At 41.5% G+C, this 121,896-nt stretch overlaps 2 protein-coding genes and 1 non-coding gene across 3 annotated transcripts; all 3 read left to right on the top strand.

The window, feature by feature from the left end:
- The first annotated feature begins 6,799 nt into the window (after positions 1-6,799).
- LOC138070546 (cytochrome P450 2C23-like) lies at positions 6,800-36,248 on the top strand. Its single transcript, XM_068961799.1, has 9 exons — positions 6,800-6,982; positions 8,924-9,086; positions 24,412-24,561; positions 25,372-25,532; positions 26,028-26,204; positions 29,071-29,212; positions 31,063-31,250; positions 33,463-33,604; positions 36,037-36,248. The coding sequence occupies exons 1-9, from the start codon at positions 6,800-6,802 to the stop codon at positions 36,246-36,248; spliced, it is 1,518 nt and encodes a 505-aa protein (XP_068817900.1).
- LOC138070581 (U6 spliceosomal RNA) lies at positions 27,562-27,668 on the top strand. The gene has a single exon (XR_011144154.1). It is a non-coding gene; the product is annotated as a U6 spliceosomal RNA (small nuclear RNA).
- Positions 36,249-56,764: 20,516 nt separating the features above from the next.
- CPN1 (carboxypeptidase N subunit 1) lies at positions 56,765-84,183 on the top strand. The gene is made up of 9 exons (XM_068961391.1): positions 56,765-57,196; positions 60,389-60,588; positions 67,341-67,496; positions 72,992-73,174; positions 74,589-74,700; positions 77,201-77,340; positions 78,544-78,643; positions 80,993-81,111; positions 83,923-84,183. Exons 1-9 carry the CDS (start codon positions 56,977-56,979, stop codon positions 84,079-84,081), a joined length of 1,389 nt encoding a protein of 462 aa, XP_068817492.1. The 5' UTR covers positions 56,765-56,976; the 3' UTR covers positions 84,082-84,183.
- Positions 84,184-121,896: the final 37,713 nt, after the last annotated feature.

The following is a 121,896-nucleotide window of genomic DNA, read 5'->3' as shown; positions in this document are numbered from 1 at the left end:
GCATTTAAAGTTAGTTTATTGTTAATTCATTGCTCACCCCCCTAAATGCCCATTCCTCTATAACTCAGAATGACATTTTACTTATTTTCCTAACCATATTTCTTTGGAATTAGTGCCTTTCATCTTTTTTTCCTATTATCTCCTATCCATTTTTCTGTCTTCCATCTGCCATGGGCTGAATATGTCCCCCTAAAAGTCATGTTGAAGTTCTAATGCCCCATGTGATGGTGTTTGGAGGTGGGACCTTTGAAAGGTAATTAAGTTGTAAAGGGTGATACTCTGTTTATGAATTAGTACTTTTATAAGAAGAGACATGAGAAAGATGTCTTGCTGGGCCATGTGAGGACACAACAAAAAGGCCATCTACAAGGCAGGAAGAGAGCTCTCACCAGACAGCAAATCTGCTACCACTTTGGTTTTGGACTTCCCTGTATCTAGAGCTGTGAGAAATGAATGTTGTTTGTCTAAGCCACCAGTTTTTGATATTTTGTTATAGTGGCTATTAGGGTGATTCAGCAAATTAATAGGCAAGTTGTAATAGTGTGGTGAGTACCATAGCAGGCTAGTCACTGGAGGCAAGGTGAGGGTCAATACAGCCTGATGGTTTCTAGGAGGAAATGTCAGGTCTGAGCCAGATATTTTAAGGATACACAGGAGGCAGCCAGCCAACTGAAGAGAAGGATGTGTTCTAGGTATTAGGAGCACCAGATGCTATTTTATCTTAAAATTCAATTCCCTGGGTCCCCAAGCTTCAGCAGTGCCGTGCATGCAGTTACCATGTTTTTCACTGTAGGGTTCCTCCCACACTTTGGAAGGTGCAGCCATTCCGCACATAACTCAGATATGCACAAGAATTCATACCCTGAGGGATAACCCTCAACCAATGGAAGAGAGGAGCACAAATGCTCAGAGAGGAGGTTACCCCTGAAACCTTTTCGATGGAGACAGCAACCCTCCTGACACAACAGGAGAAACAATGTAAGCTTCAAATAAAATAGAGCAAATGGTTGAGTGCCTGGTATGTGCCAGGAAAACTAAATGTGTTAAGTATTAGACAACAGTGAACAAAACAGCAGTGAGTAAGACATATAATCTTTGTTCTCTTAGAATCAACAGACTCATGGAAAGGTAGATTTTAATCAAAGAATTCCAACTATGATAAGTTTATATAAATGGGAGAAATGTAGTACTAGGAGTATAAAAAAGGAGGAGATAAAGAATGCGAAAGTGTAGCTAGCCAGTTAAAGATCAGGGAATAGCAACAAAAATTTTTAACAAAAAAATTTTTTATTGGGCGAAGGATCTCTAGACATTTCTTCGGAGAAGATACTCAAATGGCTAAAATGAACATGAAAGATGTTTAACATCGTTAGTCGTTAGGGAAATGTCAATCAAAACAATAATGAGATAGCACTTTATACCCATTACAGTAACTGTAACAAAAAAGACAATGACAAGTATTGGCAAGGATGTGGAGAAACTGAAGACCTCATACATTACTAGTAGTAGTGTAAACTGGTAGTTATTTTGGACTATGTTGTGACAGTTCCTCAAGATGATAAACATAAAATTAACCATATGACCCAGCAGTTCCACTTCTAGATACCTACCCAGAAGAATCAAAACATGTCCACACAAAGTGAACTGTGTGCTTTAAAAGAGTGAATTGTATGTGACTTACATCTCAATAAAGCTGTTATTTTAAAAAACGCTCACATGTGAAGCCTTATAATGTGAAGATCTCAGTTCAAGAACCTTCCAAGAAAAGACCAAAGTTTGGTACAGGTGTAACATTAGCAAAAGTAGAAGCACCAAAAAAATGAGACTGGTAAGGTAGATGTCAAGAGGGGAAGAGGAATCTGGTGGACCTTCTGAGCCTTGTTACATATCAGTGATATTTCCAAAGGTTATAAACCTTCTAGCAAAACATTGCAGGATTTGAAATCTAAAGCACAATAACATTTATATTAGCACCCCAAACTGTGAAATAGGTATAAATCTAACAAAATGTGTGTCTGTTAAGATCTATATAAGGAAAACTACAGAACTTCAGTAAATCAATGAAGAGTTGATATAGATGAGGATATTCCATGTTTGTGGATAGGAAGACAATACTGTCAGCGTGTTACTTCTTTCTAACCTGATCTATAGATTCAATGCAATCTCAGTTAAAATCCCAACAGGTTATTTTATGAATATTGACAATGATTCTAAAGCATATATGGAGAAGTAGAATAGATGGTGTAACAGTGAAGAACCAAGTTGGAGGCCATGACCTAAGTTCAAGACTTACAAAACTACAGTGATCAAGACTGTTGTTGGCAAAAAAACCAAAGAGACAAGTAGATTAGTGGGACAGAAAAGAGAGTCCAGAAATGGACCCACATACTCAGCCAGTCTTTGTCACAGAACAAAGGCAATGCAATGGAGAAAAAATAGTCTTTTCAACAAATTGTGCTGGAATAACTGGACATACACATGCAAATATACCACTCTGGTTCAGGACATAATAGAGGCAGGGAGTATATGAGAACTCTCTGTATCTTCTGCTCAATTTTGCTATAAAACTGCTCCAGAAACAAAATCTTAGTAATGAAAGGTCTATTAAAACTTCACGAATTAAAAAAAAAACACCTTTTAAGGTTTTTAAGCAGGGAAATTGATTAGGTAACTTGAAAACTGCCCTTTCTGCACACGTTTACCAGTCCAACGTTTTCAAGCATTTCAAAGTCCATAATTGACCTCATTGTGTAATGTCCGCAAACAAATGTTTGCAAGCAACTCAGAATAATCATCAGTGGATGCTGATTTCACAGAAGGGGCTGGAAGGACTACAGCAGTGTATATGAAATTGTTAGTTGCTCAGTTGTGTCTGACTTTGCAATCCCATCGACTATAACCCACCAGGCTCCTCTGTCCATGGAATTCCCAGGCAAGAATACTGGAGTGGGTAGCTGTTCCCTTCTCCAGGGCATCTTCCCAACTCAGGGATCAAACCTGAGTTTCCCACATTGTAGGCAGATTCTTTTACTATTTGAGTCTCCAGGGAAGCCCATGGATATGGATATGGATATGGGCTTCCCTGGTGGCTCAACTGATAAAGAACCCAACTGCAATGCAGGAGACCTAGGTTCAGTTCCTGAGTTGGGCAGATCCCCTGGGGAAGGGAATAGCTCCCCACTCCAGTATTCTGGTCTGGAGAATTCCATGGACTGTATAGTCCATGGGGTCACAAAGAGTCGGACAGGACTGAGCAACATTCACACTTCAAGCTAATTACCTCTACCTAGGTTCTTCATGCCCAAACCTATCACTGGCTGTGGCTCCTTCCCAGCTTAGTAGCCCCACATGTAATGCATATAGGAATGCAGCCTAATAAGGTTGTTTAATGGAAGCAAATAGTCTGCTGTGGAAAAATAGAGTTCTGGAATTAGTGAAAAATAATAAAGTTGAAACAATTTAATGAATTTTAGTGCTAACTTGGCTCCCACTTCTTTTCCTCAGGTTTTCCTACATCAGTGCAAAGGTGATACTTTCCTCTTCCTCCTGCTTTTTGAGGGCAGATTGCATTTCTTAGAACGAACCACAACCATATCTTTCACCCCTCATTCTCTTCTGTAGTGTGCCCACCACCACTTCCCCATCAAGAAAGGAAACCTAATTCCTATCTGTTTGGACTGGGGTTGGCTTTTGGGAATTACTTGCAATGAATAAAATGGTTCTAATGTTTTCTATAATATATAGTAGGAAACAGTAGATTTTTTTAGATTTTGAAAAAGATTTATAACAAATTTGCCATAAAATAATGTCTAGATTCTGAGACATTGCTATTAATAGTAAGATTTATCTCAAAGAATAAATCAGCAAAGCATTAATTATCTTAAATACAAATGAGAACAGTTATCAAATACCAACTAGGTAATCATTTTATTATGGTAAAATATACATAAAGTATATCATTTTAACATTTTTAAATGTACGGGTCAGTGGCATTAAGCACAATCACAACTTTGTACAATCATCACCATTATCCATTTCTAGAACTTTTAAAAAAATTCGCTATATTAACAAAAATTTTCCCACAAGGCCCTTTACTGGTTAGTGGGCTGATGAAACCAAAAGTGTGGTGGTATGGCTCCTGCCAGGAGTGATTCTCGCCTTCACCTGTGCCAGTCTTCGCCATGAACAGAAGAGCAGATTACTTGGTTACTGAGGAGGAGATCAGTCTTACTAGAGGACCATCAGGCCTGGGCTTCAACATCATCGGTAGGACAGATCAGCAGTATGTCTCCAATGACAGTAGAATCTTCATCAGCCACATCAAAGAGAACAGGGCTGTGGCCCTGGATGGGTGGCTCCAGGAGGGTGATAAGATCTGCTCGGTCAATGGCTGAGACCTAAAGAATCTGCTGCACCAGGATGCCATAGACCTTTTCCGTAATGCAGGCTATGCTGTGTCCCTGAGAGTGCAGCACAGGTTACAGGTACAGAATGGGACCAGTTTAGTTCAGTCGCTCAGTCATGTCCGACTCTCTGCAACCCCATGAATCGCAGCACTCCAGGCCTCCCTGTCCATCACCAACTCCCGGAGTTCACCTAGACTCATGTGCATCAAGTCGGTGGTGCCATCCAGCCATCTCATCCTCTGTCATCCCCTTCTCCTCCTGCCCCCAATCCCTCCCAGCATCAGGGTCTTTTCCAGTGAGTCAACTCTTCACATGAGGTGGCCACAGTATTAGAGTTTCAGCTTCAGCATCAATCCTTCCAAAGAACACCCAGGACTGATCTCCTTCAGAATGGACTGGTTGGATCTCCTTGCAGTCCAAGGGACTCTCAAGAGTCTTCTCCAACACCACAGTCCAAAAGCATCAATTCTTCAGCACTCAGCCTTCTTCACAGTCCAACTCACATCCATACGTGACCACTGGAAAAACCATAGCCTTGACCAGACGGACCTTTGTTGACTAATGTCTCTGCTTTTAAATATGCTATCTAGGTTGGTCATAACTTTCCTTCCAAGGAGTAAGCGTCTTTCAATTTCATGGCTGTAGTCACCATCTACAGTGATCCTAGAGCCCAAAAAAATAAAGTCTGACACTGTTTTCACTGTTTCCCCATCTATTTCCCATGAAGTGATGAGACCAGATGCCATGATCTTCGTTTTCTGAATGTTGAGCTTTAAGCCAACTTTTTCACTCTCCTCTTTCACTTTCATCAGGAGGCTTTTGAGTTCCTCTTCACTTTCTGCCATAAGGGTGGCGTCATCTGCATATCTGAGGTTATTGATATTTCTCCCGGCAATCTTGATTCCAGCTTGTGCTTCTTCCAGCCCAGCGTTTCTCATGATGTACTCTGCATATAAGTTAAATAAGCAGGGTGACAATATACAGCCTTGGCGTACTCCTTTTCCTATTTGGAACCAGAATGGGCCCATAGGACCTCGAGGTGAAGGGGAGCCAAGTGGTATTACCATAATTGTGGTGCTGGTGCCTTTGCCCTCACCATGGTAGCAACCTGGGCCTTCACAAGATACCAGCAATAACTTTGAAAAACTTGCTTTCTTCCAGTGTTCCCAGAGAAGACACATTTCTCTCTTTCACTCACCGTCCTCTCCTGCCAGTCTTCCATAACTTTCCCTCTACATAGCCAGCTCATGATTTAAAGAGACTGCTACCCAACGAGAATTTTCCTATTCAAAATCTCTGAATCTTCACATTCTTATGGGAGAGTAAAGGCATTGTTTGAAGGAAACCTGAAAGAAGGACTTGCCTAGAAAAGAGAGTTATATATTTTACTAGGACCACCAATAAAAGTTCGGCTACAACCTCAAAAATGGGAAAGGTCCAGTCTTCCCATCACCCTGCAGTATTCCTTTTTTTATTATCTGGCGTGCGTCAAACGCCAGCTGTAGTAAGAGGAAAAACGGATTTTTCTCTTAAAGAAATTTCCCACAGGGAAAGCACCAGATTGTTTCACTGTAGTATTTTATCAAACTTTTTAGGAAAAATAACATGAATCTTTTAATTAAAACCATAAAAACTCATTTATTAAAAAGAAAAACATGGAATATTTGCCAAATTACTTTATCTGGCTATCAAAAATCTGATGTTAAAACCAGACAAACACATTACAGAGAACAGAATTGCAAACCAATAGTCTACATGTGCATAAGTACAGAAATCCATAACAAAGTAATGGCAGATCAAATTCAGAAAATAAAAATGTTTTACTATATCATGAGAAAGAAGAGCTGTCCATCCTAGGAATATAAGGTTAGTTTAACACTTTAAAAACAATCATTATAGATTGCAATTTAAAAATTTGGTTAGCTTTTTAAAAATTATTGAAGTAGTTGCTATACAATATTATACATTACAGGCGTACAATATAGTGGTTTGCAAATTTCAAGGGTTATGCTTTTTATAGTTATAAAATATTGGCTATATTCTCCATGTTGTACCATACGTCTTTGTAGTTTATTTTATACCTAATAGTTTGTACCTCTAAATCCCCCAGCTTTATAGTTAATGTATCGTTAGTGCTGAAAGGAAATAGTACATGTAATGGAGAGACTTAAAAAATCAAAAATTGCAGATTTTGTGAATGAGAGGTAGGAAAGATATGAATCCATCCCAATCTCAAGCTTCAGGAAGGTAAATATGGCCAAAAGCAGTTCCAGGTTGTTTGTTTCCTAAGTCCAAGAACTCAGACCAGCCTTTGACTTATAAATCATAACCCGGGTGTGTACAAGATTTTGCTAACAAGCAACCCAAACAGTTACTAACACCGAGGAACCAAGATGGAACGACTGGAACTCACTACTCTTGCTCTTGTGATTTGTGTCACTTGCCTGGTTTTTCTTTTTGTGTGGAAGAAAAGTCACAAAGGTTTGGGAAAGCTCCCTCCTGGTCCAACTCCCCTTCCCATCATTGGGAATCTGATGCAACTAAACCTCAAGGACATCCCTGTATCTCTTTCCAAGGTAAGGGGGTTTTATTAGGGGCTGGTCATCTCCAGATAAAGGGGTGTTAGCTTCAGATTATCTTTGTGTCGTCTTTAACTTTTCTTATTAACAGTTTTACTCACTGCTAAGGCACTTTGGTGTATCTATTTCTGTATTACAAGACAGATGTTCTCCCCCACCCCCTTTATTTTTTTCTGAATTGGATCACTTTAGAGGTGATAGTGAAGTGTGTTAACCTGACCTGAGAATTGAATTCTAGTGAATGGGGAAATTCTGAAGTCAGAACATATTTTAACCAAAAGTCTTCTAATCCTCTCTGCATATAACACGAACCAAAAGAAAAGCAAATGTAAAAAAAAAAAAAAGTAAATAATGTCTTTTTATATTATTATTACTATTTCACACTAATCTATGGGATAATTTGTGATCCTCCTTTTGAAGAGTGATCTCACGTCTTGCTCTGACACAACTCAGCTCTGCTCCCTGACTGACATTCACTCCTTTGAGTTCACCGTGCAAGTATACATTCTCCAAAAATTCCCTAGTTACTGTCGTCTGACCAATGAATAAAGAAAGTACGATGTGCACGCGCACGCACACACAGGAATATTATTTCCCCTTAATGAAGGAGGAAATCCTGTCACTGACAACAACATGGATGAACCTGGAGGATATCCTAAATTATAGAAGCCAGACACAGAAGGACAAATACTGTATGAACTCACTCACATGGGGACTCTAAAAGAGTCATAGAAGTAGGGAGTAGAATGGTGGTTGCCAGGGACTGGGGGAGGAAGAGAAATAGGGTGATGTTCAACATTGCTGTAAAAAAGGAAAGTCAGGTTGCCATAGCTAAAAGGGAATGGAATCCAGGGCATAAGCTGGAGAATTGGGCCTTTTTATATTAAGAGAAAACTATGTGTATGGGTACAGGTTCAAGTGAACAAGAAGCTATGGTAGAAGCACACGGACATTCTCTCCTATTATTTCTGTGAAATAGGGAGCAACACCGTCAGCTGAGGGTGAGGTTGAAAGAGAAGGGCCTGATATTTTGTGCCCCAAAATACAGAGAGACACTCCGTCAGAGGAACCAAGAAAATAGTTTCATTTTCCTTGGACAGAGAAAATAAAGTGGCAAAATTCTCTACCATTGAAGTGTAAGTTTTTAAAAGTGTAGGAATGGCAGAAAGAAAAGAGGTGGCAATTTCAGTAAGTTTTGCCATTTAAGAATTTTACTTAAAAAAATGGAAGATTGTTATATGCATATGGATCTTTAAATGTAATTTTGTTTTCAGCTATTTAGAACATGAACACATTTCCGTACCATCATACATCTTCACATAAGTACTTTCAAATGGCTACTTTAAATTCACATGCATGGATGTAAAATACATTTGAAAACGAATCCCTGGCTGGCAGCTGTTTTAGTACTCTATTTTTCCCCTTGACACAATGCTATCATAAATATATAGATTTCATTCTTTTTAATACCTACTAAGTAAGCTCTCTTTCTCTTATCATGTCTGCTTCTTTCTCATCTTTATCTTTAGTTTTATCTTAAACGTCACATTCTCATAGAATTTTCATCTATTTTATTGTTTTCCCATTATCATCTAGCATAAGTACATTCTTTACCACTTTCATAGAATCATGTGCAGCTTGTATTGCAAATGTAGCTTGTTTTATGCCTGTTACTTCCACTAGACTGTAAGTTCCATGAGGGTTCCCGGCACAATGTCTGACAGAATATAATTGCTTAGTGAATATTTATATTGCTCAATGGTTGCATGTATAGATGAAGGAAAGAATGAATCCATGACTGTAGCCCAGTTTAAATTACTGAAAGGAACTTAATGGAGCAAAGTCTAAGCTACGTGTGAATCATTAGTTAATTCTCACCGAAGCCTCCAATGGAGAGATTTCACAATAGCCCTTATAGTTGTTTGCATCTCTTTACAGTTGGCCAAACAATATGGCCCTGTTTACACTGTGTACCTTGGATCCCAGACCACGGTGGTCTTACATGGATATGAGGCGGTGAAGGAAGCTCTAATTGACCAAGGTGATGAATTCCTTGGCAGAGCACGTATTCCTATTATTGACAATACCCAGAGAGGATATGGTATGTTTCAAAATACAAGTTAATTCTTTTTAGCAAAAAAGTGTGATTAACCTAATGAGTATCTGTTTTGCAACAAGCGATAAATTAGATGCTGCAGTATTGCACTGCAATTCAGATACTAACTACTCAGAGTTAGTCCATACTCCATACGTTAAGTATGTGTGTGTCTCTGTGTGTATGCGTGTGCACGCGCATGCTAAGTCACTTCAGTCATGTCCCGTTTTTTGTGACCCTATGAACTGTGGCCTGCTAGACTTCTCTGTTCATGGAATTCCCCAGCCAAGAATACTGGAGTGGGTTGCCATGCCCTTCTCCAGGGGATCTTCCCGACACAGGAATCAAACCCAGGTCTCTTATGTCTCCTACAATGGCAGGCAGTTTCTCTACCACTAGTGACCACCTGGTAAGCCTTATGTTAAGGGCATCATTCTCCAAAAGACTACCCTCGCTTCTGATGTCAGCCACAAGTCCAGGGGTCTCCAGATTACCCACACTTATAACTAGCTGGCTAAAAATGCAGGGTTTCCATGACCCCCTAGGTTCAATAATTCACTGGAATGACTCACAGAACTCAGGAAGATGCTATACTTACAACCACAATTCTATTACATATGAAAGCTACAAATGGAGAGACACGTTGGACAAGGTTTAGGAGTGCCCCAAATGCAGAGCATCTATATTCTCTTGCAAGGAATCAGAATGCATTACCCATTCAATGTGTTGATATATTCACCAACCCAGAATCTCATCAGAGCTTTGGTGTCTGGAGGTTTTCACTGGAACTTCATTACCTGAGCACAGTTGATTGATTGATTGGCCATCTGATAGAACTCAGTCTCTAACTTCTTCCATTCCTTGAAAGCCCTAAGCTCTGGCTGATATCACTTGGGTGAAAGCTTCAGTTCTCTAAATACCAAGTTCATCTTTCTGGCATGGCCAACTCCATCTTGACACTGTTTAGGAATCTACCATGAGTCACCTCTTTATCATAAACTCAAGTGTGATCCCAGAGGCTCAGCATGAATAACAAACTTCTGTGTTAGAAGTGGGAAAACCCAAGGATTTAGAAGCTGTGTCCCATGAATGGGGACAAAAAACAGATTTTTTTTTTTGATACAACAGATACTCTGATAATTCTATTGAGATAAACATCAAAAACAGACTCCAAGTTCCCTTTAAGGTAAATCTGCAAATATGATTGTGATTTTTAAAAAAGCAATCTGGGAACATTTTGAAAATAACAGTTGTTACCCAAAGGTCTTAGGATTTAGAGAGCCATGCTTAGGGTGTCATTTCACAGGGTACAAAGATTGCGTTGGCATAGTGGCAGCAACAACAAACAGATGACTAGGTACAGAAATTACTGTGTTTTCAATGTCAGCTCCTGGTTTGGGGTTGGTGGAGGGGTGGAGAGGTGGGAGTGAGGGGGTGGAGAGAGGGTGGTAAGATCAGAGCGGTAACACACAGAGCTACAATGGTTCTTAGTCAAGCTCAAGTTCTTCAGTGGGACAACAGGCTCACAGATAATGATTTTCTTACTATGTTTCAAAACTTAGACGTATGAAGTATTACACAATAAAAAAAAACCTAGGACAGCCTGAAAACCTCCTCTAATCCATTTAAAATTGTAAAATTGCAAGCCCCAAAGAAATAGAAACATTTCTTTTCAAAGCATATTTATGAATAATTAATTAAATATTATGCAGTGTACTAAGTGATGAAAAAGAAACAATTTTTAATCTCTCTTACATTAGATATACATGCTTACCTAAAGAAACAACCAAACCTTCCCTCTATTTCTTCCCTTTTTTAAAAAAACAAGTTGATGACATTGGCTGTGTGTGAGCTTTGGAATTAATTTTTAATTTATTTATATTTGTATCTGCAGAGTCTTCACTGCTGTACAGGCTTTTCCCTAGTTGCAGCAAGTGGGGCTACTCCTAGTTGTGGTGTGTGGGCTTCGCATAGCAGTGGCTTCTCTTGTTGGGGAGCACGGGCTCTAGGGCACGCAGGCTTCTGTAGTTGTACCATGTGGGCTTAGTAGTTGCAGGTCCTGGTCTCTAGGGCACAGGCTCAATACTTGTGGTGCATGGGATTTTTTGCTCTGTGGCATGTGGGATATATCCCAGCTAGGGATTGAACCCATGTCTCCAGCATTGGCAGACAGACTCTTTACCACTACCACCAGGGAAACTCTGAAATTAATTTTTAACTGGAGCAGAAGATATTGGGCTGGATTGAGCTCAGTTCAGTTCAGTTCAGTTCAGTTGCTCAGTCATGTCCAACTCTTTGGAGACCCCATGAACTGCAGCATGCCAGGCCTCCCTGTCCATCACCAACTCCCGGAGTTCACTCAAACTCATGTTCATTGAGTTGGTGATGCTAATCACCCATCTCATCCTCTGTCGTCCCCTTCTCCTCCTGCCCCCAATCCCTCCCAGCATCAGAGTCTTTTCCAATGAGTCAACTCTTTGCATGAGGTGGCCAAAGTATTGGAGTTTCAGCTTCAGCATCAGTCCTCCCAATGAACATCCAGGACTTATCTCCTTTAGGATGGATTGGTTGGATCTCTTTGCAGTCCAAGGGACTCTCAAGAGTCTTCTCCAACACCACAGTTCAAAAGCATCAATTCTTCGGCACTCATCTTTCTTTAGAGTTCAACTCTCACACCCATACATGATTACTGGAAAAACCATAGCCTTGACTGGACAGACCTTTGTTGGCAAAGTAATGTCTCTGCTTTTTAATATGCTGTCTAGGCTTATCATAACTTTCCTTTCAAGGAGTAAGTGTCTTTTAATTTCATGGCTGCCATCACCATCTGCAGTGATTTTGGAGCCCAAAAAAATAAAGTCAGCCACTATTTCCACTGTTTCCCCATCTATTTGCCATGAAATGATGGAACCAGGTGCCATGATCTTAGTTTTCTGAATGTTGAGCTTCAAGCCAACTTTTTCACTCTCCTCTTTCACTTTCATCAAGAGGCTTTTTAGTTCCTCTTCACTTTCTGCCATAAGGGTGGCGTCATCTGCATATTTGAGGTTATTGATATTTCTCCGGGCAATCTTGATTTCAGCTTGTGTTTCTTCCAGTCCAGTGTTTCTCATGATGTATATAAGCTTCCGCATATAAGTTAAATAAGCAGGGTGACAATATACAGCCTTGACATACTCCTTTTCCTATTTGGAACCAGTCTGTTCCATGTTCAGTTCTAACTGTTGCTTCCTGATCTGCATACAGGTTTCTCAAGAGGCAGGTCAGGTGGTCTGGTATTCCCATCTCTTTCAGAATTTTCCACAGTTTGTTGCGATACACACAGTCAAAAGCTTTGGCATAGTCAATAAAGCAGAAATAGATGTTTTTTTGGAATTCTCTTGCTTTTTTGATGATCTGGCAATTTGATGTTGGCAATTTGATCTTGGGTTCCTGTGCCTTTTCTAAAACCAGCTTGAACATCTGGAAGTTCATGGTTCATGTATTGCTGAAGCCTGGCTTGGAGAATTTTGAGCATTACTCTCCTAGCATGTGAGATGAGTGCAATTGTGTGACTGAGCTCAAGAGGGGGAAAAAATTGCCGTTTTCACAACTCTGAGAATATTGGTTTTTCAACCTTTCTATAAAATTATTGTTACAGGCTTCTCACTTGCCTGTAATGGGAACTGGTGATTGGTTGGTTTAGTCACTAACTTTTGTCCAACTCTTGTGATCCCATGTGCTGGGAGCCAGCGTGAGGAACTCCACCCGTGGCAAAGGTCATGAGGAAGGAGGCTTGGCATACACAAAGGCGGGATCGAGCCTCAGGAGACCCCCTGTTCCCGAGCATCTACCCCCAAAACCAGAGTCTGCCTACTTTACTGCTTCATGCTCTCACCTACACCTCTGACTTTATGGGGGGCTGTCCCCCACCACCTCTCTCTGAGAAGGAGTTAACTTAGAGCTCCAGTTAATAAATTCCTGGGCGTGACAAGAGTGTTTCAACTTACAAACTCCTCTGAAAGTTCTGTAGCTTGCCTGACAGTTTCATCCAGCCACATGTGATTGTTCACAGCTCCCCAACCGTGAGACGCACAAGATGCTTTAAACTTTCTAAATACAGACTCTTTTGAGAAGTTAGAAAATTATTAGTATAGTATTAGTGGTGAAGGGTTTTCATTTGTTGGGCCAATATTTGCTGCCAAGTCTCCATATTCCCTCCCCTTATACACATAAATAAATATAACTAGCATATAGGAGAAATAGGTATTAACCTTTGATATTAATCATGTTAAACTTTAGGCTAACTAAATTCCTTTCTTAATTGTAACTCACTGCACCTTCACCCTATAGGAATGCAACTTTATCTGGTGCCTGGTATAAGAAAAATCACCCCTGGAAAATAGGTTTTCTGGTTGACTGACCATTATCAGAAAGAAAGGGCCATAAAATGTAAGCAGGCCTCATGGCCAGAAGATGATGTAAAGCCACCTAAGACCTTTTGTATACATTTATATGAAGCACCTGATTTTGATAAAGGTCAGGTCTACTGACCCTGTGTGACTTTGTATTCTATCTCTATGTATAGCAAAAAGTATATAAGCAAACCTGGAAAATAAAGAAAACCGATCAGTTCCTGGAAAGACTGATTCCCCCGTGTTGTTCTTTCTTGTTCTGCATTTTTCTGGCTGAATTCCCATCTGGAGCGTGGATGCCCACCAAGACTGCTAATTATGCCTGGTCTTCCAAGATCTGACCGGGGAGGCCTTAGTGTCTCCTCTCCTTCGGGAGAACAGAAAGATGCCTGTGGCCTACGTAGGTGGTGCAAACCTCTTGTCTCGAGGTTTTATTGATATTCCACATAAACCAAGTTATTCAGCCCCTTGTCTCCACTGATTTTTCCCACTGAGCTATTCTTATTAAGTCTCTCTTTATATCTTTAATTAATACTTAATTAAGCTATTGTTTTCCTGATCGCTGATGCCATCTCCCCTTCGAATTCCCTGGATCCACTGGGGCTGGACCCCAGCACCCATGGACTGTGGCTTGCCAGGCTCCTAGCCTATGGGATTCTCTAGGCAAGAATACTGGAGTGGGTTGCCATTAATTCAGCTTTTCTTTTCCTAAAACTTTCTATCCTGGAAAATAACAAAGAGAAAAACCATTCACTGGTATTTTAGTTTTCCTTCTGCATTAGTTTCCTGGGGCTGTCATAATAAAGTACCAAAAATTGCATACAAACCGTAGGATGACAGAATTTTATTGTCTTACAGTTTTAGAGTCTAGAAATCTGAGATCAAGACGTTGGTGAAGTTGGTTCCTTCTGAGAGCTGTGAGGAAGAAAAGGTTTCATGCTTCTCTCCTAGCTTCTGGTGCTTTTCTGGTAAACTTTTTTGTTCCTTGGCTCGTAGAAGTATCACCTTAATCTCTGATTCATGTTCACATGGCATTCTCTGTTGTTTGCATGTCTCTGTGTCCAAGTTTCCCCTTTCTAGAAGCATACACTCATGTTTGAACATTCTTTGGCATTGCCTTTCTTTGGGATTGGAATGAAAACTGACCTTTGCAAGTCCTGTGACCACTGCTGAGTTTCCAAGTTTGCTGGCATATTGAGTGCAGCACTGTAACAACATCATCTTTTAGGATCTGAAATAGCTCAACTGGAATTCCATCACCTCCACTAGCTTTGTCTGTAGTGATGCTTCCTAAGGCCCACTTGACTTCACATTCCAGGATGTCTGGCTCTAGATGAGTGATCACACCATCGTGGTTATCTGAGTCATGAAGATCTTTTTTGTATAGTTCTTCTGTGTATCCTTGCCAGCTCTTCTTACTGTCTTCTGCTTCTGTTAGGTCCATACCATTTCTGTCTTTTATTGTACCCATCTTTGCATGAAATGTTCCCTTGGTATCTCTAGTTTTCTTGAAGAGATCTCCAGTCTTTCCCATCCTATTGTTTTCCTCTATTTCTTTGCATTGATCACCGAGGAAGGCTTTCTTATTCTCCCTGCTATTCTTTGGAACTCTAAATTCAAATGGGTATATCTTTCCTTTTTTCCTTTGCCTTTTGTGTCTTTTCTTTTCTCAGCTATTTTTAAGGCCTCCTCAGACAGCCATTTTGCCTTTTTGTGTTTTGGGTTGTTGTTTTTTTTTTTTTTGCCTTGGGGATAGTCTTGATCACTGCCTCCTGTACAATGTCATGAACCTTTGTCCATAGTTCTTCAGGCACTCTATCAGATCTAATCCCTTGAATCTATTTGTTACTTCCACTGTATAATCATAATGGATTTAATTTAGGTCATACCTGAATGGTCTAGTGGTTTTCCCTACTGTCTTCAACTTAAGTCTGAATTCGGCAATAAGGAGTTCATGATCTGAGCTACAGTCAGCTCCCAGTCTTGTTTTTGCTGTTTGTATAGAGCTTCTCCTTATTTGGCTGCAAAGAATATAATCAGTCTGATTTGATATTGACCATCTGGTGATGTCCTTGTGTAGTCTTCTCTTGTGTTGTTAGAAGAGGGTGTTTGCTATGACCAGTGCTTTCTCTTGGTTTACTATGACCAGTAAGTGAACTGTGAACATTCAGATGTTCAAAATGGATTTAGAAAAGGCAGAGGAACCAGAGATCAAATTGCCAACATCCACCGGATCATCAAAAAAGCAAAAAAGAGAGTTCCAGAAAAACATCTACTTCTGCTTTGTTGATGATGCCAAAGCCTTTGGCTGTGTGTATCGTAACAAACTGTGGAAAATTCTTAAAGAGATGGCAATACCAGACCACCTTACCTGCCCCCTGAGAAATCTGTATGAAGGTCAAGAAGCAATAGTTAGAACTGGACATGGAACAACAGACTGGTTCCAAATTGGGAAAGGAGTAAGTCAAGGCTGTATATTGTCACCCTGCTTATTTAACTCATATGCAGAGTACATCATGAGAAATGCTGGGCTGGATGAAGCACAAACTAGAATCAAGACTGCCGGGAAAAATACCAATAACCTCAGATATGCAGATGACATCACCCTTACGGCAGAAAGTGAAGAGGAACTGAAGAGCCTCTTGATGAAAGTGAAAGAGGAGAGTGAAAAAGTTGGCTTAAAGCTCAACATTCAGAAAACTAAGAGCATGGCATTTGGTTCCATCACTTCGTGGCATAGATGGGGAAACAATGGAAACAGTGACAGACTTTATTTTTGGGGGCTCCAAAATCACTGCAGGTGGTGACTGCAGCCATGAAATTAAAAGACACTTACTCCTTGGAAGCAAAGTTATGACCAACCTAGACAGCCTGTTAAAAAGCAGAGACATTACTTTGCCAACAAATGTCTGTCTAGTCAAAGCTATGGTTTTTCCAGTAGTTGTGTATTGATGTGGGAGTTGGACCATAAAGAAAGCTGAGTGCTGTAGAATTGATGCTTTTGAACTGTGGTGTTGGAGAAGACTCTTGAGAGTGCCTTGGACAGCGAGGAGATCCAACCAGTCCATCCTAAAGGAGATCAGTCCTGGGTATTCATTGGAAGGACTGATGCTGAAGTTGAAACTCCAATACTTTGGCCACCTAATGCAAAGAACTGACTTATCTGAAAAGACCCTGATGCTGGAAAAGATTGAAGGCAGGAGGAGAAGGGGATGTCAGAGGATGAGAAGTTTGGATGGCATCACCCACTCTATGGATGTGAGTTTGAGCAAGCTCTGGGAGTTGGTGATGGACAGGGAAGCCTGGCATGCTGCAGTCCATGGGTTGCAAAGAGTCAGACACAACTGAGCAACTGAACCTAATTGAACAGTCATATTGGATTGTACCCACCCTAATTTCATTTTGCTTCCCTCATAGCTCAGTTGGTAAAGAATCTGCCTGCAATGCAAGAGACCCCAGTTCGATTCCTGATTTGGGAAGATCCGCTGGAGAACAAATAGGCTGCCCTCTCCAGTATTCTTGGGCTTCTCTTATGGCTCAGCTGGTAAAGAATCTGCCTGCAATGTGAGAGACCTCGGTTTGATCCCTGTGTTGGGAAGATCCCCTGGAGAAGGGAAAAGCCTTCCCACTCCAGTATGCTGACCTGGAGAATTCCATGGACTGTATAGTCCATGGGGTCACAAAGAGTCGGACACGACTGAGTGACTTTCACTTTCACTAATCTTGTTTTAACTTGATTACCTCTGCAAAGATCCTATTTCCAAATAAGGTCATTATATTGGCTGTAATGACCTTATTTAGAAATAAGGCTGTAATTCATAGATACCAGGACCAGGACATCAACAGTATTTTGAGGGGAAACAATTCAACCCATAACAGCTTTGTAAATGAAATATCTACTAAAATGATAGATAGCTTTCTGGCCTAGTGATCTTTGAACTCTGTAGTACAGCACTGCAGATTTTGTGTCTAACTAATCAAGTTGTTAAAATATTTCCTGTTAACCATCAACTTTTGGAAGGAATGATGCTAAAGCTGAAACTCCAGTACTTTGGCCACCTCATGTGAAGAGCTGACTCATTGGAAAAGAGTCAGAGGATGACTCATCCTCACAGAGGATGAGATGGCTGGATGGCATAACTGACTCAATGGATGTGAATCTGAGCGAACTCCAGGAGTTGGTGATAGACAGGGAGGCCTGGTGTGCTGTGATTCATGGGGTCGCAAAGAGTCGGACACGACTGAGCGACTGAACTGAACTGAACCATCAACTCACTATTTTACCCAGTATCTTAATCTTTAAACGTTTATCTCATTGATGGATTGCAACAACTCAAGTCCTTACTTTACCTTACTCATTCAATCTATACACCGGTTTTAGATGCCATTGTTTACTCACTAAAATACAAAATTTAAAATAACTTAGTACTCTTAAAGGTATGGCTAAATAGCCATTCATTCTTTCCCTGCTGCTGCTGCTGCTAAGTCGCTTCAGTTGTGTCCGACCCTGTGCGACCCCATAGATGGCAGCCCACCAGGTTCCCCCGTCCCTGGGATTTTCCAGGCAAGAACACTGGAGTGGGTTGCCATTTCCTTCTCCAATGCATGAAAGTGAAAAGTGAAAGTGAAGTCGCTCAGTCGTGTCTGACTCTTAGCGACCTCGTGGACTGCAGCCTACCAGCCTTCTCTGCCCATGGGATTTTCCAGGCAAGAGTACTGGAGTGGCTTGCCATTGCCTTCTCCGCATTCTTTCCCTGGAGGAGTGCAGATGCTATAACATTTTTGGAAAGTAATCTACTATATCTATGCACATATAAACTGTAGACACCTATTGAGGAACCTAGTTTACATAAATAGAAGTAAACAGCTATGTAATCATTCACCCATGCACATACTTGCCCCAAAACAGTGAGTGTGGAGAGGGTGTTGCTTCCTTGGAACACTACCCACTAGCAGGAATGCAGGTGTGATAAAGAAGTATATGTTTTAAAATATATTTACATTATAGGTATACATTCTGAACAAAGTGAGAAAAATAGGAAAGTATTCCAGTTATCCCTTGTGTAACAAACCACCCCAGACTCGGATGTAAAACAGTACCCTCCACCCCCCAGCCTTTTTAATGCTCAGGGACTCTGTGATCAGGTATTTGAATTAGGCATAGTGGAAGTGGCTCTTCTCTGATCCACAAGGCCTTGGGCCTTAGCAGATATCCTTCTGTTTTTCCCAAATAAAGCTGCTAAGGGTGATTCCATTCAAATAGCTGAGGGCTGAAATCACCTGGAGGCTTCTTCACTTACAAGTCTGGCTTTTGGGCAAGGATGACCCAAAAGTTGAACTCAGTTGGGCCTGTCAACAGAGCATCTGCCAGTGGCCTGCCCACGTAGCTTGGACTTCTTGCTGGTACCTGGAGTCCAGGAGGGGGCATCCTGAGGAATTATGTGAGCATTCCAAGCTGTGAAGCTTCTTCAGACCAAATCTCAGAACACAGAACCATTTTATTCATTGCAAGTAATTCCCAAAAGCCAACCCTAATCCAAATGGACAGGAATTAGGTTTCCTTTCTTGATGGGGAAATGATGGTGGGCACACTACAGAAGAGAAATGAAGGGTGAGAGATATGGTTGTGGTTCACTCTGGAAAAGGAGTCTGCCCTCAACAAACAGGTGGAAGAGGAAAGTGTCACCTTAGCACTGATACAAGAAAACCTGACAAACAGAAATCTAAGTGGGAGCCAAGTGTTCCTGCAGTGGAGGCTAGAATTAGGGAGACTTCAGCACTGAGTCACAGACAGTTCAGTTCAGTCACTTAGTCGTGTCCGACTCTTTGCGACCCCATGAATCGCAGCTCGCCGGGCCTCCCTGTCCATCACCAACTCCCGGAGTTCACTCAGACTCACGTCCATCAAGTCCATGATGCCATCCAGCCATCTCATCCTCGGTCGTCCCCTTCTCCTCCTGCCGCCAATCCCTCCCAGCATCAGAGTCTTTTCCAATGAGTCAACTATTCGCATGAGGTGGCCAAAGTACTGGAGCTTCAGCTTTAGCATTATTTCTTCCAAAGAAATCTCAGGGCTGAGCTCCTTCAGAATGGACTGGTTGGATCTCCTTGCAGTCCAAGGGACTCTCAAGAGTCTTCTCCAACACCACAGTTCAAAAGCATCAATTCTTCGGCGCTCAGCCTTCTTCACAGTCCAACTCTCACATCTATTCATGACCACAGGAAAAACCATATCCTTGACTAGACGGACCTTAGTCAGCAAAGTAATGTCTCTGCTTTTGAATGTGCTATCTAGGTTGGTCATAACTTTTCTTTCAAGGAGTAAGCGTCTTTTAATTTCATGGCTGCAGTCACCATCTGCAGTGATTTTGGAGCCCAGAAAAATAAAGTCTGACACTGTTTCCACTGTTTCCCCATCTATTTCCCATGAAGTGATGGGACCGGATGCCATGATCTTCGTTTTCTGAATGTTGAGCTTTAAACCATCTTTTTCACTCTCCTCTTTCACTTTCATCAAGAGGCTTTTGAGTTCCTCTTCACTTTCTGCCATAAGGGTGGTGTCATCTGCATATCTGAGGTTATTGATATTTCTCCCGGCAATCTTGAGTCCAGCTTGTGTTTCTTCCAGCCCAGCGTTTCTCATGATGTACTCTGCATATAAGTTAAATAAGCAGGGTGACAATATTCAGCCTTGAGTCACAGACAACCCTGGACCAAAATTGAACTCCCTTCATAGAAAAGAAGAGACTGACTTCTTTGTGTGAGCTTCATATGTATAATCTCAGATCTCGACTCCACAAAAGCTTTTGAATTTGGAAATAGGGATATAGGTTCAGTCACTGGATCAGAAAGATCCCCTGGAGAAGGAAATGGCATTTCCCAGGCAAGAATACTGGAGTGGGTTGCCATTTCACTGAGTTGGACACAACTTAATGATTGCACAACAACAGCAAGATGTCAGATTTCCCTCTGAAATAGATATTAGCAAGAGCCTTGACCTTAAACTTTTAACTGACAGCATCAGTGAATCAAAGCAGCTTTCACATAGCTCATTTACTGTAATCAGTCCCTAGAAAATATTTTAGCACTCTCCCGCCATCACCTTTACCTGGCATCTACTCCAGCCCTGAAAGAATTCAACCATCTTCTCTGTGTTTGTACTCAGAAGATAAACACAGCTAGAGAAATTCTCTCCATAATTACACTGACTTCCCTTTAAATTAATACCTTTAAACCTCAATTAGCCACTTACTACATGTTTCTCTGTCTGGCTCCTTTTTCTACTCTGTGAGACTCTTTATTCCTCGTATTCACACCCCCACTATGCATTTCCTCTCTTAGAACCATTGTATCATAACTCATTGTAACAACAGAAGCATCAGAAAGGAATTTTCTCAGTTTCTTAACCTTTTATCTGTAGGTCTATCTGCCTCTGCACCCACATTCTGCTTTTTTCCCTGTGTTACAATAGACAAAGTGTCCACATGTGCCCTAGACCCTATAGCATCTCACCTTCCCAAGGATCTTACTTCTTTGGTAATGCCTTCTCCATCCCAGATTATCCATCGCTCTCTTCTTGTCTTAAAAGCCACTTGCCTTTTTCCCTTATTTGCCCTGGTTCCCAGTGCTACAAATACTGCAGGCTGAAATTCCCACAGCTGGCTCTGGCTGAGATCAACCAAAGAGAGGAACTGGCAAGAGGTTGGGGAATGGAAGGAGAGCCGGAGGTCCCCCTGTCTGTGCCTCAGATAGCATCTTTTACAAGAGCTGCATGTCCCCCATAACTCCAGCTCCTTCAGAACAGGACCACTCTGGTTCCAATTCTGGCCAGGTAACCCCATCCATTGAGCTCCTTTGTCCCTTCCATGGGAAGATGGCAGCAGTTTTCTTCTGTTGATAATTATCAGTTGTCTGGCTGTCCCTGGTTTAACCTCTCAGTGTTTCCATTACCCTAAAACAAATTCCCTGGATTAAATTTCCTTTGTTTTAAATACTTAGAGAGGCTTCTCTTTTCTTGGTTGGACTGTGACTGATAAACTCACTCTCCACTGGACCATTCCCAGGAGCATGTGAATATTCCATAGCACTCACCTCACAAGCCCCTTTAGTTACTGTCCCAGGTTTATTGCCCCTTAACAACCAAACTTCTCCAGAGAGACATTCACAATGATGGAGGAATTTGTAGAAACTATCTTGAGAGATAATACAAGATGTGGGAAAATATAAACATGAACATTCACAGTAGTAATATTTTTCGGGTCTGCTATATGCATAGCAGGTGTCAACTAAACAAAAAGTGCACAATGTGAGAGCTGTGATTCACTTTTATTTGGGGACTTACTGAGGCCTAGAGCTCAGGAGACAGCCCCTCAGATAGCTCTGAAGAACTCTGAAGAACTAGACGCGGAGGTCAGTATATAAAATGATTCGGTGAAGGGGGTACTTGCAATCAACCCCCATCTGGGTACAAGGCTGCTCCTAGTCACAAGGATCAGATGTCTCCTGAAGTGATTTTAGTGCTTTTCTAAGGATGAGAAAATGAATGAAATTGAGTTCATAAAATTTTCTCCTGAAAATATCTAACTATATGAAGGCCCATTCTGTCTGTTTCCCCAGAGCACAGGGTACCTCATCCCTGATCTCCACCCTGAATGCCTTTCAGTGACTGCAGTGGCTAATGATCTAACCCTTGTAGAGCGGGATGATGAGCAAAATGCCTTTGTTGGCACAGGAGAGCAATGAAAATGTATTACATAAAAGGAAGAATAAATGAAGTGCAAAAGATATGGCAATATTTGAAAGTCTAATTAAGGATTAAACAAATAATTTTGCCACATTTATGATTCCCTTTTGATTTAAAGATGATGTAAAATGCCTGAGATGAAAATATTCCTAAAGTTCAATAATAATATTACTATCAATAATTATTATAAATGTTAGACATTATAATAATTGGATTACTATTGACTTGAATTATTATTGTAATAACTATAATTATATAATAGCTAATATTTATTAAATACTTCTTGTGTGCCAGATACCATGCTAGGGGTTTCACATGTATTACCATATTCAGTTACCACGATGGCCCCATGAGGAGGATATCTTTTATTTCCATTCAACAGATGAAAAGTTGAGGCAACAGAAGTTAATTGCTCATTCAAATTAGAAACTTTTGGAGCAGACTTGAATTCAGTTTGCCTAACTCTAGAACCCAGAACCAATAACCATAATCCATAGTCTTAATACACTAATATCTATTTTATTTTATTTTATTTTTGGTTCAGAGTTAGAGCCAAGGGGGAGAATGATGGAAAGTTTTGAGGAGTTTAAAAGTATCATAATGAGACTGGGTGGGGAGGTAGGGGGTTGTTTTTGTTGTTGTTCAGTGGCTAAGTCGTGTTCAACTCTGCGACCCTATGGACTGCAGCACACCAGGCTTCCCTGACCTTCATTATCTCCCTGAGTTTGCTCACTCTCATGCCCATTGAGTCAGTGATGCCATCCAACCATCTCATCCCCTGTCATCCCCTTCTCCTTTTGCCCTCAGTCTTTCCCAGCACCAGGGTCTTTCCAAATGAATCAGCTCTTTGCATCAGGTGGCCAAAGTATTGGAGATTCAGCTTCAGCATCAGTCTTCCCAATGAATATTCAGGACTGATTTCCTTTAAGATTGACTGGTTTGATTTCCTTGCTGTCCAAGGGACTCTCATGAGTCTTTTCCAACACCACAGTTAGAAAGCATCAATTCTCTGGCACTCAGCCTTCTTTATGGTGAGAGGTGGGTATAGGGAAATCCACTGAATGCTTTTAAGCACCAGAAAAATTGTCCTTGTGTTTGATTTTGAGGAACCTAGAAACTCTAAACCTAGGAAACTGGTTTGAAGATGATCATAACTTTAGAAGCTGAAGTGTGGTAGTGTAGTTTGAATTGACAAGAAGGGACAGATGAAAAAGACATTTTGAAGGTGGCATCGACAGGATTTACCAAATGCAGCTGTATAGGGCAAGAGGGATGTGAAAATGCCCTGAGGTTTGGGTGTGGGGTACTAGGAAACTGGTAGTACATTGAGAGAGAGAGGAAATTCAGGACATATACAGAGGAAGAAATGAAAAAGCATTGGGTGTGAACATACTGAGTTCCTTTGTTCCTGAGTTCCTTCTAGTTCAGATTAGCTAACAGCTGTAGTAAATTTGGAGGTGAAGAGAAATGCATATTCCCTATTGCTCTGCTTTGCAGTTGCTTGTCCTCTAATAGGGGCTTCCTTAGTGGCTCGGACCTTAGAGAATCTGCCTGCAATGCAGGAGACCTAGGTTTGTTACCCCAAGTTGGGAAGATCCCCTTGAGAAGGGAATGGCTACCCACTCTAGTAGCTCAGCTGGTAAAGAATCTGCCTGTAATGCTGGAGACCTGGATTCGATCCCTAGGTTGGGAAGATCCCCTGGAGAAGGGAACAGCTACCCACTCCAGTATTCTTGCCTGGAGAATTCCATGGACAGAGAAGCCTGGTGGGTTACAGTCCGTGGGTTCGCAAATCGTAGAGGAAGTCATGGATAGAACTAAACCACAAGTCAGAGGGATATTAAGTGCAAAAACAGACACTCAGGAGAGGGGTTTGTGAGAACACATGCCAGTCTTTACCATCTTTAACAAAACCAGACAGATGGCCCTTCCCACACTTGGGAATGTTCTCTAAGTGCCAATGATCCTGTCTCCGTCACCTCTGTCCTCTGTTGACCAGAACTTGGGTTTTGTTTGCTTTGTGACAAATATTTTACCCAAACCAAAGAATACGTTGTGCTCTTCAAAGGCCAGTTGCTAAATTCCTGATAAGGGGCAGTGGGCACAGTGCAGGGTGGACACAAGAGATCAGCTTCTGGGGACATTTGATTCTATGATGCAAAACCACTTTTCTGCTCTTTGCTTCTTCTCCTAGGACTCTTTTTTAGCAATGGGGACACGTGGAAGCAAATGCGGCGCTTCTCCCTTATGAGCCTAAGGGACTTTGGGATGGGGAAGAGGAGCCTCGAGGAGAGGATCCAGGAGGAGGCCCAGTTTCTGGTGGAGGAGCTCAGGAAATCAGAGGGTGTGTTCCATGGACCATCTTTTGGGCCAAGGGGCTACTGCGCACACAGCCCTTCCCACCAAAGCTCCTCCTTCAGGAGATGCTCAGCAGTCCACAATCTGCTCTATTAACCAGGGCATTGGCAAGGAAAAGCGGGGCAGGAGGAAAATGACTCAAAGCGGTTACTTAGGATCCTTGAATCCCTTTGCTTGGATTCATCTCCCAACTTCAGCACTTACTGGATGTGTAAATTTGGGCAAGTTATTTTATTTCTCTAAGGTGCAGTTTCCTCATCTGAAAAATGCGGCTAAAAATCAAACCTCAGATTGAGGGTTGGATAATACAGTTTGCAAAACATTTACACAGTATCCAGCATGTGGTAAATATTCTATAATATTACTTACTCCTCTTATGACTATTACCATGTTCACTGAATAATATAAACCCTGGTGGCTCGGATGTTAAAGCGTCTGCCTGCAATGTGGGGTTTGATCCCTGGGTCGGGAAGATCCCCTGGAGAAGGAAATGGCAACCCACTCCAGTATTCTGGCCTGGAGAATTCCATGGAGGGAGGAGCCTGGTGGGCTACAGTCCATGGGGTTACAAAGAGTCGGACAGGACTGAGTGACTTCTGAGAGAGAGAGAGTAGTAGCATAGTACACTATAGAGCATATAGTATTAATATTAGAAGACGCTTACATCCTAATTTGAAGAAATTTAGAGAAAATAAAATATAAGTATCATCTGAGGAGGAGGGAGGCCATCTTCTTGAAACCCTAATGCAGGCTGATAAAGATTCTACATGTTAGAGTTGTTTTTTCTTCACGCCAGCTCAGCCCTTTAACCCTGCTCTCACCCTGTCCTGTGCTACCTGCAACGTGATCTGCTCCATCCTCTTCAATGAATGTTTCCACTACAACGATAAGACCCTTCACTCCCTGCTGGATTTGTTAAATAAAAATTTTAATCGAGTAAGCTCTTTCTGGAACCAGGTAAGGCCAGGTCTCCATTTACTCTGGCACTTGACCTCTTGGGTATACTGGGAGCCCACAAGCAGGATAAAGAGCTGCAAGCTGCCCACCTCGTCCCGTGAGCATGCGCCAAGGCAAGCACCGTCCCCGTCCTTCCATGTGTGTCTTATGTCAAGTGGATTAGTACAGTGTCACTTAGACCAGCACCTATGAAGGCTGCCTTCTGCTCGCTCCTATGAGGTGATTCCCTCAAAAGAAGACGTCATGTTCCCAGTTCCCTGCATTTCTTTTAAGGCTCCTGTGCACATTCTCCCCTTCTCTCACTCTGAGGTTGGCTGAGGATGGTCGAGCAGGAGATGAGAAGGGGCGACTCTCATGTATGTGATGGTCATCCTACCTTCTCTTTAGCTTGAAAGCTCCTTGGCCAGACCCTGCAGAGAGTTCGGTGCTCCACTCAGAAACCCTGGTGTCTCTTCACAAACTGAATTGCTTGTGTGTTTTTTGTTCTCATTTTAGATTTACAATCTATGGCCAAAACTCATAAAGCCTCTCCCTGGAGAGCACAGAGCATTTTCTAAAAGGCTTAAGGGTGTTCACTACTTTGTTCTGGAAAAAGTGAAGAAGCATCAAAAGTCCCTGAATCATAATAACCCTCAAGACTACATTGACTGTTTCCTCAGCAGGATGGAGCAGGTATTGTACATGGCATCTTTCCCTGATACTATATTTTATCAGTCCATGGGGATGCAGGAAAGCATAATCACACCATGTAGGTAATTCTTGATATTTTGATATCTTGTGGCAGTGAGGTATGCTATTAACAATAGTAGAAATTTTTCATAGTGCAGAAATTTTAAAAGAGGAAAAGCCCTCTTTTTCCTTTGTATTGCTTTTATTTTCTTTTTAAAATTTATTTATTTTAAATGAAACAAAGATATATATTTTAACAATAAAGGGTACAATTCAAAAAGAAGATAGACATCATAAACCTTTAGACAACAACAAAGAAACAAAAATACATAAAGCAAAAATCAGAAGAGACATAAGGGAAAAGAAAAAATATACAATCATAGTGAGAAATATTAACATTTCTCTGAGAATATTTTATCAAGTGCAGAAAAAATCAGAATAGAAGCATCTTGAATGATGTCTTTAATAATATAAATGTAATAAATTTGTATTTAATTAATTTATATTAATCATATCCTATACAAATGTACTTAAAATTTTGTATTACATGTGTTGTTATTAGATGTCCATAGGACATTTAGAAAAATTGGCAATAAGATAAACTTTACTAAATTTCAAAAAGTAGAATTCTTTTTTTGTGTGTGTGATTCAGTTATACATATACACATATATTATTTTTGAAGTTATTTCCCATTATAGGTTATTTCAAGATATTGACTATAGTTCCCTGTGCTATACATAAACCTTTGTGGCTTATTGCATATCTATTTCTCTAAATTAGAAATCTAGTATTTTATTCATACTAAGTCAAACAAGTGGAATCAAGATGTCATAAATTTTTTAGTTGGGCAAAAACTCATAAGTTTTCTAAAAATATATATATTATACATATTATTTCCTTTTATTTCTATTTACTTCCTGTACTTGGTTGGACACTAGCATTTAATGAAATCTTCTCAGTATATATTTATGACGAGCTACATATATGTATATATATGCATGTTTCTGAGCATATATTTATCTTAATGTGGCTAAAAGACACACACATCTTCTTTACACACCCATAGTCTCCCATTGTTTGCCACAATGTTTCCCAGGGAGTATGTCATACATTATAAAAACTGGATTGTGTTTTCCCGTGGAACAATTTCATTATTTAAAACTAACGATGGATAAAAGATTCTAAAAAAACACATTATAATTAACCATCAGTGGTCTTAAACATATTGAATAGCAAGTATCACACAGCCACCAGCTCTTAGAACATCGCTGGCTAAGATACCAGCATCAATGTCCATGAGAACATCAGCAGGAAAACAGTCAAAACTGTGACAAACAATAGACTGCAAAAGGATATTCAGTGCTCATTTTGGCAGCACATACACTGAAATTGCAATGATACAGAGAAGATTAGCATGGTTCCTGTGCAAGGATGACACACAAATTTGTGAAGTGTTCCATATTTTTGTTGTGTGCACAAAACTTTTAACCAATATAATTTCAATTTTTGTATTTCTGAAAAAAAGGATATTTCAATATATATACATATGTAACAACTTAAAATCTGAAAATAATTCTTTGAGCCCTGTAAAATTAACCTTGTTTATGCCAAAGTTCGGCTTCCCCAGTAAAGCGTTATTTCAGATGGTAAAGAATCTGCCTGCAAAGCAGGCAAACCCAGGTTTGATCTCTGGGTTGGGAAGATCCCCTGGAGGAGGGAACGGCTGCTCACTCCAGTATTCTTGCCTGAAGAATTTCATGGACAGAGGAACGTGGCAGGCTACAGTCCATAGGATTGCAAAGAGCTGGACACAACTGAGCAACTAATACTTTGACTTTCATGCCAAAATTCCCCAAACATACATAAATAAGCAAAAGAAAAACACTGTGCAATTGTATCATAAGTGTGCAAGTTATAGCAAACGGTCAATTACTAATAACCTGTTTAGTCTTCTTAATCTCTGGGAGGGCTGATTTAGAAAGCTTGACTTCCTTAGAAAACATGCTGAAGGAAGGCATGACGATGCTCTCTTTTCTTCTCAGAAATTTCCCTGGAGTTAGTAGAGACATTCAAGCTCACTCCACTTATCAACAATGTGCATTGAAATATCCTCTTCATTCTGATGGAAAAGTTTGTTGTTGGCCCTCAGAGGACTAGATGTTTGTCTGGGAAAGAGAAAACAAAAATAGCTAGGTTTTTAATTCAGTCATTTAAAAATTTTCCTTCATACCAACTCTCTATCAGTCCATGGTGGTTGGTAAAAGGAGTATTACCCTGAAATTTCCTTTCATAGCACTCATCATAGTTTAACACAATATTTAATTGACCTCTATATTCTTCACTACAATACTCTAAAGGGCTAGGGTAGTATCAATTTCCCATGCTTCGTATCACTGGTCTGAAGGAAACAGACCAGTTCCAAACCAGTGATTTCTCTACACTGTGTTCACATTGAATTTATCATCTAGTCTTTTTCATTAAATATAATAAAAGAAGATTCGTTAACTGAGTGTTTGTATATAAGAAGAATTGTTCCAAGGCCTTCCACTCAGTATCTCGTTTCATCTTTATAATAACCCTATGAGGTATATTCTGTTCTATATCCCAGTTTCACAAATGATGAAGTTGAGTAAAGAGGTACTTGTCAAGGGCATATATCTGATCATTGACTAACCTGGGAGTTGAACCAGAAGTCTCAATTCCATGACCGATTTTTAAAAATCTACTACCCTACCATGCAGAAAATAAAGCCTATTACTAGTGATGGGGTGTGATCATGGAGCTCTGATAAACTGTTGCCTTCTTTTTTTTTTTTTTTTAATTTTACTTTATTTAACTCTGTCATCTTTTTAACTCTGCCATCTACAGGAGAAACAGAACCCAGAGTCTGAATTTCACTTAGAAAACTTAGCAACCTGTGGATCAAATCTGTTTTCAGCAGGAGTAGAGATAACCACTGCCACCCTGAGTTACGGGTTCCTGCTCCTAATGAAATACCCTGAGGTTCAAGGTACAGCAAATATCCTGAGTATTTATTTAGGATAAAATAGGAGCTCCTGGCACTCATGAAGGTGGGAAGGGACTACTGTCTGTGACAACTTATCTTTCTCTGGACAGCCTTGGCGAGCATCATGCCTAGGGCCACCCATGTGGTTTAGTTTTACAGATCAAAATTATATCAAATGATGCTGATAAGGAAGAGAGACCATTACGAATCAAAGACTTTTTATGTTTAAAAGCAGAGGAGCTTCTGAATCCCAGCTCTTCTATATATGATATAATGTTGAAGAGTCAGCCCAATTTAGATGAGGGATGCCTGGGTTCCCATTTTGCATTCTCATTCTCAGCCGCCAATACCTGACTGTGTGACCTCAAACAAGTTATTTCACTTCACAGGCCTTTGTTTTTCCATCTTGAAAATGGATCCGTCTCCCCAAAGGGGATTTTTAGCTCCAATATAATTTAAAATTCAAAAATGAAATTATACTAGCTTGATTTTCTCAATCATGTTCTCAGAGCACAGGTCTTAGAAACCCAGTGTTTATTTTGTTCAACAAAATGGTGTTTGCTGTTCCCACAAAATGTTAGGAGGCTGGATGATACTGATAGAGGAGATGCTCCCACTAGAGTCAGGATTGAACATTTCCCCTCTGCAGCTGCTTTAACAGGAATCTGGGATAAACCTTAATCCCTGCACAGAGGTCATCTCCTCACCTGTACAGGAGGACAAACTAGTTCAGGCAGGAGGCTGCATACTTAATGCAGCTTTTATGTTTCCTGAAGCGAAATCTCTGGTCTTTGCAGCAATATAAAAAATAGAAGTTCTATGGCTTCTATCAGAAAGTCTACAAACAATAAATGCTGAGAGGATGCAGTGAAAAGGGAAACCTCTTACACTGTTGGTAGGAATGCAAACTTGTACAGCCACTATGGAGAACAGTGTGGAGATTCCTTAAAAAACTGGAAATAGAGCCGCCATATGACCCAGCAACCCAATGCTGGGCATACACACTGAGGAAACCAGAATTGAAAGAGACACGCGTACCCCAATGTTCATCACAGCACTGTTTTCAATAGCCAGGACATGGAAGCAACCTAGATGTCTATCAGCAGACGAATAGATAAGAAAGCTGTGGTACACATACACAATGGAATATTACTCAGCTATTAAAAAGAATGCATTTGAATCAGTTCTAATGAGGTGGATGAAACTGGAGTCTATTATACAGAGTGAAGTAAGTCAGAAAGAAAAACACCAATACAGTATATTAATGCATATATATGGAATTTAGAAAGATGATAGGATGACCCTATATGCGAGATAGAAAAAGAGACACAGATGTACATAACAGTCTTTTGGACTCTGAGGGAGAAGGCGAGGGTTGGATGATTTGAGAGAATAGCATTGAAATATATATATTACCATATGTGAAACAGATCACCAGTCCAGGTTTGATGCATGAAACAGGGTACTCAGGGCTGGTGCACTGGGATGACCCTGAGGGATGGGATTGGGAGGGAGGTGGGAGGGGGGTTCGGGATGGGGAACTCATGTACACCCATGGCTGATTCATGTCAATGTATGGCAAAAACCACTACAATATTGTAAAGTAATTAGCCTCCAATTAAAATTAATTAATTAATTAAAAAAGAATATTCTGTAAATAAAGATTTTATACTAAAATTTTAAAAAAAAGAAAAAAATAGAAATTCTATGAAGAACAGAGCTGTGGGTTGTTTAGCAACATGTCTTTGACCTTGGGAGCCTTTTCCAGGCCATTTTCTTTACATATTGTAAGCATTTCCAAGTATCCAGGGAACACATCTCTTAAGTAGGATTCATGATTCATGTCTCTGCAGCCAAAGTTCATGAAGAAATTGACCGTGTGATTGGACGCACCCGAAGTCCCTGCATGAAGGACAAGATGAAGCTGCCCTATACAGAGGCTGTGTTGCATGAGATACAGAGATACATCACCCTCATTCCTTCTAACTTACCCCATACTGTGATCCGGGACACGAAATTCAGACAATATGTCATCCCCAAGGTTAGAGGTGGCTGGGAAAGCTGGCTGAGATAGAAGGTGCAACATGGTACCACTCCACCCCATGGTAGATGGGGCCTGTTAGAGGCATCGTAGCTGTTTCAGGAAGAGAGGTAGTTGAGAGACATGGGAAGAAAACGAGGCCTGAGTTACATGGCCTGGGTTTAAAATCTGTCACTGCTATGCAGTGTACTCTCAGGCCATTGTTCACCTCTGTGGTTCCGCCTCTGCCTTCCTGGAATGGGGAAGCTAATCCAGGGCTTCCAAGGCTCCTCACACTTTCAGGTATGATAGGATATATTAAGGGAGAAGTGATTGGCATTAGTATGAATCTTGAGGGAACAGAAATCTGATTTTCCCTGATAGATTTTAAAAAGGGGGAAGAGATGGACAGTGTATCTGCAGCTCTAAAGTAATCAAGTGTCAACTTGCTTTAACCCAAATTCTCTCCTCCCAAGATCTCATGTATCAGGACATTTGGGACATTGCTGCCCATAATAGTTAACAATGATCAAAACATTCACATGCACATTGGGGATGTAGTCAGCCTTCTGTAGTGATTAAGGGTTTGGGTTTTACATTTGAGAGTGTAGAAGAGGAAGAAAAGGTGTCAAACCTGACCAGACTACTGCAAAACTGAAACAGCCCCCAACCTTACTGCCAAATCCCAGTGCAAAAGTCTATTAACACATAAGTCTAGTATCATATTAAAAACGCTATACCACCAGCAAGTGAAGGTAATCAGGAACACAGGAAGGCCTAGCACCAGAAAATTTGGTTTCATAAAATTCAACATAGAAATAGAATTTAAAGAAAAGCCACATGGTAATCTCATTTATACAGAAAGTGCTTTTGATATATTAAAGAGCTTCTGCTCTGTTAGTTGCTCAGTCATGTCCGACTCTTTGTGACTCCACCAGGCTCCTCTGTCCACAGAATTTTCTAGCCAAGAATACTGGAGTAGGTTGCCATTTCCTTTACCAGGGGATCTTCCAGACCCAGGGATTGAACCTGGGTTTCCTGTGCTGCAGGCAGATTCTTTATCATCTGAACCACCAGGGAAGCCCCACCTATAATAAAATAGGAATAAATTTCTGATAGCAGTGATTACATTAAGAAGGAAACCAAGGAACTTGAGTATAGGAAAAAGAAACTTATTTTCAATTTGACTTTTTTTAAAATACCATGTACACGTACTACCTACTCCAAAAATTGTGAAATAATGTTTCAGGAAATAAAAAATGAAGTAAAAATGGAAAGAGGAGGCTTTCACTTAAATAGGAGTGCTTTATGATCAGATAGAAGTTGGGTCAAATTCTAATCATGCCACTTGCTAATAACCACAAGTAAATTGTTTCTTTCTGAATCTCAATTTCTGCATTCATACAATGAGCCAAAAAAACAAGATCCTAGTGAATATGGTTGAAGTGAGGATTAAATGACATTTATAAACAATTAAACACAGTGTCAGGTAAATGTGAAGCATCCTGTATCAATGGTCATTATCATTTTGTCATTTAAACCTCACAAGTTCTAATAGGGCAAAGAGGAAAGCGTATGGTGGCTCAGACAGTAAAGAATCTGCCTGCAATGCAGGAGACCCAGGTTTGATCCCTTGGTTGGGAAGATCCCCTGGAGAAAGAAATGGCCACCCCCTCCAGTATTCTTGCCTGAAAAATTCAATGGACAGAGGAACCAGGCTGGCTACAGTTCAGTTCATGGGGTCACAAAGAGCTGGACATGACTAAGCGACAAACATACACATATGTACACCATTTTAGAAGTGAGGAGGTGGGCTTTGAGCCAATAGATTTTGTAGATTACAAGGTACTATAACTTTTTTTCTTACATTCACACCTGAATTCAGAAAGAAAAAAATTGCGAAAAGTGAATTCTTCCCATTTGAGGTGGCGGTTCCAGTAAAGTACACGTCTGAACAATATGAGCTGCCAATCTTAGTTTTTGAACAATTGTTTATTGCACATTGACTGTAACAGTTGCTCTTCTCCCAGAGAAACATCTTATTATTCGATAAAAGGTATTGTATGATAGTGGGTGTGAAAAAACTCTCACAAAAGACAGTGAGAAAGCTCTCACACAAGCTTTAAGAGTGCTCGGTCCTGTTTAATCCACTATAATTAAAAGTGTTAGGCTTTTTATGAACCAAAGATAAGTATGATAACATGCCATTCTACTCTCTCTTTCTTGGTTCCAGGGCACTACTGTATTGCCGTTACAGTCTTCCATCTTGTACGACTGCAAGGAATTTCCTAACCCAGAGAAGTTTGACCCAGGCCATTGTTTGGATAAAAATGGCAACTTCAGGAAAACAAAATACTTTGTGGCTTTTTCCATTGGTAAATATAGATACACACCATCCAAACCATACACATGAACCTTTTGAACAACTTTTAGCTTTACTGAATGTACGTAAGTAATCCACTAATGATCACAAAGTTAATCAAATCAATCTGCTATAACCCTCTAAATCAAGATGGAGCCATTTAAGTCTGAATACCAATCGGATCAGATAAGTCTTTCAAGGACTATTTTGTTATCTGGTGACTAAGTACAATGCCAGTTTTTAAAGAAATCAAGGCAAATCAATTCGATTCAGATGTCACACATGATCAGATAACAAAGGGACCTCCTTTCGTAGACTCTTACCTATTGATCTCCCTTTTGTAATATGCAACTTTTCTAAAACAGAATGTTCAGGTTTCTTTCTTCTTTTAAAATGATTAAACATTGTTGTATAATTTTCTGATTCTTAGAGCTAGAGCCCATCAGAGGGACTTTGGTCATTTCATTCTCTTCCTTCCCCTCTGAAATCCAGAGCCCCACATACCCTTGCCTCTTTGCAAGAGCTGATTGGCTCCCAGTTGCTATTTCTCATAAGGTCATAAAGACAACTTAAGATCACTCAGCACATATTTTTTTTCTTTGTTATCCTAGTCAGTTATTTGATTAGTATTTTCAAAAATAACAGTTAATATGTTTTTAAAAGACAGCCTGTGGTATTAAATAATCTTCCATACAAACATGTTTAGGTGGCATTACATGCTAGTTGCACAATGCCTTGTTTAATTAATCTAATATAGGTGTGTGTCTAGTTTTCATATAACTCATCAGTGTCATAAATAAAAATGCAAGTGACATCCTCATTGGTGAATCTCTAGTTCCTACAGATAAATCCCCAGGAGAACTATTGAATTAGGAGCATAAATCTCTTTAGAGAAATTTTGGTTTGTTAGAGGAACTGTACGAGTTGATCAGCAAATCTGGAAAACTCAGCAGTGGCCACAGGACTGGGAAAGGTCAGTTTTCATTCCAATCTCAAAGAAAGGCAATGCCAAAGAATGCTCAAACTACTGCACAATTGCACTCATCTCACACACTAGCAAAGTAATGCTCAAAATTCTCCAAGCCAGGCTTCAGCAATACATGAACCGTGAACTTCCAGATGTTCAAGCTGGTTTTAGAAAAGGCACAAGAACCAGAGATCAAATTGCCAATATCTGCTGGGTCATCAAGAAAGCAAGAGAGTTGTAGAAAAACATCTATTTCTGCTTTATTGACTATGCCAAAGCCTTTGACTATATGGATCACAGTAAACTGGAAAATTCTGAAGGAGATGGGAATACCAGACCACCTAACCTGCCTTTTGAGAAACCTATATACAGGTCAGGAAGCAACAGTTAGAACTGGACATGGAACAACAGACTGGTTCCAAATAGGAAAAGGAGTACATCAAGGCTGTATACTGTCACCCTGCTTATTTAACATATATGCAGAGTACATTATGAGAAACACTGGGCTGGAAGAAGCACAAGCTGGAATCAAGATTTCTGGGAGAAATATCAATAACCTCAGATATGCAGATGACACCACCCTTATGGCGAAAAGTGAAGAACTAAAAAGCCTCTCGATGAAAGTGAAAGAGGAGAGTGAAAAAGCTGGTTTAAACTCAATGTTGAGAAAACTAGGATCATGGCATCTGGTCCCATCACTTCATGGCAAATAGATGGGGAAACAGTGGAAACAGTGGCTGACTTTATTTTTTTGGGCTCCAAAATCACTGCAGAAGGTGATTGCATCCATGAAATTAAAAGACTCTTACTCCTTGGAAGGAAAGTTATGACCAACCTAGACAGCATATTAAAAAGCAGAGACATTACTTTGTCAACAAAGGTCCGTCTAGTCAAGGTTATATCATGTATGGATGTGAGAGTTGGTCTGTGAAGAAAGCTGAGCACCAAAGAATTGATGCTTTTCAACTGTGGTGTTGGAGAAGACTCTTGAGAGTCCCTTGGACTGCAAGGAGATCCAACCAGTCCATTCTAAAGGAGATCAGTCCTGGGTGTTCATTGGAGGGACTGATGTTGAAGCTGAAACTCCAGTACTTTGGATACCTTATGTGGAGTGTTTACTCATTCGAAAAGACCCTGATGCTGGGAAAGATTGAAGGCAGGAGGAGAAGGGGACGACAGAGGATGAGATGGTTGGATGGCATCACTGACTCAATGGACATGGGTTTGGGTAGACTCTGGCAGTTGGTGAAGGACAGGGAGGCCTGGCGTGCTGCGATTCATGGGGTCTCAAAGAGTCAGACACGACTGAGCAGCTGCACCAAACTGAACTGAACCAGTTGATCATCATCTAGCGGTTTCTGAGCTGTCCCTTTTCTGAACAGTGTTTTCAGTGGCTGTCAGGAGTATGTAGTATTTTAATATGAGCTATTGTAATATGTAATTTGGAACAAGCTGATGGAACTGTCTCTTCCTTTCAGGGAAACGGGCCTGTGTTGGAGAGGGCCTGGCCCACATGGAGCTGTTCCTGTTCTTCACCACCATTCTGCAAAATTTTGTCCTGAAATCCCTGGGGGAGACAAAGGACATAGAGATCAAACCCATTGTTACCGGACTCATCAATATGCCACCACCCTTCAAGCTATGCCTTATCCCCAGAAAAAATAAGAGCTTTTCTCTTTTAACAATTTAAATAAAAGTAATAGCTTTTTCTTCTCACTACTTCTCCCACCCCAACAGTCTCTTTTCATTTTAAATTCTGCCTAGGACAGAAACATGGGCTTCCCTCATAGTTCAGTTGGTAAAGAATCTACCTGTACTGCAGGACAGAAACACTACTCACTAAAAGCTTGATAGACATTTGTTTAAATCGATAAATTCCTTGAAAAAGGAGCTGGCCTGGCGTGCTGCAATTCATGGGGTCACAAAGAGTCGGACATGACTGAGCGACTGAACTGAACTGAACTGAAGCAGATGAAATGGTAACCCCCATCGCAAATCTCTCCCTGCCCCACCTCATCTATTTGCAGCCATTGCTTTACATGGAGGCCCAAGAAGCCACCTTGGATAAAAGTCAAACCATGTGCATAGGTAGGATTCAGACATGCATAGCTGCATCTTCTTCAGAAAATGAGGGGCAGGACTGGGGTTTGGAGAGCAAGAGGGTAAATTGCAAGAAAAGACTGTTATTGCCAAGAGAATAGTGACGCCGAAGAGAATAGCTAGAACAACTGCCCAGTGGGGGCCCAGTGGAGTGCTGTGAGCAGCCGCGGCCACAGAAGAATGGTTCAAATGTCATGAGGCAGCCCAGGCTCCAGGACACTGGGAGGGAAAGAAGCTTTAAAAGTAGAGCTGAGTTTCTGTGCATATACTCAAAAGAATTGATTCTTTTGAATTCTCCAACAGATATTTGCACACCCATGTCCCTAGTAGCATTATTCACAATAGCCAAAAATGGTGGAAACTACCCAAATGTCCATTGGCAGAAGAGTAGATAAACAAAAAGTGATTCTATACATACAATAGAGTATTATTCATCCTTAAAAGAGAAGGACTTATAGTCTAACTGAATTCCAGCTGAGCTATTTCAACTCCTAAACAATGATGCTGTTAAAGTGCTGCACTTGAATATGAATGCCAGCAAATTTGGAAAACTCAGCAGTGGCCACAGGACTGGAAAAGGTCAGTTTTCACTCCAATCCCAAAGAAAGGCCAAAGAATGTTCAAACTACCACACAATTGCACTCATCTCACACGCTAGCAACGCACTCCAGTGTTCTTGCCTGGAGAATCCCAGGGATGGGGGAGCCTGGTGGGCTGCCATCTATGGGGTCGCACAGAGTCGGACACAACTGAAGCAATGCAGCAGCAGCAGCAGCACACGCTAGCAAAGTATTGCTCAAAATTCTCCAAGCTAGGCTTCAACAGTACATGAACCAAGAGCTTCCATGTTCAAGCTGGATTTAGAAAAGGCAGAGGAACCAGAGATCAAATTGCTAACATCCATTGGATCATAGAAAAAGCAAGAGAATTCCAGAAAAGCATCTACTTCTGCTTCATTGACTACACTAAAGCCGTTGACTATGTGGATCACAACAAACTGGAAAATTCTGAAAAGGATGGGAATACCAGACCACCTACCTGCCTCCTGAGAAATCTCTAGGCAGGTCAGGAAGCAACACCTAACTGTTAACATAAAACTGTTAACATAAAACAACGAACTGGTTCAAAATTGGGAAAAGAGTATGACAAGGCTGTATGTTGTTACCCTGCTTGTTTAACTTATGTGCAGAGTACATCATGTGAAATGCCGGGCTTGGATGATGCACAAGTTGGAATCAAGACTACTGGGAGAAACATATATAACCTCAGAAATGCAGATGACACCACCCTTATGGCAGAAAGTGAAGAGGAACTGAAGAGCCTCTTGATGAAAGTGAAAGAGGAGAATGAAAAAGCTGGCTTAAAGCTCAACATTCAAAAAATGAAGATTATGGCATCCAGTCCCACCACTTCATGGCAAACAGATGGGGAGACAATGGAAACAGGACAGACTTTATTTTCTTGGGCTCCAAAATCACTGGAGATGGTGACTGCAGCCATGAAATTAAAAGACACTTGCTCCTCAGAAGAAAAGCTGTGACCAACCTACAGAGCATATTGAAGAGCAAAGACATAACTTTACTGACAAAGTCCCGTCTAGTCAAAGCTATGGTTTTTCCAGTAGTCATTTATGGATATAAAGTTGTACCATAAAGAAAGCTGAGCACCGAAGAACCGATGTTTTTGAACTGTGGTGTTGGAGAAGACTCTTGAGAGTCCCTTGGACTGCAAGGAGATCCAACCAGTCAGTCCTAAAGAAAATCAGTCCTGAATATTCATTGGAAGGACTGATGCTGAAGCTGAAACTCCAATACTTTGGCCACCTGATGTAAAGAACTGACTCATTGGAAAAGACCCTGATGCTGGGAAAGATTGAGGGCAGGAGGAGAAGGGCATGATGGAGGATGAGATGATTGGATAGCATCAGTCACTCAATGGACATGAGTTTGAGTGAGCTCCAGGAGTTCATGTGGACAGGGAAGCCTGGCATGCTGCAGTCCATGGGGTTGTAAAGAGTCAGACATGACTAAGTGACTGAACTGAACTGAACTGAACTGAACTGAACTGAGGTCTGAGATATACTGGGGAAATCTGAGAGACAATGGCTGCAGCTAATTGGGAATGGCATATGCTTCTCAGAATTCCTAAGGTCAACGGATGTGTGGTTGTTTGCCACAGGTGAGATGTTAACCTAGGAGAAAGATCTTAAAGGGGTTCCACCCAAGAGAACAGCAGGTAGTTTTGGGTTGTGGGCATGATTGACCCATCATATGTTAACAAAGTTAGGTCATAAAGATCTCATATAAGTCAGCAATAAAAAGACTACCCAATTTAAAAAGGAGCAAAAGATTTGAATAAACACTTCTCCAAAGAAGTTATACAATGGCCAATAAACACATGAAAAGATTCTCGATATCATTAGTCACCAGAGAAATGCAAATCAAAACCAGATTGACATACCATTTCACACCTACTAGCAAGCTGAAATTAAAAAGATAAGTATTTTCAAGAACATGGAGAAGTTGGAATCTTCATGTATTTCTGATGTGAATGTAAAATGGTGCAGCCATGTTGGAAAATTATTTGGCAGTTCCTCAAAATATTAAGCATAATGCTACCATATGAACTAGTACTTTCAGCTAAGTATCTATCCAAGAGAAATGAAAATATATATAAATGCAAAAACTTGCACAAGAATGTTCATAGAATTATTCATAATAATTGAGAAGTGGAAACAACTCAAATGCCCATCAACTGATGAATGGATAAACAAAAGGTGTTATATCCATACAAAGGAATATTTTCGGGCCATAAAAAAGGAATGAAGTACACAACTATGGCATGGATGAACTTTGAAAGCAGCCAGACACAAAAGACTATGTACTGTATGATTCCCCTTATGTGAATTGTCCAGAATAGGCAAATCCACAGAGACAGAAAGCAGAAAGTGGTTGCTTCGGGCTGAAAAATGACTGCAAATGGGCATGGAGTTTCCTTGGAAGCTGATGAAAATATTCTGAAGTTAGATTGCAGTGATGGTTGCAAAAACTCTGTAATTTCTAAAAGCCACTGAACTGTATACTTAAATGGGTGAATTTTACAGTGTGTAAATTTATCTCAATAAAGCTGAGGAGGATGTTGCTGCTTTTTGTTTTTGACTGTGCTGCTCAGCTTGTGGGATCTTAGTTCCCCTCAGTTCAGTTCAGTTGCTCAGTCATGTCCAACTCTTTGCAACCCCCTGGACTGCAGTACGCCAGGCCTCCCTGTCCATCACCAACTCCCAGAGTTCACTCAGACTTGTGTCCATTGAGTCGGTGATGCCATCCAACCATCTCATCCTCTGTCGCCCTCTTTTCTTGCCTTCAATCTTTCCCAGCATCAGGGTCTTTTCAAATGAGTCAGCTCTTTGCATGCATCAGGTGGCCAAAGTATTGAAGTTTCAGCTTCAACGTCAGTCCTTCCAATGAACACCCAGGACTGATCTCCTTTAGGATGGACTGGTTGGATCTCCTTGCAGTCCCTACTTCCCCTACTAGGGATCAAACCCCAGGGCAGTATCAGTGAAAGTGTCAGGTCCCAACCACTGGACCACCAGGGAATTCCCATAAAGCTTCTTTTTTCAAAAAAAAAAAAAAAAAGAATATATACATGAGCACAAAAACATCAATAATTAGCATAAATTTTCCTGATAAAATAAAGACATGATGACTAGTTAGTACTTTATGGTGCTGGTGGTCCTCATGGTGCAGGTGGTAAAGAATCTCCCTGCAATATACAGACCCTGGTTTGATCCCTGGCTTGGGGAGATCCGAGGAGAAGGAAATGGCAACGCGCTCCAGTATTCTTGCCTGGAGAATTCCATGGAGGTTGGAAAGAGTTGGAAATGACTGGGTGACTAACACTTTCACTTTCACTTCTTTATGGTGCATAAATGTCTTCTATAACCTACCTCAGGACATGCAACAGTCAAAACTCAGGTTCAAGGCAATATTCTGGGTCGAGGCAAGCTAGGACATAAGTATAGAATCAGAACAGGCTAGTAAGGGGAAAGGGAACATCCTAGTATCAGGCACAACCAGAAGTGGAGGCCACGGGGCCACTTATGAGGAGTCAACAATCCAGTTAGAGTTCTCAAGGTAGCTTGATAAACTCAAGCTAGATTGAGACCGATGTTGTAGGAAGAAGAGACAGGAGAGATGGATTCAAGTTCATGCATAGGGTGCTGTTTTATTGGTATTCCTACAAATTTAAAATCACAGCAGGAAAGGTTTAGGACAAAATGCCTTTAGCCTTAGTGATAGCAAATTTTAAGTCTCAAAGGCTTTTATATAATTGGCACAAAAAGTTATCATATATTGGGTGGTCAGTTCTAACTAGCTCTGAACTTTCAGTGAAGCTGAACTTAACTTCATATTTATGGTTATTCAGGATGAAATAACCTCATGAATTTCCATTCTCAGGGACCTTATAAACCAAACCCAAGAAGTTTGCTCAAGACCCTCTTTCTTATTTATCTTCTCCACTAGTTTCAAACACATAATGAGTATGTTTCCTCAATGATGATGCAATCACTCAAATGAAAAAAATTTCTTTTTAATTTTTATTTATTATTTTTGACTTCTCTAGGTCTTCATTACTGTATACGGGCTTTGTCGAGTTGTGGTGATACTGTTTTGTTGCAGTGCCTGGACTTTTCATTGTGGTGACTTCTCCTGTTGCAGAGCACGGGATTTAGGCACGTGGGCTTCAGTTACAGCACTTGGGTTCTAGAACATGAGTTCGGTAGTTGTGGCGCACAGGCTTAGTTGCTCCAAGGCATGTGGGATCTTCTGGGACCAGGGATCAAACTCGTGTCCCCTGCATTGACAGGTGGACTCTTAATAACTGGACCATCAGTGAAGTCCAAAACAATTTTTTTTGGTCTTAGGTAACAATTATTTTATCTTTAGGGTCCGTTCTTGATTCAGGAGGGAACATAGGATGAAATTAAGGTAATAGGATTTGAAATCTGAACATATCTTACATTTTCCAGCTGTTTGACCTTGGGCAGGTCCAGACTTCATCTGATCTTTATCTAAAAAACAGAACTAACAACACCTACTTTCCAGGTTAGGAGGGTAAGGATTAATTGTAATGTATGTATTTTCCCTGGCAATTAGGAAGGGCTCATAAATGATGGTTTTTATTACCAAGTCATGGAAAATTCTCCTACAGTCAATGCAAATTCAAGTTTTTAGCGGTTCATTGCTTTCCCCCCAACTGTTTCCTGTTTTAATGTGTGATATTCCAGGCTCAGTTACTATTAAATCAATTAATAATGGTTATTGTATTTCTCTGGTATAATAGTGACATGGATTTCTCTTACACTTATTATAATATTGCATTTCTCTGAATCTTAGATGCCATGTGTTTTAAGATACTTTTCAGTTTCAGAGACTTTAAAATGTGAAATCAAGGGCACTTTAGAATCGATGAAATGTAGTTGTCCTCTACTACATTTGGACCCATAGACTGTTACTGGTCCAGTTAACAGGCTGCTCAAAGTCTAATGTATATTATTAGTCCCTTCATCCCACATGACCAGATCACTTAGAGTCAGGCTCCTATTGTCCAGTTAACATAATACCCTGATACCCTCATACCTAATATGATGTCATATCAGTAAACATACGTTACTTAGTTTTTTCAAACTCAAAGAGAACCTCTTTACTACCAGTAAGGATTACACAGGTACAGCCTATTGACAAATTAAGCAACACCGGTACACAGAATGGATTCAGAGTCCATGCCATGTATGCTTTCCATCGGCTGGAGGGCAATCTGAATCAACATGTCACTAACCAACGATTGCCCTGTTGGAAGCAGGGTTAGTAGGGGTAGGCAGGGTTAGTGGGGACAAGCAGGGTTAGTGGGGACAAGCAGGGTTAGTGGGGGCATGTGGAAGAGCCTGGGTTTCTGGAATTTCAGTTAGTCATTTTCTGTCCTGTTGTCAACAAAATGTAAATACAGAGAGGATAGTTCATTTTTTGTCATTGCTCTTCAATAGTTGTTTAATCCCTGTTACATACCAAGGGTATAGGCTAAGGACTGGGAATCCAGAAACAAGATATTCTCCTTGGTCTTAAGGGCCTTATGTTTTAATCGTAGAAGACAAACCCAAAATGACAGCATCATGCTATGTTTGTAGAGAAGTATGCAGAGCTTTCTAAGGAAACAGAAGAAAGGAACAACGGAAATCAGACCAGGGGTACGTGATAGGAAAGTCTTATAGAAAATGATGCCTGCACTCGGTTTTGAAACATAAACAGGAGTCAGTTCCTTTCCAAACGGAGGGAGAAGAGTTGTTTAAACACTCTTTTATGTTGGTGGATTTTAGCATAATTTTTAAAAATTGGTAGGGAAAAACGCAGTCTTTTGAAAGACTGCTGTTTATTTGGCAAAGCCAGCAGGAAAGAAAAGTGCTGGGGAAGAGAGGTGGGACAGACAGTGATAGCCAGGTCCTGGAGGGCCTTGTTTCCCGAACAGATGTTTGGAATTAACCGACGAGAATGGAAAACCAATAAGGGGTCTGAAGATAGAACTAAGGGGCGAGCCGGAGACGCAACGTGGCTGCCCTGAAGGAGGAGCACACGTGCTCCGGTGTGAAGTGGGTGGCTGGCGAGGGCGAACTCCAGGCTGCAAGGCTGGTCCAGGCAAGGATGCAGGAACGCAGAACCCCCGTGGCAGTGTGAGAAGCAGGAAGCGTGGCGAGGATCTGCAGGAAAGAGAACTGAGAGGGCTTGGAGAGTGAGTAAGCGCAGCAGGTGAGTGAGAAGGGAAGAATTTAGACCGGCTCCCATGTTTTCAACTTGGGCAACAGGTGGTGCCATTTCCCAAGAAGCACTGTTCTGAAAGAAAACAGGCGGCATTCAGATTCAAGGGGCTGCACCTGAGGGCCCCGAGGAAGGGGCAAAGGGGGAAGGCGTCCTAGTCAAGGCAATAGGAGAAATAACTGACCTGCGCACAACACTGTACAGATTACACAAAACTGTTATGAACAAGTGAGGTGTGACTGGAGTAGACAGTGTGTTGGGGGGCAGGGTTCTGAGGGAAGTTTATCTGGTTGGGAGGAACAGCCTGTTTATAGACAGTAGTGAAGATGCAACCCTGGAGGTCCCACTAGATCCAAAAATTCGAAGAAACCCCAGAAGGGTTGCATTTAGAGGCAAGAATATTCAAGAATATTTCTTCCTCAACCGGAAAATTCCAGTTGAAGATCGTGGGGGAAAGGGCATTCTGAATTCACTTCCAACTCTTGAAACCAACCAAAAGCAAAATAAAAGAAAGAAAAGTAAAAAAGAAATTTCCACCTTCAATTAACAAGGAAAAAATTATAAAACAACACTGTGAAGAGTAGGTGCCTAATAAGAGAATTTTGACCTAAAATATATGAGAATGCAGAGCCAATACATCCCTACATAGACTGAGAGAGAAATTGATTTATGTAAAATTAAGTGTCGCATTCCCGAGAAGTACATGCAGTGATTCTCTACAGGTAGATGGACAAAGTCTAAGGTCTGACCTAAGATGTCCTATTTTTATTGTAAGAGAACCTCTGACTTCTTTAAATTGATGTATAATTGATTTACAATTGTATGTTAGTTTCTTGTGTATAGCAAAGTGATTCAGTTTTATATGTATATTCTTTTTCAGATTATTTTTCTATTATAGATTATTACAACATGGTGAATATAGTTCCCTGTGCTATACCAGGACCTCTGAATTTTAGCTGAGCACACGGCTGGCTGGCTGGGATAAAGACTACATTTGTCAGCTTCCCTTGCAAATGGGCATGACCACGTGACTGCCTATGAGCTGTAAGTGGGAGCCATGTAAAACTATGGGAGGTGTGCTTTTGTTTTCATTTTTTAAGGAGCTTTTTTGAGATATAAAGCACATACCACATATAAATGGAATCATACAATATGTGGGGTTTTTTGGTGATTGGTTTCTCTCATTTAACATAATGTTTTCAAGGTTCATCTATGTCTCAGCATGGATTAGTACTCCACTTCTTTTTACTGCTGAATATGTATCTAGCACATCCCATTTACTCATTCCCACCAGCAGGGTGGCTGGAATGTGAATGTAAACATGGGGCTGGAAGATCTGTCCGGACAATAAGTTACGTGTGTGTTGAGACAGGTGGAGCAACAAGCTAGAAGGAGCCTGGACCATTTGATGAACACAGCACTGGTCTTATCACTGCTTCCATCACTGCTTCTCTCCCTTGGAATGATTGACTGTCTTATCATAGAAAGGATTTGAAACAGACTGGTTACACCTTAGTTACACTCAAGCAGACAGAGCTTTTATTAAACAGACAGAGGATTGTACACTCCCGAGATATGGGAGTGGGCCAGCCCCAAAGGAGTGGCAGTGATACAGCTTGTCTTCCCTTTTTATACTCCCCTGTATCCTTCTCTTGGTTCTGCCCTGTGCAAAATGGGGCTTGTACCTGCCACCAGTCAGAAAAGGGAATGCAAATGGGTGAACCATCAAGGCCAGTTGACAGTTGCACATTATATGACAACAGGCTGTATTGTGCATGTCTTTCCATAATTCAGTCTGTTATAATCAGATGTATGTATGTATAGAATATTTCTGAACCCTTAATGGGCTCTTACAGTAGTAAAGAACCCGCCTGCCAATGTAGGAGGTGTAAGAGACATGGGTTCGAAGCCTGGGCCTGGAAGATCCCCTGGAGAGGGAACAGCAACCCACTCCAGTACTCTTGCCTGAAGAATCCCATGGAGAGAGGAGCCTGGTGGGCTATAGTCCATAGGGTCGCAGAGTCGGACACAATGGAAGCAACTTAGCACACACACACAATGTGTGCCTACCTGCCTAAGGTTACTTGAGGACACAGCTGTGCATCAGGGCATATGTGCCAGAGTTGGAGAAACCCATGTGCCTAGGTAGGATGCATGTGCAGGAGTTGGAAAAGTCTTTGTGGTTATTTTTGTGGCATATCTGTGAGCTCTCTTGGGTGTGTCTGGGATGGGGTTTAGAGATTAGGTTGCATCCTTTTCAGCCAGGCCAGCCATCACTGCTCATGCCTTGTTCAGTTCAGTTCAGTCGTTCAGTCGTGTCTGACTCTTTGTGACCCCATGGACTGCAGCATGCCAGGCCTCCCTGTCCATTACCAACTCCTGGAGTTACTCAAACTCATGCCCATCGAGTCAGTGATGCCATCCAATTGTCTCATCCTCTGTCATCCCCTTCTCCTCCTGCTTTCAATCTTTCCTAGCATCAGAATCTTTTCAAATAAGTCAGCTCTTCACATCAAGTGGCCTAAGTATTGGAGTTTCAGCTTCAGCATCAGTCCTTCCAATGAATATTCAGGACTGATTTCCTTTAGCATGGACTGGTTGGATCTCCTTGCAGTCCATGGGACTCTCAAGAGTCTTCTCCAACACCACATTTCAGAAGCACTGATTCTTTGGCGCTCAGCTTTCTTTAGAGTCCAACTCTCACATCCATACATGACTACTGGAAAAACCATAGCCTTGACTAGACGGACCTTTGTTGGCAAAGTAATGTCTCTGCTTTTTAATATGCTGCCTAGGTTGGTCATAACTTTTCTTCCAAGGAGCTCATGCCTAACTTCCTACCTAACACTTCCAAACTCCATTTATGTAAGAAAGAGGTAAAGCTCCAACCATTTGGCATTTTCTACCTAATCCTAAAGGATATAAGGTGTTGGGGACAGGAAATGCACATGAAAATCAGAGAATTTAAAGAAAACCACGCAGGAAGGCAGAATAGTAGGAAACTGCCCAAAGGAAGTGTTCAGAAAGAAAAAAGAAAAAAAAAAAGGAAAAGCATTACAAAGATAGCCTCGAAACACCAGGAGTGCATGGCTCTTTATAAGCGGCACTGACAGCTTTGGTTTGGTGGCAGGTTTTGACAAGTAAACAAAACTTACTGCAAAGGCCAGATATGCTGTCTGAAAAGGTATCAACCTAATATCTTGAAAAATAAATTTCATTTAAGTTTCAGTTATATTTCTGTTAAGCTCTTTATCCTTCTCTACAAATGTGGTTGAAAAAACATAGCAGCATATTCACCATCCCTTAATGGTTTCTATGTTTTTCCCCCTTCTAGAGCCATTAAAGTTCACAGCTAGCATGGATATTGCATCTTATGAAGAAACATTTTTCTAAAGATGAGGTGATTCCTTCCGTTTTATTTCAACTTATTTTTCTTCCGTTAAATACATGTTGTGTAGTAATTTTTATTTTTAAAAGCATAAAGACTATGATCTCTTTTTTGTAAACTATTTGTCTGTCCCCCTATCTGCAAATTCATCCTTTACAAACATTTAGTGAGCACCTAGTAAGTGTTAAACATTATGTTAAGCACTGAGGGCAAGGTAGTGAAAAGAAGAGGAAAAAAAAAGAAGGCCAGACAGAGGAAAAAGCAAGACAAGACAGCAATCTTTGGCTTCATGCAACTTACATTTTAGTGGTGAATACAACCCCCCCCCCCCAAAAGGAACAAATCATTATATAGTTTGCCTTTAGATAGTGATAAGTATCGTGAAGAATAATCAAGTAAAGGAAGAGAGAATGATAAGGGGTAGCAGCCAGGGACTAGTTCAGGTAGGAAAGTCAGAGCCAGCCACTCTAAGGCTGTGGTATTTGAGTATGGACTTAAGTGATGTAAAGGGAAAACATTTAAGATAAGAGCATGCAAACATTTAAGATAAGCGTATTCCAGTCAGATAAAATAGCAAGTGTAAAGGCCCTGTGCTAGCTATAAAGTTGGTATGTTTAAGAAAGTAGAAGGGTTTGGGGACTGTTGCTTACTGGGCCTTAATGCCACTGTAAGAATTTATATTTTAAGCATGGAAATCACTGAAATGTTTTGACTCTGAAAGTAATATATGTTTTAAAACACTTTAGCTACTTTGTAGGGAATAAAACTAGTAGGGCCAAATGGAAATGGGGAATATTTGAGGAGGCTTTTGTCATTGTCCAAACAAGAAACTTATGATGGGGCAATCATTACCATCTAAGCAAGAAATATATGGTCCTCTGGACTAAGATGACAGTGATCAAGGTGAGAAATAGTTTCCAGACATATTTTCAAAGCAGTCTGTATAACTTGGTGATATGGGGAATGAGACAAAGAGAGGACTTGTGGATGAGTCCTAGGTTTTGGTGTCAGGAATTGGGTTAATCATGGTAATATTTGCCAATTTGGGGAAACTAAAAAGGAAAGAAGGAACAGATTTTAAGAGTCATCACAATAAGATCGATTGTCACCAATTGATTACAGTGGCTATTCCTAGCTGATGGAGTATGGGGGTCGTGTCTTATTTTTATCTTTATATTTTTCTGTTTTCATAACAAAAATATCTCATGTTTACATGATCATATAAAGTTCTGTTTTGAAAGAATGATTTTTCAGTTACCCTTAAGAACAGGCCAGATTAGAGGCAGTTTTCGTGATGTAACCAGGCCAAAGTGGTGGAGGCATTCCAGTGTCATGGAAGGCACCCAGCTTTAAAGTCAGACAGCTAATTTAATCCCCAGATTGTCTAACTATATGTTATGTGAGCTGGGAAAAATCACCTTAAATTTTAGAGATCTTCATATATATAAGTGGGATACAATGGTCTCAAGAAAGATTGAGGTGAAGGTTAAATGGGATTATATGGGTAAAAGCATGTAATGATTCAATCATTCACTGACTCCACAAGTATTCAGTGAGAACTTACAACATGTCAGGCCCCAGTCTAGTTGCTAGAGACACATCAGAAAACAACAGAGATCTGTTCTTGACCACAAGGAGCTTATATCCTTATAGGGAGAGAAGAGAATAAACAGACAGATATATGAAGTATCAGATAGTAACAAGTACTTTGAAGAAATATTAAACAGGGCAAGATGATAAGGAAGTCCTGGGGACGAGATTGTTTTCCCCTCATCCAGTTGGCCCGTCATCAGTTGGTGCCATTTGTAGACACATTTTGGCTTCCCTGGTGGCTAAGCAGTAAAGAATTAGCCTGCCAAGGCAGGAAATGAAGTTTCAACCCCTGGGTTGGAAAGATCCCCTGGAGAGGGAAATTGCAATCCACTCCAGTGTTCTTGCCTGCGAAATCCCATGGACAGAGGAGCCTGGCGGGCTACAGTTCTTGGAATCACAAAGAGTCAGACATGACTTAGTGACTAAACAATAACAACTTCTATCTGTAAGGCTCTGTTCTGGCTCCAGGAACTGGAAGCGGTTAAGTGGCCTTAGGCATGGGTACCTATTAGAAATCCTCATGGAGGTGTGAGGTAGGGAGTTGGAAATGCAGTTTTGGAGCTCAGAGAAATAAAAGAAAATATAAATTTGAGAGTAATCAGCTTACAGTGGGATTTGCGCATGAGATCATCTGAAATTAAGTGCCGATAAGGAAAAGAAATTCAAGGTCGGACCCTAGCCGATTTCCACAAGGTCAGTGTGATGAGGAGGAATCAATGAGGCTCACCCCTCTCAAAACTCCCCCCAAACACACACTCCTCTTCTGTTTTTAATCTGGTTAACATCTACTCATTCAGATTTCAGTTCATATGTCACTTTCTTCATTTTAAAATTTATCCTGCACATTGTACTGGGATTTAGTGATGAATGGTAAGTAAGATAAATTAGTTTTGACCTTTGCCGAGTTTATCTTCTACTGGGAGAGAAAGCCAGGAGACAATAAAGAAGTAAATGAGGTGATTACAGACTAAGTCACATATTCTGATTAAAATAAACAGGAGATAAGACCGAGCATAACCAGGAGAGACCTCTTTAAGTGACATATCAGGGTGAAGTCTCCATGTGTAGCTTGTTGTTGTTCAGTCGCTAAGTCGTGTCTGACTCTTTGCGACCCCGTGGACTGTAGCCCGCCAGGCTCCACTGTTCTTCTCCCAGGCAAGAACACTGGAGTGGGTTGTCATTTCCTTCTCCAGGGTATCTTCCTGACCCAGGGATCAAACTCACATCTCCTGCATTGGCAGGCAGATTCTTTACCGCTGAACCACCAGGGAAACCCACATGTTGTTCACCGTTGTGCTGATATCAGAAGTATAAGATGAGCTTAGAGAAGAACATTCTAGGCAAAGAATTAGAAGAATCTGTCCTGAGCACCAGCTTTCCTTACTCTCCATGCTTGGCCAGGTTCCTTTTTGCTTTATACTCTCCTAACCCATAAAACTCAAATAACTCTGAGTCATTGTTAACTTGAATTGAGCTGGACTCTTGATTCATTTATAAGTCTAGTCAACTGATAATTTATTAAGCAGGCTTAAATTACATTGAGAGTGCTCTGCAGAAGCTCAGAGTTACTGCTAGAGGATAGAAAGAAATTTTAAAACTAAAATAACCAAAGGTGTGGCTTGGAAAGTTTGATTCATTTGCCTAAACAAGGCTCTGCAGGGCTGATTTCCCAAGATTTGAGTCAAGATGCTGGGAGAATGTCAGGAGAGGTTTCTGCTGCAACCTTCCCCAACCCCCAAGACCTCCAGCTCTGTCTAAGACTTAAGGTATTAGGGGATGTATTCCTTTCCTATTGTGGGTAGAAATTTACCACAAACATAAACAGATGATGCCCTTTCTCTAGAAGAGGAATGTTCCTTCCCTGCCTGTATGAACTTTGGGTTGTTGTAAACAGGGAACACCCTCTGTATTTCACAGCTGAGACTGGCACTCCTTCCCTGAAATTTCACATAGAGTACCAGAGCATATGCCCTGAAGCCAGAGGGCACACAATGCCTCATAAAGCAGTTTCAGAAGTAGAAGGAACTTGAGTATCTGAGAGATAGGGTATTAAAAAAAATTTTTTTTCTAGCTTCACTGATGTGTAATTTTCATACAACATTGTGTACTTTTAAGGTATACAACACGATGAGTTAATACATGTATACATTGCAAAATGATTACTATGTTAGGGTTAGTTAACATCTCCGTTACTTCATATACTTGTGTATGGCTGATGGGAACACTTAAGATCTACTCTCTTAGCAACTTTCAAATATATAATACAATCCCATTAACTATAGTCACCATGCTGTACATTAGATCCCAGAACTTACTCATCTTGCAGCTTGAAGTTTGGATCCTTTGATCAACATCTCATTTTCCCTACCCATCTGCTCCAGACAACTACCATTTTACTCTGTTTCTATGAGTATGGCTTTTTTAGAATCCACATGAGTGAGATAATACAATATTTGTCTTCTTCTCTCTGGCTTATTTCACTTAGCATATGCTGCTGCTGCTGCTGCTAAGTCACTTCGGTCATGTCCAACTCTGTGTGACCCACCAGGCTCATAGATGTCAGCCCACCAGGCTCCCCCATCCCTGGGATTCTCCAGGCAAAAACAGTGGATTGGGTTACCATTTCCTTCTCCAATGCATGAAAGTGAAAAGTGAAAGTGAAGTCGCTCAGTCGTGTCCGACTCTTAGCGACCCCATGGACCGTAGTCTACCAGGCTCCTCCATCCATGGGATTTTCCAGGCAAGAGTACTGGAGTGGGGTGCCATTGCCTTCTCCTTAGTATATGCAGAGACAGAAAATTTTAGTCTTGACAAGTTCAACTCCCTCTTAGGCCATTTGACCGTGGGCAAAATAATGAACTTCTATAACCTCAGTGACCATCTGTATAGGATGGAGGGAAAATAGCTCCTTCCTCCTATTTGAGTTGTGTGAATCAGGCAAGATAATGTATGTGAGTCCTTTTGCACAGTCAGTTCAGTTCAGTCACTCAGTCATGTTTGACTCTTTGCGACCCCATGGACTCCAGCACACTGGGCTTCCCTGTCCATCACCAACTCCTGGAGCTTGCTCAAACTCATGTCCATTGAGTCAGTGATGCCATCCAACTATCTCATCCTCTGTCATCCCCTTCTCCTCCTGCCTTCAATCTTTCCCAGCATCAGGGTCTTTTCAAATAAGTCAGCTCTTCGCATCAGGTAGCCAAAGTATTGGAGTTTCAGCTTCCGCATCAGTCCTTCCAATGATTATTCAGGACCGATCTCCTTTAGGATGGACTGGTTGGATCTCCTTGCAGTCCAAGGGACTCTCAAGAGTCTTCTCCAACACCACAGTCCAAAAGCATTGATTCTTTGGCACTCAGCTTTCATTAGAGTCCAACGCTCACATCCATACATGACTACTACCTGCCACATAGTAAGGGATTAATAAATATTATTAGCAGTATTAATAGCAGCAGCAGCAGCAGCATTAATCATCTATCTACTCTGTTCTAGAGACCAGGCTAGGTGATGGGAATACAGTTCTTTCACTCAACATATATAATGAATGAGTGGACTGTATATACCTAAAGGTTTTGCTTGTATCATTTTTCATATAGAATAAAACAAAGATTCTTGACCATGTGGTGCTTACATTCTAGTGAAGAGACAGATAATCAAGAGTGATAAAGGCAGTTACTGTTCTCAAAGATACAGACTAGTAAGCAAGTACAGCACTAGGGGAAGAGTGATGGACATAACCACATGGGCCATTGAGCAGGGTCACCCAACCTAGTTTTGGAGGATCAGGGATGGCTTGCTGGAGGATATGTAGATGTTGGATCAGATCAGAGACCTGTATCCTCCTGTGATAGGTCTAATAACGGCCCCCAAATGGATCCATATCCTAATCCCAGGAACCTGTGAATGTGTTATGTTATGTGGCAAGGGAGAATTAAGTTTGTGGTTAGAATTAAGTTTGCTAATCAGCTGATCTTGAGATGGAGGGATTATCCAGGTGGGCCCAGTGTAATCCCAAGTGTTCTGAGGAAGGCAAGAGGGTCAGAGTCAGAGCGATGAGATGGGAGGACTCAGTGGGCCATTCCTGGCTTTGAAGATGGAAGAAAAAGCCATAAGCCAAGGAGTGCAAGCAGCCTCTAAAAACTACAAAAGCCTAGAAAGCACATTCTCTCCTGGAACCTCTAGAAAAGAACACAGCCCTGCTTGACCCTTGCTTATATTTCAACGAGACCCATTTGTTTAGCATGGATGAGATCACCTTAAGAAATGTAGACACATTTACCAGAGAAATGGAAATTCTTCTGCAGAGGAACAATTTAGGGTTATCTAGGGAGCACTGCGGAGAAGGCAATGGCACCCCACTCTAGTACTTTTGCCTGGAAAATCCCATGGACAGAGGAGCCTGGTGGGCTGCAGTCCATGGGGTCGCTAGAGTCGGGCATGACTGAGCGACTTCACTTTCACTTTTCACTTTCATGCATTGGAGAAGGAAATGGCAACTCACTCCAGTGTTATTTCCTGGAGAATCCCGGGACGGGGGAGCCTGGTGGGCTGCTATCTATGGGGTCACACAGAATTGGATATGACTGAAGCGACTTAGCAGCAGCAGCAGCAGGGAGCACTGAGTCAAGCCTTCAGTAGTGACAGATACTGTCCTGATGACAAATTCAATTGACTATCAAGTTAAGGGTGAGGGAAGGGGGGATTTTATTCAAATGTAACCCAGGAAGCAGATTCTTAGAAAGGATTGAGGATTGTAACCCAGGAAGCAGATTCTTAGAGAGCTCTAAGAACTGTTCCACCTGTTAGAAGTAGAAGGCACAGTCTTATACAATTTCAAGACAAAGGATCGTACGTCAAAATGACATACTGATATTTTACATAAAATTCACCAAGGACACACAGTCCAGATAGACACAAGCAAAGTAAGCATCAGCAAATCATCATGACCCCCTACAGAGCTGGGAAAGAACTGTTCTTTTAAGAAGTTGTGTTGCTAGCTGTCAGAAGAAAGAAAGAAAAAAAAAAACAACAGTCTGTACTGTAGAGCAGGCCCACCTTTGAGGAGCGCTGGTTAATGTATAACGCGGATGCACACTGCACCTGACGAGGGAGGGAGAGGCCCAAACAAACACAGAGAATTTGATGTTCAATTTTTCTTGTCCTGCCTTAAACTGTAAATTTTATTTCATCAGTCCTCAATCAGGGGCTTAATGCGTAACAGCGTCAGCGACATGCTTTCATCCTTCTCTCTCGATGCCTGCTCTCACTACCTGTGGTGTCAGGATCGCATCAGAATATCATGGGGTTTTAACAGTGGATGCAAAATCCTGTGTTTTTTTTTACTCTGTAGTACTGCTGACTTGGTCCTTATCTTGAGCCAACTCTCTAGACTCTCTGTGGGCCAGATTGGCCTGGCTTAGTTTATTCAACCAATACGTCCAAGGGTTAATAGCTAGCTTTATGAAAGGTTATAAAAGCATAGAATTTCCTGGAGAAAGTTTGCTGAGGGCAGAACAGCAGAATGCAAGAGGAAAAGTCAGCAGTGGGTCTGATCATTCATCACCAAGTGTGCACCTGTGCCAGGCTGGTTGCTTGAGGCTGATGCTCATCCCAGGGGGTGGGGGGTGAGGCCCTCTGTCCTAACACCTAGCCTGGTGGATAAGTGCACAACAGGCAGAGTTGTAAGATTGGAGTAAAAAGACTGATGGTAACAGTAACTGCAAGGGGAAGTGAAGAAGACCCAGGGTTTGGAGCTGAGTTAAGTTACCTGGGGAAACAACGTAAGCAAAAGCAGGAAGTCAGGTGATGAGGACATGATCAGAAGACAGCAGGCAGGGTGGTGGAGCTGCTCTGGGGTGAGGTCACAGTTGGGATGGGTTGAAAACCTGGCAGAAGCATTTGGATTTTATACTCTGGTGCATGGAGATTCATTGAGACTTTGCTTTTTTAAAAAACAAAAACCACAACTTTATCAAAGTATAGTTTACATACCATAAAATTCACCCATTTTAAGTGTGCAATTCAATGATTTCTAGTAAATTTACCAAATTATGCAACCATCATCCAGTTTTAGAATATCCTCATTCCTCCAACAAGGTCCCTCATGCCCACTTACAGTGAATCTCTGTTCCCACTCCCAGCCCTGGCAGTCACTATTTTACTTTTCCTCTGTAGGTTTACTTTTACAGAGCATTTCATGTAAATGGAATCATAACAATAAGTGGGTTTTCTGTGTTGGCTGCTTTCAGTTAGCATAATGTTTTTGAAGTCCATCCATGTTGTAGCGTGTATATTAATATTTTATTTTTATTGGTGAATGATGTATAATTGTATCGATGTACTTACCACATTCTATTTATCAACCAGTTGATGGACCTTTGAGTAGTTTCCACTATCATGGTCCTTATGAATAAGGCTGCTATGACTATTCTTGTGCATGAATCTTTGTTGTATTGAGTAGGTACCCAGGAGTGGAACTGTTGTATTGTATGGTAAATTTATAGTTAACTTTTGGGTAGCTGTACTTAATTACTTTCTTTCTTTTTTAAAAGCAGCTTTATTGAGACACAATTTGTTATCATAAAATTCATCTACTTCCTGTTTACAATTCTGTGCATTTTAGTGTATTTACAGAGCTGTACATTCCCCACAATCTAATTTGAGAACACTTCTATCACCAGGAGAAACCTTGTGCCTATTTATAGTCACTCTGCATTTTCACTCCTAGCCCTAGCCAACTTCTAGTTTACTTTCAGTCTCTATATGTCTTTTCTAAACATCTCATATGAATTGAATCATATAATATGTGATCTTTTGTGTCTTCTTTCACTAAACATAATATTTTTAAGGTTCATCCATCTTGTACAATGTATCAGTACTTCATTCCTTTTCATTGTCAAATGATATTCCGTTGTATGGATATGCCATATTTTGTTTGTTCATTCATTAGTTAATGGATATTTGGATTGTTTCTACTTTTCTATCATGAATAATACTCCTTTGGACATTCACATACTAGTTTTTGTGTAGATATATGTTTTTATTTCGAGTAGATAATCTAGGAGAAGAATTGCTGGGTTGTATCAGTTCAGTTCAGGTCAGTTGCTCAGTCGTGTCTGACTCTTTGCGACCCCACGAATCGCAGCACGCCAGGCCTCCCTGTCCATCACCAACTCCCGGAGTTCACTCACACTCACGTCCATTGAGTCGGTGATGCCATCCAGCCATCCCATCCTCTGTTGTCCCCTTCTCCTCCTGCCCCCAATCCCTCCCAGCATCAAAGTCTTTTCCAATGAGTCAACTCTTTGCATGAGGTGGCCAAAGTATTGGAGTTTCAGCTTTAGCATCAGTCCTTCCAAAGAACACCCAGGGCTGATCTCCTTCAGAATGGACTGGTTGGATCTCCTTGCAGTCCAAGGGACTCTCAAGAGTCTTCTCCAACACCACAGTTCAAAAGCATCAATTCTTCGGCGCTCAGCTTTCTTCACAGTCCAACTCTCACATCCATACATGACCACTGGAAAAACCATAGCCTTGACTAGACGGACCTTTGTTGGCAAAGTAATGTCTCTGCTTTTGAATATGCTATCTAGGTTGGTATAGTAAGTATATATTTAAACCTTTAAGAAACTGCAAACTGTTTTCCAAAGTGGCTGCACCGTTTATGTTCCCATTGGCAATGTATGAGGGTTCTAGTTTCTCCTTGTTCTCAACAACACTTGTTATTATGTCTTTTTGATTATAGCCACTAGATGTGGGTATAATGTGATATCTCATTGTGATTTTAAGTTGCATTTCCTTAATGACCAATAGTGTTGGACATCTTTAATGTGCTCATTAGTCATTCATATATCTACTTTAGTAAAATGTCTATTCAGATCTTTTGCCCACTTTTTAAATTAGGTTAGTTTTATTACTGGGTTGTAAGAATTCTTGATTTATTCTGGATATGTTGTCAGATACATGATTGGCAACTGTTTTCTCCCAAAATGGGGCTCACTTTTTCATTTTCTCATTGGTATTTGTTGAAAGATTTTTGAAGGAAAAAGGGACAAGACACAGCTGTGCTTCAGAAAGACAGGATGTAGAATGGATCAAAAGGATAAGCGTTCTATTTTACTACCCTTCCCTATATTGTAATATAGGGAAGAAGGACAGGCCAAGCTTCTCAAAATTCTCTGGGAATCAAAGGGTTATAAGCAGCTATTTATTGAAGCCTGTTTACAATCCAGTTAATCAGTAAACTAGAATCAGTGAAACTACCCAATCTGGGGAACGGCAAAAACCTTTCAAAAGGTTTTCATGGATTAGGAGAGGCAGAGAAATGGGGGGAGGGGAGATGAGTGCCTATTCCAGAGCTACAAAAATCATTTCTGGCTTTGGCCAGACAATTCTGAACTTTCTTCCCAGGTGCTGTCACACTGGTGTTTACTAGCGGGAAACAAGAGCTGGTTATTGGCCCTTGGATTTTGACTGGTTACTGGGAGAAGCAGGCCCTATTTTAGTCTCTGAAAAAGCCCAGCAAGATGTCAGACCTGGTCTCAGTCTTCCTCCACCTCCTTCTCTTCAAGTTGGTTGCCCCAGTGACCTTTCGCCACCACCACTACGATGACCTCGTGCGGATGCTGTACAAGGTGCACAACGAATGTCCCCACATCACTCGGGTTTACAGCATTGGGCGCAGTGTGAAAGGGAGACACCTCTACGTGCTGGAATTCAGCGACTACCCTGGAATCCACGAACCCTGTAAGCCCTGAGCATGTGTCTTAAAGTATGGGGGGGCAGGACCCTTGCCTTCCAAATCCAGTAACTGGGGTGGTTTCTGGGATACCTGTGAAGTATCACCACTTCCCCAGCCTGTGCTAAGTATTTCCTTACTTAGCCCTCAAGCTGGCCCAGCCTCTGGAGAGCTGCAACCCCAATTCAAGCTCCTGTCTGCTGCTCTGTTTGGGTTCTGTTTATTCAAGACCTTAATGGTAAAAGAGTGAGTCTTCTTCCCTGCTCCCTTCCCATCCCTCCTGCACTCCCCTTCCCTCCCTTCTTCCTTGCTTGCTGTTTCTGTCCTGCCTTTCCCTATCCAATGCCTCTGCAGAAACAATTAGCTCTTCTGGTTCTGCCAGGAAACTTAGAAGAGTTTAGGGATAGCTCTTTGTGGAATGACAGTGTAATCAGAGTCTGGGATCCTGGAGAAAATCTGAAGTCTGGGTTATTCATTTTATTTATTGCATTATTTATTATTTGTTACTATTATAAAAGCAATCCATGTTTGGATTAAAATAGAAATTAGATAAGGAAAAACCCTTATCCATAATCTCACCACTCAGAGATGACCATTGTTAACATATTGTTGTATCTCCTTGCAGTTTCTTCTTTGCATTTTTAAAATGAAGATGGAATCATACTATATCTGCTTTTCTCATTTCCTAGTCTTTGATGAATAGCATACATGTCTGGAAATGTAGATCTGCATTATCATTATCAGCTGCATAATATTCCATGGTTGTATGGTTATACTTAAGAGTTCATTTATTGATAGGCATTTAAGTTGTCTCTAATTTCTCAGTGCTTTTGCTGCTTTACCTACCAGCTATTGTGACATGCAGATACACCATTTCCTCTTTCAAACTGTTAACCTCAAGTCTCTTTTCCTCTCTACTTCCACACCCCTCAGCTTAGCCCATATTACATCACAGCTTGCCTAAGTGATTGCACTGGGCTCCCAGCTGTTCTCCTAACTCCGAACAGCCACCACTCTCTAAACCCTGCATTTAAGACACAGATGCCAGATGGCCAAATTATTGACATAATCACCTCACTCCCTTGCTTAAAAACCTTCAATGGCAATCTTATACCCGTGGGTGGCTGGGTGGCACTCAACACCCATTGGGTGGCAATCTTACAATCCATGACAGCTTCAGAATATTATGTGGTCAGTGGGGGGAGGCGTGTGAGGGGTGGGGAGCCTGGCTCAAGGAAGGCTTTGTGATTAGCTGGTGACCAGGGCCTTGCTTTGAAGACGCACTCGCATAGCAGGCACCCTTTTACTCAGGTTGCATGTTTATTTCGGAAGCTTGTGGATGCTAATGGGCATTGTAGGCTTAGCCCTTCATTCTGTGCCCCTTTCCTAAGCCCCCCTATTTCTAGCATTCAAGGCCTTTCCTGAAGCTTTTTATACTATTCTGTCTCACTGATCCCTCTTTTCTCCGATGCCCTGTTAGCTGTCCATCCATTCATGCCTTTCATCCATTCCTTAATTTATCCACAAATATTACTGATTACCTACTCAGCGCAAGCATTTTGGTAGACTCTGAATATAGCACAGAGAATAAAACGAAGACTCTGCTCCCAGGGTCTGAATTCTAGTGGGATAAGACTGGCAATAAATAGATAACTAAATAAATATAATTATATCAGCTGAAATAAGTGCTGTTGAGAAAAAGAAACCAGGAAGGAGAGATGGAGAGTCATGGAGCATTGTGGACTGAGTAGGGCAGGGGTGCTGCTTTTTAGGAAAAGCTTTTCCTTTGAGGTAATTTTTGAGCACATGATGGAGGTGCTATACTGATATTGGGGATGAAACTGCTGCACAGAGGCAGGAGCAGGAGTGTGCTTGGCATGTGTGAGGAACAGCAAGGAGGCCCCTGTGGCCCCAGAAGAGAGAACCATGGGAAAGCAAGTCAGTGCAGAGTTGTCAGGGCTCAGGGGGCAGGAGGAGATCACGTGAGGCCTTACAGGCCTGTTCAAAAATTTTGCTTTTCGCTCTGAGTGAAGTGAGAAGCCTTTGGAGAGTTTTAAGCAGAGGAGAGAGATGACCTGACTAAAATTTTTGAAAGATCACTCAGAACAAGGGTCGGCAAACTAGAGTCCTGAGGGCCAGCTACCTGTTTTGGTAAATAAAATTTCACTTGGCTAGAGCTTTTCTCCTTCCTTCCTTTTAAAAGTGGGGCAAGAATGATTTTCTTTAAGTGATTCTAGAGGCTCTTTTGGAGAAGGCAATGGCACCCCACTCCAGTACTCTTGCCTGGAAAATCCCATGGACGGAGGAGCCTGGTAGGCTGCAGTCCATGGGGTCACGAAGAGTTGGACACTTACTGAGCGACTTCACTTTCACTTTTCACTTTCATGCATTGGAGAAGGAAATGGCAACCCACTCCAGTGTCCTTGCCTGGAGAATCCCAAGGACGGGGGAGCCTGGTGGGCTGCCGTCTATGGGGTCGCACAGAGTTGGAACACGACTGAGGTGACTTAGCAGCAGCAGAGGCTCTTTTAATGACCTCAATTCTTACTTCAGTTGCACAGTTAACATAGCCAAAGAAAAGACTAAGGAATGAGACAAACATAGACTCCTTCCTATTCTGTGCCTCAGACACACAGCATTCTCAGATGTGAAGGGGAGATTTTAGTTTCCTGAGTACCAGGAAAATTATATTTTTAACTGGTACAATTAGGAACTGTTATGCTATAACTTAGAGGAGTCTAGGCTAGCAGATCTTGGAAAAGCACCATCCTTATCCTGAAAAAGTTTGTCTCTGAGAAGCATTAAGCTACCTCTGGGCTTTGACCTCCATTGTTAATCAGCCAGGTGACCTCAGACAAGTTACTTAACCTCTTCCATATGCCATACCCTCATCCTGAAGCTAATAATGCCGACTTTACAGATTTTCTGTGAAGATTAGCAATAACATAAATGCCTAGTGCACAGTAGAGTTTTAACAAATAGTAGACATTATTATTGCTGGCATGAATTGTTGTAGCATTTGTAGTTCCAGTTTATTCAAAGAGGGGTCAGGGGTTGTTGGAAAAGACCTAACAGAAGCAAGAGGTTTTCTTTTATTCATTACTGAAAAAGAAGGAAAGTGTCCCTTGGCACTGTTAGGAATCAGCCGCACTTACTAGCTTTCCCCAGCTTCTTCCTGCGTGTATTTTTCTCACTTGCAGTGGAACCGGAAGTCAAGTACGTGGGGAATATGCACGGCAATGAGGTGCTCGGCCGTGAGCTGCTGCTGCAGCTGTCGGAGTTCCTGTGTGAGGAGTTCCGCAACAGGAACCAGCGCATCGTCCGGCTGGTGGAGGACACGCGCATCCACATCATGCCGTCCATGAACCCTGACGGCTACGAGGTGGCCGCTGCTGCCCAGGTACCGACCTCCAGGGGGAGGCCCTGCACAGAGCAGAGCCGTCTTGAGGGTGTAAGGAAAAGCTGGGGGAGCAGGTATCGTCTCTGCCCACTGTAAATGCCATGGTATGACAGAGAAAAAGCTGGAGAAATAGAATGAAGTTTGAAGACAGGTTCACCCCTGTAGCACCCTAGGCAATGAATGCGGCTTTTCTCTGAGCCTGGATTCCCTCTCTGCCTTTCCAGCTGAGCTCTGTTTCATTACGAGGATCAGTGAAGCAATATCAGTGACAACACTTTGTCAACTGGAAAATACTAAAAAGGTACGAAAGGATATTGCAAAACAGCCCTCCTTCCCGGAACTTTAGGCTTCAAATACTAAGTATTCTTCTCCCTCCCACACTACATTTCAATTTGTATTTGAAGGGAGAGAAGGAAATGTTCTCCACAATTGTGGGTGTGGCAGGTTAGTTCTTCACATTTTAATAAATAATAAAATAATGAATTATAAATATATAATTTATATAATAAATAATGATAATAAATAATAAATTATTTGCATTTATTTACATTTCTGTATGGCTTTTTCCTCTATTAGTATAGTACTGAGCCTTTGAATTCTTTATTTTAGGGTCACATTGGCCAGGGGACAGATGAAAACAAATGTTTATGGGCTTTACTTTATTTCCTAACATAAATTCAAACTATCATTGTGCCTAACTTTAAATCAGTGATTCTTTTGTGGCTGTGCATCAGAATTGAGGATAAAGATATTCAAAATATGATTCCCAGGTCCTGCCCCCACCCCCAAATCTACTGAATTAGAATATGTTCCTTTAAAAGCTATATTTAAACCTGTTTTGTTTGGGGGTTTTTGGTGGGAGGTATAAATTAAAGAGGTTTTTTTTCATTTAAAAATATGTTTGTTTGGGGGTAGTCTTGAAATGTTTTTAAGAGTAGACTTCACCACTTTACTTTTTTACAAATTTTGTTTTATTCTGACAAGGACTGTTCAAGGTGAAATCTACCCCCTTAACAAAGTCTTAAGTGTATAATACAGTATTGCTGATTATAGGTAAAATGTTGTATACCTGATCTCCAGAACTTATCTATCCATTCAAAAAAAAAAATTATGACCCTTCATTAGTAATTTCCCATTTCCCCCTCCTCCCAGGCCCTGACAGCCACCTTCTACTCTCTGACTGCATGAATCTGACTGCACTGTCCTGTACAAGTGGAACCACTTGGCATCTCTTCTTTAATGACCCATCCTGGCTTAACCTACTTGAGGACAGGGCCAAAGGGTGAATAGCAGCAGGGAGGGGAACGCAGCCAAATATTGAACCAAACCCACGCAGCCAAATATTGAACCAAACCCAAATTTCACCCTTATAATCTTACAACCTCCTGCTGACATGACTCAACAAATGAAAAAATCAGAACAACAAAGCGTAACAAAAAAAATGTCATCTCCCCTCTGGACATCAGAGAGGTGGACACTACTGTGCCTGAAGACTTAAGTTTCCAAAAAAGCAGGACAATTTGAGGGTGGTGTCGGGGAGAACCCAGCCTGGCCCCTTTCTTCCTAGTATCCCTTTCTTGTACAACAGTAGGAAGACAAGGAGAAGCACATCAGACCTGCCCACATCTTTTGTGTGATGGGCTGGGGCTGGGGTGGGGGAGTTGGTAAAGCCCCTGCCAGCCCACTAGATCCTAGAGCTATCTATCTCTGAGGAGCTAGTCACCTCTGCTCATCTACTGTGTACTTGTTCAAAGGGAACAGATCTTGAACCTGAACCCAAAAGAGAACCCATCATGTTCTCCAACTTCCAGAGCTACCTGCCAACCTATCTGTGTTGCTACACAGGGAAGACCTGCCTGGCCACCTAAATTTAAAGTCACCTGTAGGGGATGTAGAATAATGTGGCTTTACCTCTCAAAGATGTTCAAGTCCTAATCCTTGGAACCTGTGAATGTGTTATATTACATGGCAAAGGGAATAAAGGTTGTTAATCATCTGACCTTAAAATATCCTAGATTATTTGGATGGGCCCAGTGTAACCAACTGAGAAGGCAATGGCAATCCACTCCAGTACTCTTGCCTGAAAAATCCCATGGATGGAGGAGCCTGGTGGGCTGCGGTCCATGGGGTCGCTACGAGTTGGGCACAACTGAGCAACTTCACTTTCACTATTCACTTTCCTGCTTTGGAGAAGGAAATGGCAATCCACTCCGGTGTTCTTGCCTGGAGAATCCCAGGGACAGAGGAGCCTGGTGGGCTTCCATCTATGGGGTCGCACAGGGTTGGACACGACTGAAGTGACTTAGCAGCAGCAGCAGCAGCAGCAGCAGCAGTGTAACCAATCGTGCAGGTTCTTTAAATGTGGATGAGAGAGGCAGGAGATCACAGTCAAATAGAGATTTGAAGATGTTCTAAGGGATTAGAGACTTCAGAAAGAACATAACCCTGCTAATATCTTGATTTTGGTCTTGTGAGACCCGTTTCATTCTGCTGACCTCCAAAACTATAAGATCATAAGTTTGTGCAAGTTTAAGCCCTAGGGTTGTGGTAATTTTTTATAGTAGTAATAGGAAGCTAATAAGCGAACCCTGTGAGTGGGAACTTTCTGTTAAGGGAAGTCTTGACTGTCAGCCTAACTAATGACGTGTGTGAGTAGTAAGTCAACTGATAGGTAAGTTAGCATAACTATTAACATGAACAGTTATGAGTTACATTGATATGAATGAGAAAGCAACGGAAACATCTGGAAGCATAATAAAAATCAGTATTTCATAGATCTCATAGAAGTGAAAAATCAAACTCCACATAGAAAAATCATATAAATATTTTCCACTGGAACAGAATTGCTGTAGAAAACTTAAGAGAATGTCAAAAAAATGTTTTCAGTGAGACCTAAGAGTAAAATATGAGCATGATGCCGTGAAGAATAGATAAATCTGAGAACAATAAAGAGTTCTTAGAGGAATCAAGAGTAGTAGTACATCTGTGAGTTTTCAGCCTTCTAGTGTTCATTCATTTACCCTATTTCCAGGAATGGCCACCAATTTAGGCTCTCCCCTGTCAGTCCCAAAGGGCTCCAGTGGACACTATTCCCCTTCTCCAATGCCAAACAGAACATCAAATAGAATTTCAGTTTTGCAAGAGCCTGTGAGCTTATCTCTGTTCTACCAGTTTATATATTTTATTGCTTATATTAATATCTATTTCTCCATATATACCATGAATTCCTGGAAAGCTAGTATAATATCATATTGTTTCTTTCCCTAGAGTGTTGCAGAGCGCTTTAATAGAGATAAATAGATGTGGATTGATTAAATGGATGACTGAAAGAATGAATATGTGACCAAATAAATGATAAAATGTGAAGTGTGAGCAGAGAGATTAAAGGGTCCAGGAAGCTGATATTGCTCAGAAGAAAGATAATCAACGTTCCTAAGTAAAATAAATAAATAAAGGGGGAGGATAGTTTCCACCTTGGAAAACAGTTTAGCAATTTCTGAAAAAGTTAAATATGAATTTACTTTATGATCCAGAAATTCTACTCTAGGTATTAGAAATGAAAACATATGTCCGTGCTCAGACTTGTACATAAATGTTCATGGAAGCATTATCCACAATAGCCAAAAAGTGGAAACAAACCAAATGCCCATGTACTGGGTTTAATAGTATCCCCCGCACACACCAATTCATGTCTACCTGGCACCTATGAGCATGACCTTATTTGGAGATAGGGTCTTTGCATATGTCATCAAGCTAAAGTGGAATCATACTGGATTAGGGGACTTAAGTCAAATATAACTGGTGTCCTTATAAGAAGAAAGCAATTTGCACTCAGTGACACAGATATATGAGGGAGAAGGCCATATTGAAGATGGAAGTGGAAACTGGACTGAAGTATCTACAAACCAAGGAATGCCAAGGACTGCCAGGAACCACCAGAAGCTGGAAGAGACGAAGAAGCATACTTTACAGACTTTGGAGGGCATAACCCTACTAACATCTTGATTTCAGACATCTAACCTCTAGAACTGTGAAAGAATACATTTCTCCTTTTATAACCCACCTAGTTCGTGGTCATTTGTTACAGCAGACCCAGGAAACAAATATAGTCTATTAACTGGTGAATGGGTAAACAAAACGTGATAAATCCATATAATGTAATTATTCAGAAATAAAAGGGAATGAAGTGCTGATACTTGCTATGGAGTGGAAGAACCTCAAAAACATTTTTCCCAGTGAAAAAACCCAATCATATAATATATGATCCCACTTATTGAAATGTCTGGCAAAGGCAAATCCATAAATATTGAAAGTGATTACCTACAACTGGAGTAAAACCAAATAGTCATTGTAAATGGGCATGAGCTTTCTTTTCAGGGTGATAGAAATATTCCAAAATTGTGGTAATGGTTGCACAGTTCTGTAAGCATACTAAAATTCATCAAGTTATACACTTAAAATGGGTGAATGTTGTGGCATATGAGCTATATCTCATGAAACTTTTTAAAAATAAGAGATGCTTCCCTGGTGGCTCATTGGTAAAGAATCTGCCTGCCAGTGCAGGAGATACAGGTCCGGGAAGAAATGGGTTTGATCCCTGGTCCGGGAAGATCCCACATGCTGCAGACCAACTGAGCCTGTGTGCCTCAACTGTTGAGCCTGTGCTCTAGAGCCTGGGAGCTGCAACTACTGAGCCTACGTGCTACCACTACTGAAACCTGTGTGCCCTGGAGCCCGTGCTCCACAACAAGAGAAGCCACTGCAATGAGAAGCCAGCACACTGCAACGAAGGGTAGCCCCTGGCCTTTGCAACTAGAGAAAAGCCCTCACAGCAATGAAGACCTAGCACAGCCAAAAAATAAATGCAGAAATAAAAAATAGGAGTTCCCACCCTCCTACACGATTGATGAGAATGTAAATCGGTGCAGCCACTATGGAAAACAGTATAGAGGTTCTCAGTGTATGGCAAAACCAATACAGTATTGTAAAATTTAAAAAATAATAAATTTAAAAAAAAAACTAAAAACAGAGCTACTTTATGATCCAGCAATCTCACTCCTGGGCATATATCTGAAAAGATGAAAGCTCTAATTTGAAAAGGTATATACACCCCAGTTTTCATAGCAGCCGTGTTTACAATAGCTAAGACATAGAAACAGCCAAAGTGCCTGTCTACAGATGATTAGTTTAAGAAGATGTGGTATAAATATCCAATGGGATACTACTCAGCCATAAAAAGAATGAAGCACTGTCATTTGTAACAACATGGATTGGCCTAGAAATTACCATATTAAGTGAAGTAAGTTCAGTTCAGTTCAGTCACTCAGTAGTGTCTGACTCTTTGCAACCCCATGAATCGCAGCACTCCAGGTCTCCCTGTCCATCACCAACACCCAGAGTTCACTCAGACTCATGTCCATCAAGTCAGTGATGCCGTCCAACCATCTCATCCTCTGTCGTCCCCTTCTCCTCCTGCCCCCAATCCCTCCCAGCATCAGAGTCTTTTCCAATGAGTCAACACTTCGCATGAGATGGCCAAAGTACTGGAGTTTCAGCTTTAGCATCATTCCTTCCAAAGAAATCCCAGGGCTGATCTCCTTCAGAATGGACTGGTTGGATCTCCTTGCAGTCCAAGGGACTCTCAAGAGTCTTCTCCAACACCACAGTTCAAAAGCATCAATTCTTTGGCGCTCAGCTTTATTCACAGTCCAACTCTCACATCCATACATGACCACAAGAAAAACCATAGCCTTGACTAGATGGACCTTAGTCGGCAAAGTAATGTCTCTGCTTTTGAATATGCTATCTAGGTTGGTCATAACTTTTCTTCCAAGAAGCAAGCGTCTTTTAATTTCATGGCTGCAGTCACTATCTGAAGTAAGTTCAGTTCAGTTCAGTTCAGTCGCTCAGTCGTGTCCGACTCCTTGTGACCCCATGAATCGCAGCACGCCAGGCCTCCCTGTCCATCACCACCTCCCGGAGTTCACTCAGATTCACATCCATCGAGTCAGTGATGCCATCCAGCCATCTCATCCTCTGTCGTCCCCTTCTCCTCCTGCCCCCAATCCCTCCCAGCATCAAAGTCTTTTCCAATGAGTCAACTCGTCGCATGAGGTGGCCAGAGAAAGGCAAATATTACAAGTGATAAATTATATCACTTATTATATTATATATGTGGAATCTGAAAAATAATACAAGTGAATCTGTATACAAAATAGAAACAGACTCAGAGAAAACAAACTTATAGTTACCAAAGGGGAAAGGGAGGGTGGAGGGATAAATTAAGAGCATGGGATTAACAGATACAAACATAATACATAAAATAGATAAGCAATGAGGATTTACTGAAAAGAACAGGTAGTTATGGTCAATATCTTATAATAAGCTATAAAGGAAAATAATCTGAAAAAATACATATGCAACTGAAGAAAGTATATTTTCTTTTCATATATACCTTTATCACTCTGATTAAATAGACATAAACATTTTTTTAAAAATACGGGTTCCCATTATCCTGAAACACCCTTCTTTTGTTTGAGCGTCTCCTGGGATCTCTACATCCAGCACATGGTCAACAAGGAAACTTGAATCATGCCACTGGGACTTTGGATAAGTTAAAGAGAAAAAGGTTACATTATTTCATAGATTGAACTAATGAGTAAAAAAAAAAACAAACTATACAGTGTTCTTCCAATAGAGCATTCAGTGTGAAACCTAAACCTTCATCTTTCATTTCTTCCTTTTCCTTCTAGGAACGGGACATCTCTGGGTATCTGGTTGGCAGGAACAATGCGAATGGAGTGGACTTGAACCGCAACTTCCCCGATCTCAATACCTACATCTACTACAATGAGAAGAACGGAGGCCCCAACCACCACTTGCCCCTTCCAGACAACTGGAAAAGTCAGGTATGCGATGAAATTTGCATGCAGAAGCAGGTAAATCAGCATCTGGGATTTCTTCTCTCGATCTTCACATCAACTAAACAAACAAGAATAAAGGAACAACCCAATTCTGTGCTAATCTATCCAGAGCAGTGCTGACCATATCGTATGCCTCTTTGTATTTCTTGCCTCCCTGAGCATAGAGCCCTTCACTGAGCACAAGATGTTTGATGTTAGTGGTGAAGAAGGTAAAACTGGTATCATACTGTTGCACAGCACTTTACAATCCTAAAGAACTCTTTCTCAGCTAGCGTATCATCATAAAACTGTGGTAAATGCATCAAGCAGTTATCCATCCCCATTTTATAGATATCACTTATAGAAAAAAATAACTTTAACTCGCACAGATAGCAACTGATAGATTCAAGACTAAAACCTAGGTCTCCTGACTCCTTATCCAACATTCTTTCTACAGCACTATCCTGTCGACAGAGAACTGTAGGATTCTAGAGAGAAATCTCTCTTGCAAGTGATGAACTGTGTGCTTATCAACAATTAGCAATAGAAAGAGGTTCCGAGAATCTCACCCTTAGAAAAGAAGCTTTTCTTCTTCTTTTTCTGTATGCCATTAACTGCTTTACCATACTTTCATTTCCTTTTTTCAACCAAAGATCCCCTTTGATACTCCCAGGTCTCTCACCTCTTCGTATTAGAAATGGTGTTGTCCTAATGGTTGGCCTGTTTCTGGGAATGACTGTTGTCATCCTCGGAGTATCATCACCACCCTGTTTCTGACACTGTATGGCTTAGTTCTAAACATTCTCTTTGTGAATATCTGAGCTTAGAGACTGGGGAGAGAAAAATAAAGCAGATATAAGGCTTTATATTGGGAATTGCTAGATGAATATTACCAATTTTTTCCCATTGGAATTGAAGCAAAAGTCATGCTGACATGTTTAGACTTTGGACAGCAGCTATGCTCTTGGCTCAAGTAAATAATAAATCAAAAATAACTTTGTACTTGTCATATTCAGTCAGAAGGATGCTCGGATTTATTAAACTTGTCTACATGAAGTAAGGTAACTGAGCCAGTAATAATTAAACTCCACTGGCTCCTCTGTCTGCAGCTTAGAAGGTAAAAAATAATGAGAAGTCTCTCACTCTTGATGGGACAGCCTAAAGGGCCAGGAACATGAGAGGCTGGCCTCCTTCTGATGGATGGAGGCTTAGGACATGGAGAAAGGACTGCTTTAAAGCACCTGAGCCCTGGTCACAGAGTTGGACTAGTTCCTCTTGGATTATATTCACTCTGACTGAGTGGGGCTCAACATTATTCATTTGGTCTCCTTGGGAATAGAAAAGATCAGAACCTTCACAAGAGAGCCTTGATCCAGGAGGAGTCATTAACACCACATAATTTCTAAGCACATCCATCTGGAAGGGAGGCAAAACTGTGAAGATGTATAAATTATTTACTTACACTACAAGTCCAGTAGATTCAAGGCTTTCTTTAGAATATTGTCACTCACTAGCAATATAATTTGTAGTAGAAAGCATGGACTCTCATTCATTAGATAAGACTAGCCCATATTACAGTATATCTAATTCATGAAATTTGGATATGACCACAATCAGAGAACTATGGTGGACTGGAATGGGTGACTTTAACTCAGATGACCATTATACCTACTACTGTGGGCAGGAATCCCTTAGAAGAAATGGAGTAGCCATCGTAGTCAACAAGAGAGTCCAAAATGCAGTAATTGGGTGCAATCTCAAAAATGACAGAATGATCTCTGTTCGTTTCCAAGGCAAACCATTCAATATCATGGTAATCCAAGTCTATGCCCCAACCAGTAATGCTGAAGAAGCTGAAGTTGAACAGTTCTATGAAGACCTATAAGACCTTCTAGAACTAACACCCAAAAAAGATGTCCTTTTCATTATAGGGGACTGGAATGCAAACGTGGGAAGTCAAGAAATACCTGGCTGCTGCTGCTGCTAAGTCGATTCAGTCATGTCTGACTCTGTGTGACTGCATAGAGAGCAGCCCTCCAGGCTCCCCCGTTCCTGGGATTCTCCAGGCAAGAACACTGGAGTGGGTTGCCATTTCCTTCTCCAATGCATGAAAGTGAAAAGTTAAAGTGAAGTCGCTCAGTTGTGTCTGACTCTTAGTGACCCCATGGACTTGCAGCCCACCAGGCTCCTCCATCCATGAGATTTTCCCGGCAAGAGTACTGGAGTGGGGTGCCATTGCCTTCTCCGAAGAAATACCCGGAGTAACAGGCAAATTTGGCCTTGGAGTATGTAATGAAGCAGGGCAAAGGCTATTAGAGTTTTGCCAAGACAACACACTGGTCATAGCAAACACCCTCTTCCAACAACATAAGAGAAGACTCTACACATGGACATCACCAAATGGTCAACACTGAAATCAGATTGATTATATTCTTTGCAGCCAAAGATGGAGACACTCTATACAGTCAGCAAAAACAAGACTGGGAGCTGACTATGGCTCAGATCATGAACTCCATATTGCCAGATTCAGACTTAAATTGAAGAAAGTAGGGAAAACCACTAGATCATTCAGGTATGACCTAAATCAAATCCCTAGTGATTATACAGTGGAAGTGAGAAATAGATTTAAGGGACTAGATCTGATAGACAGAGTGCCCAATGGCTACAAATGGAAGTTCATGACACTTTACAGGAGAAAGGGATCAAGACCATTCCCAAGAAAAAGAAATGCAAAAAAGCAAAATGGCTGTCTGAGGAGGCCTTAAAAATAGCTGTGAAAAGAAGAGAAGCTAAAGGCAAAAGAGAAAAGGAAAGCTATACCCATTTGAATGCAGAGTTTCAAAGAATAGAAAGGAAAGATAAGAAAGCCTTCCTCAGTGATCAATGCAGAGAAATAGAGGAAAACAATAGAACAGGAAAGACTAGAGATCTCTTCAAGAAAATTAGAGATACCAAGGGAACATTTCATACAAAGATGGGCTCAATAAAGGACAGAAATGGTATGGACCTAAAAGAAGCAGAAGATATTAAGAAGAGGTGGCAAGAATACACAGAAGAACTGTACAAAAAAGATCTTCACAACCCAGATAATCACGATGGTGTGATCACTCACCTAGAGCCAGACATCCTGGAATGCGAAGTCAAGTGGGCCTTAGGAAGCATCACTACGAACAAAACTAGTGGAGATGATGGAATTCCAGTTGAGCTATTTCAAATCCTAAAAGATAATGCTGTTACAGTGCTGCACTCAATATGCCAGCAAATTTGGAAAACTCAGCATTGGCCACAGGACCGGGAAAGGTCAGTTTTCATTCCAATCCCAAAGAAAGGCAATGCCAAAGAATGCTCAAATTACTGCACAATTGCACTCATCTCACACACTAGTAAAGTAATGCTCAAAATTCTCCAAGCCAGGCTTCAACAACCCATGAACTGTGAACTTTCAGATGTTCCAGCTGGTTTTACAAAAGGCAGAGGAACCAGAGAGCAAATTGCCAACATCTGCTGGATCATCAAGAAAGCAAGAGAGTTCCAGAAAAACATCTATTTCTGCTTTATTGACTATGCCAAAGCTTTTGACTGTGTGGATCACAATAAACTGGAAAATTCTGAAAGAGATGGGGATACCAGACCACCTGACCTGCCTCTTGAGAAATCTGTATGCAGGTCAGGAAGCAACAGTTAGAACTGGACTTGGAACAACAGACTGGTTCCAAACAGGAAAAAGAGGATGTCAAGGCTATATATTGTCACCCTGCTTGTTTAACTTATATGCAGAGTACATCATGAGAAACTCTTGGCTGGATGAAGCACAAGCTGGAATCAAGATTTCTGGGAGAAATCTCAATAACCTCAGATATGCAGATGACACCACCCTTATGGCAGAAAGTAAAGAACTAAAGACCTCTTGATGAAAGTGAAAGAGGAGAGTGAAAAAGTTGGCTGAAAGCTCAGCATTCAGAAAACAAAGATCATGGCATCCAGTCCCATCACTTCATGGGGAATAGATGGGGAAAGAGTGGAAACAGTGGCAGACTTTATTTTTCAGGGCTCCAAAATCACTGCAAATGGGATTGCAGCCATGAAATTAAAAGATGCTTACTCCTTGGAAGAAAAGTTAGGACCAACCTAGATAGCATATTAAAAAGCAGAGACATTACTTTGTCAACAAAGGTCCATCTAGTGAAACATATGGTTTTTCCAGTAGTCATGTATAGATGTAAGAGTTGGACTATAAAGAAAGCTGAGCACCAAAGAATTTATACTTTCAAACTGCAGTGCTGGAGAAGACTCTTGAGAGTCCCTTGAACTGCAAGGAGATCCAACCAGTCCATCCTAAAGGAGATCAGTCCTGAGTGTTCATTGGAAGGACTGATGTTGAAGCTAAAACTTCAATACTTTGGCCACCTGATGCAAAGAGCTGACTCATATGATAAGACCCTGATGCTGGGAAAGATTGAGGGCAGGAGGAGAAGGGGACAACAGAGGATGAGATGGTTGGATGGCATCACTGACTCAATGGGCATGAGTTTGAGTAAACTCTGACAGCTGGCGATGAACAGGGTGGACTGGTATGCTGCAGTCCATGGGATCCCAAAGAGTCAGACATGACTGAGCAACTGAACTGAACTGAACTGAGAGGAGAACTTTCTACATGTCAACATTACAGCAGATGTGTTGGGAGTAGGAAGAGATTGAAAGTCATTGTTGTAAACCTGTAATTTTCAGATGTATTTATTAAACTCCAAATTTCTGCAGCTGCAGAAGCTACTGGAAAAGTGGATAAGTTGAAGAACACTTTCTCTGTTACACAAGAGAGGCCAAACTGGAATTCTGTGCTCAGAAACCCTGTGCTACTCCTCTTCAAATTGCTCTTTTTCTCCCTTTCTCCCCCTTTTTTGTTTAAGAGACTTTATTTTTTTAAGGAATTTTCAGTTCACAGCAAAATTGAATGGAAAATATAGAATGTTACCACATATTCCCTGCTTCCCATTATCAACATCTCCCACCAGAGTGGTACATTTATTGCAATGATGAACCTACATTGACTTGTCATCCTTACCCCAAAATCCATAGTTTCCATTAGGGTTCACTGTTCATGTTGTATATTCTGTGAGTTTTCACAAATGTATCATGACATTTATCCACCATTTTGCATCATGCACAATAGTTTCACTGCCCTACATGACATCTTTTTAGCTATTTTGAATAGTGGGATTTCACATGAGATTTCATTTTGAAAGTATTCCATTCACCTAATTTGTTACACTGTCAAGCAAAAGATCAAAATTTCCCTGTCTGCTCTTTTTATATCTGGTAGAACTCTCTTTGCTTTATTCAGGCATGCCATCCTCTCAGGCCACTTCCTGTCAGACATTCCATTCTGTCAGGCCACTTCCTGTCAGACATGGCATCCTTTCAGGCCACTTCCTGACAAACTCATGTGAACAACCATCTGGCTCTAGTTGTAGCTTCACCACCAAGCTCTCATCTCTCTTCAGGTGGAACCCGAGACCCAGGCTGTGATACAGTGGATCCGCTCCTTCAACTTTGTCCTTTCAGCCAATCTCCACGGAGGGGCAGTGGTGGCCAATTACCCATATGACAAGTCCCTTGAGCACCGGGTCCGAGGTTTCCGCCGCACTGCCAATACCCCCACGCCTGATGACAAGCTTTTCCAGAAGGTATGCTGAATGGCCATCTGTCCAGGCAGAGGAAAGTGGGGTTCAGGAGAGTGACAGAGGTCAAATCAGTTAACACAGGACCCTATTAGGAATAAGTCAACAGAAAATGATTGAAAATACCTCCTGCTCATTAGGAGCTTACAATCTAGTATATTACATTTTGTTTTGAGTGATAAACCATACATTTATGAAAGAGTAAATAAATAGGAAAGCTTTATAGTACAGTTACCACAATACTTGTTAGTGATAAGGAAGAAATATACTGAAAGCCTGATAGTGCTGGTGGTAAGCTAGAGCATTAAATGTGAATTTTCGGGGCTCTGATTTACAGTTTTATAGTAGTATGGCTGTATAAATGTAAAATATACCATGCATAGGAAAAAGGCTTATATAATAGTTCAAAACAGCAATAGAATAAAATTAACAGATTAGCTATTTTATGGTTAATATTCTTAATAATATATAATTAATACAATAATTGGAATTCCCTGGTGGCTCAGATGGTAAAGCATCTGCCTGCAATGCAGGAGACCCGGGTTCAATCCCTGGGTCAGGAAGATCCCCTGGAGAAGGAAATGGCAACCCGCTCCAGTACTCATGCCTGGAAAATTCTGTGGGTGGAGAAACCTGGTGGGCTACAGTCCATGCTGTTGCAAAGAGTCTGATTGACTGAGCGACTTCACTTTCACTTTCTTTCAATAAAATAATATTATTTAGTATTTCAGATTTTTTTTTTCTGGCTGAGTCTCATGACTTGTGGGATCTTAGTTCCCTGGCTGAGGATTGAACCTGGGGTCCCCACATTGAAAGCACCAAGTCCTAACCACTGGACTCCAGAGAATTCTCCTATAATATTAATTCAACAGTTAATGAATTACATAGAGAATAACACAAGTTGTTGCTTTGCAAAGCAAATATATTATTGTATTTTCTTCTCTAGTAATCTCATTTTGTCTACTGTTATAAAATAGTAATGAAAGAAGATGATAGAGATTTTGAATATATCCCTGTTCCTTTAACACACATCTCTCACTCCCAATACATAATTCCTTTTGTGATAAAGACCTGTCTTACTTGCTTCTTGATTCTCTCTTGCAAAATTCAGGTGGAAACTGAGGTACACTTGGAAAAGTGCTTGTACATGATTGAATGCCACCCCTCATTTTGCACTTGAAGAAATTTAGGCCCAATGTAGTGGGAACAGCAGCAGATAGATCTCCTAACTCTAGTCCATTCCACAAACACGCACATACCATCTCTCCATTTCTCCTGCCCCTGGTATTTTCTTTCACAAAAGGAAATAATCAATTGTTTCTACCTAGTGGGGTTCTTGGCCTCACCCTGCTTCTGAGTATGAGCATCACCATATGAGTTGGGGACACTCAAGGTCATTTCTCACCCACTTTACCTGTAGCTGGCGAAGGTCTACTCCTATGCACATGGATGGATGCACCAAGGTTGGAACTGCGGGGATTACTTCCCAGACGGCATCACCAATGGGGCTTCCTGGTATTCCCTCAGCAAGGGTAAGAAGAATTCTGGGCACAAGAGTGCTGTAAGCTGAAGTACACTGGGACTCATTTCTCCTTTTAAGTTGTCAATTGATTTTTGCATCCTGTCAGAGATATGACAGGAATGCTATTTTGCATTCAAGTAGAGATCTGAAAAATGAGAAGCCTTAAGTTGGCATTTAACATCATCTTGTAATTCTTTAAAATGGAGGTTGGAACACTGTGGTCCTTTAGAACTGATGGTTCACATAGTGGATTAGATCATAGGAATGTAGTCAAGTGGTTAAGAGTGTGGTCTCTAATGCTATATTGGGTTGAACCCAGCTTGACCATTCACTAGTTATGTGGCTTCAGGCTAATTACCTAACTTCTCTGTGCTTCAGTTTCCTCATTTGTACTTTAAGAATAACACTACTTGCATTAGGATTTTTATTTAAGTATTAAATAAAATAATGCACATAGAGCATTTGGAAATGCCTGCTTTATAAATATGAAGCTTTTTCTTAAGTGGCATGAGATATGCCTCATATAGCAAAGATGAGGAGAGATGCCAGGCTGGACAGACAATTCCTCTGATATGTGCTCCTTGTACCCTGCCTGCCCATCTCCCATCAGCAGGGATTTGCCATGGACACTGGCCACTGATAACATAGCAGACACCTCTAGCAAGAGGCTCTGCTCTCTATTCTTTGGGCTTTTCCCATCACTGAGGGTCAAGATGTAACCTCTGTTTACAAACCTTCAGTAGATAAAGAACCTAAGGATAGGTAAGAGCTGAAGCAGGAAACCAGGTTCTCTCAGGAATGATGTTGCAGCAGCTCTCTTCTCCCATCTTCTCACACCTGACCGGTCAGAGCCCAGGTAGTAGAAACTCGCTGGTGAGGGCTGAGCTGATGGCTTGTCCTATGGGGACTGGGAAGGAGGAAGGTTAGCAAGTCATCATGTACTAAGAAGATGACGGACTTCTTGTGGCCAAAACTCACTTGAACCCAAAGCAAGAAGATTGAACTTTACTTTCTTTGGTTTACATTAGGAAAGCAGTAAGTTGTTGTTCAGTCACTAAGTTATGTCCAACTCTTTGAGACTCCACGAACTGCAGCATGCCAGGCTCCTCTGTTTTCCACCATCTCTTAGAGTTTGCTCAAATTCATGTCCATTGTGTTGGTGATTCTGTTTAACTGTTTCATCCCCTTTGCAGCTCCCTTCTCCTTTTGCGTTCAGTCTTAGCAACAAGTGCTTGTGTGCTAAGTCGATTCAGTTGTGGCCGAGTGTGTGCGACCCCATGAACCGTAGCCCACCAGGCTCCTCTGTCCTTGGGATTCTCCAGGCAAGAATACTGGAATGGGTTGTCATTTCCTTCTCCAGGGGATCTTCCCTACCCAGGGATTAAACCCACGTCTCTTTAGTCTCCTGCATTGGCAGGGTTCTTAACCACTAGTGCCACTGGGAAGCCCCAAAGCAATAAGTACCCCCTCCCAAATGTAAAATATAAAGTATACTTTTTCAAATACTTGTTCTTCCTTTCCCTTCCCATTTTCTGGGATAGCATAACCCATGCCTCCACTAAATCATTAATCATTTAGTCATTACCCCTAATTAAATGGGTTTAATTCCAAGATCATGAAGTTTATATTAAAATGATTGTGAGGTTTCTAGACCAGCATCATCAGCATCACCTGGGAACTTGTTGAAAAAAAAAAGCAAGTACTGGATACATACTGAGTCAGAAACTCTGGGGCTGAGGCCCAGCAATTTGTATTTGGCTGGAAGTCACAGCCTTCTAGGTAATTCTGATTCAGGGAGAGAATCAATGTAACAGGCTAGAGTTGTTCTCCAACTTTCCCCATTCTTTTAATAAAAGCTGTTTGCACTCATCAGCTTAGAGAGCAGGTAAAAAGTTGATTAGATGAATAATTTTTAATCCCAATAAGTTTGTGAGATAAATACCATTCTAATAATCAGAAATATATTCATTGTGATTGATTCAGTTAAATAATATGCAGGATAGAAACAGGCAAGCATTTGATGAAGAAAAACTATTTCTGCCTTCTGCTTTCTCTGGAGTCTGTTTTTCTAGGATAACTATTTTCAAGTTGGTGCTGTGTTCTCAGGTAGGAGAAAGGGTGTGAAAGCAAGATAACCATCTCATCTCCGACCTCCCAGATCTGAAGAATATCACGGTCCAAGAGAAGAATCTATCCCCTGAGAGAAGTAATTGTCTGATATGAAGGCATGAGTAATAAGCAAACCTTGGTATGATGAGAGAGACAAGAAGTTAAGTCATGAAATGGAAGAAGTAGGGAATGGAGACCACACAGTGGGCATTTGTGAAGGGAGAAAACTGGAAAGATAGATAGACATGTGAATTTGAGAACTGAGGAAAGGGTTTATGGAGGAGAAGAATATTGGAGATGATGAGGTAGAACAGCAGGTGATGGGGAAGAGAGTGTGGAGAAATTGAGTGTTGAGTGGGGAACTTGATTATACAACTCTGCCCCTGCTCTCTTTCCCCTAGGAATGCAAGACTTTAATTATCTCCATACCAACTGCTTTGAGATCACACTGGAACTTAGTTGTGACAAGTTCCCGCTGCAAGAGGAATTACAACGCGAGTGGCTGGGTAATAGGGAAGCCCTAATCCAATTCTTGGAACAGGTAAATTCCGTATTTTAAGTGTCCTGGTTACAGAAAGGGAAGTGTTTTCTGATGGTAGGCAAGGTATTTTGTATGACTCAGGTCTGACTTTTGCTCTGACTCAATACAATAGATCTCAGGTTTTCTACCAGTGAAATTAATTCATTCCACTTTATTGAGCACAGCTATCTGTCAGAGACTGTACTCTGTGCTGAGGATTAAGAGTAAACAAATATATATGTCTGCATGTATGCAGCTCGTATTCCAGTAAGGAGAGACAGACAGTAAATAAAATAATTTGTAACATGTTAAATGCAAAATGCTATGAAGAAGGCCTTACAGAGAAGGTAACATTTAAACAGACTTACAGGAGGTAAGGGAGTAAACGGTTCAGATATCTAGGGGAAAGGGGGCTCCCTGATGAAGTCATAGTAGCAAATGCAAGGCCAACAGTAAGCAGATGAAAAGATGCTCAGAATCACAGGAGAAATGTAAATGAAAGCCACAATGAAGTACCACCTCACACTCATTAGGATGGCTGCTATAAAATAGCAAGTGTCGTGAAGAAATTAGAACACTGGTACAGTGTTGGTGGGAATGTAAAATGGTGTAGCCACTAAGAAAAAACAATGTGATGGTTCCTGAAAAAAAAGTAAAAACAGAGTCGCCATATGATCCCGCAAAACCAATCAGGGTATATATCCAGAAGAACTAAAAGCAGGATCTCAAAGAGTTATTTGTACACCTGTATTCAGAGCAGCATTGTTCACAGTAGCCAAAAGGTGAGAGCAACCCAAGTGTCCACTGGTGGATGAAGAGACAAACAAAATGTGGCAGAGACACACAGTGGACGTGCAGCCTTAAGAGAAGGAAATTCTGCCATGTGCTACAATGGGGATGAACCTAGAGGACATTATGCTAGGTGAAATAAGCAAGTCACAAAAAAACAGCAATTTTATTTATATGAGGTATGAAGAGTCGTCGAATTCAGAGATAGAAAGGAGCTTAGTGACACGATTTGACTTAGATTTTAACAGGATCACTCTGACTACTGTTTTGAGATTACTGGGGATTGTGGTGAGAACAGAAAGACCAATCAAGAATCTGTTACCATAATCTTTGTGAATATCAAGTGCAGTAGCACATGGGGACGGGCTTTGAGGACTCTCCAACATGGCACAAATGTTCTGTGAACATAACTATACACTATAAACTTTCCTACAGGTCCACCAGGGCATCAAGGGAATGGTGAGGGATGAGAATTATAATAATCTTGCAGATGCTGTCATTTCTGTCGGTGGGATTAATCATGATGTCACTTCGGGTAGGTGGCCACTGCTTTTATGAGAAGGGAGCCTTTACTGCTTCACTGTCTTCAGCATAGTCAGGAAGCCAGTTCGTAAGCCAGTGAGACCAGCAGGGAGGTCAAGGACACTGGAGGTAGGAGGGATTGGAGGAAGGAAGGATAACAGGATTGAGGACAGGAATTAAGAGACAAGGGCCAGGAAGATGCAAATGTGAACATCTCTCTCAGCATTCAGGAGTCACTGCCTCATACTTTGTTAGGAGTGTTTTCTGGGATTGAGGTTATTAATAGCTCTCATACTGATGTGAAATGGGATAGAAAAGAAAAGGACTGTAAAACTGATGTTTAGTCTTGACCCCAAGCCAGGCATTTCGTTACAGCTCTGTTTAGGAAAAAGTTGGTAGGATGTATCCCATAGTAGGCTCCCTGAGGGCAAGATTGATGGTGGGAGCAGGTCTTCTTGGAACCAAGTTGAAACCTTCTAGAATGGTACAGACTATCTCACGGCACAATGGTATTGCAAACTGCCCCAGCCCAGTGTGATCAGGCCCAACTCTTAGGGGTTTGGTGGTGTTTGGTTGGGTTTTCATGTAGAGCAGTAGCTCCCATGGCTAGGGGCAGGTGAGATTTGCCTCCCCCAACCTTGACACCAGCATGGCTCAGCCACACTTCACCGTGCTAGCATTACCAAGCAGGCATCTTACAGCTCAATCTGTTTAAACTGGATGAAATCTCAATTTTAACGAGATAACTTACATTCTTTAAGGTGCTCCCGACACCTCTTCCATGAACAGTTCATTCAAGGCAAAGGCAACAACATTCTAAAGGCAGAATTCTGTAGACTCATAGTCAAGCATCAGACACCAGCTTCTTCCAGTCCAGTGACTGGACCCAGGACTGTTTAGGGAGCCACACTCTGACACCCCTAAGAGCTTCAGAGCTTGTTAGTTTCTTCTATCCTATTCATGCAAGGGTGGGAAATGTCTCATTCTAGTCAATCAACGTGTTGAACACCACGAATTACAGCAATAAGAACTCATTTCTAACACACAGGATACTAAATTGATAAATTACTCATTTCACTATTGGAAGAGCTCATTGCTAATGTTCATTATGCTACTTAGCAAAGCATCTAGTGTTGCTAAAAGATAAAGATAGCTGAAGCCATTGTAATAGCTGCATCTGGAATTAGGCCTTTCTGGTAGAGTGGTAGCTAACCACTCCTAGTTGGAGCTTCTAATTAAAGAAAATGACAGTCCCTAGGGTATAACAAAGCATCCAATGTACGCATTATAACACACTGCTTTTACTAAGGAATTTTAAAGTAAATTATAGACATTATAGGTGGCAGAGACTTCTTCATTATTTATTATCTCTCATTCTTAATTGCATTTATTATGTCAGTTCTTCATTGCTGTTACAATAAAAAGAATTTTAAAGGCACAGTCATAATTTATTCTAAAGAGATATAAAGTCATTAGCAAAAATACTACATCCCTGTCTTGAGAAACAGGCTTTCTTTTCAGTTTTATTTTCCCCTTTTGATGGTGATGGAAGAAATATTAGAAATAAGATTCTCAAAATCAGATATTTAGGTCATTTAGTCCAGCCCTCCCACTCAATACAAAATTACATACAAGAGAGGAAGGCTCAAGTGGGAAGGGATATATATATTATATATATATTTATAATTATTATTGATTCATGTTGATGTATGGCAGAGACAACCAAAACATTGTAAAGCAATTATTCTCCAATTAAAAAAAAATACACTTATATACAACACCACTGACATCAGGTTGTTTGAATCATGTCCACTGATACAGGTTGTACACTGCACAACTGTGTAGCTTTTCTAGAGCCCCTCATTCCATTCAGTCTCTGCTCACAATTTCAAAAGGGAGTTCATTCCTTTTTTGGTAACTCATATGTTGTTGAATTTTTACCTCTGTCCTCATTCTTATTTCTTTATGTAGGCATCGTTTCTTCACAATAACTTTTCAGACGTTGAAACAAAGATCTCATGTCATCTCTTTACCAGGAAAAACATTCATAAATCTTTCAACCTTTCTCCTAGTGACCCTTCAGTGGACATGAGTTTGTTTTAAAATGCGTGCAGGATCTAAAATTAAACATAGTACTCTCAGTGCAGAGCACAGTGAAAATTCTACTTCCAGGAGCTGAGGGCCATGATCTTAAAGTGTTATGACAGCCTATGATTGTTTAAGATCTTTACCAGTTTCATCAGGCTGTTTAAAAAAATTAAGCTTGTGGTCAGCTAAACCCCTCAGATTGTTTTTCATATCAAAGCCTCATCTGGGGCAGATTTCTCATCAGCGGACTGAGTTGTATCCTTGTAACTTTTAGGTGCCCATGGCGATTACTTCCGGCTGCTGCTTCCAGGCACCTACACTGTCACTGCCACAGCACCTGGGTTCGACCCAGAGACCGTGAGTGTGACCGTGGGTCCTGCGGAACCCAAGCTGGTAAGTTAGGCTGACCTGTACAGAGCACTGTAAAGATCACGTATGCAGAGTTACAAATAATCAATTGTATAGTTCTAACCTCTGCCGAGCTTCCCTCTTTCACCACCTGAGAAAAACAAAATTAGTGCTCCCCTATGCTAATTTTTCTTCTGTCATTCTTGTGTTACATCCTTCCCATTTCTTTTGGTTTTTCCTTTTCCTTCTCTTTAATGTAGCATTGTGATTAAAACACTGCCAGATTCTAAATCCAGCTCACTTGTCTGCAGACCTTGGACAAATTACCTGATTGCTCTTATCGTCAGTTTCTTCCTCTGTTAACTGGTGATAATAATGCCTCTTTCACAAGAGGTTGAAGTGAGAAGGTGCACATAAAACATTTAGTACAGTGACTTACACATAGAAAGTGCTCAACAAGTCCCAGAGACCTTGTCCAGATACCCAGGCTTAGTCTTCGCCGTCATCAGTAAGGACCACCACCAGATGGCACTCTGCCCCCTTCTGGTGACCATGTGCCCAGACAGCGTTGCTTTCCACTCACCTTGGTGCTTTTCAATATTCAACTCTGCAAAAGGCTTTCAGACAGGATGAGAAGTGAAAAACTTTTTTGATCTATAGCCTGGGCCTTTTTATCTTTGGTCGTTTTGGATTGGGATCTCAGAGCCAAAGAAATTCAAAGATCATGGACACTAATCCTCAGATTTCTCAAACAAAGGAAAGGTAATGAGGCCGTCCCAGTTAATGAGCATCTGTGGACCTTTCCTCATGTCAGGTCATCCCTTGGGCCCCCTCACTCTGTCCTATTCCTTCTCTATACATCCTGAGAACTTAGCAGACCTTTCTGCCCTTTCCCTGTTAACTCAATGCAGTCAAATATCTTGCCTTTTCAAATAGTTATAGGTACTATTCTTTGAATAGCTACTGTGTGTCAGACGTTACCTGAGAGCTTTCCAGAATCATCTCATTTAACCTTCATAACAACCCTGTATATAAACCCATTTGTGGCTGAGGAAGCTGAAGCTCAAAGAACAGGAGTAACTTGTCCAGTACCCCATGGTGAGTAAGTGGGAGCCCGGAGTCCAGCCTCTGTGGGACTTTCAAGACAGCTTTCTCAGCCAGTCTGTTATAGGGCCTTGTGCTGAGCTCAGCACCTGTGTTCATAACCTCTTTTTTAACACAGGAGTCAAAGTGAAGAGCTCTTTAAAGACTTTGAAATTCCTTTGAAATTTCTAGACAGCTCCCGCTTTCCCCTGTCCTGGTCCCTCCACTCCCTTCTTCTGCAGGATATAAACGACTTCTACTTGCAGATTCGTGAAGCAGAGAGTAGCTCTTCCCCGGCAGCCTGTTAACTTGCTCCCAATTTCCCAGTCGGTGCACCCTCTGCTTTTGTCCTTGTTATCCCCCTGCTCCTCATCTACCCTAAAATCAAATAACTGTTAGGCAGCTGCTCACAGAAGTCTTGCACTATGTGTAAGTTTATTCAATTGCAAATTCAAACAAGGACAAATCCTCTTGAGTAACAAATTAGGCTTCAAAAGATCTTACCTCCTTTTTCATATAACCTTTAAATGAATTGATATAACCCATCATTGCATCACATATAACTAAGAGGGGAAAAATTTTATCTTTTGGATACATTTCTCAGGTGCAGTCACAACTAAGCATCCACTTACTGATCCCAGTTGAGTCTCTTTCCCATTCTAAAGCAGAGATCTACTTGGTTGAAAGAAAAGAAAAAAAGATCATTTACTAGAGGGGTTTTTTGCTACAATTAAAGCTCTTTAAAGTGTCTCCAAGAGTCCAGTGTTTTCCCCGTGGCTTCCCTCACTGCCGTCCAGATGTCCCACGCCTTTCTCTGTCCTTGCCTCATTTTGTTGTCTCTCTCTCTCTCTCCCCCCACTTTCCTTTTCTTGATCCTTATATTGACACTATATATAAGAAATAGTACTGATACAGTACAATTGGCTCTGATTTCTCCAGCTTTGGGAAAACTAGCTGGCTGTGGGTTTTTTCCCAAAGGGGCAAGAAATAACCCCGTGAAGAGGTCTGTCTGTCACATGTTTTCCAACTCCCAGCTGGCTTCAGCAGCTCAGTCTGTTCCCAGGGCCTGAGAGCCAAGGATGCCTCCAGGGAGTGTGGTTAGAACACGGCGCCACACCCTCGCCTTTCCCTTCCTGGGCCAGAGCTCTAGGGCTTCTGCACAGCCCACAGATCCCACACTTGTCAGTCAGAAACATCACCTCTGTGTGCATGGCCAGAAGGAAGGTTTCAGTGTACTGCTGGAAACAGGCATTAGTGCACGAGGACACTGAGAATTTAAGAATCCATACTAACAGTCTGTATCGTCTCTATTTCCAAACAATTAGGTTTGGAAGGTTTAGCTCTGAAGGTCTGAGGCATTCTTTGGCTTGCCTGAGCACAGTACCTGTGAGTCATGTAGTCAGCTTAAAGGTGATGACTGTGGCACCATGAAATCTTAACTCTTGTTTTGAACAGCAGTATTGGCAAAAATCATGCCTTGAGTGTAGATATTTTTTGCTATTACATATAAAATAAATGTACATTAAGTTCATCCAGATTTACCCTATGTATTATCAGTTATGATGAGCCATTTTGGGGGAAATATGAGCCAAGCCTTTATGACACCACCCGCACTGGGTGGTTGCTGTGATATTCTCCTCAGTTCCTTGTCCTCAGGACCTGGAACCATGGCAAAGCAGGATCCAAACTGGTCTTCCCCCAATTTCAGTTCTAGGAAATGGAAAACTGATTTCTGTGCTCGCCTAGCTTCTTCTTTTTTTTTTTTTTTTCCAGGTTAATTTCCAACTCAAGAGAAGCACCTCTCAAGCAGCCCCTAAGAGGAGAATTCCCAACTCAGGGCATAGAGGCAGAGTCTTACCAAAGAAAGTGCAGCCCCGGGCAGCTAGGAAAAAAGAACCGATGATGAAGCAACCCCAGAGAGGCCCTGCCTGAAATCCACAGTGCCCAGGGCAACGCTTTGGAAAGGCTTTGTTCCTGCTCTCCCACCAGAAGAAGCATTCTTTCTATTTTATTATCTGAGACATATTTAAATATAAACATATTCAGAACAATTCAGAATGGTTTCCATCTGTTCCAAGGGTAAACCCTCTGATGCACTAATACATACATGCAAATGACGTTCATTAAGATTTTCCATTTCCAGGGATACGGTTTAGGTCCAGAAGGCTCTGTGCCAATGCACGCTGTATCCAGAGACTGGTTTTGGCTGAAGTTAATCACTCTCCCTCTAGAGTCTAGCACAAAGCCTGCAACACAGTAAGTACCTAATGAAGGTTTCTGGATGAATGGCTGAAAGGATGAGATGATCCATCATTGACGTTTTTCCCATAGCAAGATCAGGTAGCCCATTCTGAAATCCTAGAGGACCGTTTCAACAAGAGCCAATAGTTTCTTTAAAAAAAAAAATAGTACTGCTTTTTAAGAAATAATTTTTATTTCTTCATTTTTGGATGCGCTGGGTCTTCGTTGCTGTGCGGAGTTTTCTCTGGCTGTGGTGAGCGGGTGTGCAGGCTTCTCACTGCCGTGGCCTCTCTAGTTAGGGAGCACAGGCTCTAGGCGATGGGCGACCCGGTGTCCTCTGCATTTGGCAAGTAGATTCTTATCCACTGGACCATCAGGCAAGCCTGAGCCAATAGTTTCTTATTAACTAAAGAATTTCACATACAAGCACCTAATCCTTCTGCTACCTGTTTTCATACACAAGCATTTTAAACAACATGCATCTTCCAAACATGTTTTGGGTAATAGAGATGTCCCTGTGGAATGACTGTGTCCTGACCCTGTTTCAGGAATACATAGTACTCTCCACCCTCTGAGTTTCCCAGAAGGAACCATTTGTACTAAAAGTGTTATGAAGCAAAATAGACATCACTGAAGGTTTTGAAGGAATATGCAGTATTTCATCACAAAAGTTCATAACCCCCCCACTGGGCATGTTGGGGCTCCTAAATTCCCTGTCCCCAGGCCGTAGAGGGGTACATCATCACTCATTTCAGGGCTCAGCTCAGTGAGACAGGGCAGGCTCCATTTCCCCCCACACTTGCTCCCCCTCTCCCCACCTTGTCATCCTCCACCAATGGTTCCTCAGCCTCTCCCAAGCACAGACCTTTCCCAACATTGAGCAGTTCAGCTGTTCTCAGCAAGTATTCTCACATCCACCAGAAAACAGGAGGTGCTCTCTCTGTGACAATCCACCCTCTGCAGGAGACCATTCAAGATTAGGATGAACACATGATTTTCTTTTGTTACCTGAGCAATCTCTCAATCTGTGGTCAAATGGGAGACAGAAGAAAATGTATCTTTTCCCATTTAAAATGGAAATTCTCTCCTCAGGTGATATTTTCTTTCTTCCCAATTTTAATCCCATATCCCTTGGTTCCCTTCTTATTGTTATAAAGAGGGAACTACTTGAGAGGGCTCTTTTCAATTCAGTAAGACTGTGCCTGAGGTTGCTATATGCACTTGAGTTTTCCAGACTGTCTGAATATCGCTTACTTTGATTTCAGCTTCCTTTATACATAGTCATTTAGCAAAGCTGATGTTTGCAAAGCACGGTCACAGTGCTTTCCCTGGCTGAACAGTATACTTTTATTTCTTCATTCATTCATGCAGGGGCCATTTATTGAGTCCTTGCTCTCAATAAATGCTGAGAATACAAAGAGAAATAAGATACAGCGCATGATCTCAGGGCTGCCGTGACCTAGTTGATTGCTATGATTAAGTGAACTCTGAGGTGAGGGGACAGGGAACCTGTGGGAAGGGCCCTGGCATAATCTTGGGAAGATCAGGAAAGTCATATTGGAATTGGTAAAGTCTAGGGTGAGATGTAACAAAGTCAGATAAAGAGGCATTGATGGGGGCAGGGGGAGGGGTGGCGAAAGATAGGGAACCAGAGTTAGGCTGAGGGGACTGCAAGTACCAAGGTTTGGCGGCATGGGAGAGGGGGCCCTTCAGGGAACTGTGAGAGATTCAGCCCTGGGGAGCGAGTGAGGTGCCCAGAAGGTCAGTGGAGTGGGGAGAGACCAGAATGTGCAGGACCTTTGAACCACATTACAGAGTTCAGACTTTATCCTGAGAAGAACAAGCAGCCGCTGAAGGGTTCCACTGAGGGGAGAGGCAGAATCAGATCTAGAGCCATCAGCCTGGCTATAGCCTGACAAGCTGGCTGGAGCAGCGGCAAGGCTGAGTCACTGCAGAGACTGCTGAGAGCCAGGTGAGAAGGTGACCCGGGTGGGGCAGCGGGGGTGGGGACCACCAGGCCACTTGGACTGAGCCAGAGGCTTCCTGTCGGCCCCCACGGCTTCCCTGACCTCTTCAAGACTTGCAGCCTTCTCATTCAGGCCCTCCTGGCCTGCCATCCTGAGGATTTTAAGCACTAAAGGAGATGGCAGGTTTTCAACCAAACCTTAAAGGCTATGCTGAGTAAAATTCACTCAAGCTGGAGGTGATAATACAGACAGAATACTATATGGAAAATACAGGGCCTGGCCATGACTGTATAAAATTTTCTCATATGTGGAAGAAGGATGTGAAATCAGAGCTAATGGGGGAGAGAGGCAGAATTCAGAGGACATGAAGAAACACCCTCCATCTTTGAGTCCAGCGCTTTTCAGGAGCATATCCTTTCTATTTGATATCTAGGATCTTATTTTAAATCTTCCTCACAAAATGCCAGCCTAGATAGATAATGTTTCTCAAGGAAAGAATACTCTAATTAAGGGCATGGATTTTGGACTCTGACAGACCTGGGTTTAATCCTAGCTCTGCTCCTTATTTGCTGCATGACCTTGAACAAGTAACTTATCATCTCTGATCATGGTTACTCACCTGGAAAAAAAAAATGGAGATACTATCAACCTCACCTGGAGTTAAAGGTGATACTCTCATAGATCAGTAGGGAGGAGAAGGCACCTTCTGCCTAGGACTCTCCTTGGAGGATTGTAAACCACTGAGGCTTACAGGGGCATCACGGACTTAGAGGTGCAAAGGCGAGTTTGGAAGTGAGGTAGGTCCTAAGGGGCTGAGTCAAGTCTATTCTTTCTTTCTTTTTTAAAAATCTCATGTGCTGGAAGTCTTTAGTGTTCCTTATTCCTCCTAGCACTTTTCCTTCCAAATTGAAGACTCTTGACACAGTGATCCTCCTCATGTGACTAGGAGGAGAATTTCCAATTTTAAGGCAAGATAATACCTAATGACTGTTGGACCTGGCATTGGTGCCCCAAGAAGATCCTGCTCTGGCAAGCTGTGACTCCCTTGTCTTTCCTTTTAGCCTGCCCGGTATATATAAATGCAGCAAGCATATTTGTTGAGTGAGTGGGCTTTCTCCTATTGCAGAGAGCAGGGGCTACTCTCTAGCTGGACATGGGCCTGTCATTGCAGTGGCTTCTCTTGTTGCTGAGCACAGGTTTTAGGGCATGTGGGCTTCAATAGTTGCTACACGCGGACTCAGTAGTTGCAGCTCAAGGCTCCAGAGTGCAGGCTCAGAGGTTGTAGTTGCGCTTAGCTGGCTTGTGGCATGTGGAAACTTCCCAGACCAGGGATTGAACTGGTGTCTCCTGCATTGCAAGGTAGATTCTTAACCACTGGACCACCAGGGAACCCCTTGGGCATCTGTTATAAAAATTGTTATTGTAAACCATGATAGGCAGAATTCTAAAATGAGTCCCCATGATCTCAGCCCTTGTCTAAACCCTCCCCTTGCAGGTGGGATGGGCCTTGTGACCAAGATATCACTCCCTGACTTATGTTCCACTATATGGCCCAGGTTTGATCCCTGAATCAGGATGATCCCCTGGAGAAGGAAGTGGCAACCCGCTCTAGAATTCGTGCCTGGAGAATCCCATGGACAGAGGAGCCTGGTGTGCTACAGTCCATGGGATTGCAAAGAGTTGGATATCACTGAAATGACTTAGGACAGATATGGCAAGAGGATTTAGGACAGATATGGCAAGAGGAATTTGCAAATGTAATCAGGATTCAAAACCAGCCAGTTCTGAATTAATCAAAGGGGAGATTACCTTGGGTGGACCTGACCTTTTCAGACCAGCCTTCTACTATCCGGGAGTTTCTCTCCCAGGCCTGGGAGGAAGAAAACAGACAGCTGGGTTGTGAATTGCACATGAAAAGAGGCAGCCCCTAGGAACTGAGAGTGGTATAGGCTAACACCTAGCAAGAAAATGGGGACACAGTCATATACCATGAGGAAATGGGTGGTGCCAACAATCTGAACGAGCTCAGGCCCATACTTGGGTGTAATCTTGAGAGATGGGAGCAGAGGGTCCATCCAGTTCAACCACGTCCAGATCCCTGACCAATAGACGCTGGGGATAATGCATTCATGCTGTTTGAAGCCTCTGTGTTTGTGCTGATCCCCAGTGGTCCAGTGGTAGAGAATTTGCCTGCCAGTGCAGGAGGTGCAGGAGACATGGGTTCGATCCCTGGGTTGGGAAGTTCCTATGGAGGAGGAAATGGTAGCCCACGCCAGTATTCTTGCCTGAAAAATACCATGGACAGAGGACCCTGGTGGTTTATAATCCATGGGGTCACAAAGAGTCAGATGTGACTAAACACAATAGGAAGTTATTAGTAATATATAAACTACCTTAAATTGCTTTGTAAATTAGGCTATAAACCAATAAAACAACAATAATCCATTGTGTTCACCCTACTGAATGGTAAGGCTGCCAGTACTTCTACCTCATATGAATGTGTGTGGAACCTAGCACAGGGGAAAACAGACCCATACAGCTCTTCTGAAATAAGAGGGCTAGTATAGGCAACTTCACCCATTTTCTCTCTCTAAAGAATATACATGTCTCTGACAGCAGGCAATTTATCCTTTGAATAACTGTAGTTTCTGGCTTCAAATAGTCCCCATCATTTGCACCAAATTGCTTGTTACTGGGTTATGGAGATGTACCACTGGCACAAATACTAAAGCAAGAAAAATGGAAAGCATGTCCAAAGACTCTGTAGACAGAATGGTTCCTTAAATGCTTCAAATGGAGGCTCTTTTGCCCTTCCCAAAGGACCAGAGTCATTAGTGTATAACAGCCCAAGTTCTTCTGTGCACCTTCAGGACATTTTTGGAGAAAAAGTGAGAGCAGGAGCCATCTTAAATAGCCAAAAGTAATTTCTTACAGTTTGAAATTTTATTCTAACAAGATATAACCCCAGTAGAGCAATGTCATGGGGTCACAAAGAGTCGGGCACGACTTAGTGAACTGAACTGAGAACGATCTCAAGTTTTTAATCTGTGAAAGACTAAAGATAAGATTTGAGAGCACTTCATTTATTAATTCATTCATCTGACAGTTGAATTCCATTTATGAATCGAACCATGTGTTATCTGTGTTAAGGGCAGAGAAACAGTGTAAACCAGAAAGACACGGTTTCTACCTATTTGGAGTTTGAGGATTTGAAGGAGAGACAGAAAACAAAGCAAGTTCATGAACAAATACATAAAAAGAATTAGTAGCTGAGAAGTGGTGCTGAGAGAGAAAATGCTAGAAGGATCTATCTGAAATAGGATGGTTTGGGAAGATTTCTCTGAAAAGGTGACTTTTGGTCTGAGATATAAAGGATAAGAAAAAGGAAAAGCTTACAAAGAATAGGAATAAAAAGTATAGGCAGAAGGAATAGCAAGGCCAAGGACCCTGCAGCCAAAGGTGGTTCCAGCAACTGCATCTCCTGGGTCTAAGGGTGTATGTGTGTGTGCGCAGCTTCATCTCCTGGGTCTAAGGGGTGTGTGTATGTGCGTGTGTGTGTGTGTGCGTGTGTGTGTGTATGTGTGTGTGTGGTCTAACATGCTAGAAGTTTAACCTCGCATAGGTCTACAACTCAGCATAGCATCCAAACCACATTGAATCTAGTCATAAGTGGGCCAGTAAGATTCACTTTTTCCATGGCCAGAGAAAATACCCCTAATAAGACCAGTCATCTCAGAAACAAGGATTGAGAAAGTGGGATAGACTGGCTTGGGACAAATGTGCCATCAGGATGAGAGAAGTCAAAGTTCACGGGTCTGGAGCATCGTCTTCACTTATGTGCCACCATGATTTGTCTAATACACACACTCCCATCAACACTCCATCATGCCTGCCTCCTGCCTAACTTATTACTTCACTTCGACACTAACTTCATTCTGGCTATTAAACCATGAGTAAACATTCCCTCTGGACAAATGCCTAAGCAAGCATCCATTCTCTCCCTCCCCCCAGAAGTTAAATTTCACTATGTATGAAGGTTTTTTTCTCTCACTTTCTCTTATTCCTCCCTTCCGCACTTACCGTTCCTCCCCACGCCCCTTCCCCCACGGATCTTTCCTTGTCTTCCTTCATTCTCTCCATTTCCCACAACTTCCCTGCACCTTTGCCCTCACCTCGTCAAGGGCCCTGCTGCACATGGGACACGGCTTCACCTGGTGCAGGAGCCAATATTTTTTTAAAAAATGTATTATCAATGAAATTTCTCTCATTTTGCTGCTGCTGTTGCTGCTAAGTCGCTTCAGTCGTGTCCGACTCTGTGCGACCCCATAGACGGCAGCCCACCAGGCTCCCCCGTCCCTGGGACTCTCCAGGCAAGAACACTGGAGTGGGTTGCCATTTCCTTCTCCAATGCATGAAAGTGGAAAGTGAAAGTGAAGTTGCTCAGTTGTGTCCAACTTGCAGCAACCCCATGGACTGCAGCCTACCAGGCTCCTCCGTCCATGGGATTTTCCAGGCAAGAGTACTGGAGTGGGCTGCCATTGCAACTCTTGGGAACAGTAAACATTTTATCTCAGACTGGCACTTCTGAACTAGTAGTTTAAAGATGGGACTGATAACTAAAAATTTATAAAAAGGGTTTTTCAGACACAGTTGGAACCAGGTGCCCCCGTTATTGGGTTGGACTCTTTCTCCACTTCTTGATTTCATTACTTTCGGTGGTGACTTTCTTCTCACACAAATTCTCCCCATGTGGGACTAGATGATCAATAGCGGCTTCAAGCTTGTATTTTGTCAGCCTAGCAACAAACTATTGATTCTTGGGCCTGGCCCTCAAGAGCACAGATTGGGTGACATGTCTGTCCCTAACATCATCATGATGAGTCTGGTCAGTCTGGGGTTATATGACCACTCACAGAAGGTGCAGAGTGAGGATGGGAAACTAGTGTAGAGGAGTTGGTTCCCGTTTTTTTGTTTGTTTGTTTGTTTTTAAAACCTCTGTTACCAAATAAAAGAGAATGGATGGTTATAGACAAAAACAACAAACGAGCATTATAATTTTATTAAACTCAAGCATCGTTTTAATTTTACTGTGTCTCTTAAGTCCACTGAACTCAGTCATTCAACAAACATTTATTAGATACACCTATGTGCCAGGCACTTTGCTAGGCAATAGGATACAAAGATAAATCCACTAGTCTCTGCCTTCAGTGAACTTAGCTTATGTGAAGAGAGGGAGAGGCAGACACTTTTTATAATAGTCTGTGAAGCAATTGGGCTTCCTGGGTGTCTCAGTGGTAAAGATTCTGCCTGTCATTGCAGGAGCTGCAGGAAAGCAGGAAACGTGAGTTCAATCCCTGGGTTGGGAAGATCCCCTGGAGAAGGAGATGGCAACCCCCTCCAGCATTCTTGCCTGAAAAATCCCATGGACAGAGGAGCCTGGGGGACTACAGTTCAGAGGGTCAAAAAGAGCTGGACACAACTGAGCACCGCACAGTGTTAGCTGTTAAGCAGGTGAAGCGTTCCTAGACGGTGTCAAAGCAGCACAGTGTCACATCGAAAGGGCACGGTTCCACCAGGCCATGCAAGAGTCAGCCTCCCTCTGGAGTGTGACGCATAGTTCCTGCCATATTTTCAGGAAGGACTTTGAAGGTCATGACATCCCTAAGCCTCGTGGACACAGGAAGATAAAATTTTGCCAGGAGAAGAAAAACATGGCTGGTTCAAAGCAAAGTTCTGAAATTGTCTGAGTGGTGAGCCCACAGTGCACAGTGGAAAGACTTTGAAACTGGCAGAGGGTGGTTTGAAACCTAACTTTGTCCTTTACAAGCTCTGTTATCTTGGTAAATTAGGTATTTCCAAAAATATGGGTAAAGAATCACGAATATGGGTAAAGAATCACCCTAGATGTTCTTCAGGACGATTCAAGTGATGCAGGAGCCAATTTTGCTTGATGCTCCAACCAAGCAATAAATAACTTAGTGAAAAAGTTATTCTCTTAACAATTTATTTAGATCTTTCTGAATATAGCAAGGAGAAAGTCTCTATTGGGTTCTAACTTTCTTGTTGTTCATTCGCTAAGTTGTGTCCGACTCTCTGACCCCATGGACTAGGGGTCCATGTCCTTCACCATCTCCCAGAGCTTGCTCAAACTCATGTCCAGTGAGTCAGTGATATCATCCAACCATCTTATCCTCTGTTGCCCCTGCTCCTCTTGCCTTCAGTCTTTCCCAGCTTCAGGGTCTTTTCCAGTGAGTCTGCTCTTCCCATCAGGTGGCCAAAGTATTGGAGCTTTAGCATCAATCCTTCCAGTGAATATTCAGGGTTGCTTTTCTTAGGATTGACTGGTTTGATCTCCTTACTGTTCAAAGGACTCTCAAGAGTCTTCTCCAACACCACAATTTGAAAACATCAGTTCTTCAGCACTCAGCCTTCTTTATGTTCAGTTGTCACATTCGTACATAACTACTGGAAAAACTACTGCTTTGACTGTATGGACTTTTGTTGGCAAAGTGATGTCCCTGCTTTTTAATATGCTGTCTAGGTTTGTGGTAGCTTTTCTTCCAAGGAGCAAGAGTCTTTTATTTCATGGCTGCAGTCACCGTCCACAGTGAGCCAAAGAAAATAAAATCTATCACTGTTTCCACTTTTTCCCCATCTGTTTGCCATGAAGTGATGGGACTGGATGCCATGATTTTAGTTTTTTGAATGTTGAGTTTTAAGCCAGTTTTTCCACTCTCCTCTCTTGCCCTCATCAAGAGGCTCTTTAGTTCCTCTTAGCTTTCTATCATTAGAGTGGTACCATCCACATATCTGAGTTTGTTGATATTTCTCCTAGCAATCTTGATTTTAGCTTGAGATTCTTCCAGCCTGGCATTTCACATGATGTACTCTGCATATAAATTAAATAAGCAGAGTGACAATATACAGCCTTGACGTACTCCCTTCCCAATTTGGAACTAATCCGTTGTCCCATGTCTGGTTCTAACAGTTGCTTCTTGACTTGTATACAGGTTTATCAGGAGGCAGGTAAGGTGGTCTGCTTTCTAACATTGGCTGTTTTCATTTTTTAACAGGAGGAGAGTAGCCCTCAAGCTCAGAATTAGAATTTAATAACCATTTTGTTTTCAATGTATTTGTTTTGAAGGTTATCTCCTATTAATTGCAATCTATATACTGGTTTTGCATTTATGGGAGTGGTAGAAGTTTTTCCTTAAAAAACAAAGTGAGTAAATTTAAATAAACATATTTTAGGACTTCCCTGGTGGTCTAGTACTTAAGACTTGGTGCCACGGTAGGAGGCATGGGTTCAATCCCTAGTCGGAGAACTAGGATCCTGCATGCTGGGCAGCATGGCCCAAAAAATTAAATTAAGTAAAAAATAAATAAAAATATTTTAAAAATTTAGGAAGGTGGTATCCATTTAGTCAAGAATTATTGTGATGGTCTTCTGAGAGTGAATTATGTGAAGTGTGGAAAGCACTAGGCCAGCTGTTTAGCCCCAGGGAGCATCAGTTCCTCATTTATAAGCTAAAGATAACAATTACTTGCCTGGTTGTTGACATGATATGTGCAAGAATAAACCACCGATATTATTTGGAGAAGAAAATGATGACCTTGATTATCTTTCTTCATTAATGTAGACAAACTGGGAAAGAAAATAAAGATGTTTTGTGAATTATTTTTAAAGAATTATTGATTCTATTCAAATGGGAACCAGGTTCTATTTCTTAGTATAATATTTTTTCTGATTAATAAAAGAAAAAAATGATATATGGGAAGTTCTTAACATAAGGTCAGGTCCCAATGAACATTTACTATAAACTTGTGTTTAGTATTTCAGCTTCCCCTTTCTTTCCTTCCCCTACCTCCTTCCAGATTCTCAACTATCTTCTTTCTTATCTCCTATGAAAATAAGAAGAGATCTGAGAGTGTCACTTAAATATATACATATGTGTGTGTGTGTTTAATTAAAACCTTATTTTTGGCCGCGCTGGGTCTTTGTCACTTTGCTCAGAGTTCCTCTATCTAGTTGTAGCAAGCCGGGGCCACTCTTTGTTATGGTGTGTGGGCTTCTCATTGTCAGGGCTGCTCTTATTGTAGAACATGGGCTCTAGGCACGTGGGCTTCAGTAGCTGTGGCTCCCGAGCTCTGGAGCGCTGACTTAGTAGTTACGGTGCACGGGCTTGGTAGTTGTTCTGAGGCATGTGGAATCTTCCCAGACCAGGGATCGAACCTGCATTGGCAGGCAGGTTCTTATCTATTGCACCGTGAGTGAAGTCCTCACTTAAATATATTTTGATGGGTACACAAGAGAATGATTATTTTCCAAAATATTATCTGGACTAGGCATTAGCATTTTAAGGTAGATTTGTTTGCTAGTTTGATTTTTACTTCTAATTATGAAAGGATTTCCTCTTCCTCATTAAACCAATTTCAAGCTTCTGCAAGCAGATAGGAAGAGAAGGAGCCCCCTAGAAAACACTATATCAATATATAAGAGCAACTTAAGATAAACATGATACGGTCCTTTGTTTGAATTCAGAACTTCCTTACAGAGTCCTTCTAGGAAGAACAAAATAGGAATCGGCTTTACTTTTGCCAACCAGTATTCCTAAATGGAACTAAATGACCTCCGTTATCTTCACCTAGGAGCTGGTCTTGCCTCAGTGCAAGTCCACTAGACAGATACCCTTCCTGAAAAATCACCCTGGACTCTTCCCCAATAGAGCCAGACTTCCCACACCCTTCCTCCACCCAATAGGAGTCCTCTCCTTTCTGTTCCAGTGCATTCTGGCACCATTTTGACAAATAGTTACTAGTGTTTCCAAGTGCTATTTCTTCCTTCTCTGATACAAAAGGCTAAACCGGTGCCTTGTATATTCTACTACTAAATTGCTCCAGAGGGAAGCCATGGGGAATGGCTTTGATTTGCGGCCAGCCGTGGAAACTGTTAGTGACACAGTTCATTATAACAGTGATGGACACTTAAGTGTGTCCTGATAGAGTGGGTTCAGGTTCAGACATGGAATCAAAGGATGACATACCTCAATAGTTTTGATCAGTGTGGTTAGTCAAAATCTACAGGAATTGATTTTGGTTTATTGAAGATTAGCCAGGAAAAAAATTAAACTTCTGTTTTAGTATTCTACAGGTGGATATTGTCATCATTGTTAACAGAGAGGTTCCACATGCATTATCTCTTTTGATTCTTTTTATTTCAGTCTCTTCAATCGAGGACATTTTATTATGTATCAGTACATTGACTTAAAATGAAGTTCAAACTCCTTACCAAGGCCCATCAGGCCCAGGAGACCTTCACTCTTGTTTGTTTTGTAATTTCATCTTATAGTACTTGATTTCTTTCTCACACAGGCTTCTCTTCTGTTCTGAAACTGATCAAATTGTTTTCTACTTTAGGACTTTGCACCTTCAGTTCCTCCTTCTGCAAAGACACTTCCGCAGCTCTTTGCATAGCTGGTTCTTTCTCATCATTTTGGACACAAGAAAAGGTTACATCCGCAGAGATTTTCCTGACCACCAACCACTATATTCAAAGAAAGTTTCCACTTCTTACTTTGGCCCTTATCAGACCAGATCCTCATCTAAACCGCAGAACACACCACAGTTCTCAGTTCTCTCAGGAAATGGTATAACTTGCGCCATTCCCCTGTATAGGAGAGAGATCAATTTATTATATACAATGGATGCCTAGGGCATTAGGGTTCAATTCTCTATGGTCTAATTTATCACATCATCTGGTTTATTTCCCTCACAGCATTCACCATACCCTGTAATTATTTGGCTTACCATTTGTTTAATGATTTACTGTCTGTTACCCTACTCTTCCTATTCTTACTGAGATGGGACTACCAGGCCACATTACCTCCCTCCTGAGAAACCTGTATGCAGAATAAGAAGCAACAGTTAGAACTGGACATGGAACAACAGACTGGTTCAAAATTGGGAAAGGAGTATGTCAAGGCTCTATATTGTCACCCTGCTTATTTAACTTATATGTAGAGTATATCATGTGAAATGCCTGCTTGGATGAAGTACAAGGTGGAATTGAGATTGCCGGGAGAAATATCAACAACCTCAGATAAACAGCCTTTTAAAACACTCTAATGGCAGAAAGGCAATGCCAAAGAATGCTCAAACTACCGCACAACTGCACTCATCTCACACACTAGTAAAGTAATGCTCAAAATTCTCCAAGCCAGGCTTCAGCAATACGTGAACCATGAAATTCCAGATGTTCAAGCTGGTTTTAAAAAAGGCAGAGGAACCAAAGATCAAATTGCCAACATCTGCTGGATCATCGAAAAAGCAAGAGAGTTCCAGAAAAACATCTATTTCTGCTTTATTGACTATGCCAAAGCCTTTGACTGTGTGGATCACAATAAACTGTGGAAAATTCTGAAAGAGATGGGAATACCAGACCACCTGACCTGCCTCTTGAGAAATCTGTATGCAGGTCAGGAAACAACAGTTAGAACTGGACATGGAACAACAGACTGGTTCCAAATAGGAAAAGGAGTACATCAAGGCTGAATATTGCCACCCCGCTTATTTAACTTATATGCAGAGTACATCATGAGAAATGCTGGGCTGGAAGAAGCACAAGCTGGAATCAAGATTGCCAGGAGAAATATCAATAACCTCAGATATGCAGATGACACCACCCTTATGGCAGAAAGTGAAGAACTAAAAATCCTCTTGATGAAAGTGAAACAGGAGAGTGAAAAAGTTGGCTTAAAGCTCAACATTCAGAAAATGAAGATCATGGCATCTGGTCCCATCACTTCATGGGAAATAGATGGGGAAACAGTGTCAGACTTTATTTTTTGGGGCTCCAAAATCACTGCAGATGGTGACTGCAGCCATGAAATTAAAAGATGCTTACTCCTTGGAAGAAAAGTTAGCATATTGAAAAGCAGAGATATTACTTTGCCAACAAAGGTCCATCTAGTCAAGGCTATGGTTTTTCCTGTGGTCATGTATGGATGTGAAAGTTGGACTGTGAAGAAAGCTGAGCGCCAAAGAATTGATGCTTTTGAACTGTGGTGTTGGAGAAGACTCTTGAGAGTCCCTTGGACTGCAAGGAGATCCAACCAGTCCATTCTAAAGATCAGTCCTGGGTGTTCATTGGAAAGACTAATGTTGAAGCTGAAACTCCAATACTTTGGCCACCTGATGCGAAGAGCTGACTCATTGGAAAAGACTTTGATGCTGGGAAAGATTGAGGGCAGGAAGAGAAGGGGACAACAGAGGATGAGATGGTTGGATGGCATCACTGACTCGATGGACATGGGTTTGGGTGGACTCTGGGAGTTGGTGATAGACAGGGAGGCCTGGCGTTCATGGGGTCACAAAGAGTCGGACACGACTGAGCAACTGAACTGAACTGACTGATGTTACTTATATTTTAACAAGCACACACAAGTAATAGAAAGGAGAAACAATATCTGATGAGAATTTTGAAATACAGATCTTCCTCCACTTACAGTGGGATGTCCAGACAAACCCATGGTAATCTGAAAATATCCTAAGTCCAAAATGTATTTAATACAACTAACATACCCAACATCAGAGCCTGACCTACCTTTAACGTGCTCAGAACACTCACAGTAATCTACTCCATGGACTGTAGCCCGCCAGGCTCCTCTGTCCATGGGGTTTTCCAGGCAAGAATACTGGAGTGGGTTGCCATTTCCTTCTGCAGGGGATCTTCCCAACTCAGGTAATGAAGGCAAGTCTCCTGCACTGCAGGCAGAGTTTTTACTGAGCCACCAGGGATGCCTACATTAACCTACAGTTGGGCAAAATCGTCTAACACAAAGCCTATTTTACAATAATGTATTGGATATCTCATGTAATTTATTGAATAGTGTATTCTGAAAGTGAAACCCAGAATTGTTTATGAGTACAGAATGGTTGAAAGCCTATTGGTGGCTTGCCCCCTTTATCTTGTGGTTGACTGGGAGCAGGCTTACTGTCGCTCTCAGCATCAGGAATGTCCTAGAGCAAATCGCCCGCCCAGGAAAGGATTGACATTGAAAATCCTACTGTGGTTTCTACTCAATGCCTACCGTTTTCTCATCATCGTAAAGTGGAAAAATCTTAAGTCCAACAATTTTAAGTGGGGACCATCTGTGGAGGTTTATCTGTTACGTGTTCACAGTGATAGACTTGTTGCATCTTCTTGAGCATCTCCCAGATAGATCCCAGGAACCGAGCACAGAAATTCAAGCAAGAAGCCAAGCAGTGTGACTTTACGGCCATTAACACACAAAGAAAATCCTGTGAGGATTCGCGAACGAATTAAAAGCGTGCTCTCAGCCCTGCTTAGTTCGTGCATTCTGTCATTCCTTACTTTCAAATTCTAGACGATATACTGAGAGAAGTTCCTCAGGAAAAAAAAAAAAAAAAAAAGGCCGAAGTGAATGCCAAGCCATTTGTGACGTGATAAAGGGAACTACCTCGGAGCAACAGAAGGGACCGCACGGTAGACAGGAATTGAAAGGGCTTTCTCTAAATGGAACTCCCCCCGACCCACCACCGCCCCCCACGCCCCCAGCCCCAGGTTGGATGGGGAGTGTGGCGGGTGAGGGATCAGCAAGGGAGGAAGGGAACTTTCGACCAGAGAGAGCTGCACGTAGAACTGAACGCGCCACGGGGAGCTGACATTCGAGCCGTCCCAGCAGGGTCGGCGCCGCGCGGCCGGCTGCCTCAGTTTCCCCGGGTAGGGGTTCTGGAGCGCCACCCCCTTTGACGTCACGGGGCGGGCCGTCTGGGGCTAGAGCGCGGGGCTGGCCCTGAGGGGGTGGGCGCGCCGGGACGAAGCGTGGCGCCCCCGGGCCGCGCGGTCCGGGCGAGGCGGAAGCCTAGGCTGGAGGCGGGGCCGCGGCGCTGAGTCACGCGGGATTGACCCGCTCGCCGCCTGCAGAGGCGGAGGTGACAGCGGGCCTGGGACGTGCGGCCGTAGCTGCCCGCTGCGCCGAGGGACCGCCGGGCAGCGGAGAGCAGGTCAGGGGCCGGGCGAGGCCGGGTTGGGCAGTTCGGTCTTCGGGGGCGGCGGGCGGAGGGGCCCCGGGCCCCGAGGGACGCGCCGGGATGCTGGGCCTGCGCCGCCCCTGCCCGGCCGCGGCCGCTACCCCTGCCGGGAGCCTCCGACAGACAGCGGGGCACCGGGCCCTCGTCGGAGCCCTCCGGTCCAGATCGGTCGAGCCCTAGGAGGCGCTGGGGACTCGAAGAAGCCAGGTGGTCGGCAGTCCGAGGGTTGCAGACGTGGGCTTTTTAAATTGTGTCAGGCAAGCCCAGGGATCTTCGCACTACACCGCCCTGCCACTTCGGCAATGAGGCGAAATTTGTAAACTGTGGAAAAGAATCCAGCGTTATTTTACAGATGAAGAAATTCTTTTGGTTCACACAGCGTCACTTTCAGTCGGAGTAGGAGGACGTGATTTTGTGTCAGGGAGGCAGAGGAGGACGGTTTCCGAAACAAGAGTAAGACCTGTTTGGCTAGAGATGCAAGTTTGCTTCTGGTGGAATTTGGTATACCTGCTTTCCTGCCGCAGGTACCGATGTCCACCAGGCATCAATTTCTCAAGGCATCTAACCTTAAAAAGGATGTCCATGCTGTCAGTTGAATAAAGGAATACTGGGGTTACAAAAAGATCAGGTCTGCTGCAAGTTAGGTGCTGTGGAAAATGGTTGGTGTATACAGTTAAATTTTAAAAGAAAACTCCACTTCGCATGCAATCTTTTTATCCTTTATTGTCTGTCTCATTTATATAGTAAAGAAGGATACTCACAACTTATTCTGTAGTTAGTAATTTGCCTTTAGGTCTGTTTTACCGTAACTGTTTTATAGTAATGTGAGCTTTCTTTTCTTTTCACTATCACTGGTGCTGTGGAATGTGGCAAGCCAGTGGTAGCATTAATAGTTAGTGTTTGAGCATAGATTAGCTGGGCTTCCCAAGTGGCACTAGTATTCAAGAACCTACCTGCCCATGCAGGAGACACAGGTTGGATCCCTAGGTCAGGAAGAACCCTGGAGGAGGGCATGGTAACCCACCTCAGTATTCTTACCTGGAGAATCCCATGGACAGAGGAGCTTGGAGGGTTATAGTCCTTGGGGTCGCAGAGAATCAGACACGACTGAAGCAACTTAGCACACACAGGTTAGCTGCACGTGTTTGTATAGCTGAAGTTACAGGCTCGATTAATTCCTTGTTGTATATTGAAGAGTGACGTATGTGCCAGCATACAGGTGTTGTTTCTTAGACTGTTGCTACGTTTATTACTCACGGCATAGAATTGATTCAAGGTGATGAACAAGTTAGTTTAAACCTCAGCACCTGTTTTTCTCTAAATTATTGAGTTAAAGGCTCTCTAAGACTCCCATCTCTAAAGTTCCCTGATTTTACGTGTTTATTTGAAACATATGTCACTCGTTGTGACAATAACGGTTTTTAGAAAACATGTTTTTTTAAAAACTCTGCATCATGCATAGCAGATCTTCAAATTCAGTGGTATTCTCAATGCTCCCAGTCACTTCATCATTGTTGAATTAATGTAAGTGAAAAGAGATTTTTCAAATTACTTGTGTTAAATTCACTAAATTTAGAGACTGTAATGAATGCTTTGTGTATGGTGGAGAGCTGCTAAAATCTGGCCTGGGGATGGGATCTCTGCAGTGCACAGATAACTTTTGTAATAAGCCAAGGACATTCTGCCTCGGAAATGTGATAAGGTGTCTTCAATACAGTGTTCATACTGTGTGAATTTCCAGCCGAGATGTGATAATCTTCGTAGATAATCTGTCCAAATATGTACATGTTATTTTGTCTTGCACCTCCAAAGCAGAGCCTTTCCCACCTCTTGTTTCTTTTCTGGCTCCTTTCTTCTTAGTGTCCCTCTTATGTGCAGAGACCCCTTCACATTCCTCTTTGATCCACATGAAAGAGGCAGTTCAGAGCCTGTTTCAAGCACTGATTGAACCTACATCACTTTTTCTCCTCTTAAAGTACATGATAAATTGTAATTCTTGAATCATCATTTAGGTCTCCTAAAAACTCAGAGTGAATATTCATTTTTAGAACATAGTGCAAGACTCCATGAGGCTCTGGTTCTGAAAAAGAGTTAAGGGGACTGTGTATAGATTTTTATCCTTCCTAAACTGGGAGACTGCAATCTAGGAAGCCTCCAGAGCCAGTAGACTCATTTCTCTGCCTCAGAAGGAAACAGTTTCAACAGGATACATAGTGAATCTTCAAATTTGTTATTCTTCTCGTCTCTCTCCTCACTTTATCAGGGTTGGGCTGAAATAAGCAAAAGGTGATTTCTCATATTTCAGACACTTCAGTGATTGTTCAGATTACAGATACTTTTAAAATTTGGTGAACTTTTTTGAGTGAAAAAAGCAATTAAACTAGAATGCAAATGGAGGTTTGCATACCCACTACCAGATATAAGGCTTGCATTATTTTCTAGGTTTATTAATCTGTCATTTCGGAAGTTGGTTAATGTATTACCTACCCCACAGCGGGCTTCCCAGATGGCTCAGTGGTAAAGACTGCCTGCTAGTGCAGAAGAGGTGCGTTCCATCCCTCGGTTGGGAAGATCCCCTGGAGGAGGAAATGGCAACCCATAAACATGAATTCAGTTAATATTAAGTAGTTTCTTCTTATGCCTTGCTTAGGAAATTATCTGAATAAACTAACCTTCAAGATTGGATAACAGTCTTGTTGGCCAGGAGCTAATTATATCAATCTCTCACCTGGCAAGGCAGAAAGGTATGAAGTAGCAGCCATAAAATCATATCACAGATCAACCTTGTGATGAAAGAATTGATAAACCAAGGCTCAACAAATATTCATGGAGCACCAGATCTGTTCTTGGTGCTGGGGATATAGCTGTGAACAAAACAGAAAAAGCCCTGCCCTCATGCAGTAGATTTTCTGGTAGCATGGGGGCAGACAGGAAATAAATATGTGAATGGGCATGGTCACATGATTGTAAGTGTTGTGAAGAAACAGAAAGAGGTGTACGTGGGAAAGAAGAAGGAGGCATGCATTCGTAAAGTGCAGAGTGGTCTAAAGAAGGCCTCTACTGAGATCACTTTGAATCTAGGTCTGAGAGGAGTGAGGGAGTGAGCAGAAGGCAGAGGGATGAGTAAGTTCTGAACCCTAATGCAGAAGCATGTTTGGCTTGTGTGAGGCACAGCTGGGTCACGGTGGCCAAGCAGTCCCCATGTGGGTGAGGGGAAAGTGCAGCAAGTGAGAGGTGGTAGGAGTTGGGGTTGGGGACAGGGTGTGCATAGCAGTGTAGGCGGTTTTGTAAAGTATTTTGGCCTTTACTCTGAGTGAGCGGGGAGCCCACTGAGCCTTTTGGACAGAGAAGCTTCTGATGACTTATGTTTTAACAGGATCACTCTGGCTGAGTGACAGACAGAAAGGGACAAGGGCACAGTCAGTGAGGGCTTCCCATTCATACCAGTTTTGTGACCCTGAACTGCAGTCCCCTGGCCTTTGTTTGCTCATCTTAGGATAACCAGGTGCTCTCTAGCTCTAGAATTTTTAGATTCTAAGTGTGGAATCCCTGTGGGCTAGAGGATTATGTATATGAAAAGGTTCTGAAAGTAAGTAGTTTCAGACGACGTGATAAGTTGATGCCACCAGTGTGCCTTTAGCTGAATCGCTGCTAATCTCAGTCCTAATCAAGAGGTAATCGGCTCTTTTCAGTTAGGTTGTGAGGTCATGAGAACAAAAACACTGTTTCGTGACCATTCTCCCCTGATCCCTTTAGTACTCTGCTGATCCCTGAATTTTTCCCTTCCTGCTTGAAAAAGGATGAAAAGCTGTTACTCATCAACAAAGCTGGCAACCAAAGTTGCTTTTGTTGTTAGGAAAGTTGGAAACTTAGGGGAAGGAAACAATTCTAATTTTGTTTTCATCATAGGTCATTTGAATTCTTCTTTTTTAACATGCAAGGAGCCTAAAAGATGTCTTTTTTTTTTTTTAATTTCCCTTATCTTCCTCCCTGCATTTTAGTTGGTAATGATACATTTCATTATGCTTTTTTCCCCCCCCTCTGAGTACTGTTCTTAAGGTCCTCCTGTGTTTCTACATGTACATCTACTTCTTTGCTTCTGAATGCTGTATTATGTCCCATGCTCTATGTGCATGTATGAACCACAATTGTGCTTATCTCCTTTCTGTGTAATACATACTCAGGTTGTCCCTACGTCCTACCACCACAAATATTGCTGCAGTGAGCATCTTCATACCTGTCCACTTCTAAAACTGTGTAATAGAAGTGTGGGGTATACACTTAGAAGGGAATCACTGGGTCATGGGCTTTCATGTCCTGAATTTGATCAGACGGTGCCAGATGCCTGCCCACAATAGCTGTACCACTCTCTCCTGCCAGAAGTGTTTGAGGGATCTTATATCATGTCCCAGCCACCACTCAGCTTTCTTTTGGTCTCCACCTTTTGTAATCTCATAGGGGCAAAGTGGTATCTTGTCATTTTCATTTGTATTCTTTGGTTACTAATGATTATAAACATCTCTTATACATATAGTTTTATCTATAAGTTACTGATTCCTGTCTTAGCCCATTTTCTCTTGAAGTTACTGTGTTGTTACTGTTGACTCGTGGAAGACAGTTTATAGATGTTCATTCATCATCACTTTGTAGGTGTTTTCTCATATGTTAATTTTGTCTTTGTTGTCCTTTTATCAATAAAAATTCTTAATTTTAATATAATGAAATAAGTAAATTATTTGGCTTATATCTTATGCTTTTAGAGTTTTAAAAAGGCCCTGCCAGTCCCCAGGTTGTTGCTGTTTCTTTAATTTGTCTAGAGTTCACATTACACATGAGTTAGATAAGGATCCAGCGCTATTATCCTCCATTTAATGAGCCAATTTTTCCAGTAACATATCCAAAAAACCCATCAGTTCTTTCATTACATTGTCATACCCTCTTTCTTCTATATGGTTTCCATGGATACACTAGTCTATCTCTAAGCCTCTTTTTTGTTCCATTAGTTTGTCAGTTCTTGCTCTGTTTTTTATGCTCTAATTTTATTACAGTGATTTGGCAATACATCCTCATGACTGGCATGGCAAGAATCCCATCTCTTTTTATTTTTAAATTTATTTAGCTACGCTGGGGTCATTATTTTTCCATATAACATTTGCAGTATGTTTATCAAGTTCCTCAAATATTTTGAGAAAATTTTATTGGGCTTACATTAAATTTATAAATTATTTGAGAGAGGCTTAACATCTTTTTGATATTAGCTTATTTCATTCAGAAGTATGTTATTTGTTTCTTCATTTATTCAGCTCACTTTTTTTTCCAGAATTTTTGTTTTACTTGGAAATAATTTAAAACAGAGGAATTCTAAGATTAGTACAAAGAGTTCCTGTATATCCCTTACCTAGATTCATATTGCTGTATTTGCTTTATTACTCCCTGTCTACATTTCTGTACCATTTGTTCTTACCCATTTGAGTTATTAGTTGCAGACATCATGACCCTTTACGCCTAAATACTTCATCAGCTCATTTTTAAGTCCCTTATTAGAACTTTAAAGTTTTGTCCATAAAGGTCTAAGAGGATATTCTTGACCAGATTAATTTCTGAATACTTGATAGTTTTGTTACTATTGTGAATCATGTGTCTTTCTATTACTGTTGTTTTATAGTTGGCTATTGGTAGTTTAAGAGAAATGGTATTGATTATTGTAAGTTAATCTTGAATTTTGCAGCCCGGCTTCACTGTCTTATTCAAATAGTCTGCTATTTTCTGTTGTTTCTTTTTCCCCATAATTAATCATGTCCTTTGAAAATACTGATAGTTTTGTTGTTTCCCATCCTTTTATTTCTTGTTTATCTTTCCTTTACAGCCTTGACCAGAACTTCCAGAACTATGTCAAAAATGTTGCTATGTTAGTGAACATCTTTGACTTGTCCTCACTCGTAAGGAGAATTAATCCAAAGTTTCCCCATTTCATATAATGTTTGTTTTAGGTTTTAGGTGTACCTTCATCAGGCTACCCTGGAGAAGGGCATGGCAACCCACTCCAGTATTCCTGCCTGGAGAATTCCGTGGACAGAGGAGCCTGGTGGCTGCAGTCCATGGGGTCACAACGAGTTGGACATGACTGAGCAACTCACACTTTTGTCAGGTTGAGATATTCTCCTTTACATACTCCTGGTTTATTGAGCATTTTCATCATAAATGGGTATTAAGCCTTGTCAAATACTTTTTCAGGATTTGTGTCCAAAGAAATAAGATGGCATCAGGAGGCTGCAAACCAAAATCCTAAGCTGAGCTTTAGGTTCAAGTATAAGAAGGTTAATAAAAGTCTTCAATATTTCTGAACACTGCATATATAAATTTATGGTAAACATCTTACAATTCCAGTATATGCCTATTTCACCGGTATGTCATCTTTTTCCTCCTGCTTTAAGAGTGAAAGTTTAAAAAGCTGGTGTGAAGGATGAGAGCGCCATATTCAGTGTAACTGAAGTCGTCAGCATGATTGTAAATATAAGATATGTAAAATTATAGCTTCCTTGCTCTGTGGATCAGTCTCTGCTCTGGGTATAAACCTCACCTAAGTATATCTCACAGAATATTGAGATGGTTCAGCAAGTAGCTCTTTAGCAGCCATAACTGCTAGAGTGTTGGGCAGTAGATTCTCAGGACCATCTCTTTTCGTACATGATTTTTTTTTTTTTTTAAGTTAGCTGTTTTTTCTTAATTATAAAAATTATGCCTCTTAATTGTAGAAAATTTGCAAACAGAAAAGGAAATCTTTGATCCTGCCTTTTAGAATCAATCCCTGTTAAACTGTTTCTCTCTCTGGTCTTTGGAGAGTAGGTATGGGGGGCTTACTTTCTGGAGGAAGAGAATTCACCTAACATTGGGCTATATAATTTTGCATCACCCCTCCTTTTTCAGGTTTAGGCCATCAGCTCTTGTTTGTCTTGCTTTGATTGATCGTCTGGGAAAAAAAAAGAGCTGTAAGGCTGTAAGAAAGATATGATTAGTTTATAGAGGCAGGGTTAAAGCTTGCGGATGACTTGGACATTTCTAACAGGCTGGGTCTGAGTCCACAGACAGCCCGGCCTCATTACCAGAGTATGGAGAAGTCATAGTCCAGCTGCCAGCAGACTGAAGACTAGCTTGAAGGAGAGGAGGAATCTATTTGATGTCACTCTGCTTCAGTTCAGTTAGCACCTTCCTTGTTTAGAACACGTTTGCATTTATCTTTCAGAAAATAAAAAGTATGGAAGAAATAGTTGTAATTTATTTTCTTTTGACTCTGAAATAATCCCACAATATTGTCTTGTTTCCCTAATCACCTTCTGCTAGTGTGAGGTGAGGGAGTGTGGTACTAAATTGCTGGAAGTGACAGAATTTTTAGCATTCTCATCAGCTGATAGATTCAACATCCAATGCCCTCCCCTCTTCACTCCTCATTCCTTCACCTTGCTCTTCTTCATTTTGCTGAGATACCTGTCACTTCCTCAGATCTTGTTGTCTGCCTTCCCCATCCCTCCAGGAGGAAGTTCTTCAAGGGCAGGAACCTGTATTTTCACTGATAAATTCCAAGCACCTTTGAGCCTTGCCTGGTACATAGCATGCCCTCAACAGATGGAACCCATAAAATGAGTCAGTCTGTAAGGAGGCAGCTGTGTGTTACAGCAAGGGAAAGTCTTAAGGGAGAGGCAAGGGAAGACAGTTTTCTTAGCCTCATGGGTTCGATAAACTAGTAGAGTCCCCATTTCCTGCTTGACCTTGTAAGCGTTTCTGTCAACCCAGCCACAGAGTTAATTTCTCTACATCTGTTTTAGCCACTCTGTTGGTTTTGAAAGTGGAGTGTGTCTGTGTTGCTGACAAGCACATGTCGGGAGTAGGGCCACAGAGAGAATAGTGAGTGCTGACGTGGGCTCACAGGTTCCGGGCCCAGCACACACTCTGCGTTGTTTTCATGAGGTGATTGATTCTCCTAGGACAAATGATCTGCCCCATCAGCAAAAAAAGTTGCAGTGGATGTGCCGAGTGGCACTGAATGCCCAGTGTCACACCCCGTGCCCTCCCCCTTTCTAGTTTATTCTTCCTCCCATCCCCAGCCATGCAGAAACCTTTTGGCATCTCTGTTGTTTCTGGATCTGGTTCAGGATTGTCATGATGAACAGTCATGCTGCATATACATGGTCACTTTATTATAAAGCAAGGCTCAATCATATTAAGTAGCACTCAGTGGCACCCCATTCCAGTACTCTTGCCTGGAAAATCCCATGGGCGGAGGAGCCTGATGGGCTGCAGGCCATGGGGTCGCGAAGAGTCGGACCCGACTGAAGTGACTTAGTAGTAGTAGTAGGGTGCTAAGAAAAAAAAAAGGGGGGTGGTTTTGACACAAATACACCATATTGCTGTCCTGGAGGCCAAGGCTGTAGACCCATCTATCTTGTATAGACCATTGTCTGAGTCAAGGTCCTGAAAAATACCACTTAACCATTATTTTTCCCTACTATTATTCTACACATTACCTGGCTCTCAAATCTGATCCAGACTGTCCGTGTATATGCTAATTCCACATCCCTATTTCTCCTTCAGTCAGATCTCTCTTTTTTTCCTATAGCAATGAGGATAGCAATAAGTATATTATTATAATTATGAATATGTCTTGGGGTTCACTAGGAGTCTGAATTCAAATGAAGGGAAAGGAATTAAAACAATAATATATACTAACAGCAGCTAATATTTTAGCCAGTCAGAGTCCTAACTGCATTCTTATTCAATCTTCTGAACAATTTTAAGGAAGGTGCTGTTGTAATCCTCATTTTGTATTTGGAGAAACTCAGGTACAAGTTGGTTAGGAAACTTGCCCTAAAGTTTTTAATGCTGTTGAGTGATAGAACAGGAAGTCAAACTCACGCCTGTTTTTCTCCAGCACCCACTCTCTTAACCAGCATGCCATAGCAGGTCTCGGGTAAGTTGCTGCCTGAAGACCAAGAATGACTTACACAGTCACATGGTTAGTGATGATTGTCCTTTTTTCACGTTCACCACACTACTCACTGGTGTGAGGTGTAGGGGGACTGGGAGGACTCTGCAGCTGGGACTGGCTGGGGAGCTTCTTCCCAGATCCTGTGTTGTCTCTGCAGACAGAAATGAATGGCACCTCAGAAAAGGAGAGGCTCTGAAACTACCCATCCAGCTTGCATTCTCTGGCTTTTTGGCCTTTTCCTAAAAATAATAATTTCCTAATAATATCTGAGATTTTCAAAAATGAATAAAGAACAGTACAGCAAATGTCCCATGTATCCAACACTCACTGAGTTGGTTTCTGTGTTCCACCTCCCTTTGCCCTTTTTAAGATTCTCTGGTTCTAGTGACTTAGAAGGAAAAATAAAAGAATTGCATTTTATTTACATATGATAGCAGTACCATTACTGTCACCTAAGAAAAAACACCAGTCATTCCTTAATATATAATCAGGAAGCTAGTCAATGTTTAGAGTTTCTTCCATTTGTCTCAGTTTCTTAAACAGTTGATTTGTTTGAATTGGAATCCAAGAAATGGCACCCATTCCATTCAGCTAATATGCTTCTTAAGTAGTTTTTAATTGATAAGTTCCCTTTCCTTTCGTTTTCATTTTAAGTTTTGATTACAGTTTATTTTGTCAAAGGGTTTTGCCATATAGTTTCCCACATTCTGGGTTTTTTTGAATGGCTATGATACAACCTTATTGCCTGATTGCAAGTTAATTTACACTTTTAATCTGTCAGTCACTCTTGGAGGTTCCAAGTTATTCAGTCTCCATAAATAGAAAGGGTTCACTGACCCACATACAGCTTAGTCTGGTCCAGAGGTCGTTTCCGAGGAGTCTTCCAAAATGTTCCAGGTGATAGGGAATGACATAATCAGCAGCAGATATCTCTATTTAAAAAACATTTTGCCTCAGAAGGAATTTTATAGCTTCTCTTTGGCAAGGAATTTTCATGGTCCCTAGAGTCAGAGAAGGGAAGGGAGAAGCGAATGAGAGGTCTGGTTTTCTTCTTTCAGACAGTGTCTGTTGCTTTAAGGACTTATGGGGCTCAGTGCCAGAACTTCCTTGGGATATTATTGTCTTATAGTTTAGATCTGCTTATCAGGAAACAGAATCCCTGAAGGGTCAGTTAGGAGAATGAGTTTACATTAAAATCAGACCTTTGTTAGTGCCTGTTGGGGTCTTGTGTTTTATTCCTGAGCTGCTAGCTAGACTGTAGAGTGTAATACTAATGTGTATGGTCTTCACACCTATACTGTTTATTATCTGTTCTTTATGCTGCCACTGTCTAGATGTCATTCAATAATTATAATAATATTTGGACTGCTGTAGACATGAAGAAGTCCAATTTTGTTTTATTTTTCTTTTAGTCTTGTTGCCTTGACCCACTAGTCAACTGTAATAGTTCTACAGGGTAATTAGTATTAAAAAGAAAGAAAATTGTTGGAAGTGTGAAGCAATATTTGGCTTTATTTATCTGGTGGTTCAGATGGTAAAGAATCTGCCTGCTATGTAGGAGACTTGGGTTTGATCCCTGGGTCGGGAAGATCCCAAGGAGGAGGGGATGGCAACCCACTCCAGTATTCTTGCCAGGAAAATCCCATGGACAGAAAAGCCTGGCGGGCTGCAGTTCGTGGAGTCAAAGAGTCAGACACAGCTGAGTGACTAACACTTTCACTTTCATCAATATTTAGTGGCTTGATGACTGTTAAAAAAAGTATCTCAATGTCAATATTTTCATGTAGTTTTAAAGCCCAGCAATTAATAAAACCAAGACTAAAAATCTAACATAGAATAAGGACATTTAATGCGTTTGTTACAGTACTGCTTACACTTTCATTATGAACTTAACTTGCTATCTTAAGTAAGAGGTTTGCTTTAATTAAAGGCATTGATAACAGTAAATTACTGGAAATCTTTGTGTTGAATTTTACCAGTATATTCAAACTTTATTCTTATATTCCATATAAGAATGGAATCAGGAGTCAGATTTGATCAATATTCTCTTCTGGTGACTCCAAATGCTTAAAAACTGAAGTGTAATTATTATTCACAACAAAAGTGTCAACCAGAGGTGGTTTGCTGTTTATGGATTGTTCTTCCTTGCAGTGATCAGTTTAACAAAAATAAACACTTCCTATTTACCATGGTCACAGGTAGCAACAGCATACACACGCGATAATATGATTGAAGAGCAGTCTGTAGATGTGTTGTAATAATATGTGTTACAGTGTAGTGCCTTGCAGTGAACTGCCAGTATTTTGATGAGGCTAGAGTTTGGGGTGTGTGGTGGGTGGAGGGTGTCCAGAAATGAGGCCAAACGTATGTGTGGGAATGAGATCATGATGAGCTCTGTACGATTTACAGAGGAGTTTCAGATACTGCTTATCAGTAATGGATGAGAAACTCTTTTGAACTTCAAGCAGTAGAGAATTATGAGAGTTTGTATCTAAAAAAGATAATCCTAGTGCAGTGTAGAAAATAGAACAGAGGGACATAAGACTGGTGGGTAACCATTTAGAAAGCTATTGCCATAGTCCCAAAGAAAAGATGATGGGAGAAAAAAAAAAAATAGGGCGGGGCAATCTCAAATTCAAAAATGTCAAGTCAGAGAACAATTTCTAAGAGGTATATGAGTTTGAAGGACTTGACAATAGTGTTAACGTTTTTCCTGGCAATGGAGGATACTTTTTTAGAAGGTTTTCTTTTTTTTTTTAGGACATTAGTTTTTTTTTACGTTTATTAAAAGATTAATTTGGGGAATTGGCTCACAGGATTATGGAGGCTAAGAAGTTCCATGATCTGCTGTCAGCCAGGTAGAAACCCAGGAAAGTCAGTAGTATAGTCCTAGCCTAAGTCGGAAGGCTTGAGAACAAGGAAGTGCTGATGGTGTAAGTTCCATAGGATATTTAATTAATTTCATATTCCTCTTCTATCCCTGGAAAGCATTTGGCAAAGGTTTTCTTAGACCCATAGGCAAGGATCTCTTGAGTAAAACTGCTGCCAGACCTTTGTGGGATGTAGAACTATGTGGTTCATTTAGAGTTTAGGGTAGAGGGGGATGTCAATTGCTTTGTCCTTATGACCAGTAACCACAGAGGGTCACATTACTGCCCCTTCCTTTCAAAAAGACGAGCAATTTTGAGCAGTTGGCCCCACCTAGGAGTTGCTGCCTCGTCTTTGTTATTGTTGTCATCAATATGAGCGATGATAACATTTCTCCTCTCACTTCATTTTCATCATCACCATCCTCATAGCTGACATTTACAAAATGTGCGAGGGTTTACTATTTACCAGGAAATGTATTAAATGTTTTACCTACATGATCAAACGTATTTATCTATCTTTGGCTGTGCTGGGTCTTTATTGCTGTGCAAGGGCTTCCTCCAGTTGCGGTGAGTGGGGTGCGCCTGCTTCTCTCTGCGGTGGCTTCTGGTTGCAGAGCATCAGATCTAGGGCACCTGGGCTCAGTAGTTGTGGTGCTGGGCTTAGTTTGCCCTCTGGGTTGTGGGATTTTCCTGAACCAGGGATTGAACCCTTGTCCCCTGCATTAGCAGGTGAATTCTTAACCACTGATCCACCAGGGAAGCTCCCTACATGATCAAACTTAATCCTCATAACACGCCATAAAATAAATTACTATTGTTATCTTCAGTTTACAGATGAGGAAACAAAAGTTCAGAGTGGTTTAAGTAACTTGCCCAAGGTCACATAGCAAATGCAGAACCAAAAACTGAAACTAATTCTCTGACTTAAATCTGAGCTCTTAGCTGTTATGAATATATGTATTACTTAATATAGTTTAGAAGTGAAAATGATTTCTCTTTTTAAATTTACTCCTTTATGTAGCCATGCCCTGGAAAGTTCACATAATCAAACACTGTATTACCTACCCTCCATCTGCAGCTAACAGTGGGAGTAAAACATAAATAGATTTTTAATACATAAAATACAGGAAAAACCTGAAGGACAAAGTGGAGCATAGATAGGGAAATTATTTAAATTTCTGACTTTTTTCAAGGCAGGATATCCATGGATGCCTTCACTATTTTTAGCTTGAAATATAGCAGTTTCTAAAACAAGAGAGAGACTCAGTTTTTAAAATTGAGACAGAATTCACAAACCATGAAATCTCCCCTTTTAAAGCATACGCTCGAGTGGGGATTTTTGGGGTGTCCTACACATACGTGCAACCTTCACCACTGTCTAGTTCCAGAACATTTCCTCACACTGGAAAGAAACCTTGTGTTCTTTAGCAGTCAGTCATTCCCCACTTCTTTCTCCTGAGACACTCATTTTAAAACCCATTAAATGCCAAAAAACATCCTAAAGCTATGACAAGGGTTTTGAGAATATCTGTCCATAGTCTTGCTCTCTAATGCAGATGACGGCAGCAGCAACAGCAGTAATAATAGCAGCTGACCCCGGTATAGTGCTTACTACGTGTGAGTACTCTTCTAAGTGCTGTATTTATATTGACTTAAATTTCTGTGAAGCAAGTTCTGTTACTAAACCCATTTTCTAGATGAGGAAATTAAAGCACAGAGAAGTTGAGTAACTTGCCTCAAATCACGTAACCTTAACATGAGGTGGAGCTAGGAGGTAAATCCAGATAGTCTGGCCTTGTAATCTGTGCTCTTAATTATTGTGTTTTAAGTTTCATATTTATATTTGAAAATTATAGAAAGACCTTGAACCTTGCTAAGTGAAAGAAGCCTGTCACACAAGACCACCTATTGTATGACTCCATTTGTATGAGATGCCTAGAGAAGGCAACTCTTTCTGTCTAGAGAGAAAGTAGATTACTGGTTGTCTGGGGCTGGGATGGATGGGGAGATTTTTGGAGACAAATGGAAAGTGACTGCTAATGGGTATGGAGTTTATTTTTGAGATGATGAAAATGTTTTAAAATTGATAGTGGTATAGGTTGCACAACTCTGGAAATTTACTAAACCCATTGGATTCTACGCTTTGGATTAATTCTATAGTATGTGAGTTGCAACTCAATAAACCTGTTTTTTAAAAATGATATGAAGATAAATGACCTGGATGATTTGCCTTAGAATACCTTTTTGTCTTTATCTGGAAAAAAAATACACACATTTGTGTTTGGGAGTACTCAAATATTTAAAACCTGTTCTAATTCTAACCATTATACTTGCTTATTTAAACATTTCAGGTGCTCCCAAGTACCTAAGATCAAACCCAACGTTTCTAATGTGGGAGTGAGTCTTGTGAGATCCTGTAAGCTCATGAGGAACATGATCATTGGGAATGTGAATATACATTTTGATATATAACTTAAATTAGTTCAGTGTGTTAAGTTATCCATTCTGCAACTATTTATGGAGGGCCTGCTATGTACCAAGCAGTGCTCTAGATACTTAATATACATCAATGCATAAAATAGACAAAAAAGATCCCTGCCTTATAGAGCATATAGTGGATAAGGACTAATTCTGTAGACTTCATAGTGGAGGTACCGTGAGCTGGATCTTAGAAGATAATAGTTTATCCAGAAAATAAGAGTTATGCATATTTGATGGAAGAGGGAAGTGCTCAGCTGATCCAGTCAAAAAAACTAACATCACATTTTGTCTTTTTTTTTTTTTGGCTGCGCAACAGATAACTTCAAAATCTCAATGGCTTATTACAACAGCCATCTGCTTTTTTAATAGCTCTGACGGGGCTGAGATTTGTAGGTCCAAGTAAAGGAGTAGAGACGGCACCAAATGGATATAGGAGCAGGAATCTTCTTGGGAATTTATCTCAGGTCTTTGGCCCAGGGTAAGCCTCAGTGAGGCCTGACACAGAGTGGCTTCTGTGGAGCTAAGAGCTGAGCAGAGATACCTGAGGGTGCACGTTGCTCAGAAATACTGGATTTCTAGTCAAACCAGAGTTGAGAGAGAGACCTTGATGAGCACTTAAGACATTCATTTGAGACCCCAGAGGGGAAGATATAACGCATTGTGTGATGACTGAAATGATGAATTTAGCAGATGAGGAATTTAAAGCAGCTGATGTAAATAGGACATAATGAATAGATAGGGACCTTCAAAGTGTAGTTGCTGAAATAAAGATTAACTGGATGGACTTAAGATAGCAAGAGCAATGCTGCAGAAAAAAGGGGCCAATGAACTATAAGCAGATAAATAGAAGTTATCCAAGCTGAAATGCAGAGAGAAGAAAGATTGGGGACAGGAGAGAACAGAACTGTAGCGACAGTGAGTTAATATCAAGTAGTTTAATATATGTCTAATTGGAATCTCATAAAGAGAGGAAGAAAGATGAAGAAATAATGACCAAAATTTCCCCAAATTTAATCAAAAACATAAGCTTCTATATTCAAAAATCTCAGTGAACCTCAAACTGGGTAAATAAGACTATACACCTCAACACTTTGTCATCAGATTACTGAAAACTAAAGACAGAGAGAAAACTCTTTAAGAGTAGAGAAAAAAGATATTACAGGGGAATGAAGATAAGAATGACAGCTGACTTCTCATCTGAAATCGGCAGAGGATAATGGAACAACATCTCTAAAATTTGAAAGAAGGAAAATAAAACCACCAATCAAAATACTGTACTAACCAAAAAAATCTTTCTGAAATGAGAGTAAAATGCTTTCAGATAAACTAAAGTTGAGCAGACTTGTTGTCAACAGACTTATACTGCAAGAAATGCTAAAAGATATTCTTTAGGCTGAGAGGAAATGATATTGGAAGGAAACTCAGATCTGTAGAAAGGGATGAAGAACATAAGTGGTAATTGTACAGGCAAAAGTGAAAGACCTTTTCTTTAAGGACAACTCATTGTTTGTAATAAATGGCATTGTATTTTGGGGTTTATAATATACTACATTAATTATCTATCGTTGTGTAACAAATTTTCTCAAAAATCAGTGCCTTAAAACACTATAAATACTTACTATCTTACAGTTTCTGTGGGTTGGGAATTCAGGAGTGGCTTAGCTGGGTGTTTCTTGCTCAGAATGTGTCATGAGTTGCCATCAGGATGTTGGCGGGGCTGCATTCATCTGAAGGCTTTGTTGGGACTTTGTAATCTCCTTCCATGATGCTTGCTCACATGCTTGCTGGCAGGCCCCAGTTTTTCACTGTGTGGGCTCTCCATAAGACTGCCTGAGTGTCCCCACAGTCTAGTCTTGGGAATCACACACTGTCACTACCACTGTATTCTGTGGGTTAGAAATGAGTCACTGGTATGGCCCACACTCAGGAGGAGAGGAAATAGGGACCAATATCGAAAAAGTTTGGAATCTACTTTAAAGCTACCACAAATATCTATGGCAACAGTAACACAAAATAGAAATAATGTATATGGCAACAGTAACACAAAGGACAGGATGGTGTGGTAAATGGAATTATTCCATTATGTAGTTCATATATTGTATGTGAGTGAGTGAGTGAAGTCACTCAGTTGGGTCCGACTCTTTGCAACCCTATGGACAGTGGCTACCAGGCTCCTCCATCCATGGGATTTTCCAGGCAAGAATACCAGAGTGGGTTGCCATTTCCTTCTCCAGGGGATCTTCTGACCCAGGGATCGAACCCAGGTCTCCCACATTGCAGGCAGATGCTTTACCCTCTGAGCCACCTGGGAACGTATGTAGAATGGTATAATATTAATTCTAAGTAGATTGTGGAAGTAAAGTAATGCTGAAAATTATCCAACCCAGGCTTCAGCAATACGTGAACTGTGAACTTTCAGATGTTCAAGCTGGTTTTAGAAAAGGCACAGGAACCAGAGATTAAATTGCCAACATCTACTGGATCATCGAAAAAGCAAGAGAGTTTCAGAAAAACATCTATTTCTGCTTTATTGACTATGCCAAAGCCTTTGACTGTGTGGATCACAATAAACTTTGGAACATTCTGAAGGAGATGGGAATACCAGACCACTTGATCTGCCTCTTGAGGAACCTGTATGCAGGTCAGGAAGCAACAGTTAGAACTGGACATGGAACAACAGACTGGTTCCAAATAGGAAAACGAGTATGTCAAGGCTTTATATTGTCACCCTGCTTATTTAACTTCTATGCAGAATACATCATGAGAAATGCTGGGCTGGAAGAAGCACAAGCTGGAATCAAGATTGCTGGGAGAAATATCAATAACCTCAGATATGCAGATGACACCACTGCATACGCTTACTCCTTGGAAGGAAGGTTATGACCAACCTAGATAGCATATTAAAAAGCAGAGACATTGCCAACAAAGGTCCGTCTAGTCAAGGCTGTGGTTTTTCAGGTAGTCATGTATGGATGTAAGAGTTGGACTATAAAGAAAGCTGAGTGCCAAAGAATTGATGCTTTTGAACTGTGGTGTTGGAGAAGACTCTTGAGAGTCCCTTGGACTGCAAGGAGATCCAACCAGTCCATCCTAAAGGAGATCAGTCCTGGGTGTTCATTGGAAGGACTGATGTTGAAGCTGAAACTCCAATACTTTGGCCACCTGATGCAAAGAGCTGACTCATTTGAAAAGACCCTGATGCTGGGAAAGATTGAGGGCAGGAGGAGAGGGGGACGACAGAGGATGAGATGGTTGGATGGCATCACCGACTCAATGCACATGAGTCTGGGTAAACTCCGGCAGTTGGTGATGGACATCTAATTGCGGCAAGTGGAACTACTCTTTATTGCAGAGCAGTTCAGTTCAGTTGCTCAGTTGTGTCTGACTCTTTGCGACTCCATGGAATTCAGCATGCTAGGCTTCCCTGCCATCACCAACTCCCGGAGCCTACTCAAACTCTTGTCCATCGCATCAGTGATGCCATCCAACCATCTCATTCTCTGTCGTCCCCTTCTCCTCCCGCCTTCAATCTTTCCCAGGATCAGGATCTTTTCCAGTGAGTTGATTCTTCGCATCAGATGGCCAAAGTACTGGAGTTTCAGCTTCAGCATCAGCCCTTCCAATGAATATTCAGTACTAATTTCCTTTAGGATGGACTGGTTGGATCTCCTTGCAATCCAAGGGACTCTCAAGAGTCTTTTCCAACACCACAGTTCAAAAGCATCAATTCTTTGGTGCTCAACTTTCTCTATAGTCCAGCTCTCACATCCATACATGGCTACTGGAAAACCATAGCTTTTACTAGACGGACCTTTGTTGGCAAAGTAATTAATGTCTCTGCTTTTTAATATGCTGTCTACGTTGGTCATAGATTTTCTTCCAAGGAGCAAGCTTTTTTTAATTTTATGGCTACTGTCACCATTGCAGTGATTTTGGAGCCCAAGAAAATAAAGTCTGTCACTGTTTCCATTGTTTCCCCATCTATTTGCCATGAAGTAATGGGACTGGATGCCATTATCTTAGTTTTCTGAACGTTGAATTTTAAGGCAACTTTTTCAGTCTCATCTTTCACTTTCATCAAGTGGCTCTTTAGTTCTTCTTTGCTTTAAGGAACAAAAAATAAGGCAAATAGAAACAAATGCAGTATCAATAATTACTTTAAATGTATATAGCAACTGTCTGAAAGAGATGCACTTTAGAAATTCAGAGAAAGACAAAGAACTGTGATCTCACTTGTACATGGAATCTTAAAGAAAAATGCCAGACTCATAGGAAAAGAGAGTAGAGGGGTTTTCCTGGTGGCTCAGTGGTAAAGAACCTTCCTGCCAGTGCAGGAGACAGGGGTTTGATCCCTGGGTCGGGAAGATCCCCTGGAGGAGGAAATGGCAACCCACTCCAGTGTTCTTGCTTAGGAAATCCCATTGACAGAGGAGCCTGGTGGGCTACAGTCCATGGGGTCTCAAAGGAGTTGGACATGACTTAGAGTCTAAACAACACAATGCGTAAAACTGCTGGTCTCTCTTCCCATGGTCCTTGGATGCAGGTACTGCGTAGAATGACCTAAAATCTCTTACCCTGAGAGTGGTCTCAGTTATTTTTAACTCTAACTGCACAATTTCTTTCCTCCCTATTTTTCTTCCTCAGAATCTTTAGTTTTCTAAATTCCTTTCCTGATTTCTTTCTTCCAAAATGTCAAGAATATTTTATACTCTGAATATCTGAAGGGTAGAGAAGCGCCTTATCTTTTAAATCTTCTTTAGCCAAAAAACAAGCCTATGCTTGAAAGAGATAAGGAAAGGAAAAAAGACGCTTACTTTGCAGATCTCTGTGCTATTTATCCTCATAGCTTAAGTTAATAAATTTTCTAGACATCTCCTGGAAACTGTCTTAAAAACTGCCTGCTATCACAAGTTTGTTTTGCTCCTTGTTACTGGCAGCTTCACCCTGAAGTTTCACTTTATAGTTTCAAATTAATCTGTACTCTACAGCTGCTGTGGGTTATGTTATCTGGGCATTTATTGTATACACAGCATGTTGGAGCTGTTAATTTTAATGTATCACTAGGCTGCTTCGCTCAGACATGTCCAGTGTATATACTTATGAGTCAGTGATTCTTAAATTTCATAACTGAGATTCATGCAGGATTTAAGAAGTGAAAATCTGAGCGAGTACTTAAGGAATTGTTAAGATGACCCATTTGAAAAATGTCTTTAATGTAAATTTCCTCAAATTTGGTAATGCTAAAATATTAATCTTGGGACCTTCCTTCACCAGTGTGGTTTGTCAAAAAAGACAAATTTGATGTAGAGATATATAAGCAATTTTAAAAATAACTAAAAAGTAAGGAAAATATCAGCTTAATGTGGGGGTGCAGTGTGGAATCCTTTAAGTCAGTTGAAACAGGTGTCTGATAAGAGTCAGTCCTGAAGCTTTCTTTATTTATTTTAATTTACTTAATTTTGTTTTGGTTGTGCTGGGTCTTCGTTGCTGCCAGAGGGCTTCTCTCTACTTCCAGTGAAGGTGATCGAACGGGTGTCTCTGCATTGCAGGCAGATTCTTTACCAACTGAGCTATCAAGGAAGCCTGTAGTGAGCTGGAGGCTACTCTGTTGTGGAGCATGAGCTCTAGGCACCTGGGCTTCAGTAGTTGTGGCCTGTAGGCTCAGGAGTTGCAATTTGAGGGCTCCAGAGCAGGGGCTCAGTAGTTGTGGCTTAGTTGCCCTGTGGCATGTGGGATCTTCCCCGACCAGAGATAGAAACAAACCAGTGTTTCCTGCATTGCAAGGCGGATTCTTTTTATTATTTATTTATTTGTTTGGCTGCACTGGGTCCAACCTAGACAGCATATTAAAAAGCAGACATTACTTTGCCAACAAAGGTCAGTCTAGTCAAGGCTATGGTTTTCCCAGTAGTCATGTATGGATGTAAGGGTTGGACTATAAAGAAAGACGAGCACTGAAGAATTGATGCTTTTGAACCGTGGTGTTGGAGAATACTATTGAGAGTCCCTTGGACTGTCCAACCAGTCCATCCTAAAGAAGATCAGGCCTGAGTTTTCATTGGAAGGACTGATGTTGAAGCTGCAACTCCAATACTTTGGCCACCTGATGCGAAGAACTGATTCATTTGGAAAGACCCTGATGCTGGGAAAGATAGAGGGCAGGAGAAGGGGATGACAGAGGATGGGATGGTTGGGTGGCATCACTGACTCAATGGACATGAGTTTGGGTAAACTCCAGGAGTTGGTGATGGACAGGGAGGCCTGGCGTGCTATGGTCCATGGGGTCGCAAAGAGACATAACTGAGCAACGAAACTGAGCTGGGTCCTAGTTGTAGCATGTGGGATCTAGTTCCCCAACTGGGGATTGAACCTGGGCTCCCTGCATTGGGAGCACAGATTCTTAACCATGGGGCCACCAGGGAAGTCTTTGAAGCTTTCTTAATTTAAATTTTGTCTTTTGTCAAAAGAAATTAGAACTATTTAGATATTTGAGATGAGAACTACTCAGTTTAAACCCTGAAGAGGACTGAAGGGCCCTTCTATGGTTGGTGGAAACTCTGATCTGTGTCCTGTTCCATCTCCTGAGGTGGTTGCCTTCCAACTTGGGACAAGTTTGAAATAAACAAAAAGTAACTCCGGAGGAACTAAAAAGCCTCTTGATGAAAGTGAAAGAGGAGAGCAAAAAAGTTGGCTTAAAGCTCAACATTCAGAAAACGAAGATCATGGCATCTGGTCCCATTGCTTCATGGGAAATAGATGGGGAAACAGTGTCAGACTTTATTTTTGGGGGCTCCAAAATCACTGCAGATGGTGACTGCAGCCATGAAATTCAAAGAGACTTACTTCTTGGAAGAAAATTTATGACCAACCTAGATAGCATATTGAAAAGCAGAGACATTAGTTTGCCAACAAAGGTCCATCTAGTCAAGGCTATGGTTTTTCCAGTGGTCATGTATGGATGTGAGAGTTAGACTGTGAAGAAAGCTGAGCGCCGAAGAATTGATGCTTTTGAACTGTGGTGTTGGAGAAGACTCTTGAGAGTCCCTTGGACTGCAAGGAGATCCAACCAATCCATTCTGAAGATCAGTCCTGGGATTTCTTTGGAGCGAATGATGCTGAAGCTGAAACTCCAGTACTTTGGCCACCTCATGCAGAGAGTTGACTCTCTGGAAAAGACTCTGATGCTGGGAGGGATTGCGGGCAGGAGGAGAAGGGGACGACAGAGGATGAGATGGCTGGATGGCATCACTGACTCAATGGACGTGAGTCTGAGTGAACTTCAGGAGCTGGTGATGGACAGGGAGGCCTGGCGTGTTGTGATGCATGGGGTCGCAAAGAGTCGGACACGACTGAGCGACTGAACTGAACTGAAGACAGTTTATGATAGCAGATTCCTTTCCTTTTCTACCCTCGTTCCTCTGACCATCCCTCCTGCGTCAGAGCAGGCTTTTCATTTTTTCTTACAGTCCAACATTACATAACGTGTTTCGCAAAGTGCATGTTGTGAATCGGTGCTGCTGTCATCAGGAGAGCACAGCGGGCTGGAGGAAGATACTTGATTGAGGACAGCTGGCCCAGGCCATGCTGCTCAGCCTCATGGGGGCCACCACGCTCAAGATGGGTTCTACTTTTCCCCTTCATCTATTGCTGGTTATTTGAGTAATCACCTGGCAGTGACTGCTGACCTTCTGTCCAAAACGAGCTCTGGTGACATAAAGCAGAGGAGGAAGTGATGTTTTCCTAGCTTCTCTCATTTCCTTCCTGAAACAGATTTAAACTTCATTTTCTGACACCTCTTACCCTTTCGCCCAGAGGAAAGAGCCTGTTCTTATTAGTCCTATATTGCCAAGAATAAGAGAACTGTGCAATTGCTTTTGAGGTTAAAGATTACTTTTCATTACTTGGATTTGAAATTTTTAAAATAGATTTCCATTCTCCAAAACTGACGTTTTATGAAGAGTTCAGTTTTAGGACATAAGGAAATTTCCAGATGCTCAGGAACCTATGCTGGAGAGTCCCTCCAAAGGGAACCCTCTCCCAGCTCTTCTCAGGTCAGCACAGATGAACCTGGGCTCCTGCAGCACACCCACTTTGTAGGAGCAAACAGGAAAGGAAGAGAAACTGTCTTCTAGTTCAGGAAATCCCTTCAGAA

Source organism: Capricornis sumatraensis, chromosome 23 (genome assembly GCF_032405125.1).
Source record: "Capricornis sumatraensis isolate serow.1 chromosome 23, serow.2, whole genome shotgun sequence".
NCBI lineage: Eukaryota > Metazoa > Chordata > Mammalia > Artiodactyla > Bovidae > Capricornis > Capricornis sumatraensis.
The sequence above is the reverse complement of the archived record's forward strand: the minus strand, read 5'-3'. Positions and strand labels throughout refer to the sequence as shown.

Excerpts from the sequence above, each read along its gene's own strand:
- LOC138070546 (XM_068961799.1), top strand. The coding sequence starts at position 6,800 with ATGGAACGACTGGAACTCACTACTCTTGCTCTTGTGATTTGTGTCACT. Across the intron at positions 9,087-24,411 it reads CAATACCCAGAGAGGATATG|GACTCTTTTTTAGCAATGGG; the intron begins GTATGTTTCAAA and ends TTCTTCTCCTAG. Across the intron at positions 33,605-36,036 it reads CTTTGTGGCTTTTTCCATTG|GGAAACGGGCCTGTGTTGGA; the intron begins GTAAATATAGAT and ends TCTTCCTTTCAG.
- CPN1 (XM_068961391.1), top strand. The coding sequence starts at position 56,977 with ATGTCAGACCTGGTCTCAGTCTTCCTCCACCTCCTTCTCTTCAAGTTG. Across the intron at positions 77,341-78,543 it reads TAATCCAATTCTTGGAACAG|GTCCACCAGGGCATCAAGGG; the intron begins GTAAATTCCGTA and ends ACTTTCCTACAG. Across the intron at positions 81,112-83,922 it reads GTCCTGCGGAACCCAAGCTG|GTTAATTTCCAACTCAAGAG; the intron begins GTAAGTTAGGCT and ends TTTTTTTTCCAG.